At 43.4% G+C, this 121,122-nt stretch overlaps 7 protein-coding genes and 2 non-coding genes across 15 annotated transcripts; 4 read left to right on the top strand and 5 right to left on the bottom strand.

Annotated features, from left to right (window-relative positions):
- The first annotated feature begins 8,009 nt into the window (after window positions 1–8,009).
- Window positions 8,010–49,891, top strand: gatad2b (GATA zinc finger domain containing 2B). 2 transcript variants are annotated; one of them, XM_084918683.1, is made up of 11 exons: window positions 8,010–8,165; window positions 33,891–34,268; window positions 35,304–35,433; window positions 36,529–36,660; window positions 37,573–37,701; window positions 38,620–38,790; window positions 38,944–39,295; window positions 39,915–40,117; window positions 40,745–40,849; window positions 40,972–41,182; window positions 41,961–49,891. In XM_084918683.1, the coding sequence occupies exons 2-11, from the start codon at window positions 33,892–33,894 to the stop codon at window positions 42,095–42,097; spliced, it is 1,947 nt and encodes a 648-aa protein (XP_084774809.1). In that variant the 5' UTR covers window positions 8,010–8,165; window position 33,891; the 3' UTR covers window positions 42,098–49,891. The 2 variants fall into 2 exon arrangements, with proteins under 2 accessions (XP_084774809.1, XP_084774808.1); XM_084918682.1 differs by having other exon boundaries at window positions 8,014–8,165; window positions 33,891–34,271.
- Window positions 49,892–58,055: 8,164 nt separating this feature from the next.
- On the bottom strand, window positions 58,056–60,867 carry txnipa (thioredoxin interacting protein a). The gene is made up of 6 exons (XM_084919889.1): window positions 60,443–60,867; window positions 60,214–60,289; window positions 59,963–60,110; window positions 59,512–59,871; window positions 59,130–59,432; window positions 58,056–59,042 (listed from the first exon to the last, which is right to left on the bottom strand). The coding sequence occupies exons 1-6, from the start codon at window positions 60,696–60,698 to the stop codon at window positions 58,995–58,997; spliced, it is 1,191 nt and encodes a 396-aa protein (XP_084776015.1). The 5' UTR covers window positions 60,699–60,867; the 3' UTR covers window positions 58,056–58,994.
- Window positions 60,868–64,352: 3,485 nt separating this feature from the next.
- LOC146362390 (small nucleolar RNA SNORA18) lies at window positions 64,353–64,483 on the bottom strand. The gene has a single exon (XR_014799361.1). It is a non-coding gene; the product is annotated as a small nucleolar RNA SNORA18 (small nucleolar RNA).
- Window positions 64,484–65,056: 573 nt separating this feature from the next.
- Window positions 65,057–65,194, bottom strand: LOC146362389 (small nucleolar RNA SNORA8). Its single transcript, XR_014799362.1, has one exon. It is a non-coding gene; the product is annotated as a small nucleolar RNA SNORA8 (small nucleolar RNA).
- An 8,564-nt stretch (window positions 65,195–73,758) lies between these two features.
- On the bottom strand, window positions 73,759–79,741 carry chtopa (chromatin target of PRMT1a). The gene is made up of 6 exons (XM_084919891.1): window positions 79,629–79,741; window positions 79,031–79,120; window positions 77,836–77,986; window positions 75,597–75,771; window positions 75,063–75,206; window positions 73,759–74,425 (listed from the first exon to the last, which is right to left on the bottom strand). The coding sequence occupies exons 2-6, from the start codon at window positions 79,093–79,095 to the stop codon at window positions 74,235–74,237; spliced, it is 726 nt and encodes a 241-aa protein (XP_084776017.1). The 5' UTR covers window positions 79,096–79,120; window positions 79,629–79,741; the 3' UTR covers window positions 73,759–74,234.
- Window positions 79,742–79,863: 122 nt separating this feature from the next.
- Window positions 79,864–81,848, top strand: snapin (SNAP associated protein). The gene is made up of 4 exons (XM_084919892.1): window positions 79,864–80,081; window positions 80,214–80,260; window positions 80,333–80,451; window positions 81,447–81,848. Exons 1-4 carry the CDS (start codon window positions 79,864–79,866, stop codon window positions 81,552–81,554), a joined length of 492 nt encoding a protein of 163 aa, XP_084776018.1. The 3' UTR covers window positions 81,555–81,848.
- Window positions 81,849–81,972: 124 nt separating this feature from the next.
- On the top strand, window positions 81,973–104,910 carry smad10a (SMAD family member 10a). Of its 6 annotated transcripts, none has more exons than XM_084919885.1 (13): window positions 81,973–84,448; window positions 90,796–90,871; window positions 90,985–91,228; window positions 95,251–95,425; window positions 95,572–95,595; window positions 96,864–97,049; window positions 97,251–97,502; window positions 98,070–98,171; window positions 98,714–98,767; window positions 99,511–99,694; window positions 101,276–101,444; window positions 101,849–102,002; window positions 102,210–104,910. In XM_084919885.1, the coding sequence occupies exons 1-13, from the start codon at window positions 84,442–84,444 to the stop codon at window positions 102,419–102,421; spliced, it is 1,839 nt and encodes a 612-aa protein (XP_084776011.1). In that variant the 5' UTR covers window positions 81,973–84,441; the 3' UTR covers window positions 102,422–104,910. The 6 variants fall into 6 exon arrangements, with proteins under 6 accessions (XP_084776011.1, XP_084776014.1, XP_084776012.1 ...); XM_084919888.1 differs by having other exon boundaries at window positions 84,347–84,437; XM_084919886.1 differs by lacking the exon at window positions 81,973–84,448 and adding an exon at window positions 84,490–85,071.
- A 4,479-nt stretch (window positions 104,911–109,389) lies between these two features.
- On the top strand, window positions 109,390–112,732 carry pex11b (peroxisomal biogenesis factor 11 beta). The gene is made up of 4 exons (XM_084919521.1): window positions 109,390–109,661; window positions 109,953–110,065; window positions 110,146–110,347; window positions 111,769–112,732. The coding sequence occupies exons 1-4, from the start codon at window positions 109,606–109,608 to the stop codon at window positions 112,160–112,162; spliced, it is 765 nt and encodes a 254-aa protein (XP_084775647.1). The 5' UTR covers window positions 109,390–109,605; the 3' UTR covers window positions 112,163–112,732.
- A 1,421-nt stretch (window positions 112,733–114,153) lies between these two features.
- ilf2 (interleukin enhancer binding factor 2) lies at window positions 114,154–120,758 on the bottom strand. The gene is made up of 15 exons (XM_084919520.1): window positions 120,624–120,758; window positions 120,106–120,165; window positions 119,736–119,778; window positions 119,491–119,595; window positions 119,323–119,400; window positions 118,960–119,062; window positions 118,187–118,252; window positions 117,813–117,929; window positions 117,609–117,687; window positions 117,426–117,513; window positions 117,237–117,298; window positions 117,044–117,158; window positions 116,782–116,872; window positions 114,487–114,645; window positions 114,154–114,337 (listed from the first exon to the last, which is right to left on the bottom strand). Exons 1-14 carry the CDS (start codon window positions 120,626–120,628, stop codon window positions 114,494–114,496), a joined length of 1,164 nt encoding a protein of 387 aa, XP_084775646.1. The 5' UTR covers window positions 120,629–120,758; the 3' UTR covers window positions 114,154–114,337; window positions 114,487–114,493.
- Window positions 120,759–121,122: the final 364 nt, after the last annotated feature.

Genomic DNA, 121,122 nt, shown 5'->3' with positions numbered 1-121,122 from the left:
GTTGCCTAACAGAGAGTCGACCAGCGAGGCTCGGGGACCATGACAGTTGCCCCCTTTTTGGCCGACCCTGTTGTCTACCGGCCTTCTGGCCTTGTGACAGAACGACCAGGCCAAAATCAATCTGGACCCAGCAGAACCAGTCTGTATAGCAATTTTCATATATGATGCTGTAATTGGTGAGCATGAGGAGGTGCTGAAATTTTAGATAAACAATGTCAATCAGCCTGTGACGAACAGTAAGAAATTCTCTCAGCAGTCCCACTCAGACACCACCAGTTATAGTACAAATCTCTGTTGCTGTGCACAGGCAGCCACCCACCCTGGATTATTAAAGTTAAGGCAGGGAGTTCACTGTTGATTTTCGCAAGGTAGCCACCGAGTCTGGCTGGCTGGATAACACCTTATAGGGAGTTTTTTCTTCAAGCACCAAATGACCAAATGAAGAACCACTTAGCGTCATGTGATTAACCCAAGTCATGTTAAGGTTTAGTTTTCCTTTCCCATCGCCTGAGAGAGAAGAACTATAAATCCCATCAGTCACCTTCTTCGCTATTTTCACTTTGATTCTTCCCTCTTCATTTGCAATATCAGAATATCTTTATTCTCATTGTAACAAGGACAACGAAGTTAAGTGCAGTTCCTGTGGTGTCAAGAGAGAAAGTTTAAATATAATTACAAAAGAATAAAATAAAAAAGAAGTAGAACACAGTCATTCAGTATAATAAATAAAACCTTATTGCACATAAAACACTATTGCGCAGGATGCCATCCATTGCACTGTACCTGTCAGGTTGAATTGGAGGTGATTACGTGTAATTCAATGCCCTAAAAGCTCCGGGGTAGAAACTGATATTCAGTCTATTTGTCTTTGTTCTGATGCAGGTGGAACAGATGATGAGCAGAGTGTGAGGAGCCTTTTATGATGTTTCCTGCTTTCCTGAGACAGTGAGACTAAGCAGTTCGTCCAGAGGACAACAGAGGCAGAAGCACAGGATGCTCTCAATAGAACATCGATAGAAGGACACCAGCAGCTTTTGTTATTTTTCCTGAGGACTCTCAGGAAATAAAGTTTCTGCCAAGCCTTCTTTGGTCATGTCCACACTAATTTATGTTTTTGTGTATGTATTTGTTTTTGGTCAAGGAAAACTGAGCTTTTTGAAAATGTTCTTCAAAGTGGATACATTTGTTGCACTGTGGATCGCGAAAATGGAGGCTTTCAAAAACGATGGCGCGTTTTAGTCATATGATGCAGTCATGACGGCACTGTACAGCAGTTGCTTTGTTTTTCCCCATTTTTCACAGCTCTATTAAAGATTAATATCAGTTTGTACATGCTCCACAAAGCTTTTCTTCAGAGAAGACGAATGTTAATTTCGGCGTATTTGTTTTGGTCTCCCAGTCTATATTTTCACTCACCTTTGCAACTTTGTACTCTTGTGTTTCTCACAGCAACAACTCCACCTCATAGTCAGTCCATTTGAAAAACTCTGTGCTTTTCCTCAACATTTTGCCGCAACGTTTCAAAGAGCCGGAAAGTAAATAAATGGCAGACTGAAATGTCACAGGTCAAATTGTTATACGTTTCACGCATGCACAGTACAGGAATGTAAGCGTTTTCAGTCGTTTCAGTGAACAACTCTTCAGAAATCATTGAAAACAATAGTATGGACGCGGTGCATTTTTAGATGAAAACGCCTTTTTCAAATTTATCCGGATTAATGTAGACGTAGCCTTTCCCAGCTCCGCTGTGTTCACACTCCAGCGGGGTTCGAGGAGCCGCACCAGCCATCTTCTGTTCCTGCTGGAGGGTCCGAGGGCCCTGTCCAGCAGTGTCTCTGCTGGAGGGTCCGGAGAGCAGCTAGACCCATCTTTGGTCTCCGCAGGAGGTCCCGAGGGGCCACTTCAGCCGTCTGTCTCCGCTGGAGGATCTGGGGAGCCGCTCCAGCCATCTTCTGTCTCCGCTGGAGATCCTGAGGGGTCGCCTCAGCCATCTGTCCCCGCTGGAGGGTCCAAGGACAGGCTCCAGCCATCTGTCCCCACTGGAGGGTCCAAGGACAGGCTCCAGCCATCTGTCCCCGCTGGAGGATCTGGGGAGCCGCTCCAGCCATCTTCTGTCTCCGCTGGAGATCCTGAGGGGTCGCCTCAGCCATCTGTCCCCGCTGGAGGGTCCAAGGACAGGCTCCAGCCATCTGTCTCTATTGAAGGCTCCAAGGAGCCCGCCCAGCCATCAGTTCCACAATCACAACCACAACCTTCTTCAACCACCGCAGTGCCATCTGGTCCTGCAGGCCAGTCTTCGGCTGAGCTGCCCATGAGTCTCCCATCCATGTTCAGTTCAGCCTGCACGTAAACGTACAGCTCCACCCCAGGCCACACTGGTGTGGACCAGGCCACACTGGTCCACACTTTCCAGGCCATCGGCTGGGCACCTTAGCTGTCATGGGCGCCTTCAGAACTGTCTTGCCACCGCTGCTTTCCATGCGGTCAGCCTCCGAATCTGCCTCGCTCTGCTCTGTGACGGTTTGTCCCCTGAGTTCCAGTGTTTACTACTCTGGTTTGGACCACTTCATGAGCTCCAGTGCTCCTGGTGGACTTTTCTTTTTGTTCTGGACTAAGTCCATCCGTCCTGGCCCCCCACTTTACTCCACTTTACTCAGCCCAGCAACTATTTTTCTGGTCCCCCAAGGCCAACGCTGCCTTTGCTAATCTCAGGGAACTGTTCGTGTCGGTGGACAGATTTGACTCTGGGATTGAGGCAGTACTGTCTCTAGTCCACAAGGTAAACTGTAGCCATGCATCTTTTGCTCCCATTGGCTAACCCCTGCTGAGTGAAATAACAATGTCCAGAACCGCAAGCTGCTTGGGAGGAGTGGTGGTACTGGTTCGAGGAGGCCTCACAACACGTTGTCATAAACACTTAACATATCTCAGAACTGCAATACTCAATACCTGCCAAGCTTGCTGGTCCTTGTCTTTTGGTTGTTTCAGTTTCACCATTTCCTATTGTCCAGGCTTCAAGAATGTCAAGCCAGAAGCCCTCTCTTGCCAATTCTCTGCTAACAACGATCCATTGGAGCCTGAGAACATCCTTTTCTCCAAATTCACAGTGGGGTCCCCAACAAAGGAGTCCATTTAGCGAGCCCTACATGATGAGCCTGACCCTGGTACCAGCCCCTCAACTGGAACTATGTTGCAACTGCAACCTGCTCCAAAGTCATTCACTGGGCTCACTCAGCCAGGTTCAAATATCACCCTGGGGTGAGTAGGACCACCATGTTCCTCTACTGCTGTTTCTGATGGGGGTCAGTAGAAATGGATGTGAGACTATGTGGCAGCAAGTTCAATCTGTGTCCAGAATAAAAGTAACCCAGAGTGCCCATCTGGTCTGCTACAAACCTTGTCAACACTACATAGACTATGCTCACATATATCCCCAGACTTTGGTTGTTTTGCTGTTGGTAATGGGTAACATTCTTTCTGTAGTTGACAGGTTTTCCAAGTCCACTCACTTTATTCCCCTAGAGAAATTGTCCAATGCCGTGGAGAACGCTAAACTCTTAATCAATCATGTTTTCAAGCTGCCATTGCTACAGAAAGAGTGTCTGATTGGAGTCCCCAATTCATCTCTCAAGTATGGAAAACTTTCTGCACAGCACTTAGAGCCAAAGCATGTCTCAGCTCAAATTTTCATTCACAAACCAATGGTCAAACAGAAAGGCTAGTGTGTATACAGCAACCGTGTGCGGAAGAAGAGTGTCAATAAAGTATGCTGAGAAGCATTCCACTGTGGACCGTTCTGCTGTGGATCTATTACAATCACGAACTGGAGATGGCTCTCCGCTGTGTCACCTCCCAGAACCCATCTTCCTGGTCTACACAGCTCTCCTGGATCAAACGCACACAAAACTCTCTCACCTTCTCCGCTACACTCTTGTCTTCCTTTGAGGCATCTATAGGGTACCTGCCTTCACGCTTCCCATCAAGACTAACCTCACCGTGCCCTCCTACTCCCAACCGCCCGCCTGGCTCATCAACCTATGCATCTACCCTGCCCTTCTACATTGTTTCTTCTGGTGCATTGTTGAAGTGATACATTGTATGTGGCAAGGAAAAGCAGCAGTCCACTGGTTTTATCATGTTGCTGTTTGTAAAGTGAAATAAGGGGCATGTTGTCATGGTCCTGGGTGTTTCCCAGTGTTTTCTGTTTAAGTTCAGCTCATGCTCCTGTGTTGCCACTAGCTCTATCCTTCGGTGTTTCTCAAGACCTGGCTGCTTTAAAGACAGTAACTCTCTCCAAGGATCTACTTCGCCTGAGTCACCGCCGCTGCCTTCCACCCGGCCGGTCTCCAGATTTACTTCGCCTGTGTTGCCGCCACTGCCTTCGGTGTGGTCGGCCCCCTGAACTGTTTTCCCCTTGGCTCCTGTGCTACCGACCTCCCGAACTGCAGAACCGTATGGACTTCTTTGCTGTCAGCCCCCAGGCCGACCCCCTGAACTGTGTTTGGACTGTATTTGTGAGCTCCAGTGTTTTCTGTGGACTTTGATTTTGCTTTTGTTTTCTGTGGACTTGTTCCTCCATGCTGTTCTCCCTGCTGGTCATTTTCCATGTTACCTCCGCTTTTCCTTCCCCTCAGTGCCTGCGTTTTGGGTCCTTATTAAACTCCACACGGCTTGCCCCGCTGGCTGTGACACATGTGCCTCTCCTTGTAAATACAGAGTCATCCACCCCACATCATCAGCTCTCCATCAAAAGTGCCTTGAAGACTGTACAATTTGTACCACCAAAGGTTCCTGCAGATTTTAAAGATGCAGTGTTTGGCCAATTCGAAAAGAAATTCACATTGAAAACCAACAGATTCCTTCTGTTTCATGTGAACAGTTGCATTATTATACTGAAGAAATTTGACACTTGTAAAGATGGGAAAAAAAATCCTAACATGATATCAAGTATAATACATTACCTCAAGATCTCAGGCCTCTGGTAGAGAACCTGAGCTTGAAGGATACAATACCTATCCATCTATCTATCCATCTCTGTGTGTGAATCAGAAAAACAATACATTATTAATCTTGAAAGGAAATTATGTGGTTACAGTGAACAGTAACAGACTGAACTCAATTAAATAATATAGTATATTACAAAGCTACAAAATATAAGCAATAGCTCTAATATATGCAAATAACTCAATTATAAATATTCAGAATATTACAGAGATTAAATATATATGATTCAAATTTTACTGTAAACTGTAAAAACTTAAAACTTTGTTATTTGTTATTTTCACTATACCGGATGGACAAAAGAGTGTAACTGTTGCTTTCACACATGATTTTAAAAAAGAAGAATTATCCAATTCATGCAAATAATGCAATCTTATAATAAATCCACAAACAGATTGGAAAATTATGACCAGTGCATTCATTTAATATCAAAACCCTTCTATTGCCATCATTGATCATAAAAAAATTATCTGGGTTACCTCTTATGCAAATTCTAATTTAATCAGAAGCATTAATTATTGTAGTGCTACCCACTACACTAATGTGGTTAATGTGGGTAGCACATTAATTAGTGGAAAGTCCACAAAGTCCAGCAAAGGTCACTTAGTCAGTTCTAGCTGGAGATACACATCACCTTTGGGGTTATGTCTGGAAGGGCATTGGAATAAAACTGCCAATCAAACATGCAGAGTTACCTGCTGTGGTGACAAGAGTGCAGCCAAAAGTAGCTACAGGCTAAACTACACCAAAGTCACTGATTCATGTCTTCTGTCTTTTCTGCTTTTGCTGAATCACAACACTGTCAAAAGTCAAAGAAGTAAAACCTTTATTTTGAAAGCAACATTACAAAGGTGATTGATATAGCAAGAGAAGGAATGCACTATAGATGAACAGTTAATGTCAAAAACAATTGTGCCATTCCAAGTAATAGTTTAAAAAAAGTAGCTAAGATTAAAGGCAACACTGAAACAACCCGCCTTACTGCACTGACAGCATTGTTAGTTATTCTGATCTGGGTAGTTTGCAGGTCAGACCAACGCTCCAGTGCCATTCCATTGGGAAAAGCAAGGAAATTAAAACTACCAAAGTAAAGTGATCACTCTCCTTTCACCTCAGACAACACTGTCAAAAAGCTTCTGGCCTGTCAGTCAACATGTGCATCAATCCTTTACATTACTGCCATCTTGTGGCCACAGTCAGATATTGTTGCTGAAAGCTGCACTTCTTTTAATCTCATAGAGAGCTGCAGCTCTCTGCGTTTTGAGGACATGTCCGTCTCTTGTTTGGCTGGAGGTGGGCAACCTGAGATGCCTACTGCTTTCTTCTGGTGATCTGTGAAGGGGCTTTGCGTATAAACTAGCCTTTGACAATAAACTGATGAGAGAGTAGTGGGAGGCAACTCTTTTTATTAATTTAGCAATGAAAGCTGCAACCATGACGGGAGTGGACGGCAGCTCTGACGTCTAATAAAACAGACAGGCTCAGCAGCCCTTTCACATTAGTAATTAATACTAGTATTAGTATTAGTTTCATGTGGGTTGAGATGTGTTTTATTCCTTATTGTGTGCATATTATATGCAAGGAATAGTTTTCAACTAATAATAAATCATTTGTGTTAATACAGTAGTCCGAAAATACTTAACTATAGTTGTAATACTTTTTCACGACCTGCATGGACCCTGACAATGTGTTCCTCGAGCCGCTCCTAGTTATTACTGAGTAAATGGGTGCGTTGTCCTACTTGAGGAAGGTTGTATGGAAGAGGATTAGGGCCACAGGTAAAAAAGTGGGCAGGTCGTTTTTTTCTTCTTTTCCAGAATCTGAGAAAAAAGTCAGATTTTTTTCTCAAAATTCTGACTTTTTCATCAGAATTATTTTCTCTCAGAATTCTGAGATTAAAGTCAGAATTCTGACTTTTGCCCACTTTTTTTTCTTTCGGTGGCCCTAATCCTCTTCTGTAAGGTTGCCATGTAGGATTACAACAGTGTTTAGTTGAGTGTTCATGTTAAGGCGATATCTACATGATGCTGAGACCTGAAGGTTTCCCAGGAAAAATGAGGAATGAGATTATCAGTGTTTTTCACTTTAACTGTTTAATGTTGTGGCTGATGTGTGTATTTTACCGTTGTAGGTAGTTATGCACAAATGTACTGTACATGAAGATGTGACCAAAGTTATTTCCACTCAAAAAATGACATTTTTAAGCCATTGATATTGACAAAATCATCCAGTAAAGGATCGTAAAATGATTTTCCTGATCTTGTCAGTGTCACACTGACAAGATCAGGAAAATCATTTTACCATCCAGCACTAGCCTATGTCACATAGGCTAGTGCTGGATGCTTCAGAATTTTCAGAATATAGGTATGTGTAAAGTGCTTTGAGTAGTTGATAATACTAGATAAGTGCTATACAAAATCATTTTATTTAGCATGTATATTATTCCATGTTCTGCAAGTCCTAAAGGCATGCGGGCAGCGTCCCCTGACCAGCCTACCACTATAAACCTGCTACTACTGCCTACAAAGACCCGCTCTGCAGCGCAGTAGTTGGGATAGAAGTAATGACGTTTCCTATCATTGAACCATCCAATGCTGTCCGAGCTACATTTGTCCTCCCTTGGGTCTTTGTCATGCATGTAAGGACAGAATACCCGTTAGGAAACGGGTGTAACAAGAAGTCGCTAAAATTCTCCTCCGAAAATGTAGCTGTTGTTTTTGGTCGTTCAGACGTCGTTGGGTAAAAATAATTTGGAGCACCATAAATGATCCGGTTTAGTTCAGTGAATACAACCAAACACTGTTTTTTTCGTCTCGTTTGAGGTAACATGGCTCTCCATATAGACACAGACAACAACACTACTACCATCCAATCAAGTCGCACTCTGTCTCCGCCGCGGAAATAAACGACCAATCAGCTGTCTGTCTGGGTCTTCTGTGGAATCGAACAGCCATTCATTGCGCTGTCTGGACTTCACGGAGAGAGCGTCTGACCAATTAGCTGGCTGTCTGGATGCACCGAAAGGGTGAGTGTCTATCGAGGCCCAATCAGCTTCTCAGTGCTGCCTGCCGGTGCCGGGGACTGGTGGTGAGGGGCTGCTGCAACGCGTCAGGACCGGACCGTGAACCCGGAGACGCTACACACTGAGGCGAAAGGAGATACAGGTGAGTCCGAGGATGTGTACGGGGCCTGGTTCTGGTCAGGGATGTTTTGAAACGGCAACTGTGGATTTGACGTCGCAGCCGGACGGTTATTGTGTCGTTTTCCTGTTAGCGGATACGCTGATACGCTGTCAGACAATGGAGCGCCTTTGCTTCGCTATTTATTGATGCATGCTGACATGTTGGCGACCAGCAATGCCGCCTGCAACTGTTACTTTACATTTAAAGGCCTCTAGTCGCAACACAAACACTATGGATCTTTTTTTTTTTTATCGTGTGTGGCTTTTTTGTTTTGATAAGCGCCGAGCTGCTAACGGACGTGTTGTAATTACATTCTGATGGAAACGTTGGTCGGAGTGCCTCCAATCCGTTTCATTGTTTCATCCAGAGTCTCTAGGGGTTAACTCAGACTCGATAAAGAAACACGGTCTTTCAGGTACTAGTAAAAGCTTCTTGAGAGAACAGTGGAATGAGACGAGGTCGTGAGACGGTTTTATTGAAGCAAGGCTATATAAAGTGGCGGATTAAAAGGCGCTAGGAGGAGGCCGGGGGTGCTGATGGCTCTCAGCAATTAGGAAGAAAAATTCGAAATGCATCAGCCATTTACGTAGAGACTCAACTGACTCCATATGCACCTAAATGGCTGCCTGGCGCCTGTCAGCATAACCAACATTTTACTGTAAGGGCAAGGCTTTACTCGGGCCAGACGGTTGATTGTTTCCTGATCGGCGGATTAACGGAGGTGGATGTCGAGATGACGTTAGACACCAAACTGGAATCAATATTTAATGTGTGCTGCTATTATTCTTTGGTGCACACAAGCTCATTTCAGACAAATTGGTGCCTCTTCAGCCTCTCTGCTGCTGCTGCTGCTGCTTGCTCGGGATTTCAGGCAGTCACATGCTGATATTTACATTGACTTCTTTCAGTTGCGTTACATACAGTACAGTTATCTTTGAGGTGAAATGGAGACGGATATCTGTGCCTTCCTCTCCTATAAGAGGTTTGTCAACAGGAGCTAGCCATTTTAACTTCCATCTTCATACAGCATCGACTGTACAACTCAGATCTTTGCCACAGGAAAACTGGGAATAAAAGGTCTACTGCAGGAGCTCTCATTGTTTTGTCACTTTTCTCTTCTTTATGACAAATTTGTGACAGTGTGGCATTAAAGCAACGCTCGAGCCTTTGAATTTTAGGGTAAACGTTTCCAGACCTAAAACATTCAGCCTTCGACACACTTGGTGATTGTGGGGTTGTATGAATGAAAGGTCCCTGCTGTTGAGTAGTAGTGTAATCTCAGCTGTGGAGTTTTTTACTCGTCCTTTTTCTTGAATCTCCTGGCAGCCATAGCAGCATACACATCCTCGCTGCCACACTGAAAGCTTTTTACATTTTTGTAGTAGTGTACCGCCTTGATTTTTAGAAAGGTGTGACAGTGTGGAAAAAGTAAACAAAAGCATTGTGATGGTTTGTAAGTAATGTATTGTCTCAACTAAAATGGAACGAAGAAAGCATTTGAAATGTCGAAACTAAGAAATGTTGCACATTTTAAATTTGATGCCAACCTTGCAGTGAAAGTCGAGGACGGTGGTTTAAAAAATAGTAGATGGAAAAGTGAGTGGTGCTTAAAAAAACTTGGTTATTGTGTTCATTTGAAACTGGTCAGTAATGGTTAGTTATAAAGTGAGCATTTATCCAGCCTATAAAGGATTCTATATGAGACAGAAATAATTCAATTTCCATTTCATACCTCTTTAAGAAGTTATGATCAAAAAAAAACCTGAGGTAATCCAATAAGATAGACTTGTTTTTTCAGGTAAGTAACTATTTTACAAATACCATCAGCGTTGGAGTCAGAATGCTGCGCTGAAGACCAGCAGGTTTAAAGCTCCTTTGTTTCAGCTGAAAAGAAGGAAACACGAGCTCTGTAAGAATACATTAACATTGCTTAAATAACAGTTTGTCCAGACACTTAACAATACTTTGGTGCTGATGAGTCTGGAAGTGGTACTAGTTTAATAAAAGGCTGTGGTACATGTCTCAGTAACAGTCTGTAGAGAGACATGGCTGTTCAGAATAATATCCTGACTTTGGAAGGTTTTGTGTATTAGATATGTTTCTGAACTTTCATATACATGCGGTTTTCCATGCTTCCCAGTGGCGTCTGTGGTGTGATGAGGTTAATAAACCTTATTAATTGAAGCAGTGATAGAATTTTTTGATCTGTTCTTGAAAACCTAGGACTGTAATATTAAAGAATGTCCAAGTATATTCTTGGAAATTTCTTATTATGATCTGTGACCAGGGGTGGAAATTAGCACCCGCCACTGGCCAAATGTGGGTAAGTTTATGAAGTCGTGGTAAATTTGAACAATGCAGAAGCCACCGTGGCGGATTTAAGTTTGAACAGAAAAAACTACGTTTAATTTGCAGTCCTGACCTGTCGTGGGCGGCAATGCGGATGTGTTGCTGCTAGTCTGCTCTAAATGCCGTTATGCGATCCGAGCAGGTACTAAAATGTGTCGTCGACAGATTGGCTGGGCAGTAGCGTCACTTGACGAGTCACGAGCACGTCTTGTTCACGAAAGTTAAAACTGCCATCTTTGAAACCAGGCAATGAGGGAAATGGCTCCAAACAAACAACGCTGTGGTTCACAAGTCTGATGAAAAGCCACAGACGGAGCAGCAGGTGTATCGTCGCCTCGACGTCGCGGGATGCTCAAACACATTGCAATGGTGACAACCACGCAGGTTTGGTAGTACTGGTTTACAATGGAACACCAGTCGATCCGAGTCTTGGTGATCCGTGGCGAGTCGATCCGAGGAGGTACTAATGGAAAAGGGGCTTTTGAAAGAGGAGGGAAAATTCGAGCAGTTTAGCAATGTGGTGTTACATTTGTGGAGCTAAGCAGGTGGCAGAAACAAAAACACTCCTCGAGGTGTTACGATGGGACATTAAACGGCAGTTTTTTAACGAAAAATGGAAAAGAAGTGACAACGGTGAGTTACGCGACTGGCTCATTTTTGATGAGAGCAGCCAGTCAATGTTTTGTTCCAGCTGTCGGCAGCACACGCCTTCCAGCAGCAAGACTGATAGCTTTGTTGTTAGCACAAAATACTCGGAATTAGAGGCCATCAGGGACCTCGGATTGTCTAAAGGCCATAAGGAGGTGAAATGCATCATTCAAATGTTACACACAAAAAAGAAAAATAATGGCTGGTGAAAAGTTTGAGTGGCCGATACAAAAAGTGGAGAAAATTTTTAATTTCCACCCGTCTGTGACAACAGTCTGATATTTAAAATATTTTTTTTCCATATTTTTCCATCTCTCTCTAATCAATTATGGATGTTGTATAAACAATCTCCCCGGAGGAGGAAAACACCTGTTCCCACACAGAAAGGTTTTACTTTTTTATGGCTTGACTATGCACACGGCTGTCCATATAGTCAGTATACTCGATAGATGTGGAATATGCTCATGTGTTCTTCAGAGGGAATGGCTGATGGGAGGGAATCAGTCAGGCTCAAACTTAAAAACAAGAAGGTTTCCAAAGAACTGTTGCAGTGGTGGCCCTCTGTGCAGTCTGGGAATCCCTATGCTCCCACACTAATCTATCATTGACACGCCCATAGAGAAAGACCTGCTCGCAGATCTGTGCCTCCAGCTCATCTGCAGCGACTGCCCCGGGCTACACTGCAAAAAGTGAGAGCGGGATGTGACCAGATGAAACAAAACCTGAGCGGTTGTAAAGACACATTGGGAACGTATGGCTGTGCACAAGGAAGACAACAGCATAAACTTTTGGTTCGGTGATGTTTTTCATTCGTCATGTACATCACTGTACAAAGTTTGTGGATGCAGTCACTTGGGAATCTGTCATCGTATGATTTTTAATTTGATACGAGATGTGCGTCTACTAGAAATTTCAGATGAGTTTCAGTGTCACAAGTCAAGTGTTCTGAAAATCTTGTGAATCTTGTGTGTGACTCTTATGAAGGAAATCACATTGGATTTTCAAAGTCAGACCAAAGCGCATGTACTAAAAATCTTAGATCAATGGTCACAATCAAGCTTAGAGGTCAAGTTTTCTAAAAATCCTTTTTTTAAAAAACAAAAACATGGCAACATAAGATTTAAAAAAAAAAAAAAAAAAAAAAAAAAAATCATACCATACGTTACACTATTAAAAATCTCAGACAAGTTTGAATCCCGATGACTTTGTCGTCAAGGTCAGAGGTCAATTTTCTGAAAATCACCTGGGATTTTCAGATTTATGCTATAGGTGCATCTACTTGGTGCCAGAGGGGTACTTGTATATAACCAAGCATGAAAGGTGCAACCATTTCTACTGTGTATGTCAGCATGGAAGAAACCAGCACTACCTCGGGTATCGTGTGTTTTAGGGCTGCAGCTATCGGTTATTCTAACAATCGAGTATTCTGTTGAATATTCCACTGATTAATCGAGTAATTTTAATTAAATTAAAGATAAAAAAATTCAAAGGAAAAATCAAATAAATAAAGCTATATATGTGATCTAAACTAAGGCATAAAAAAGTATCTTTGCTTTGTCTTCTTGGAGGCTTTCTGATGTTAATGGGGATAAAAAGAGTTTTATTTCCTGAGGTAGATTCGGTGTGTTTCATGTTTGGTTGGTTAATGCTTAACCCTAAACCAAGACATGATGGTGGAGATGGTAATTAATATTAATAATAATGTTAATATGAGTGATGGAAGAGATCCCTCGTCCTGCAGGCATTGTGTACTGTAGCGTGGTCCTGTTGAAAATCCCAGTCGTTACCAGTGAGTCATGGGCCTTCAGTCATGAGGGATGCTCTCTGCAACATCTGGACGCCCCTGAACCTCAGCCGTCCCACCTCAGCAGCGATGGCGTGCTGCTTATGCAGTTCAACAACCCGACCACATTCAAAAAGGAAAGTTTGTTTGCTTTTGCCATCAGAACGTCATGACAGTGTGACTACCTGACAGAAAATGAGAATGAATCCACATTTTTGCACAGATTTGGCCTTTCAAAGGCATGTGCTCCTAATGTTTAGATCAGCTGTAAGATAAGATAACTCTTTATTGTCATTGCACAGTCATACCTAGTACAATAATACAGCAACATTGGAAACTGTCCCGCATCAGCACTATGTACAACACAGCAGCTCAACTTAATAAAGAAATAAAAATAAATAACTGAAACATCCTGTTTCAGTTTAAGTGCTGTCAGCCTTGAGCTGTCATTTAAACATCGTATCAGGCTCAGTTTAAAACAACCTCTGGATGCTTGCTGCAGATGTTTTGTTGTGTAAAGCAAACGGTGGTGGACGAGCACCTACACAGTTTGTTGGTCAGGTGGTTTGATGAAGGACTCCCACTAGCCTTTTCCTGGCTCCATGTTCAACTAGGACAGCATCGTATTCGCTTTGTTATCATAGTTTATGTTTTAAAATGCGGGCGGCGTAGGCTTAACTTTGTCAGACTCTTTATTCACATGCTGCTCCTAAATACGTTTCTATTCCAGGTCTGTTTTTAGTTATAAATGCAGGTGAAGCACTCGCGTGACAACCGTGCGCCACAGAGCCGTGGATTAAAAGAAATGTCGAAGCAAAGAGTTTGTGTCGAGGATTTTTTATAATCAGATTACTCGATGAATCCGCCTTATTATGTTTTCAGTGTAATACATGGTGCGAAGTGCTGCACCTTTAAGCAATATTTAAAACTCGATTTGATTAACAAGGATAATAACTAACAGTCTTATAACTCTTAAAATACGTATAAAATTATAATATGCATTAAGAATTTGTCCATTTTCTCTATAGTCACAAAAACAGACGTACCAGGGTGGACAGAGGAGCAATAGGACAGGATGTACCACGGCTGAAAGCTCGCCCCACCCTGTAAATATATGAAACCCATCAGGATGCAGATTTAACATTATTTCACGGCTACACCCGTATTAACTTTTGGGTTTTGTGCCAACAGCGAACTTTTAAATAAAATAGACATTTTTATGAGAAGTTAACGTTTTCCTGGTTTCACATTGGTTTTTACCATTTCACTGATTTAATTTAACGTATCCTTTTTTTACTTAATAAAAGTCTTATGTCAACTTCAATTTCTGTACAAAGTGCTTGCTCATTTTAATAAAGTCAACAGCTTGAGAACTCTTGGTATATAAAGCATACCATGATTTTCTTTTTTAAATAAAACCATGGCAGTTTATTCTATTTCAAAATAATATCATTTAAATGTGATTTTTTTTAAAAAGCTTTTCTTTGCCACCTTTGTCATGGAAAGAGTCCCTGCATGGCATTTTTGGGACAAGTGTCCACAAAACCCTGACAGTAACAGGGATGATGTTTTCTCAGCCATTTCTACTCATGTGAAGCACAACCGGCTGACACATGCAGACGACAAAAATCATTTTTAGTATTTTATCAACCATATGATCAAGATTAAATATAAATAAAGAAACGTAGCAGTGTGTGATATTTACTGAACCTGGTCGATGATTTCACTCCAGAAAAAGTATAACTTACTGTAATTTATGTGACTAGAGGAGAAGTGAGAGGACTTGTTCAGATAGATTTCCTAAACAGTGCTGGGGGACGGGCAATCTGGGAACACAACTTATGTAAAAATGTAAATGTTTAAAAAAAGCTGTAGCACAGCGTTTCTTGGTCGCTGCAAATTTCTTTATTCACCACCAAATTTGCACTTTCCAATGATTTGCACTATGTTGTCCAGTCAGCTCGAGCTCACTGCTACACCTTCACAGCTGGCAGCACTAGACTCCTGCTACACACACCTTGATCCCAGCGTGCTACTGTGTGAAATCAGAGAGACATAATTATATGTTTGCTGGCATATGTGCCAGCCAGTTTCCCCTGGCACTGCCATTGAACACACCACCCCGTTCCCTGTAATTGAGCCATAAACCACAAACCACACCCTGCGACCACATACCTCCATTCTGTGGCCTAGCCTACTCCTCCCCCCATGAACAAGGCAGGAAATTGGCCAAAGCCGTCTGCACCCCTGGCCTACAGATTCTTGTATTTAAATGGTTTTAAGGAGCGATACCAGTGATTGATCCAGGCATGGCCTCTTTTTTGTGATGGAAAGTAGGAAAGGATGAGCAGTCTGGTCGCACACTTTGATAGCTTTTGTCTCGAGTAACCCACTGGTGGGGTCGGCCCCCTTTACCTGCAGGGACAAAACAGGCCTCATGCTTGAGGCATCAGTCTGCAGAACAAAAACAGTTCGGAGTGTGAAGCAGGGGTTCCCCACAGAGAGCCTTTTCAGTCAGACACTGCGAACACAGCTCTGAGCTAGTAAACCTGAGCTAGTAACCAACCACATGTAAAAGCCAGCTTACCTTTGGTTTGGTCTTGGAATGGTCTTAGTACTCTAGATACTGATAACGAGATGGCAGATACCTCCCTCCGTCCAAACACCCACTTCTCCGTGTTGGCCACGAGCTCTGCCGCCATCAGAGATTTCAGCCAGATGTCAGTGCAAATGCTGAAATCATGTAAAGGCATTGGAAAGTGATGGAGCTCTGAACAAGCTGACAGGAAGGGTGACGAATTGGTAAAACCATACAGAGTGGAGAGCACCATCTTTTCCTTCTGGAGACAACCAGACTACCGGCAGATTCCCTTAAGTCCAGTGAAAAAGTGAGCTTTCAATGTGAGCAGCCAGTTACCTCTGAACCATTTGCCTTTTGTGTTCAGGTAACCTACAGAGCCGTGAACGCACCATCAGACATGGGCGAGTTTCAAAGTGGTGCAGTGTAAGTGTGGTGGGACTGGGCGGAGGGGAACACATCCTCAAAGTGATTTTGGAATGCAGCAAAATCAGACTTCTGGGCTTGTGTCAGATGGTTATCACAGTAGAGTGAGGTGGCAATGAATTTGGGATTTCTAGCCATAGCTAATGTCTTCTTCACCCTTCTCCCCAGAGAAATGGATTCTGCCTCTCTCTGTGCTTTCAGCAGGCTGAGGTGGTGTATCTGTGTGGCTCCACCCCTGATCATTTTATAATCAGCATAGCTTACTCAGTAGCCCTCGCCACTTGGTGAGTAACTTTGAGCTGGATGAGTAACATTAGTGCTTTCTCTCTGTGTGTCTAGCACCTTATGGTCGTGGGCCTGTTCATCCCAGTCTGAGGTCCAGAGTGCTTTGAAGCAGGTTATCATCAAGGATGTCTCTACATTGCTGCATTCGTCTTTCTTTCAACTCTGAAATATCCCTGCAGCAGGATGCTGCCACAACCATGCTTCGCTGTAGGGATGGTACTGGCCAGGAGCCTGGTTTCAGCGCTACATTCAGACCAAAGAGTTAAACCTTTGTTTTAGCCGACTAGACAGTTTTGTTTCTCATGGTCTGAGAGCCTTTTAGGTGCCTTTTGGCAAACTCCCGGCAGGTGTTTTACTGAGGAGTAGCTTCCGTCTGGCCTCTCTACCACACAGGCCTGATTGGTGAAGTGGTGCAGAAATGGTTGTCTTTCCTCTACAGAGCAATGCTGGAGCTCTGTCAGAGTGAACCTTGGGTTCTCGGTCACCTTCCTAATGCCGCCGTATTTGTTGTGCTTTGGTTGGTTGTGCACATCTTAAGTTTTAAAACCAGGTGCGTTGTCCCGCGGCCGCCACAGCTAGGTTGAGGACACAAATGTATGATTGTGTTGGTTTTTACCACCATTTTGATGATATTCTAGTGCAGGCGATCAGAGATATACAGACACATGAAAACTTGAGACAAAAACCACTCAGCCAAGTCTTTGCTTCCAGTTTTGAGTTGTCTTTCTGTATCAGCGTGTATGCGGCTTTATTGTCCTTCAGGAGAATAATGTGATGATATGGTGGCGGCTATGGGACCTTACATAAACAGGTATGTGTGTGCCTTTCCAAATCATGTCCAATCAACTGAATCTGTCACAGGATGACTTCAATCAAGTTGTTGAAACATGTGACAGAAAGTCAGTAGGATGCACCTGTACTTCAATTTTGAGTGTCATGGCAAAGCCGTATGTTATATTTTAGTTTATTATTTTGTAATAAATTAGCGAAGATTTCAAGCAAACTCCTTTTCACTATTTTCACTTTGCCACTGTGAGGCATTGTGTGTAGAATTTAAAGTGAAAAATGAATTTGATCCATTTTGGAATAAGGCTGTAGCATGACAAGTGGAACAAGTGTCCTGCTGTTAGGACGCACTGTACTTTGAAGCAGTGTAGTACATTTATTTTAGCCTGTGCAACAGAAAGATATGAGTCCAACTAGATGAGCGATTAACTGGTTTGGTGAAATTAACTGTTTGAGGCATAAAGAATCGTATATTCAGAGGAGAGTGAAGCAAATTGAAGAGAATTCTAAAGATGCTTGAAATCTATTGTGAAATCGACAATTTCACTACTATTAGAATATACTCTCATGAAAAATCTGAATTTTTCAAAATATAATTATGGGAAAGTGAAGGTTACTACAAAATGCCAAATCATTCTAGAAATCTTTCTAATTATAAAATATTGATTCCTCCTGTTTCACTTATTTATGTTCTGGAATCGATTGTCATATTAAAATATTAGTAATTTCTGTAGGTTATCATTAACAAGAACACTGTGTTACTGGGAGCGTGTAAATGATTGGTAGGATCTACTTGTTCTTCCGCCTGTCACAGTGATATGTGAAATGCGGCTGCAGAAATGCATCGCGGCTCGTGTCCTCGCTCGTTTTGTTGACAATAGCGGCTGATCATAGACGGAGCCAGGACGCGGTTTGCGATGCATGTGGCAAGAACACAAACCTTGTCAAACACAAACAATATGATGATGATGAGGAGAGGAACAGTTGCTGCTACAGCGACACAGAGTCCTTTGGTGCTGCAGGCACTGTCCAGGAACTGAGAGAAGATGTGGAGCTGTTTGCGAGGTGTAGCACTGCTGCTGAATTTCGGAAAGCGACTCATGGCTAGGTTTACATTTTTGTGTCAATGTTTAAACAACTGGAATTCCCTGCATGCTTAAAACTGCGGAATCCCATTTGTTCAAATTTACGTTAATAAAACGTGTTACAATAAATAGCTGTATGAGTTTAACTTGGAGTAATATGTGTGTCACACCAGTTCAGTTGGTAAGGCTGTTGAGTAGATCAGTTAAAGTGGATTATTTGAATGATTAGGCTTTAATGATGCAGCGTCCTTGCAGTACACTGTGTAATATCTACGCATACATCACGAAGCTCGTTGAGAGAAGGCCAAGGTTTCACTGTCAGCAAAGCAAAGGGAGGCTGTTTTGAAGAAACAAAAATATCAAACATGTTTTGAGTTTTTCACACAATTTTTTGTTTACCACATAACTCCGTATGTGTTCGTTCATAGATCTGATGCCTTTAGTGAAAATGTACGATGTAAATAGTCATGGGAATAAAGAAAAATGAGAAGATGGGTCCAAACTTTTACCGGGTAGTGTACGCTGCTTTAGATTTTCCAAGCGCATTAACTTTTTATACAAAGTATCAGATCAATATCGTCAATAGTAGCCTGAAGTTTTCTTTGTATCAGGTCGCACATCAATACTTTGTAACAACTTTAATTAGAACCTGTTACAAGATGTCTTTTTTTTTTTTTTATATGTAGGAAGTTTTTTACAAAAAAAAGTGAGTTGGTGCAGATCGCAGGGTTGCGCGTGTCAATGCGTTAACGAGCTAACCGTGCTAACATGTTGACGCCGGGCAGCCCCGCGCACGGGGCGATCTGCGGTAACTCGCTAAGATTGGCTGAGATTTGCCACGTTAATGCAGTTATGGCGTTAACGTCATTTTAACGAGATTAACGCCGACAGCACAATTTATTTATTTTTATTATTTGTCATTTATCTTATTTCATGGAAAATAAAGGAACATACCGAACAGTGGATAATGGGATACAAGTGCAGATGTGAGTTGGTGTTTCTGTGCGACATAATGAAATCCCAAAAAGTTGATTCTGTTCATCTGGACGCGGCGTTTTCAGAGAAATGTTTCGTCATCATCCAAGTGACTTCTTCAGAAACTTAGATTGTGATGCTTTATTAATACTTACCATAGCACGTAGTACAGAAGCCTCTTCTTTTGCCTTCTATATAACATTTGTTTTGTGGATAAAATAGAAAAATATTTTATAGGAAATATCGAAATTATCGAAATATAAAAATTTGAGAAAATGAAAATTCTGTCAAAGTAAAGCACGAGGTTACTAGGGCAGATTCAAATGAATGAAGTTTGAACTTTGGCCAAAAAACTATTTTTGTGTGTGTTTTAGGAGCAGTCGTGTTTCCAAATAATTAATTTGGAAATTATTTTGCAGAGTTTAGCTAACCTGCACAGTAGGGCTGCTCAGTTAATCGAATTTTAATCTCGATTACGATCTGGGCTTTCAACGATCATTAAAAATGACTGAGCCGATTATTAGCCCCTCCCTCGTGCTTTACTCTCGCGCTGCTCCGTGTGGCAAATCGAGCGCACCTCTCTGCATTTCGAACACGTGTCACAACAATTAAGAGCAGCGGTCTCCAACCTTTTTTGCGCCACGGACCGGTTTATGCCCGACAATATTTTCACGGACCGGCCTTTAAGGTGTCGCCGATAAATACAACAAAATAAAACTAGTACCGGTACCGAAAAAAAGAAAATTTATTCATAACACACGTGAAAAGACCCAGGAAAACCGAGTAAACGATAAAAACCCTGAAAACCATACATTTCACACCGGAGCCTCAACTCTCGCAGCCCGGTACCAAACGACTCACGGACCGTTACCGGTCCGAGGCCCGGGGGTTGGGGACCGCTGATTAAGAGGACCCGAGGGAAGCTCGGAAAGCTAAGCAGAAGTTATTTGGAGAGGAGAGCGACTGCTGTTGGTTGAAAAGAGAGGTAAAAAAACTTCAGTGGTGTGGAAACATTATGGGTTGGTGGAGTCAGACGTGGATCAAGTAGACACAGTGTGTAAACTTTGCTACGGTGTCGTAGCTGCACCACAGAGCAACACTGCAAAGTTCACTAAACACAGATGTTTACATTTTTCATTTATTTTTTATATTGCAAACATTTGCACTGTTATCAGTATTTGCACTATTTTATATTATTTTTTGACAATCTTTAAAGCCGTTATTCAACACATTGTTATTGTTAAATAAATATCGTCAAATAATCGAGATCTCAATTTCAGTGAAAATAATCGTGATGATCATTTTTGCCATAATCGAGCAGCCCTACTGCACAGTCCTATGGGGTGGTTAGAGTACTAGGTTTTCAAACCTGATGTCTGATACCTGATATGCTTACGAAAATGCTCAAAACTTTCAGTAGCATGGGATGCAAAAAAACCCCAGTACATAAGAATCTCTTAGGTGGTGCCAAAAAACGACGACACACTGTTAGGTTGTCTGAGGTGGGCTGTCTTGTTGATGAGGTACAGTTGCTTAAATACGGTTTCTGTCTAGTTGCAAGTGAACCTTTTGCAGCCTCATTGTAGGACTTTTTAAAAGAGTTTAAAGTTTTCAGAGCGTGTGCAGAGCCATCTTGTGCGAGTGCAGACATCACCAGGTTGGTTGGCTGGCTGCTACTAATAGACTTAACTTACTAACATCCATCAGCATGTCCGCAGGGCAACAAACCCTCTGTGTTACGCTCTCCTTCACTTTCATTTGGACTTTGCTTTTCCTCACTTTTAGTATGAACTAATCCACTCAGTGAGATAATTTGGGTAAACATAAAAATTTCCACAGCAGCTGCAAACAGAATTTCTAAACCAAAATAAGGTGATAAGGTTACCTGCTATCTCTTGATATCTCTTACTCAGAGACTCCTGTTGTTTTTGTTGGTCCTAGGCGCACACTTCCTCTGCCGAAATAGTTTGATGAAAGTGCTCAACATGATTCGAAGGTAGATTATTCTAAACTCAGATACTGAATGCCACAAATTCATTTTTCAGCATTAAACGGGGCAGACGTGTCTGTGTGCCAGTGCAGCCATGGACCTGATGTTCCCGTAACCGTTGTTGGCTTTATACACTTTTTCAGCAAAGCCTGATTTTTCTAGTCAAGCTGTCTTGTAATTTATTTAGTATTCTGTGATAATTACCCAGGCGTCTTGGAGGACATCCCAAAGCTCTCCTTTGGAAGTTTGCTCTTTTGTTCCTCCTAGCTGCCTTTTGAAGGTCACTCCATGACTGATAGGGAGACAATGTAACACTATGTCTTCTTTTACTGCATGACGGCCTCCACTGATTTTTACAAATGGCTTTAGACGCCTTTTCTGTTGACCTCTTCTGTAATATTTGAACCAAAAATTAAAAATGTGGATTTGTCGCTTTATAAAACCTGCTACCACTGATTTCTGGCCGAGTTTCTGTGTAATCTGGCGTACCTCTGTCCTATTTGCTTTGCTTAAGAATGACTTCTTGAAAGCCACCCTTCACTGAAATGAAACTATTTTGGATTAAGTTTGGTGAACAGATGGATAAACTGAAGGGTCAGATACGTGTCTTGGGTCCTGTGTCAAGTCTTTTCTTCCCTGTTTCTTGAGGACACGACTTTCAGATACTGTTCATCTGTAGATAGGCCTGCCACTTCTTCTGACCTCCATGGCAGATGGCCGCCCCTCCCTGGAGGTTCTGCTGGAGGTTTCTTTCTGTTTAGAGGGAGTTTTTCCTTCCCGCTGTCACCAAAGTGCTTGCTAATAGTGGGTCACTGAAATTATCCACTAATATGACATGTTATTTTATGCCTCTTAAAATTCCGCTGTCTTTGGGTTGGCTCAAATGTTTTGCCAGGCACCATATATACTGTATTGCCAAAAGTATTCACTCATCTACCTTCACATGCACATCAACTTGAGTGACGTCCTATTCTTAATCCATAGGGTCTGATATTGTGTCGGCCCACCCTTTGCAGCTATAACAGCTTCGACTCTTCTGTGAAAGTTTTCCACGAGGTTTAGGAGTGTGCTAGTCATTCTTCCAGAACTGAGGTCAAACGGTGATGTTGGATTAGAAGGCCTGCTCTAATTCATCCCCAAGCTGTGCTGTTGGGTTGAGGTCAGGTCATTGTGCAAAAAAAGTTCTTCCACACCAGACTTGCTCATCATGTCTTTATGGACCTTGCTTTGTACACTGGTGCACAGCCATGCTGGAACAGGAAGCGGCCATCCCTAAACTGTTCGCACAAAGTTGGTTGCATAAAATTGTCCAAACATTAAGAGTTTCTTTAAGTGGCGCTAAGGGGAGCAAAACTCCTGAAAAACAACCCCACAACATGATCCCTACTCCAGCAAACTTTACACCTGGCTCAATGGAGGCAGACGAGTACCGTCCTCCTGACAACCACCAGAACCAGAGTCCAGTGCTGGCGTGCTTTACACCACTGCATCTGATTTTTATGGGTGAGGTGAATACTCTCAGCAATATAGTGCACATAGTTAAAGTCCATGACTTCATGTATATATGCTGACAATGAGCAGATTTTGAGCAAACAGGAATTTTCATCTTTCTTTTTCTTTGTGAAAACAACTAAAGGCAACTATAGGCTGATAAGATATCGGTACATTTGAGATGCAGAAACCTTTTAGAGAGGAAAGCAGTGAAAGCATGCAGATTGCATCATGGAAAGCAAGACTGCAGTAATTGCAATTCAAAAATCCTTGTTGCATTAAAATGTTTTTCAGCGTGTCAAACATAAGTTTCCTGGGCTGAGAAGTAATTTCATATAACATCTTTATTTGTGACGTGGATGAATCTGAAAACGTTGACATCAGTGGTTACTAACTGTCACGCTTACAGTCTTCTTGGATATAATCAGTCTTCAGAATTAAAGATGCACCAAATACATTTTTTTAAGTCTGACCTGCTGATTCTGATTCTAGTGTTTCTACTGAGACTATAATGGAAATCTGTAGATGTGCAGAAAGTTTCTAAAGCGTATGAGTTTGGAGATGTGCACGCACATGTTGCTGGTGGTGCTTTTCATTTAAATCTGGAATGATACATCTGCTGCAGATGTAATCAGTCACCAGCATCTAGCAATGGTTATGTCTGAAGCGCACAAGTGTTACATGAAAGTGAAATGTGTGGAGGTTAGCATGTTGTGCAGATCTGCTGACTGTTCAGTGTGGGTGCGTTTGTGTTGATGCTCTGCTGGCTGCCACATTCAGCCTCATTTCAAGATGTCTGTACTTTGACTAAACGTCTCCTGTTCCTACAGTTTTCTTTCTGTTTCTTTGTTTTTTGTCCTCTGTTGGCTTGTGGAAGAGTGTATGCCCCACCCTTTGGTCTAAAGCAGTCAGTCTTTTCTTATCAAAGGGCCTCTCAAAGAGGAGCTTTTCTTCATTCAGCTCTCAAAATGCAGTGGCTGCCCTAACACTCCAACAACGCCCACACCCACCCGCCTGCTCCTCCTGCTCGCCTCCCACCGCGTTGTTTTTATTTTTCTTTTTGGATGCACGCTCGCGTGTCATTCTGTCTGTAAATACAATAAGTCAAAAACTTGTGATTGAATTCAGATAAAACGTCGTATGGGTGCAGAGCGGGTCATGGTAACCATCCAAGAGCATTTGCTATATCGAGGTCATCGAGGTCTTCAAAGCCAACGTAAAGAGTTATTGGTTGAAATGTACAAAAAGACGTATATTTAGGAACTCTGATCCTTACAAGTGTGGTGTGTACTATCAACATACAGAGTACCTGATAAAGGTTTTAAATACGCTATATTTAACTACCTTCGCTGTCAGTAGATTAAGGTCAAAGGGATAATGTTATGTAGAGCTATTTAAAACTGTGTTTGTTTGTTTGTTGTTAAATTGCCATTACTTGTCCTGACAACACATCAGTCTATACAGAATAGCATGTAGGGATTTTAAATAACAAGTTCGCACTTCTGACCTCTCCTCCAAGGTCAAATAAGGTCAAACTTTCAGAAAAATGTTTTTATCTTTAAAACTATGATTAAAATTAGACTGCCTTTGTTTGTTTTGGCAACATTTAAGAAATAATAATGGTTAAAGGGGGATTCAAATAATTGTCTGGATCCAAATATCATGTCACCTTTGGCCTCTGAGCTCACTATTACATATATATAATCATCATATCTGTCTTTCTTTGACTGCAAAGTTTGTGATATCCCATGCAAGATGGCGGCACGTAGGCAGCCAGCAGCCAGGAGCTCACGGTTTCACAGAGCATGTTTCTGTGTGAATGATTGAGGGTAAACTTAGCTAAACTTTAGTGTCTCCGTGTGATTAGACTGGTGCATGAACGGTAGGATCACACTCACACACTGGAAGCACTGACTGTGCTGTGCAGAGAGCTCACAGTAGTGATCATCGCTGCAGTGTGCGTACCACCTGATGCTAATGTTAGCTTGGCGTTCTCCCAGCTGTGCACCGTAATAAACAAACCGTGCAGGTCTGTCCTGAGGGAATTTGTATTGTCGCTGGGGACGTCATCCAGGCTGGTGTTAAGTCTGTACAGGAGTATATGTTGCCTCATCAGCGGAGGAGACGAGACTGTACAGCAAGGAGGTTAAAAAACTGGCAGCATGGTGGTGTGAACACAACCTGAACACAAGTCCAACAAAGACATCCTTAGGAAGAAACTGTTGGTGGCTTTTTACCACAGCACCATCGAGGGTGTCCTCACCTACTGCATCATGGCTTGGTGGCAGACGGGAAAATGCTGCAGATCATCGGCTGTGCCCGACCATCTCTGAAGGACTTGACTAGCAAACAGTGTCTCAGAAAACTGCTGCCCACTTGTCTCACCTTGGACAGCACCTGTTCAGCCTCATGCCCCCTGACAGGAAGTACAGGTGTTTAATAAGTAGGACAGCCAGGCAGAGAAATGGCTGACTGCTAAGCCCAGTGAATCGACCTACTGAGCTTCACTCACCCCCCCACCTGCAGTCACAGCGCTGCCAACTGTAATGTTACATGATGGTACAGAACACTAGAATAACATGGTACAATGTTCAGCATGACTCACACTCTGTGGCTGCTGCTACCTACCAACAAGTGCATTATCCTTTTTAGTAGAGCGGTGTTTTTCGTCTATTTATACTTTTCTATTAGCTATTTTTGTTGTATTTGCTCATTTTTCTGTGAAATGAATCACGAGTGAACACATGTAAGGATGAATGTACAGCTGGTCTGCTCACTGTACGAGGCCCAAGTACAGCGACATCTAAGCTGATCTTTGTTTTTAAGATCAAGTTGTTCATGTCCAGGTATTTGCAGAACAGCACTTATTATCCAGATCTGCTCCTTGCTGTTCACAGACAAAATGCAAAGCTGCTCCCTTAAAAGTAAAAACGGCCCAGAGAGAGAACTTTGGTCACTGGGTTGTTTGTTGTTTTGGGTTTTTTGCCACCTTGCTGTGATATCGTTGCCACTAACTGCTACATAATAAAAGATCATTTTGAACCCTGAGCTAACAGCCCAGCTCTCACTGACTCACTGTGGTCGAAGTCATTTCTCTTTCAGAGATTTTGACTTTTCAAAATAAATTTGGATTAATGGGCCTTTTTTTTAGATGCTAGTGTGTAAAATTGTATGTATATTTTCAAAAAGCACAGATAATGAGGGGTATTGTGTTGTAGGCTACTTCCATTGTAAACATGAATCATGAGGGTTAAGTACACAGTGAAGTCGAGCTGATGCCATCAAATATGGTGCTGTCTCACTGAGCTGTGTGCTCATGTGCTCAGAGGTCTAGACTGCTGAGTTTACTAAGTCAGAACTAGCAAGTAATTACAGACTCGGCCTCAGAGGTTAGCGATACATGAACCCATCAAAGGATGACAGAAACAGTGCAGTAATGACATGCTTTTAAAGATGTATTAAATCAATTATTTCAGTTTTAATTCATTAATGGCACATTAGTTAAAGTAAAAATCAATATAATCCAATATAAAAATGAGAAAAAGTACACAATAGCACAGCAGAGTGGATGACAACATTTGGGTTAGCAAGACAGCAACCCTCTGGATATTAAATCTGGTATAATTAATCTTTAATAATATGTTTGTCTGTCATTTTAAATATTTTCACAATATGTTTAGAATATGATATCTAACAAATTTGTTATTAAATTCAGTGTTGCTCTGGTAAATCTCCCAGTACATGGATCTTCCTTCATAGGGTTCTATAATATTGATTGTGCGGCTGGGATGATGTGTTGACATGATAAATGGACTTGTATGTAGTGGTCACTCTGTTCACAATACCACCAACAAACTGCTGTAACTAGGGCTGTTTGATATAACGATATAAGAACGTCTGTTGTTTCATATTACGCTATCGTTTGTTTCATGGTGTCGCAAAATAAACAGTTTACGGCTGTTTTTCATGGTTCTGATGGTCACTGTAGCAGCTATATTCATTTCTTAAAGTTCTCTCTCTTATATTTAAAATAACCACACTACGGACGGACAAGGGCCTGTTTTTACGAGTTGATGTTAGTAACAACGACGGTAAACCCAGCGTGTGGCTCCGCCGTCTGCTTGTTTGTTTTCCACATAAACCTTTCACAATAAAGCTGAAGATCCTGTTGAAATTTTTCAAAATAAGCTAAAATGATGACAAACAGAAGGACCAGTCCAAACAAATCGAGGACCTTGTTCCTAAACGCGGTTTGGTTATGAAAAGTCTGACACGGACCAGATAAAACTGTACTATGCAAATTATGGTGCAAACCCGTCCCCACCTCAGACTCAAACACAACAAACCTCTACAACCACCGACGCAAGAATCACGCCAAAGAGTGTGAAGAGAGTTTACGGATGAGAAGAAAAGAAGAGCCGCCAGGTGCTCCAAATACACCTTAGACTCAAACGTTAGAACAGGCTTTTCCCCGCAGCACGCCGTCTAATACATACTCACAAAGAAAATGGCGGCCATTACAACTCCTATCTAAAACACTCTCCATAACACTCGCCTCCAGGTACACAACACCCAGCTGAAAACACTTCATACAAGTCGAGCTGCCCGAGATTCACAGAATTTACAGAAAAGTAACATTTTTGTGATTGTATATGGTTGTCGGGACGATAAATGTCTTATATCAGGATATGAGATTTTGGTCATATCACACAGCCCCAGCTTTAACGTTTCATTATAGAGTGAAATGAAATGGGAACAAATTCTGTTTTTGTGACAGGCTGTGAGTAACATGGTGTCTGAGGATGTCATTTAAGACGGAATCTTTGCAAAGTTTCTCCCTGAATGATTCATAGGTTAGTGTTCAGTGGTTGGACAAACAAAACATTTCTCCGAAAACTGGTGAAAAAGCACCGGGGGTGTACGGGGGCACAGTAGATGCTTAGCGATGAAACAGGGGAATCCACCTGTAAGCTGTATCTTGTGGAGGAGATGGTGTTTGAGTCAAGTGCCACAAGCTGAAGTCTGCCCTGTCCCCTCTGTCAGGTTTGTCCGGAGCTGGCAGAGGGTTTGTCCTCAAGTGACATGATATTCTGTGCTCAGAGAGCGTATGAGTGGTGCTACATGCTCTAAGAACCTTTTTTACATGTAGCCTCATGGACAGTGTTAAATCTGTTAAGGTTTTTTGTACAGGGCTCCATGGTCTAAATGTCCTATTTAACCTCCTAGGACCTGGGTCCACATATGTGGACATCACATTTTGGGTTATTCAGACCAAAATACTAAATTTTGCTCTACAAGGGCCTGATATCCACTTACGAGGACATTATGCTGCCACTGTTCTATCGAACATCCTCATATGTGGCTCTCAGAAACAAAAAGAAATCTGGTAATTCTTTCTTTTACATTCATTGGGTCCCAATATGCACAAATATGAAAGAGAAAAGAAAAATGAATGAAGGGTTCGGGTCTTAGGACCTTTTATTTCAGTTATGAAAGGATCACTGCAGGTAATTACTGATTTAATTACAGTGTAGTCATTTACTGTTTTGTGAGTAACGTGTATATTTGTGCAAATAACACACAAAAAGGTCATAGATGCAGTTGTAATTTTTGAACGTGTGTTCCTGTTAGCAAAATGTATGAAATGTATTACCTATATTTAAGATGCTTTAACTTGTAAGTATTTGACATTTCATACTTGTTGACGTGATCGGGGAGTGGGCAGGATCTGCAGGTGATCTTGTGTTGGTACCTGGTTACTGGATGAGTGATTGCAGTAGTTTGACTTTCCCTGTACGGCGTCACGCGCTGGTATCAGATGGATCCTCAGTACTCATTCATTCTGCTCTGCTCTTTGTTTCCTACTGCACACTCCCCCCTGCTTAGTGTCTTGGTCGCTGTTGCCGCCGCCCCCCCCCCCCCCCCAAAAAAAAAAAGAAACACCCCCGTAATACCACCCGCACACAAACAGAACATGGGGGTTGGGGTTTGCATGTTGTTGCATACCCCCACCCCTCAGGCAACAGCAGAACAGGAATTGATTAGTGGTATGTCTTAAAAATAGATGACTGGTTGTCATAGCAACCCCCACAATGAGCTGTTGTCTCATTTAATAAAGAGCAGTCTGTGCATAAGGTGCGTGAGTCGCCTTATGTGCTGTGCATCCACAGACAGCAGGTGAAGGTGTGTGTGATTGTTGTTGTATTTTACTTGTGATCGATTATTCAGGAACAAAGCATCAGCATTCTCCTCGCAAGTCCTGTTGAGTCTGAATCTTTATCCCACAACCATCAAGTCCTTAGCTGCTCCCCACTACCAATTGCAACTCTGTTGCTATGGGCGGTGTTCTGATCGGCCTCATTAGTATCAAAAACTAGCCACATGCAAATTTTGGTCATATTCCCAGCAACCCTGTCATCAGCATCTTCTACAGCCAACCAGCCACTGTGTGTGCGTGTGCGTGTGCGTGTGTGTGTGTGTGTGTGTGTGTGTGTGTGTGTGTGTGTGTGTGTGTGTGTGTGCATTGCTGCTTTAGTGTGTCTGCTGGACCAATGAGCTAGGCTCCTTCCTCCTGAAATCACAAGGAAGGTTTTATTGTTTTCTGCACATCTCTGTCTTTTCTAGCACACGAGCTAAAGAAGCCAGATGGTAGCTGACTCTGGTACTTTCCTGAAGGATGGTTGATATGATTAGCAACAAGGCGTTTCCACCATACAGCAGGAATGACGTTACTGTGGATAGGACACAAGCCACTCGGGACATTTTGTTTTATTAAGGTCCAACAACATCAGTGGAAGAGAGGTGCTTGTGCTCCAGGTAGTTAGCATTGTCATGTTGTCAGTCAGCGTTCTATTTATGCACCAGTTTGTCAATGAGACGCAGTGACAAGAAGGAATAATATCTCACTTTTTAATGTTTTAGGAGAGAAACTTTAACAAGTTTTAATATTCTTGACTTTTGCTCAGTGTGTTTTGTCAAAATTGTCCTTATTCTGGTTGAGAATGATTAAGCTAAGCTCCTGTGGGACCAAAAACAAACAGACCAACTGGTGATGGCTAACCAAGCTGACAGACTAGTGGTGGGAAAGTATAGGAAGAAGGCTGCAGTGATACCAAGCTGTGTTTGCTATACCAAGTTACAGCACCACGAGGGAGGAACACGAGAAGCTAAGAGAGGAGATGGGTGTTGCCTTCACCTTCGATGCTTCTCTATGTGCCACCTGCGCTAGTCCAACCGTGACAGTTTATTTGCTGCTTAATATTACATGGTCAGCTATTAGTGCTATGATAACAACATGGAGGCAATTGGAAACAATTCAGCCACAAAGTAGCAGACTGTGAAATCACACGTAGTCACAGTAGTCAAGGTTATTGATAGTCTTGTCTTTTAGTCAATAGGTGGAGCTGTAACCAGTCTGGGTTTCATTGTGTGCGTTTGGATGGCAGCTGTCTGAAACACCTGTTTATTCTTCTGCTGATTTGTTGATAAAATGCATGAATAACAAACGAGCAGCAGAATATCGTGAGGGGAGTGGTTCCACTTTTTCTGCAGCTGAATTCAGTGCATATATCATCCCATCTGAGAAACAGATCAGAATAACAAAGGTCAAAATAAGAACAGGATGGTAGCTCCATCGTTAGCATTGAGTAACAGAAAGTGGAATAAGCCATAGCAGCAGAAGCACAATACACACAGCCAAAGTACATCATCACAAATGTTTACCTGACTTGTAAAGTCCAGAAAACTGGAGAAGTCCGAGTACATTCTGTGATTTTGTTGTACTAACATTATCATGTTTGTGTCATCAGCACATGTGCTGTGCATACTTAATGGTGTCCTATAAGCTTCAGTGTCTGCAGATATGCTGTGGTCCGCTTGGCTCTAAGCAGCATAGATTTTGGGAGTGCGAGGCTCCGAGCAGACGTTTACATGCCTGAGAGTGACCACGTGAACCTGCCTGCAGACGGCATAAACTGCAGTGCACCTACTACGTATGAATACAGGCAGACTTTAACAGGCATGGCTGCTCGTCTGCAGCCAAATCAGAGGTTGGATTTGGACTTGGGGTGCTAACAGTTTAGTATAACAACTTCCATATTTACAGTTGGATGAAAAGTACAAAATGGGCAAAAAACAAATCAAATCAGTAAGTGAAGCAGATTGGATGTCGGGCCTGACGTATCAGACTCGCATCCACCGCCGAGTAAAACCATCAGTTTGAACATTAAACCCTTTCCCACAGAAAAAGGACAGAGTGGACAAAAGACAGGAGGCGGTCAGGCAAATGGATTTTCACGATGAACATCAAGCAGCAGATTCAACTGTGCACTCGCTTTATTACGATTACACCCAGTTTGGCAAACACTGTTAATCTGGTGCCACATCGACAGGACAAGACATCAAGGTTACCTCTGCCATGGATTTCCAACAGCACCGTCAGTGAGAGGAAGACTACGGATTTAATTGTGAGGAGAATGTTTTAGTAGCACCCTTCTGATTGACAGCTCTTTGAATAAACGTGTGTGTGTGTGTTTTGGGGGATGGGAGGTGGAATTACAAGTTGGCGTTATTTCAGGAGAGAGCTGCTGTCTCTGCCTCTTTTCTAGCCCTGTACACACACACACACACACACACACAGCAATAAAGAAAAACCCTCTCTGTGTCTCGGTGCTGCTACTCCGTTCCTGTCCCTCCAGCCCCAGAAACACTCACGTGCACACACACTGTTGGCTGGTATAACGTGAACAAATGAAGCACTCGGCTTTGGCGGCATCGAAGGGGCCCCTGAAATTAAGCTTGTTTATTTTTGCAGTGAAAGAGGAGGGAGGAAAAGATGAGCGTTTGAGGAGTTGGGGGAGGGTAGAGGAGAAGGGAGGAGTGTTTCTTTGTGGTACTGTACTGCTGGAGTAGGAGGGAGGATTACAAAACTCTGCCCTCTATCGGAATGCTGAGCTGCATGTGTTGTCTGTGTGGACGCCTGGAAGCATTCCTTGGAGCGCCACAGTTTTTCAGTGTGACAGATGTTTAATGTTTTATCCTGCTGGGGGTTTAGGAGAGGTGTGATTGTAGGGCTGAGTCTGTGTTTCTCATCTGTTCTTTTCTTCTCCATTATCGGCCTGGCAGTATGTTGGAAGGGTGTGGTGGATGAAAAGCGAAGGGGGAAAGTGTGCGTTTGTTTATTTATTTCTTTATCTGGGGGGCACTGCTGACTGTAACAGTCATTATATTATGTAAAGCCTGGCAGCAGCGACAGTAACCAGGGGGAGGGGAAGTCTAAGTGAGAGAGTGTTGGGTGCCAGTTACTGACGTGCAGAGCAAGGCAAACTGTGATTGGCTTCTCAGCGCAGATCTCTGGCTCATTAAACGTGGTGAGGTGGCTGGATCGGCGGAGGGGTTACACGAGCCGCTCGTGTTTGCACTCCCAGCAAATGGAGGCGACGACTCCACCGCTGCGTCACAAATTAATTAGAGGAAGAAGTGGCAGGGAGAGCCATACTGTGGGACCATTAAGACTCCTCCCTGTGCTAAAGAGGCAGCTGTAGATGTGAGGTTAATAACTGACACGAGTGGAGGACAGGATGAACAGATTAGAGCGGTGAAAAGGGGCACGCCAGAGTGACGCCAGCAGGTAGAATCTACCAATAGGAAGTGACAAAGTGAGGAATAAAATGTGTTTGTCAAGCAGTGCTCAAGAGTGTGTGTGTGCGTGTGTGTGTGTGCACGTGTGTGTGTGTGCACGTGTGTGTGTGTGCACGTGTGTGTGTGCGCGCGTGTGTGTGTGTGTGCACGTGTGTGTGTGTGCACATGTGTGTGTGCGTGCGTGTGTGTGGTAATCGGAGCAGTAACCTCCAGACTGGGCGAATGGCATCCAGGGGAGCAAAGGTCAGCTCCCAGGCCCAGAGCTGGAAGGATTGTAGTTTTCATTCGTTTTGTATTCATGTAGACCAGATGACTCACGACTTCATACATGAGACTTGCTCCAGAGTTCTCCACCACACTGGACGTTGTACACCCACTGGCTGCTGGGGAAAATGTGTATTTCCTTACTGGTTGGCAGTGGTTCTTGGAGGTTGCTGGTTTTCACTTGGAGTCTAAGATCTCCGTCTGATTTTCTACGTACGTTTCTCTACAGTCACTATAGAGCTACTGTAAAAAGTGCAGCACAAACCAGACACGGAGACCGATCACCTTCAAAGTCAAAGTCGTGCCTCAGCGCTGTCTGGCCTCCACTTTCCTTTGCCGACATGCAGAAGTCATTCATGCTGTACAAAAGGCCAGCCAGTTCGCAGAACTCACGAACGGAGACACATCTGCTGAGTAAGATATCAGCATACTGCTGCCGTTTAGCCAGTGAGCGGTGAGGCAACCCATTCTCTTCACCAATCAGAAGATACAATTCTACCTCATCATTACGCACACGTCGACGCAGAGAGTTCGGTCGGAGCTGCAGGTGGGAAGAGTCAGCAGAGTTTTCCTCACCGTGTGGATTTTCGTTCCTTCTAATGCTGTTAGCGGTGTGCGTCCATGAGACTGTAACTTTCTGTGTTTTATCTTGTTTGTTCTTTGCTGCGGCCATTATCCTCCCTTGTTTAAAATCCTTGGCGCACACTTTGTTTACAGAATGTTACTGCCGTTTACTGCGAAGCAGCCTCTGCCGTGCGGTCATTAAGGGACATGCTTTAAACTATTTTATAGTAACCCAGAGGAGACGATCAATGAAATATATTGTGTTTAATCCGACTCGTCCATCTGAATGAGTTGGCTGTCAGGTTCGCCCCCTGCTCTTCCTCATTACACACTGTTTTGTGTGTTTTGTCATGCTATGATCTGGTGGGGTTGTATCTTTGTTGCTCTTTGCTTTTTCTTATCGATTGATTTATTAATTTCTTTATTTTTTCCAGTCTACACAAAAATAGTATTCATCATCGAGCGCCATGCAAAGCTGTGTTCTCTGTATTTACATCTGCATTACATTATCTGGATTAGGAAAAGTGTAGAAATATACAAATGTAATCATGTTAATACCAGATTAAAAACAGATTCGAGCTCGGATCCCTGGGATAACTTGGAGTTGTTCTACGTGGTTTCAGAGGAACGTGGGATTAACTTTGCTGACAAAGGGAAGAGAGAACATCTGGAATAAGGGTTGGGAAGGATTGGAGGTTCCAGAGTCGTTCAGCTATTGCACCCAATGTGGTGGATAACTGTACTCGTGCTTTAAGTTACATAGAGGAGTGTGTTTGTTATCTGACCTGAACCTATTTGGGTTTAAGGTGGCTCTGCTAACCTGTCTGACCTCTCTTGTTTTTAGGATGGAGCAGATGTCTGAGGAGGCGCTGAGGCTGAACCTACTTAAGCGAGGCCTTGAGTCAACCAGTGAGCGAGAAGAGGCGTTGGCCAAGCGCCTCAAAATGGAAGGTCACGAGGCCATGGAGCGCCTGAAGATGCTGGCACTTCTTAAACGCAAGGACTTAGCTGACCTAGCAGCCCTAGATGTTGCAGGGAGCTTGGGAGATGGAAAAGGCCCTGGAGCCAGCAGCCTCCATCATCAGAGCCTAATGGGTGCTGCTTATGAGGAGAAGCTAAATGGGAGTCTGAGGCTGGGAAGCCACAGTAGCCCCGTTGGACCAAGTAAGAATGGAAAGGAAAACATCCTGGATGAGCCAGTCGACATGAGCGCTGGGAGGAGGTGGTGAGAATAAACATTTTAAACAGAAGGATTCTGTGTAAAGAGCAGGAATGTGCTTTATAGCATGTTCGTTTACCTGAATCCAGGCATCGTTAATTTGATTATTTGAAGGAAAATACCAGTTCCCCTTAGCAGCTAGTTTTACTCTGCAAAAGTAGCTAGTGGGTGAAACCTTGGCTGTCAATGAAAATCTTCACTTTTGTCCTCGTTGGCACATTTTTGGCCACCAAACTGCAAGAACTGTCCACGGCACACTGTCTGTGTGGCTTTTACATGACTACAGAGGGACCAACTTATTCCACAGGTTCAGTAAGAAATCTGTGGAATAGTCCACATTTGGTGCCAGCTCGCCCCTACAGAGCGGGGCTTATATGTACATTGTGTGCAAGGTGATAGCAAAGGTTTAAACCACACGAAAAGTAACGAAAACTCTCAAGGGCCCAAATTACTAAACGGCACAAAGTAACACAGGTGTACCAAAGGTGTGGTTAGTTCTATGGGTGTTTTACAGTAATGAAAAATGCACATGCAGCAGGGGCAGCTGTAAAAATCAGTCAGTGCTTCAGTAAATCGGCCCTCAAACTGTGGGGCTGGTGAAATATATAACATGGAACAATGACAGAAGGGCACCACTAGCCTACATGTAGTCTAGTGTTGCTATACAGTATATTCAGTCTTCTTCGATAAATGAAATGTGTGACAATGGTGAGAATGTAATGTACATTACTGTTTCTGTCCCCCAAACCTTTGTGTCTGGAGCTGGTGAAAGATTTGCTTTTAAGTTTAAGAATCAGCACATGGACGTTAGAAATGGGGCCCAGTTTCTTTGTTATTCTGCTTTTAACCAACGAGCATGACTAAAGATTCACAACCTGTAAACTGACTTCCATTGAACCTACCGGGAAAACCAGCAGAACAGATGTCAAGCGACCCCACGCAGTTTAGTAAAGCTGTCAGATCCTGTGATGATAAAGTACGACTTTAAATGCTGCAGAAACTGACTGCACTTTGTGTTTGATCTTTTTTTCTTACTAGCGATGCTGATCATGACAGACGAACTCCGTCACCGGATGTCATCATCCTGTCAGACAACGAGGCTTCCAGTCCCAGAACGACACCTCGGCCCGAGGAGCGTGTGCACAAGGCTAACCTGGACATGTTCAAGGTAAAAGCCATTCACAGCACTCCTGCAAAGGGTGAAGCAATAGACTGAATGTGCTGTACAAGCCCTTTAACGCTGGTGCATAAATCAAGTGTAGAGGTCGGTCGCTCAGATATTTCAGGATGCTACACTTAATGAGACCTGGCTTCACACCCTAAAAACCCTGCAGCTAGCTTAAGTCCTGCGGTCGGGGCGAGCGATGGTAGCAAAGCCACTGTTAGCTGTTAGCTTTTCTTTTTCACAGGAGCTATTAACACTGTTGTGTTTTTGTTTTCTTACTCCTGCACAGTTGGTGTGGAGCACCAATCATTTGTACGTGTACAATGACAATAAAAGGCAATTCTGTTCTCTTAAGGAGGGGACTTGTGTGGGAGTAGAGCTTGGGTAGCTTCTCTGTACGGTGTTGTCACAAGGTTTTCAAGAAAGGAACAGTGGAGGAGTTGTGACCTTTTGAGTCACAGCACTTTCCAAAAGACATCTACTGTAATGAAATGAGTCTAATTTCATCCTGTATGTCAGAAGATCCAGAGTGTGATCAAAGTGGTGGATGGACTGTAATGTTTCCAGAGTCTGATTATAGATGCAAAGCAGAGGACGTCATTGTCAGCAGCTGTTTTAGCCGAGCAGAGTAATCAGGGAGAAGCTCTGAGTAAACGCAGGTGGACAATAAACAACAACAAACTTAAGTAATAGTCAGTGTCACATGTGTGAAACCTGCATGTTTCCACAGGCTGTCATGGAAACATGAATACAGATGTGTCTAAATACCAGTAATGACATTACTACAGATGCATGAAGTCAGCAAAACTCCTGTGAATGAATTGGTCAAAATCACTTTTTCTTGACGTAAACAGGTTTTAAATTGCTGCTTTTGACTTTGCACAAAAGAATATTTCAGCCAAACGTGTCCTGTTTACTTTCTGCAGTCACATCCTGTGTCGATGCAGAAACATGACGCGCTGTTCAAACTGCAGCTTCTGTGTAGGTTTAGTCTGGTTTATACAGACTGGCTGTTGAGTTCAACGAGCTCAAAGTTGCCTCTGGTCTTATGTCCGGATATAGTGTGCCTTTCTAATTTTGTGTGCTCGTTTGTACCAGGGGAAAACAGGAGAGGAGAGGCAGCAGATGATCAAAGCTCTAAGAGAAGAGCTTCGTCTGGAGGAGGCTCGTCTCGTGCTGCTGAAGAAGCTCAGGCAGAGTCAAATGCAGAAGGAGAATGTGGTCCAGAAGGTCAGTGCTGCTGATGCCACACATTCTCACAGTCAAGGCCACTGTTGGAGCTCTGCAGCTCTTTGCATCTGTCCGTGGTGCCTTCGCCGTGGTTATGTGGGTTCAGTTCAAGTCACTTTTATTTGGTGCCAAATCAGTGTTTCCTCAAGGAGGCTTCAGTGTCTTATTTAATCACAGCAGCAGTTTGTCATGTTAATATTTCAATAATTTAACTAGACAAATATATTGCATAGACTGATCCTAACATAATAATAATAATAGTCTAATAGTTTATATCTGGAGAACATGACCTATATAGACAATGGATAGTGCAGGATATTGGGAATCAGTATTGAAACATGTATGTACCCCTTAGCTGCAGACGGTACTGTAATAATGTTCTAAATCAGGGTCCCAAAACCGTGGCTCGGGGGCCACTCGCAGCCCCCCGCTTGCTGCCCCGTATATGGACCTGTAGAAATAAAATGCAGTTTGACTGTTGAAGTGACAATTTTGTTTGTTGTTGAGTGAAATGTTAAAATAAGTTCTTCAAATGATTGAATATGAAGGCGACATGAGCAGAGACACAAACGTGACGGGGTGTGTTAGTTCACTGACAGACTCACAAACTAATGTGCACACTTATGGCTGCACCTTTGTTAAATACGAACAAAAATACGAAAAAAAAGATTTGTCTTGTTACACAAAATTAGAATTTTTTTTAAACAAAACTACATTTTAGGAGAGATTTGTGGGTGTTTTCTTGTTTGTTTGTTTTTGTTTGCCCTCGCATGAGACAACAGTGCCAGCAGTGTCTCATTTAGTTTGAGAGCCCTGCTCTAAATCATATGCAGTAAACATTTACATATAAAGAAAGCACCAGAAAATCAATCTGAGATGTTCCAGTCCTGGTTTATCGTTGCTCTCTTGCAGGTCCCAGTGGTCCAGAATGCTGCGTCATCTGTGCAGCCTCCTCCCATCCACAGCTCTCCTGTCCTGGGGAAGCTACCTGTGAGGCCAGGTCTACACAACCCTGAGCCCCAGAACCTCCGCACTGCACAGGTGTGTGTGTGTGTGTGTGTGTGTGTGTGTGTGTGTGTGTGTGTGTGTGTGTGTGTGTGTGAGGCGAAGGGTACATTTTCATTAGAGATCACACCAGTGAAGTTCCTGTTTTACAGGAACTGTATGATTGTCGGGGTTCTGTAGTGTTGTCTCGACCTTGCACCTTAAACCAGCCGTGCTGACTTTAAATGACGTCTTTGACTCACAAAGAAAGAAAAAGAACTACAGAAGTCACTCAGTGTAACCAACAGCAAAGCTGCATCAGTGTCTATGATGTAAACGAACCTTAGACGTTTTGGCTGTAAGAGAGGGTCATGTGACCATGTAGGACAGTAATGGAATCTGAAATGTCTCCTTTTTATCTGTAGTCACATTTTAAACTTACAGAGACGGCTCTGCACGCTGAACTCCCACCTTTTGTTCATGTCTTTAGCAAAATGTCAGTTTTCTTTGAGACTGAATCCACGTCTCTGCTGTGGGACAGCGTGGATATGCTATCAGTTTCTTTCAGCCTTATAGTGACTCCAGGTTAGCCTATCTGATTTACTGAGATGATTCATCGCCTTGTTGGTGGTTGCACCACTCACTGTAGAGGAATGTTCTTACCAAGTACGGTCTTGTTTTCATCTTTTAGCCAATGATACGTAGCAGTTTTTAAAAACTGTGCAAGCTTTCAGTTTTGAGACTCAAAAGGGAAAAAAACGAAATCTTCTGGATTTTTAGCTCCAGATAAAATTTTGAGCTACGGTGGATAAAAAAGCACTTAAACATAGAAGAACGTGCTTGTGTGAATGAGCCATGGTGTATATTTTCCATTTACAGTAAACCAGGTGAGCAAGTGTCATTTGCAGATATCAGGGATTTTCTCTGATCTCTGCTGAACAATGAAACCCTTTGTTGCCCTTCTCCTTTCTGCAGGGTCACACAGTCATCCGGTCAGCGGCTAATGCAAACTTGCCCCCCATATTGATGTCTCAGCGAGTGATAGCACCCAACCCTGCCCAGCTGCAGGGCCAGAGGGTCGCGTCCAAACCTGGGATGTCTCGTTCCAGTTCCAACAGCATGGCTAATGCTGTCAGCTACCAGCAGGTATAGAGTCAAAGCAACCTGGGGTAAAGCATTCTTTTGAGAAAGGTGTGAACTTGTATGGTGAATGGTAGGACTGCCTAGAGAGAGATCACTGATCAAATCCTTTACATATGTGGCTTTTCTCAGTAATAGAGGATGTATATCTCTCTGCAGGCCAGTCAGGTGGCAGCTTCCCAGCGCTCAGGCTCCAGTGCCATGTACATGAACCTGGCCCACATGCAAGCAGCAGCAGCTGGGGCCGGCGGTCTGGGCGGAGCTTCGGCCGTCAGCCCGTCCACCATGTCTGGTTCAGCCAGCGGAGCGGTGAGCTCCATGGCAGACCAGGCGAGCAGTCAGGCAGCAGCCAAGCTGGCCCTAAGGAAGCAGCTGGAGAAAACCTTATTGGAGATCCCTCCACCCAAACCCCCGGCCCCTCTCCTGCACTTCCTGCCCTCTGCTGCCAACAGTGAGTTCATCTACATGGTGGGCCTCGAGGAGGTGGTGCAGAGTGTGCTCGACAGTCAGGGTAAGTAAATACCTGATATTGGGGGAGGAAACATCTACAGCAAATCTTTGATTTATACCTAACCCGTCAAATTGAACTGATAGACAAACCATGAATACGGTATATTTAAATAAATAAGTAAGCGTTCGTGTGTTTGCACCCAACTCCTTTGGTTGTGTGAGCGTGACCCAGAGACCATTTTGATAATAATTATAAAAATTTGCCAAGACTTTGTTGCTGACTAAATCTCCCCAGCAGGTGGTGCTATTGTTTCTTCTGTCCATAGTTTGTGCATCGCAATAACCAATCAAGGCTTAGCAGAGCCAGAAGCAGGAAGTACTTCTCGTATGTGCGGTCAAGGTTGAGAAATCATTGTCCCTGAATCCAGCTCCATCCTTGTAGCGCTGCCTTTTTACTCTGTCAGCCTTTAAAGGTCTGAATACAGGAGGCTCCACCTGGCACCTGTCTGCTCAGCTGTGCTTGAATCACTAAGAGCAGAACAAAGCGCCTTCAGTTTGTTTCAGGAGTGTTGTGATGACTTTAAGGTTTAAATGGATTGTCCATAAATTCTGGGTGTGCGTCTGCTGGAGCACCGCCTGTCGCTGTAGCTCTGTCGTTGTTAACTGAGTCCTGTCTGTAGGTAAACTCAGAGGGACGCTGGCCCGTCTGGAGCCTTTCTTCTGCGCCCAGTGCAGAACTGACTTCACCCCCCACTGGAAGCAGGAGAAGAGTGGGAGAATCCTCTGCGAGCAGTGCATGACATCCAATCAGAAAAAGGCTTTGAAGGCAGAGCATACCAACAGGCTGAAGAATGCCTTTGTGAAGGCCTTACAACAGGAGCAGGTTAGCAGCTTATGTACCTGCATCATGCTGGCTGATTCTTACTCTCACTTAAGTTTGTTTATGTCACGAGATTGTGTGGCTATCACAATTTTACTGTCTAGCCGCACAAAGTGTTGTCGTCTGGTGTTGGTAGCAAAGTGATAAATAAATAATTGGCACATTTTAGTGTCATCTAAAATGTGCCAATAGGGACACAGTTGGGACTGCGTTTCATGTTTTTAAACATCCGAGTCACTAATGAGCACGTTGTTGCTCTGACTCAGCAGAGCCTCGTCTGGGTTCACCCTAAAAAGCTGGTGTCAGCTAGCTAGGTTAACCCAGGGTTTTCACTGCATGGTCACATCACAGGGATGGCATTGGCAGCATCTGGATAAATAAGTCTGCTGTGAGCAGAGCAGCTGATTTTAAAAAGGAAGTTAAAAGTGCTCCAGAGCTTTTCAGTACTGAAAACCCTGAATTAGTGCTGAAGTTACCCAGATAAGATGTAATCCTGCTTTGCAGTCTCTTTGTTACCACACCTAACCTCCCAAACATAGCTGGAGTATTTGATAGTGATTTTGGAGTCGTTGAATGTAAGTACATGGTGGCAGCAATGCACAAGATTCCTGAATGTGGTTCTCTTGTTAGGAGATTGAACAGAGGCTGCAGCAGCAGGCTGCTCTCTCTCCCAGCTCAGTCCCTACCAACGCCTCCAAGTCTGACACCATGATCCGACATCATGCCCTCCGCCAGGTATGTTCCAGCAGAGAGTCCACTATTAACTTGGAAGGAATAAGGAGATGTATGGTGCTCGTGTGTATGTGTTCCAAACCAAATGTGCTTCAAGCAATAACTAGCAAATCTCTGGTTCTTAGGCTCCCCAGCCTCAGGCCTCCCTGCAGCAAGGGCTGTCGAACTCGGCACGAGGGGTCCTGTCCAACTTTGCCCAGGCCTCCCAGCTCTCTGTGGCCAGCAGCCTCATGGGCATGACCAGTGCCAAGCATTGTGGCGGCAGCGGAGGCAGCAGCAACAGCAGCAGTAACAGACTGCAGCATGACAACCGTCGGCAGATCTACAACATCCCAGGTACCTACACCTTTCCCCTTTCTGCTTGATGTGTGTGTGTGTGTGTGTTTGTTTCCTGCCGTGCATCTTAGTCAACATCAGCCATTCGTAGGTTTATTAGCTCCACCCAGGACGTTGTGTTTTGTCTTTCTGTCTGTAAACACGACAGCTCAGAAACTGTGGAATGAATTCTGATAAAACTTTGCAGGGGTGTAGAGCGAAGGCGACAACCAGCCATTCAAATCAGCATCCACCAAGGTCGTAACATTAGCTTAAGCAGAGACGTGGCTATCAGCAAGTCAGAAGGTCAGGAGGAGTTACACTGTGGATTTATAGAAAGCATATGATTGGGTGTTGGGGGGTGGAGGGGTGGGGTCGACTGATACTGCACGAAGACAGAGGAGTATGTGAGGGTGGTGCAGAATATGTGACAGTTGGATTATATAAGCCTGGGAACAACTCTGAGTGCAGTCTTGTTTACATGGATGTGAATGAGAGTGAGGCAGGTGTGACGGTAAATATGCCAGAGAAGGTTATCTGGGGTCAGTCATTCAAACAAACGAGAGAAGAAGGTGAGGATGCAGATGTTTCGCTGTGTCCACCTCTGTATCGAGTTAGTTTTATTGCTGTTTCTTTACTTTTAAAAAATTCTAGTAAACGTATAAAATAAGAAAAGAAATTTCGGACCGTCAGGCTAGTTCATGTCAATAGCAACAAAACAAAAGGTCACTTACAAATGTTTGAGCCTTAAACTCTACAGAGTGCATCTTCTCTGAATGTTGTCCTTCTGCTTCCACAGGGTTAAACATTGCCTATCTGAACCCAGCGGCTGTCGGAGCCCATAAGAGCTCCAGCTTAGCAGACCGGCAGAGAGAGTACCTGTTGGACATGATCCCGCCTCGATCCATATCGCAGTCGATCACTGGACAGAAATGAGCCCTGTCCAGCTCTTGCCCCTTGAAGCCACCTTCATCTTCATACCTAAACCATACCGAAGCACTCCTAAATCAGTCGATACCCTCTCCTCTTCACCTCTCATCGCATGCAGTGCCTGTCCATGTGCCTACCTTAAACTGACCCATAAAAACCCCACCAAGTTGGACAAGGACTCTAAACTACCAGTGCATTTGACATGCTCTTAATATAGTAAAATCCTTCTTCTTCAGTCTATTTAAGAATTATAATTCCCCTTATTATAACTGGTGGTAGCATTATTATTCCTACAACTACCATATTTGCTTCTGTTACTATTACTCATTATGCTTTTTCCTTTTGATCGTTTGTTTTTCTGCTGTTTATCTTTGGCTCTGGGTAGTGACGGCCTGTCGTTGGCGGTTTCTTTAGGCCAAGGTCATATAGGATTTTTTTTTCTTTATAATTTGTCCTAAAGCTTAGCTGCGATTGTTGCTAGTAACAGAAGATCAAGATGATGCGTTCTGGTTGCTATGCAACTTACAAGCTTTGTAAAATAGTCTCGACTTGGATGAAACAGTGGAAAATCCCGATGGGTACAAAAACAGACAGTTTGAGGCTCTGCATGCTCTTGAAAAGAGGATGAAGAACCCATTTTAAAAATGGAAAAGCTGGAGGGAGGAAGGAGGGAGCAGCAGAGCACCCACACCTGTACAATCTCCCTAAAAGGGCCTGCTTCACAGTGACACACAGCCAAAATTCTGATATGCTAAAGTTAAGTTTCAGGACAGCGCCGGAGATTCTGCCACCAACAGAGTTAATGAACTGGAAGCGAGCGACAGACGAAAGCAAAAGAAAATCCTATGTGATCAGTGTTCGGATAATCTTTCCTTTGCTTCCACCGTCGTTCACCAAAAGCTTCTTATCAGGTTCTTCATTTCAGATTGAGACAGTAACACACTTTTTTATGCTGGATGATACTTAAGTTGTACTAATCACGATGGACAGTCACAGCAGTTTACCATCTGCCTCTTCAGGAGACCAGCAGTCAGTCGAAGCTCCAGCGAGAAGGAAGCTGACAGGCCGAGTGTGTCGCCTGTGTACCTGCCAAGTATTCGGGCTGCTGACGCTCTTCATTCAGACAGAAACCTGTTGGTCCCATCCCATTTCACTATTTGCCAGTGACCTACTAAACCACCTCACCCATACCCCCCACCCCAAACCTTCGGCTGTTCAGTATGCACAGACTGAACCCTTTTACCCCGCTGTTCCTCGTGGCATCGCGTGTTCTTTGAGAGAGCGAAAAGACCTCAAAGCTAAAGGTGGAAGCATATTTTGTGCGTCCAAACCACAGACTCTGTAACTACAAATCTGGGTTCTTCTTCTTTTTATATTTTGGTTTTTAGATTATTTTCTAAATGTTGTGCAACACCCATTCCCAAATCCTAACTACTATTCCCATCCCTACCTCATCCCTTTTTGTTTGTTTGTTTAAACTTTATGCGGCGTCTCCTAATAAAATGGTTGCGTACCTGAGAGGTACAGCTGCCGGAGACGATAATAATCAACATAAAACAGAAACTATTAAAATGTCTGTATGGATTATGTATAGATACCTAGCTTCAGAGAAAAAGGACGTGGACTTTATCTTTTAAGGAGAGGCATGGCTCAATCATCGTGTGTCTGCTCTGCACACACGTTTCCTCACTCCAGAGGAGCACTGTGCATATTTCAAATTAGATGTTTGTGTATGGAGAAGAGTTAAGAGTGGCTGCGGTCTGGATGCTGGCTGACGCCTAACCAGAGTCCGGTGAGATGCTCCGATTTCGCCGAGGTGTGTTTTGTGTTTCTCGTTTTGTTTTATTTACAGGCTCATGTTCATAATCCCCAAAAGATGTTTACATGCTTTTAATGTTCAAAAACACTTTATGATCCTGCACTTCTACAAATGCTCCGTTTGAGTTTCTGTCGCTTTAAAGCCCTCCTTCCAAAATTCCAACTCCACTCTTATTGGTCAGCTGTGATGACAAAAGCAAGGCAAAGTTGGTGACATAGCTAAACACTTTGTGGGCTTCTTAACAAAGCCCTTACCTGAAGCCACGACAGGATGACTACATGTTGCTTCTATCCCTGAGGGTGCTCACTGAAATCACAGCAGAGCTAACGTTGGTCTTGATGGCGTTATTTGTCACTACTTGTTCTGTTGTTGACAACATGAACAGGAGGAAGTCGATGAAAACAGGTTTGTTTGGAACGTCTCTTTGTTGAAATAGCTCAGTTAGCATGTTAGCATGACCCAGTGCTAAATGGACTGGTAGCGCTTTTCTGCTCTGAGCGCTCAAAGCGCTTTACACAACTCGTTGATTCACCCAATCACACAAGCGCTGTCTGACTAACATTCACACACATTCACACTCCGATGGACGCATCGGAGAGCAACCTGGGGTTAGCATCTTGCCCAAGGATACTTGGCATGCAGACTGGAGCAGACTAGGATCAAACCACCAACCTTCCGATTAGTAGGTGACCTGCTCTGCTGCTGGTGTGTCACCTCCAGTCATGCTCCAGTTGTTACTCCTTTGAAACATGCACAAAGGAGTTATCGAACACACTGAATAAAGTTTGGAGAAAAGCTGAAAGAGACACTCAACTTGTTGATAAATGACTAAATGCTCATTTACTCTCTGCAAATGTTGGACCTCAGTCCCAGCTTTCATTTCACTGGTGCCCAGTTTGTACATGTATCTAGAAGATGGAGTTACTCCACTCATATTCTGACACATAACCCTTACAGAGCCCAGTGTCAGGCCTGCACCCCGCTCTCACTCATGTGACAGATCACTGCAGCAAGTGTGCCGTTGGTAATGGACCGGTTCTTACGCAGCCCTTTGCTACTGTACCTGAGCACTCTGTGCGCTTTATACAACGTAACCTCATCCACCCAAACACGTTTTCTCTTTTTGCTCAAATGTTTTCTATCTAACATTCGTACTGTGATGGATGCATCGGGCACAACTCGGGCTCAGTGTCCTGCCCCAGGATGTTTGACCTGAGCAGCCAGGGATTGAACCACCGACTCTCTGGTTAGTAGTTGACCTCCTGCTCGACCTCCCGAGCTACAGCTGCCCCTTTATTTGTGTTTGTGTAAAATTATCTATTGTTGTTGTTCTTTGGCCGCACATCAGTTACAGAGTTCTTATTGCAAACTAAATTCCATCTCAGTCCCAGGATCGGTAATGTTTACCATTGGTTCAAGTGACAGCACTCGTCGTTCAGATGGAGAACTGCATGTTACACACACGATGGTGAAAATAGTGAGAAGAACCAATGTTATTAAGAACAGACTCTTCGCCTGTTCCAGGCGCCACCTCAAACACTACAGCCCATCTTCGCTGTGCTCTGGATAAGAAATGGTGAAAGTTGGTGACATAACTGTCACTGGGCTTTTACATAAGCAGCTCTCAACGCTGCAGCAGAGTGATGTGCAGTTTCCAAAGTGTCAGGAAATGTTATTCTTCCAACACAGTTGTGGAGTTGAGACAGGTTGAAAACTGCGGTGCTGTCAAATGAACAGAACTAGGCATCTGATGGTGTTAATCCACTTTTATCTATTTATCATGTAAGTGTGTGTTTTCACAAACCATTTCAAGTATTTTCATGATGACGTCGATGGTTTTGCTCAGGACAAAACCTCTAAACCTGCCCAAACCCCAATCTGTCTTACACAGGTTGGACAGTTAGTTTGAGACCGTCTAACGACAGCTGTCATAACCAGCAGTGTTAGATTATGGTTGGACACCTACAGACAGCAGGCAGAAAGCTCGTTTTCCCATAAACGTAACTTTTTCTTCTTCTTTCTTTTTTGCTTATCTTACCTTAGTGGACCATCACAGTGGATTTAAAATCAAGGTGTTATTGAAATGCAGACTTTGTTTTAATTCAAAGGGTTTAAACAAAAATATTGCATCACCTGTTGAATCTTTTTTACATCTTTCAGAGGCTCAAAAGTATTTGGACAGACTGCTGTAATTTTAAATGTACGGATTATTTTTAATACTTCACTGAAATCCTGTGCTGTCAAAGACTGCCTGAAGTCTCGAACCCACGGACATCACCAAATGTTTCCTCCATCATGATACTCTGCCAGGCCTTTGTTCCATTTACTCCTTCAGCTGCTTTTGGTGTGTGTTTGCCTTCAGATTTGCCTCAATACTCTGTTGGGTTGGGATCAATGTCCCATTTCTTTGTCTCAGAAAAACTCTAGGGTTGCTCATGCAGTATGTTTGGGACATTGTCCATGTGCACTGAGGTGTCATCCCGTCAGTTTTGGAGCATTTGGCTAAATCTGAGCAGAGAGATCCTGTACACTGCAGAATTCATCCTGATGCTTCTGTCACGTCACCAATAAGTTCAGTTTTCAGGCACACATACGTATGCCACAACACTGCCTCCACCAGCTCTTTTAGATATTCTTTGTAAATATCTCATCTGTCCTGGTTGATGGAGCGTAACCACCTTCATGCTGAGAGTTCCCATGATCAGCTCAGTACAAGTTCAACATTCACCATTAATTCCACATCTGTTTTCTCCTTTGTCAGGGAATAATGAGGGAGTCTGACCACGAATCTGCTTGTCTGTCAGTTGTCCAGTTACTTTTGACCCTTGAAGAATCAGTCAGTCAACAGTCAATGCAACACTTCTGTCAATTAAATCAGAAAGTCTGGTTTTGTCACATCTTGGTTTGGTTTAAAGTCCACTGTCGTCGTGTGAAAGGCATAAATTTCATGGTCCAAAAACCTCTGGAAATAACTGTATGATGGTGGTGTTGAAGGTTTGGGAGGGAACATGAGCAATCTTCATAACTGTAATGACGTTGTGCAGACAGCAGGTTATATGACAAACACATCATTCAGACTGCAGTCGAACCCTCTCATAATCAAAGCAAGAAGAACGTGTTCAGGTCAAGTCTTTGGTGTTGTTGGTGACAACACTCGGGTATTTCAAGCAGTGTTCAGTTAATGTGCAGTATTACTCACAGCACACTGTCCCTCCTTAAAGGAGTCTGACGCATGCAGATTACTGATGATGATCTGCGACAGCATCCCGGCAGATTCAGATTATTGATAGAGACCTTGGACTAACGTGTAGTGAAACATGGCTGACCTGTTGCAAAGGACTCCGCGTGACCTGACACGACCTCTGGCCGCCATGTTGGATTTCTTCAGCTCTCGGGTACCAGCTGATGTTTCTCACAGAAACGTTTACCTCGGTTTGTGTACGGTGTTTGAATGGAGTAGTAGTTTCTCTGATCCTTTGGTTTATGACTGAGCAGCTGCATAACTACACTCAGTTCATTGAAAAGTGTTTGTTTGCTAATGCACATGAACCGCTCCTTTTTAAAAATGATTCACATATTGCAACTTGACATTGGCATTTAGCTTAAAGCACTGCTGTGTTCAGTAAAAGGCACATGTGAATGTACGAGCAAGAGAAGTGATGGTAGCAGTTAAGACCAAAAATACAGTTTTAAGAAAATGGATAAAAGAGCTTCTCTCTAAAGTACTTCAGCACTTCATCAGCTAATCTGTGCAAGTCGGTCACAGTAGTCTTCTCCTGTTTAATGAGCCCACCAGCCAAGAAAATCACCTGTAAGCTGCACGCGGGACAATTTTTGGTCCATAAAGAGAGCAGCACCAAATCATGACAGAGGAGTGTTCAAACCATGTCATGTATGTTGAACACAGTGGGAAGCAAAACTATCCAAAAACACGAGTTTTGCATCTGAAAGCACTTTGAATGGTCAGACTACAGTAGAGAAGGCAACACTGTCCTGAGCTTCTTCACAGCTCAGGACATTGTTGTAGTTCACATGATGACCCATGGAAAAGTCAGTGTTTCCTCTTATGCCATATTCCCAGTTTTAGAGCTTTTAGTTTCCCCCTCTCCCTAAGTCAGCTGTTTTCTCACATGTGCATCTTATAGCCTACTAACAATCAAAATGTGTTATATTGTTATTGACACGGGGATAGAAGTTTCAGTGTTCAAATCCACAGATTGTGGCTGATACTCTCGTAAGTTTCTCAAATTTGCTTAAATATGAAGGTGGGTGCTGTAACAGTCTAAGGCCTGTCGCCCTGCAGTGAACCCGCTGACTCATAAAGGCTGTACGATACAGTAATGTCAACTTTTATTAGTGTTACTGAACGAATCCTAAGCAAGTATCGGTACTGAGTCGACTGATGAAGCTCCGTGTGAATCCATCTGTGGTTCAAAGCTCAGCTCCAATAAGCCCTGCATCGTCTACACGCGTATAGTGTTTGTGCGTTTTTTTTTGTTTGTTTGTTTTGTTTTGTTTGTTTGTTTTGTTGTGCGTTCTGGTTGTGTCCAAGTAATCCAGACCTGCCTGTCACTACTACAGAATGATCCAGTGACAAACAGTCCACAGAGAGCGATCCAAGATCCCTGCTGTGAGCTGGCACTATGTGTATAAAGACTGAGCTGAATGGGAGACAACATTTGAAATTGGATGTAGCGAAACGATACCTGAAATCTATTTTTGCTCCAACTCCTGGTCCGATCCGCTTTAGCTGCAAAGCTAAAGTTTAAATGACAAAATAAGCTCCCGTCTCTCTTTTTGCAGATGCATTTATACATCTTTGTATTTGAACTTTGTTCTTTTCAACATCACTTTTTAGATTTTGAAGTCATTCTTTATTCTAAGGATTTGTTTGTTTTCTTTCTGTCGCAGTTAAAAAAAATATTGACTATGAAATAAATGACACAATATTTGCTAGGTTTTAAGTAATAATGACTTATTGTACATATGCATTTTTTCCTCCGTTACTGAAAAAAGAAATTAAATGGTTGTACATTGTGTAGAAAAGCAAACAAAAAGCCATGAATATTGTGAAGCTTGTCATTTCGTTTTGTGATCACTGTGTATTATTGTGTAACAAATGTGCAAAATGTTTGGGATTCTTTTTCTTTCGCCCGTTCTGCTTCTTGAAGCAGCCTTGCTGGTTGCATTTGCTGTTATTTTGAACTAGTTAGCGTTTGCAGGAAAGTGCTCACTGGTTCAGATCAGAATGGTCTGAAACTCCCGTCTGAATACTTTGATGCATTAAACTTTAGATACCTTCAAACTACTTGTTGATGGAAACACTCTGATTGGTCGGACTCGGTGGGCCTAGCCCTCACTGTCAGAACGCCGTCACGTTGGCGAAACCACCTCTCGTAATTACGTTTCTGTGTTTTGATGGAAACGATTACTGCTCACCGGTTTGTTACACGCAGGCAGACAGCGGATCGATACGAACCACTAAGACGCAGATTCTTACAACTGTTGAAACTTTTTGTTTGTTTAGCTTTTTCGTAAAGAAGCGCTCGCCCTGAATCAGTGACCACTTTTTCTGCCGACACCAGCATACAACACGTATGATACTGTACTGTTTGGCTTTATCTTCTATTAATTGTTGTTGCTAATGCAGGGAATGATTTAACTGCAAAATCATTGTTTCTTTTTGCATAGTGTTGACAATTTTAAATATCTGGGAAGTAGGAACGAATGATAAAACGGACCAGAGACTAATCAGACTAATTTTTGTTTTACTTGCATCAATCCTGACCTTTTGCACATACTTGATATTTAACGGTCTTCAAAAAAAACGTCAAGAAAATAATGCTGTTTGAATACTGCCAGTTGATTGACAATTATGCATTGATTGAAAAAAAAAAATAAGCTAATTTTGGAGGAAATAACTTTGTAATATTTATCTCTTGCAAGCTATGTTTAATAAAGGTTGAAACAATTTGCTTCAACGTGTCAACGTCATTCAGCTTTCTTCTTCTTCTTCTTCTTCTTCTTCTTCTTCTTCTTCTTCAGCGACGACGCTCTGGGCAGCGTTTTCAGCCGATCTGTCTCTCGGGACTCTTTGTGGACACGCCCCTGTTAAAACGATGACAGTGGAGCGGTTTAATGTGATCTGTACATGCGTTAATTAGACTTTGATATATGCTTGCTGAGAAATTTCTGGTAAGCTTTTTCAGGCAGACACCTGAAGCGTTGGGGTCAAGAGTAACTTGTATCTGTAAAGTCACCATGGTCGAGGGTGTTTTTGCCTTTTTTGATGAACCTTTTGGATTTGTGTCAAAAACGTTCAACCCTGGTCTCATCAGAGCGCACCGTTTTGGTTTTTTAGCTGGACTTGGACAAAAGGTTTCTGTCTTCCAACCCGACCTCGTCGTCCAGTGTGAGCGACTGCTGCACGTGTAGTGCACAGCCAGTACTGACCAGAACCTGCAGCTCCTTCATTGTTACTGTAGGTCTCTTGGCAGCATCCCCGACCACTTTTCCTCTGGTCTTTTCATTAATTTTGGGGGGCGGGGCATCAAGTTATCATTATCCCCTCAAAAACAGTCTCCATCTACCCCAACAACATACCCTGGATCACCAAGGAGCTCAAGGAAATCCTTAATTTAAAAAAAAAAGAGGATTTTCTTTTCCGGCTCTGCTCTGGATAAAAAGGAGGTCAACAGGGAGGTCAAGAGGCCCTTAAAAACTGCTAAACTGGAGTATAAAAACACTGTTGGAAAAAAATTCACCACAGGGGACCTCCACTCAGCCTGGCAGGGCCTCAAAACCATGGCCTCTGTGAATACTGCGGTCCCCACCTCCAGAACCATCCAGGTTCTCATTCTTGGCCTGTTTATGCCATGCCCTTATCTTTAACGTCTGCTCCGTTGTACCTTAATTGGCCCTTGGGGATAAATAAATAAATAAAGTCTCTCTGATTCTGATTCTTTAGCCATTTAAATCAGCTGTGTTGGATCAAGCACACCGGCCCTCGAGGCCTGGAGATCCCCACCCCTGGATTAGGGGGTTAAACCAGCTTAAACCAGCGTTTATATCATGTACACAACGCAGTACTCTCCACTAGGTGGCAGCCTGGAGCAACAATCCATTTCCCGGGTCAGCTGAAATGTGACCTGTGTCGAAACAGTTTCCATCTGGAGTTTTTGAAACAGACTCCAGGAAAAGTAGAATGAAGCAGACTGGTCAGGATTCAATCTGAACCCAGCTCTCTTCATTTCAGCACAGACGAATGTGTTTTTACTGTAACGTGTTTCATGACGTCATTTCTTGATTTTTCAGTGTTGACTAAACAGTCATCCTCTGTGAGCTGCTTTGAATGAACCGGTACATGCAGGGATCAGGGCTGGTGGACACACACACACACACACACACATTATTTGGAGCAGCTGTTACAGTATTGTTTCTGTGCTGTGTCATAACGTGACATGTTGACTGACTGCCATACTGCATTTGAGATACCATCTACTGGAACATGCAAAGTTACAAAGCAGAATAGAATAGAAATGTTTTTTGCCTGAATATTAAATATTATTGTAGCATTGATCCTAAAAAGCGCTCTGTGGGTTTTATGGCTCTTTAAGTCATAAGACCACTGATAACAGAATCAGCTCCCAGCCCAGAGCAGTATTTACTGAGCGCTCGCTAACAGTCTTATCTGACTCCTGCTCCTGCCTCCTTTGAGCGTATCAGAAGGTTCCTTTAACGGCGATGCATAGTTTGAATAGACTTTTCTAAAAATAAGGCTATCAGACATGTATTCACTTAAGGATATTTGCAGAAATGCCCGTGCTTACACAGAACCGTTGGACGGCTGGTAATAAACAAGTGTCACATATCTGTTTCTGCCATCATACTGAACTCGCACTGTTACCAGTTAAACGAGCTGATGAAGTCTTTCAGGCTTTGTGCACATGCAGGAAAACAACGAGCTGCATCTCACTCCTTTTGTCTAGAGCGCGAACAGTGATTCCACAACACAACCACAATCATGTGACCTGTAAAAAAGCATGCAGGAGAACAGCTGCATTAATAGAGTACATGATGTGACGGTGGGTGGGACCGGCTCTGTGTGGAACGTGTGGAACATGACGTTCTCTGAGTGTTTACATATAGATCTGCCTGAAGGACGGGAACACGGTAGGTGGACGACCTCGAGTGTGTAACTATAGTGCAGTGTGACCTTCCAAAGTGCTTCAAACCACACAGCCTCCCTTAAGTGAAACTGTAACATCGCTCATCTACATTTGCTCTAATGTGTTTGTCTGTTATCGTCTATGTGCTGAATGGACTGAACTCTAACTGCTGTCACACTTTAACAACCTTCAAAGGTCAGAAAATCTCCCAGCGAGTCATTTCCTTATTGTCAGCCTCGTTGAGCCTGAGTGGCACATACACCTGAACGTTGATTTAAAGTCTGCATGTGCACGACTGGAGTCGATACGCAGTTAGGCCTTCCTCCATCACTGTAATATACTTAAGCCACATCTATCGTATGCAGCTGCTCACTACAATAATTCATTAGGATTCATGAATTAATCCTAATATTTGCCTCACTAATTTTAACGTAAACTGTCATGGACTCCTCACAAGGCAAACACATCTCCATGTAAGATACAGAGTGGACGAGACTGAACAAGCAGCAGGGCTGATAATAAACCACAGAGACCGTAGACAAACATTAACATTGATAATAACTCCAGGGGCATCCATCTGTTGCTGTCTGCTTCTCCTGTTCCAGCCAATGAAAGGGCTTACCTGCTCTACACCTGTGTGCACGCTCTCAGTCACTCTGGAGCGAAACACATTCACCTTACTTTGGTCACTGCTAACGTCCTCTCTCCCGCCCTTCAGTAAATCTTTTCAAACTGCTCACAGTTGTTTGAATGTGCTTGAAGTCCAAACAAAGGTTCCCAGACCAAAGTCTGTTTATTCTGGAAAACATTGCTCAGCACAGAAATGATCAAATCTGTTCTTGCACACATAAAACGTGCTGATCGGTGCTGGTAAAGAGCGGAGCGTCTGCCTGGAACACAAACCGGGAAGGTTAAGATCCTGCGGTCGGTTTGTTTCCACCGGCCTCAGAGTTTATATCTTCCTCACTCTCCCCAAAAACACAAGCGTTCACGTCTGTGCGGTTTTATCTGTATTTTCAAAACATCTGCCGATTCATGTTCCGTCCTGCTTGTTGTTTTTCAGTGCGAGCATGCACGCAGGTGGCAGACGGCTGATTAAGGTGGATGTCAAGGTGAAGAGTCTGTCTGTGCACATTTCTGTTCCCCACACAGTGAGTGAAATGCTGCAAACGCTATAACTACTGATCAAAACGCTCAACGAGGAAAACTGTCATTGGTTCAGCTTCCAGGCTTTTATTCTTTCTCACTGTTTCTTTAGAATTTGCATAAATAAAGTAACTGTTGTAATGGCGATGACCTTGTTCACTGTTATCACTGCTGACTTTGTTTTCTGAGTATCTCCTCCCAGGACAGACAGTGGGTGGGCCCTCTGTGCTGTCTTCCTTTGGGGACCCTGACTTCCTCCCACCACCCAAAAGCATGAATGCCAGTTTAACTGGTGACTCTAAACTGGTCGCAGATATGAAGCAGAATACAGTAATGTAGGAATACATGGTTAACCATGTGACTTACAGTTACATACCTGTGCTTGCACCATATTAAAGACTCCGCTGACTAAACCCATGTGACTTTTTGACAGTCAGAGTTCCCTGAAAGGGAACAAACTGTAACATTTTCAACATTTATTCACTTCCATTTAAAAGTACGTTTGGCAAAAACCCACTAAAATACCAAAACTGAAAGCAGATCAAGCAGCAGTAAGCAGAAAGTCCCCCCGTCCCACCCAGGAGCCATGAGAAAAACAAAATTCCTCCCGAAGACGCCCACATGCCCTGTGTGCATGCCCCACGCATGAACAAGGACTCCAACCAATCACAGAACACTTAGCAACAGGCTTCAGCCAATCAGTCCTCAAGTTTTGGGGGAAACAGAGAGGACTTTTTTTCTCGTGTGGTTGACACTGTGAAAAGAAAGAATGAAGGAAACTCGTCCAGTTCCTGAGAAGCAACTTTTGTGTCAGTTCAGTTGTATTTGCACAGCAGCAAAGCACAACCACGGTCGCCTCCAGGCGTCTTTATATTGGAAGGTAGACGCTGCAATAATTGTTATGTGAAGAAATGTCTTTCAGCCACGTTTCTCCTTTAATGGTCAGTTCTCTCTTTGTTTCTCTGCCTTTGCACAAGCACATTTCCCTTTCCTGAAACAGACTTCACAAAGGCCGAGTTCTGTTCAGTTAAGAGCTTCTTCTTGCTACTTCTGTTGTCACACTTCCATATCGAAAACTGGAAAAAGATGAAGCTGCTTGAACATCATTCCTGTCTAAAACAATAAGAAGGCCTAATGACTTGTCCTGTTAACCTTTGTACTGTCGCCATCGTGCACCTGGTCACATTTTGAGAAATAATGTTTTTATGCCCCCTTAACTGGATTGAAGGCATCATAAATGGAGGCTTTAAAGAGGCAGGTTTTACAGTTAAATGCTTTTTTGGAAGAGCCTCAGCAATCAGTGTTTATTTGAGGCAACTGTATCGTGACGTCCCACTCATGACTAGACTCGCTCAGTAAGCAAACTGAACTTCCTGTGGTGAATCACCGTCTCCGCTGAGAGAACAAATGGGCGGATGAGGAAACAGACAGCGATCTGGTGAAAATCGGCGGGTGCGTCTGTGTACTTGTACTACTGGTATTTTGTGAGTGTCTTGGTGGGTGGGTGTGAACACGCAGCTCGTGAATGCTAGCCTTTATTCAGTCAGACAGGGGGCAAGTGCTCTGGCCTCTCAGCCAATCACAGCTGGTGTCTGGGGATGGATCGAGGCGTGCGCCGAGTTATGACATGATGGTGTAGCTGCCCGCAAACACACATGCCTGGAACATGAGAACATTTCTCATCAGCCTTACTTCATCTCTCAGAGTGAAACCCAAGAATGAGCCACAATGCAAATGTCTGGAGATTTATCATCATTAGTTTTATTTATTTTTATGATTATGAAGGATCTCCTGAAGGGTTCGGCACTGCCAGCCCGAATCTTTATTGTTGTTATTAAGTTGTTGCAAAGTCTCCGTCTGTGTCTCTCTGAGCTTCTGCACTGGAACGACAATGGAGGTCGAACAGGCCTGCAGGGTCGGCGTCTTCCTCTTCTTGCCTCAAAGACAAATGCTAGCCTCAGTGAGACGAGATGGGAGGAGCCTGTTTTTGAAGAAGTCATTAGAAACCAGGTCAGGCAGACCTTAATAGGAGGGAGTGAAGTCCCGATGATTTTCCTGCTGTCCTCACCGTCTCTGCGTCTGAGGCACTGCAGGCTCCAGTTTGTTCAGATGAAATTTGTTTTTTAGCTGAACTGTTTAATCTGAATCTAACTGCAGGAGCGAATTCCTGTAGGCCTGGTCAGGGGTCAATAAATCAACTTCTTCCAATCTGCCACACCCGGCCTTTCTCACTGTTGACTCATTTGAAATAATCTGTAACACTGAGACGTTTATCCTACTAAACAAACATCCAGTTAAAAACTCATCCAGGGACGAGTCCGGAATAAAGAGGTCAAATCTTTATATGATTTTATTATTAAGAGTTTGCAAAACAAGGTGTTATTAGAGTAAAAGGCCTTATCTGCACAACACCAAAGACCCACACGGTACTTTTAATGGCACAGCCTGCCAGCAATGTAGCAATCACCTGATAACACCTCAGTGTCCCCAGCAGGAAACCTCCAACTCCAAATAAGTGTGATTCAGAGCTCATATCTCAGAACCAAGCTTAAAATAGTGCCTTCATCTAAAACCAACCAGGAGAGAAGAAAGCACCTGCTGCCCTCACTTTGGTCCCCTGGGTCCTAAAACCTTTCAGGGTTTCCCAAACTGCAGAATCAAAAGAGTACCAACTATGAAAAATCAGTCGGCCTGAGATGTACAGGGTGACTGATACTCATGGGAAATCCAGTTAGTTTCCTGTGTTCATGGCCTTGATAAGTGGGGCCTTTTTTTTACCAACATAATGTCTGCCTTTAAAGACTGACCCACAGCCTGGACCCAGATAATTAGTCATTTTCAGGGATTTAAAGGTGTCCCGTGTGGAAGCACTTAAGCATAGAAAAAAACAAGTGCTCGTACGAATGAATGTGAATGTTGAGGCATGTTGTATGTTCGACTTCTCTGGGAAAGTAGAAAGGTGCTGTATAAGAATCAGCCCATTTACCAGACTTTAGCCCCAGTGAGGTCACCTGAGGCAGGGGTGGAGATCTGAAGACTGCACTGTAGGCGACTAAACGCTGGTGGTGTAAGTCCCAACCAGCTGGCAGCTATATGAGGCGAGTCACCTACATTTGTGCTCGGGCTGCCCAATTAACTAATTAAAATAAAACATATTATATGTATATTTTGCTTAAAGGTAACAAATTGACAAAATAAAATGCATTTAAAAATTGGACTAAATTTCATTATAATTCTTTTTCAGTCTAAACCATATGAAGTTAAATATATCGTGTGTTTCTTTAATAAAACATATCTATTAACACCTGAATTAAAATACATTGGCAAAGACAGACTTAGAAAATATACATATGAACGAGAATGTAACAGGAAGCATGTGTGGCTGGTGTAACGTGGAAACGTTGGAAAAAATTGTTGTAGCATAATAACTTTTTTTTTTAAACTCTTCTTACTACGGTTAGATGAAACGGGATAGTGGGAATGAGCCACCTGGTTGTGGAGACACGGATCACTGGTTATACTGTATGTTTGGATTCGATGTTCCAAAACAGTCCTTTGTTTCGTGAAACTGGCTTGTGTTTTGAGAAAAGGTGGAAAGTTTCAGCAAAGGTTCCAAAAGCTGGATACACGTCTAGTCCGAAAAAGGTTTTCCAATTTAAAAGAAAAAGAAATGTGCGTTTGATACGAGTTTCAGTGAAAAGTGTTTCCTGATGGGGTTCTTTCTGTTTTATTGTTTTTAATAATGATATTAAAATATTAATAAAGTCGTTCTTCTTGCAGCCTAAAAGCATTTTGCCGATCACCCTTATACACGAGGCTGGTTTGTACTTTCCCTGTTATGAACTTTATATCCATAGTTTCATATTTCTAATATCAAACTGTGTTTATTAGTGTTTGCCAAATGTGGGAAGGTCACTTGGCTGAAAGTCAAGCTGTGAACTTTTAATAACAATTGTACTCCAGTAGTCATTTCCCGGGGAGAGGAAAAGAGCAGAGGAAATTTCACTGCCCCCGAGAAGCTTAAACATGACTTTTCGTCGTTTGCCATTGGTTGGCTGTGAAGTAGCAGATGAGCTGAGCCTGTCAGAGGCACTCTTAGATAAACAAACTTTGCTTATCTGTTGCTCGCAATAGCTACTGACGCACGTAGTATAGAGTCAGAACATCATTTAAAAGTGTAAGAAAAATATTTTCAATGCAATTCAGTTTTATTTATACAGCACCAAATCACAGCAACCGTCACCCCAGACGCTTTATATTGTAACGTAGACCCTACAATAATACATACAGAGAAAACCCAACAATCATATGACCCCCTATGAGCAAGCACTTTGGTGACAGTGGGAAGGAAAAACTCCCTTTTAACAGGAAGAAACCTCCAACCAGGCTCAGGGAGGGGCGGGGCCATCTGCTGTGAGAGAAGGAAGACAGGATAAAGACATGCTGTGGAAGAGAGAAACCAAATAGATTCAGCCACACTGCTACAAGTCACATAAACAACCACTGACTAATTTCACCTGTCAGATTCCACAGTGTGTGGAATCTATTCCAGCATTTCTATGACAAAGGTCCATATTACATTTTAATCCAAAGAAATATAAATTACTACCATTCTTTGACCTAAACGCCTTTATTGTATTAATCTTTGTTTCTGTTGTCATCTACTCAGGGAAAACGCCCCGACCTCACAGAAACAGGCAGATATAACTGCACACGTGATTAAAGACCTCTCCATCGGCTCCCTGCGCAAAGAGTTTGTGCAAGCGGAACAAAAACCTGCAGCGATTAAAAATTTCTAGCTGACAACCAGAAAAAAAAGGAGGTAGACAAGTGAGTGGATAGTTTTTAATAAAAAAAAAGAACCCATAGGGTTTCATACAAAAACATCTGCACGTATCAAGAGCGTATTACAAACATATTTTCTCACAAATCAGTCATTAACAGTGATTTCCCTGCGCCCTGAAAGAACAGAAGTTGTGAATTCACAGAAGTGGAACTCTTAAATGAAATGTTGTCTGGGACAACTGCAGATCAGATACAAGGATCCACCTCAGATAAAGTGCGTTCCATCGAGAGCGTGTGGTATGGACGGCACTCGCAGTAATTAGCACCAGTCACCAAGCTGTGATTTGGAAGTTGCATATCTCCACATCAAAAACATTGTTCAACTGAACAGAGTCTTCTAGGCAGTAGGAGAGTCAAAAGCGATCAAAAAGTGCAACAATATAGGAATAAAGGCCTTTTTTCAAACACTGGTAATACTACTGACATTTAAGGAAGAAATGTACATGCTGTAATTCTGAAAAGCAACAGTGTTCCCAACAATTTCGTAACAGCGATGCAAACTGAGTGGACTGGTAAAAGGATGTTTCCTTTTGAGTAGTCCTGTAAAAATACAGGCTTGGAGTGCAATGAGAAAAAGCCACGGTGCCACAGCAGGCCAGTGCTTGGCCCAGTAACAAAGTCATAGTGGCTGGAAATGGAGAGACTCTGGCAGTCTCTGGAAAGGGCAGCTTATTCAGAAATGCAGCATATCACTGTGCCATCAGGCCTCAACATCTCTGGTCTGAAGAGCACGAGCAGGAAGACTCATAAGCGATGAAGCAGGTTGAAGGCAGCTGACGTAACAAACGACCAACATTTCTGTCCACCTGCACACTCGTGCCTTTACTTCTCCATCCAACCTCCTCTGGAGTTTAGACCTTCTGCCTGTTTTCAAGTTTGGTCCTTAACAGGTGGACCACAGTTCCACGGTTCCCACTGGTAGACTTCAGCAGACCGGCAGCATGCGAGCATTGCCGTTGAACTCCTCCTCCGCCTGAAAAAACACAAAATTCCTTTTAGTTATCTCAAGGAACGCAACTTCTTACTAACAGGACACTTTTAAGTTACCAGAGATGCTTACCTCACTGTATGCTGGCGGCGCTGGGTACTGGAAGGGTGGTGCGTTCATAAAGATGGGACTGTCATCGCCGTCGAAGTCATCAAGGAGAGGTGTGAGAGGCTGGTCTAGGCGGCAGTCCCGGGTCACGTCGCAGTAGCTCGGAGGTTCAGAAGGCATCCTGAGAGACACCCAGCTCTGGGAGGCAATGCTGGCTGAACTGTCCTGGCTGCTCACACTGCTGCTGCGGCTGCCCAGACCGGCAGTCCCAATGACCAAAGGCAACTCCAGGATCAGCTTGTCACTACCAGGAATGTGTACGTAAATCTATGATGTAGAAAAACACAGTTATTAACACCAATGTTTACGAGATAAACACCAAAACTTTCAGAAACTGAAGGCTCACCATCAGAGCGTACTCCACGCGGATGATGTTGCAGCCCAGCATGGATGGTTTGATCTTTGGTACCCTGATAGTTTTTCCCTGCCAGGCGTCGCACATCCCAGAGATGATGTGGTTACCACGCACCGAGGACAGCTTCTGGCGTAGGATCTTGGTGCGGCCGTTTGCCTGGTAGGTGTGTTTGGCTATGATGGCAGCCTTGGGCACAACAATGCGGGAGCAGGTGTTCTCAAACTTCGCATTGATGCAGATCTCTTCGCCTTCACAGAATCCACGCCGGTCAATTTTTGCATTCAGTGACACCTGACCGTCAGGGATGAACATGCAGGTGACTTTCTTCTCCTTCATGCCACCTGCTGGAGACTGAAGAGCAGCAGAAAGACAGTGTTCGGTTATGCAGTCCCAAGCTTCAATGACAAAAACACTGACTATGTTCTGGCATTAGTGAACTCACCAGCAGGTCTGGGGTGTTGACATCCAGTGGCTCCTCCACCTCGAAACATTTCTTGCACTCTAGCACGGGCTGCTGCGGCCTCTCCATCAGGGCTTTGACACAGTACTGGACGTAGCCGAACTTCCCCTTGTATGACGACACCAGTTGCCTGTAAGAACCGTTATTGCTCCATCACTTGTAAGTCAGTGGAGAGGTGCACACTGCATCTCTTTAGATAATGGAAAATCATGCGTCACATAGCGCATCCTCACCCTTGCTGAGGGAGCTCGAATCCAAACGTGTACTCGTACTTGTTGCCAGGTCTCAACACCACGGAGCCGTCAGAGTCTGGAAAAGAAAGTAAACCGTTTACTGCATTATTCATGCACAGCAGGTTTCACGGCTGCCCTAACAAATGTTACAACACCCACAAACATGTTTTAAGCCAGTAAATGTCGAACACACATTCCAGGATATGCAGCATAAAGGTCATTCCCGTACCTGTGGGCTGGTCTTGCAGCCGCAGGACCGCTTCATGTCTGAGGTACTCGGCCTCCTGTCGGCACCGCTGCTTGCCTTTAGCGTACTCCACCTTGGCGCAGCCCAGACCCAGAAGCTTCAGCGCGGACACCCGCATCATTTCGCTGACTTCCACTTCGACGCGGCCGGACACCGTGTCTCCGCCGCAGTAAAAAGTCTTACTGGGATCGGAAAAGATTATCTGAAAGATTTTAACTTTCTTCGTCATCGCCACCATGATTGACAACCTCGAAAATGGAGAAAAAGAGCTGAAACGTGAAACTTCACAAATAAATCCCTTGGAAACTATCGATAATCCAAACACGTCGAGCGACCACTTCACTTTGCTGTAAACAAAGGGAGGAGGCTGTTTTTATGAGCTGGGCACGAGGAGGCAGAATGAACAGCATGGCTCAGTGCGTGCACACTGCTCTGATTGGTGGAGAAAACTTTGTTTGTGTCAGCCCTGCCCAATCAGCGCAACGAAACAACGCGTGGACACCGCGTGGCTGGGAGAATGTACAGCGTGCTTAGCAGATGCGCGCACAGGAAACTGGAAGTACACAGAGAGAACATTGCATTTATAGTAAACACGTTAAAACGTGTGAAATCTTGGCCTGACAATGAGTCAATTCAGTATCACATGTAGGGGAAACTTGAAAGCTCACAGTATCACAAACGACACCCTTTTAGCTCCTACCTCAAAGCACACTGTGCGCTGTGGATCTTACGTGCTGTTTAATATTTAGTATTTACTGTTACATTCCCATAGATCATCGTGATGTTGTTTATTATGTTGCTCTTTTTTTCTTTCTTCCGCTTGTTTTCTCTTTTTCCTTTCTCAACAGGTGATCCAGGTGACTGATAGATGTATTTTTGTCTGCTTATTGGGTTTTTTTTGGGTTTTTTTGCCCTTTATCTCCGTCCCTCTTCCCCGCTGTTTTCTTTCCCTCTTTCTTTCTCCCCTTTCCTTTCCTCAGTCTGTCCCGCATTTAACAAGTAAAAATAAAATAAACAAAAGGTGAATCAAATAGACCATTAGGGCAAGGCTGGGATGGTCCATTTGGTAAAGTAAATCCGTTGGGCATCTTTCTTCGCCTTTAGACAAGAATTCTGATGGAAAGAGCGCCAAACGGGACAGGCAAAAAAAAGAAAAAGAAATGAAAGCTCACAGTATCACCAAATACTTTGCTAAAGTAGAATAAACAAAACATGTATTTTTGTTTTTGCGAGTGATTATAATCTATAAGGCACATGAAATTATAAATATTATATTGAAATATTTAATTCGTGAACATTTTCAGTTTCACTATAGCCTTTTTTGTCCAGTAGCTGTTTTAAAGAATGAATCAAATGCTCAAGGTTTCGAGGTCAACACTAAACAGAGGGCTAAAACTGGATGGATATCCTTTATATGAGCTTCAGGGAAATAAGGGAGTGTTTTGTACAATATAAGCATTTAAAAAGGGAAGTATAATACTGAGTCTTGGTCTAAAACAGGGATGTCAAGCTCATTTTATACTCTTACCTTACATGGATGAGTCAAACTAATTTCAGTCAGTGCCAAGAGTGCAACTACACGTGTAATCAATAAGATGTTTTAACATAAGACAAAGAGCAGCAGGTTCAACATTTCTCAGTTTTTCTACATAGTAAAGAATTCCTGCTGTAGCAAAAGAAAGAAAGCGGTCAGCATGACTGAGCTGAACCTGTAATGAAAATGTAGTTACCTTGGTGTACTGTCAGTGGACACGTGGGAGGTTTTCATGAGAAAGAACGAACAACTAAAACCTGTGAAGATAAGTGTAGACTAAAGAAAATTTATGGCCTCAGGAAAACCCCAACCTAGCTAAGCAGGCCTCGTGTTTGACAGCACTAGTCTAGAAGATGTTAAAATAGCCTGTCCCAACAGCTTCATGAGAGCCCATGGAGAAAGCTAGCCATTTCTAGGTTAAACCTAGTATTGGAGAACTCCCAGCAGCTTTCTTAGGAACGTCGACATGGTGTCCGGTTCCTGCACGAAGCCATTCTGAGCTCTGTGAACTTCAACCTACTTTTTGTAGGTTGTACTTTTGTTAGGTTCAAGCTAATGGAGTACTGCTGCCTCCCAGTGGAGAAAGTAAGCTACTACAGTATACCAGCGCCCTCTGCCTCAAGATCAAACACCCAGTATCAGTGACTGCTAGTCTCAAGTTTAATAGGACAGTGCAGGAATTAAATCTATGACAAAGCAAGATTTTAAAAACAAAACAAAACCTTGATCCTTTTCTTTAAAAACAGTCAGTGATAAAATAATAAAAAATCCCCACGTCCCTCAGTAGGTTCTGGAACCGCCAGACCTGAACACGTGTAAACATCAACCCTCAGACATCCATGTCCCAAAACCATCATGAAGTACGGAGCTTTAAAAAGTATTACCACTAAGTATTCATTGATCTTGTTTCGGCAAGCCAAAGACTTAAACAAATACGGTCCAAACACAAGTGCCAAGTCAAGGTTTGCTTTAACACGACATCCTTTATTAAATCTCTCATTTGCAAGAGTTCTAACACATTTCCTCCAAAGCCGGCGTCAGCCTGGAGAACCGTCTCCTCTCAGGGATCACTGATCCGCTCCTGAAAGGAAAAGAACAGATGTCAGATACAGAATGGCTGTAGCACCGTCACCAAGTGAAGTCAGTGACGCGCATCAATTGTGTTGAATATGTCAGCTTCTCTTCCACTAGCACCTGCTTAGCTCGACTCTACAGTTTGTCATTTTTCACTACACTCAACTACTGCCCCGATGGGCTAGGCGTCGTTATAGCAACGACGTCATGATCGTTTACTCTCACCCCAAACCAGTCACAGGAGATGACTGCCACCCCCCCTCAGCCTGGTTCTGCTGGAGCTTATTTCTTTACAATAAAAGCACCTTTACTGTGAACTGGCCTTATAGAAATACATTTTTATTGAATTAAAGTGATTGAGAGACACCTTCCTGAAAGTGAAGCCTCAACATATCACTAATCCTGGAATTTTGCTTTTTCATATACCCCTCAGGAAATGTTCCCAACAGGTTCTTCCAAGCTGGTTGCTTGAGAAGCCCACTGGGATGCTTGTTTTTTGGTCATGTCCACAGCTAAACAGGAACACAGAATCCTGACAGCCTTGGTTCATGACCACTTTGACACAGAGACAGACACACAACTTACAGCGATCAGCTGCAGTCCTTTCCATGCAGGCAGGACAGCCTTCAGATTCTGAAACACATGGGTTTATTAAATTATTGGACCGTGTCCTGTCATGTGGACATTTACATGCTCCAATGAAGACCGTCTTTAGACCCAGGCCTGCTTGCTGCAGGCTTCAGTTAACTGTCAAGTCTAAAGTTAATGGTTCACCTGCACATTTCATTTTCACTGCTGTCACTTTGCATGCGAGCAGCTATTAAGCTGGCTTTTCCTCATACTGGAGCTTGTTGAACAGGAAGTTGTAATGTTGATTACAGCAACAAGTGCTGCAGTTTTGGATGCTCTGAAAGAATTCCTTCATACCACCTGAGCTCATCGTCGCGGTAACTGCTCTGCCTCTTTGCTCCAGATCTCTCCCTCTTTCTTTTTTTAAATTTACAAATGTTGCTGAAAACCTCATATTGTGAGTTTTATAGAGTTCAGGGATTTTCAGAGATCATTCGTTTAAAAAAAAAAAAATTAAAGTTAAAAAAAGAAGCACTGTTAAAGCAGGCTCGTGATATGCACATAACCTCACGGTACTCACACTATACCGATTACTCCTATCCATGTTTATCTGTGGTCCACCCTAACCAGTGATATGAAAACAGTCCACTGATAAGACTTGTAAACAATGACAGAATAGAAAATCTATGGAGTAGTTGGTAATATTTGACAGACACTTGTTCTGCATCAGTATCTCACAACGTTCATGGCAGTGAACATGTGGGTAAAGCGAAACAGATTTACTTTGTGAGGCATTTCCAACGACACGGCCCTACAGAGAAAGGTCTGTCGGGATAGACCTCAGCATACTACTGAGCATAAATGATATGCATGACTACATCAAGCATCAGTGAATTTCTTACTTGAACTTGATTTATTTCAGCGTCTTCAGTTGGACAGTCTGCTGCTTCCTCCTAACAATAGAGGGTTTGTCACTTGCACCTCGTGGGAAACATGTTGACCCTTACAGGGGAATGAGGCGTGGCAGCAACATTTTGGCACAACCTGCTGATACAAAATTATTTTAATTACACAAGATGAACAGTGTTAGAAACAAGACAATTTGCATATGCACTTGTTCTTACTCTGTGCAAAAACACATTTCCACAGACATTAGTAAGGAAGGACCAATGCTCCAGCCCCTTTTGTCCTTTGGGCCAATCCTCACCTTTATTACTGAAGTTGAAACCTTGGATCAGGACATGATCATTTGTGGCAGCAGAAACCTGGAAAAAGGTTAACAGTGAGCTCAGTAGTTGATGCAGGGTTACTGGGACAAACACGCTGGCTGATTACAAAAGAAATTCATTTTCAGATCAGCAACAAAAATTAAGTTGCAGGAAAAAACACAAAAACAGCTTTATTTGACGAGTAATGCAGTGTGTATCAACATGTTTACCAGGACTCCAAACACAAGCAGTCAGGAGACCAACGATGCCATTTGTTGAGTTCATCTTGCACTGACTTTTGAACAAACCAGCTAATGAAGCAGCTGGCTGCAGATACCACACAGTGCTGCCATTGTGGCTCCAATTCACTTCTCCTTGAGATTAACATTCATTCTAATGGATCTTGTTTTTCCTTTTGCACATCTTGATTCACTGATTGCAATCATGTGTCAGTCTGGTTTTCACTGTGGTGGACATTTACATCGTGGGAGTGATATGGATGCAGAAACTCGACATACCGTTTACTGCTGCCTCAGTGCAGAAAGTCAGGTCAAGAGGAAAACCTGCCAGAAGGAGGTAGGATGGAGGTCAGCGGGACTTCAACAACACTCAGTTTGTGGTTACAGTGCAGCAGGTGTTCAGAGAGGCAGCTGTCACTCACACTTCAGAGCAGTTGAACATATTAAGCCAATCATCATTACTTGGTCTACAGCACATTAGTCCTCAAGCACGACTTACCGAGTTGGACTGAAGAATCGTCTGTGACACCTGCAGGGAAACGGTAAAGTTTCTCGTTTTAACAAGTTTTCAAACTGAAATTTCAGATCAGTTTACAGAACACGCGAGGTCACCAACAGATGTTAGTCCTCATTAGTAACACTGCTGCGGAAAGTCTGCAGCAGTGGGTTGCAAGAGAATATATTGCTCTTTGCACTGCATAAGCTTTATGGCCCACTTGACAGAACCAGAGCTCATACTGTGCTAATCAACAGTCATGCGTGAAAGTAGTGTGTGCCATATTCATTTTGGTGCTTCACCACTGCTAAAGCAGGTTTTTGTTTTGTTTTTAAAAACACAGGAAGAAATGGATATTTAGCTGAGGCACCACAGCCAAGCAGATTATGGTTGGACTCTAAAGCCCATTTCTGTTGTTACAGTGAAAACATCCACTGTTTGTCTTCTGCTTTGTTGCTTGGATTAACAAATCTTTAATAGTGCTTTAGCTGAGGCTGACAGGCAAGTTGACCCATGAGCGTCGCAACCAGACAAAAATCAGCCATTACAGTACAGTTTTGTAGAAACAAACATTAAAAAAAAAAATTAAATACAACTGACCACATGCACCATCGCAGCAGCAAGAACTGTAGAGCCACTGCTCCCCATCACATCCTGCAAAACGAGAAGTTTGTGTTAAATGGGAGGAGATGCAAACTTGTACGTCGAGTGTGTCAGGGCTCATTGTCACCACTAAGCAACCAATGATGCAGAGGTGAAAGCAAATCCTGATGTTCTATAGCCACTGTAGCCCAGGGATTAGTCCACAGTGCAGGAAAACCCCAGTGGGTGATTGCACTGTGGCATTGTGGGCAGATACCATATAAAAATATGCATATGATTCAGTTCATAACACCCAAGCGGCGTTCTTTCAAACGGCAAGAGGTGCACTGCTCTTAATGCTCTGGTTTCTTAATTAACAGCACCGTCTCCATGGTAATACAAGCTTAGATATATCAATAAGGCAGGTTAGGCTTGTTAACACTTGCTATGATAATAATGCATCAATCTACGATAGTTTTTGACTACAGATTACCAGAAACAGTCTTGTCTCTACATTTATACATTGCACTTCTGGAAACTTCTAAAGGACAGCTTTCACACTCATTTTACGTTGTGGGCCACATGCAGCCCACGTTGGTCTTCACAGGACTTTTAGAGGACTTAATACAGACATACAATTATTTCCAAGACCCTGACTGCGCGTCGTTGGAAGCGGATGACGTTTGAGCCTGCCGAATTTTGATTGGTTGACAAGTGAGCCGGTGTTGCGCCAAAGTAGGTATCCCCGACAGAATTTCTTTCCCCTGCGTCGGGAGCACACCGGAAGTACTGATGTTTTACTTTTGTGAAAAGTTAATTACTATCGTTACATTACCATTCAGTTTGAGGGTTACAACAGAGAACTATATATTTATTGTTCTCACGTGGTATCGGACGGGATTATTTTAACACAAGAACATTTTGCCTGATAATTGTTTTTATCCTCCTGTAACTTTACTGTATAAAGAGCTAAATCCTCCAAAGTTTAAATTCTGTCGGGGATATCTACTTTGGCACGACACCGGCACAGAGCAGGGAGCGATAGCAGAGCTCAGAGTACGAAAGAACCACGAAAAAACCCAGAGCGCAAAAGATGAAGCACGAAAAGCACAGACAGTGGCTGCAGCGACGCTTTTCATCATTTTTAACTCTTTGTTTCACCTCAGCTTTTCTATTACAGCTTCGCTCTGTCGCGGCTGGCTCACAGACACGTTGTAACACACCCGGCACACTGCCTCCCTCCGACAACAGCGCGCACTGCAGGCTGACGGACAGGCCTCGGAGTGGAGCGGGCAGCAGACGTGCCCTCTCTCGACCAGATATTCCTCGGACACCCCACACTAACATGCACGCCGGCCACGGCGCCTTCCACGTGCGTAGGACGGGTCGTACACCCAATACTCCCCGCAGAAAGCTAACCAGGCCCTCCGGGAGTCCCGAAGTTAACACCCTGTGTTAACACCAGGTTCGAGCAAATCACAGAGTAAGGAATGACCTGACTTTGTGATTCTGTGCGGTGAAACTCGATTCTAACCAGAGGAAAACCAGTCGACGGTTTATTTTTTGTCGTTTTTTTGGCGCATTTTTGGAAGCTTGTATACTAAAAAACGCGTACCGTTTTAGCGCAAAGCTAGATGTTAGCTATGTTCACAGAGGTTTAAGAGCATCGCATTTAAGTTTTAAATAATAAAACGTATGCAACCACATATCTATATACACACAGAGGACATAACTAACCAACCCGCTCAGTTCGGCTTACCTCTCGTCCTCTCATGACGGACCGCAGTGAAAGGAGCTCGAAACCCGGCGCAAAGCCCTTTATAGGAAGTGTTACGTCACTTGAAACCGCTTTTCGACACCTACTCATGCGACGCTGCAGATCTGATACTAAGCAAATACAGTTCCAGCGTCGCTGATAGCAAGAGCCCATACTATTAATGTATAAAGCAGCTGTGTTTAACGTGATTGTTCTTGTTTGTATAAATTGGTGTCACAATAGCAAATAGTTTTGTGTTTTCATGAGCTAATAATCAGCTCTCTTTTTATTTCTCATCTTTGTTCTAAGCAGGCCTGCAACAGTGGATAACAGCGCTGATAAATTCTCGGGAAGAGCAAATATAAGGTGGGCTTTCCAGATTACAACTGGCCAAGGGGAAAGCTACCTGTGGGGATCCGATCAGGTCGTAAGTCCCTGTCGAAAAGGATTGTAGCGATTCAATCCAGTCCAAAACATAAGGAATTATTTTCCTATCGAAAATAAAAAATGAATGAGCTCATTTTGCTGAGGGTGGAGAATCTGACGCGGGAGGCTCCACTATTAGCAAAATATGGTGTGACTACAGGTCAGTGAATGTGTGTCAAAATAAAGGGGGAATTTAGGGTTTAATAATTTAATTGTTAAATAATTTAGGATCATTTTATGACTTTTGGGTTTTTTGGTCATTTGGATATGGTAAACAGAAACTGTTATTTTTATGTTAAGGTTAAAGGATTAAAGTGAACTGAATCCTGTTTAGAAGATACAATGCCAGTGTTTTAAAGCTGTGTACAAATTTTAGAGGGAAATTGTGGGACACGTTGACAAAAGATATGCTTTGGGGAAAATTAGTGAGGGTTGTAGGAGTAGAACAGGTTTGATTTCTTTTTTGATTTCTAGGAAGTAGTGGTTATAATGTAGGCTTACACATACAGATATTACATAGATTTATTTTTAGGATAAAGGGGAGAGCTTATAAGTAGAAATGATTTTTTATACATATTGCATTCTGTGCCTTTAAAGGAGTTGTGGCTCAATTCGTCTCTTGAGGGTCACGAGCTTTTGGCTAGCGCTATGATTGGCCAATCTACTGTGAGGAGGATATGAGTTATTGAGGGATTGCACACGCTTACAGACACAGAGTCCAGAAACACACATGAGAGTATTGATTCCAGGCAAAAGGCCTGAAATTCGTTTAGCTTTTAACTGAACTTAAAGACGGACCAAAGAGGAAGGAAAGCATATATTTTGGTTACGTCTGATAAACTAGAATTAGAAGGTATTTTTACATTAAAAGGAGCAAAATGAAATAAAAAGAGTTATATCAAAACAGGTTATAACATAGGAAATGTGAGGTTAAAGGGAAGTTAGTGTCAACACACAGGAGTTGTGTCTAGCCAGCATTTAGCTCTGATCAAAGTTATGCAGGAGTAATTGCTTATATGCTTAAACTCAATTGATTAGAGGGGAAATGGGGTTTTGTTTCCTTTGCAGAAGATCTCTGGACCACGAGAGAGGGTCAGAGCGAGGACACAATGTATTGCGACCTCTGGTGTTCCAGAGGGCGAGAGAGGGAGTGTGGAGCAGGGAAATTATTTTACTGCTATTGCTAAATAATAATCATCATCACCATTGCATTAATAATATAATTTACAGCACAGATATTGCATTCGGAGATTTATACAGTGTGTGTCTTTCAGAAAGACTAAGTTGCATTCTTTTACTAAGCTCTTAGTAGGGGTTCTTTTAAAGTTTTACTGTTGATTTTTGATTTATATTTTGAACAGTGCACTGATTTTTGTTTGAGAGTCTTTTCTTTAAGCAGATCTGCACATCGGAAATTACAAGCATTACACGTCGGCGAGAAAATTGTTGCAAGTGAGTTTCTCCACATTAAAATGGGCTCTGGAGAAAGCCACTTATTGGGACAATTAGAAAATAAGGGTCCCTGCCCAAAAAGGATTCAGCGAGGTAATCCGATCTAAAGTTCTTCTTTTTCTTTTTGAAATGACGTCATTTTGCTGAGGGCGGAAATCTAAATGCGGCGATGGTTTCCACTATCAGCAATGAATGAATGAATGAATGACTGGAAATAAAACAAACTGACTGACTGGTAAAAGCTGACAGGACTTGACCACGACTCAAGGTTAACCTCCACCTAGATAGGAAAAAAGGGTGGATGAATTTAGGTGTGTTTCTTTTTACAGGAGCAGATAGATGACAGCGACATCTGAGGTTGCATGACGATTTAACTGTTAAATACTACTTTCGGTGTTCGTGAACCTACCAGGGTGGTTGTTCAGGGGTTTGTGTTGTGTTGCTCACAGAGATAACTGTGAGAGAGTGTGTACACACCTGCGCAGCGTTAACATTTGCATTTTCTTCTTTTGAAAGAGGGTGATTCTTTTTACAGGAAATGTTTTACAGGACCTCTGGAATGTGGATGGCTGACGCCTAACCTGAGATGGTCAAATGTGGTTTGCTAACGTTTGTTTTGGCATGTGGAGGATTCAGTAGAAAACAGACAAGTGACATGAGAAAACAAATAAGGGATGCAGTTTCTATGGAACAGTTTAATATGGGGTTCGTAGGGATAAAGCAAGTGGAGCGACATTGCTTAAGGGAAGTCACTGATTAAATTGGGGATAAAATAAATTGCGGCAATAATAGTGATGTAATGATTTGGGAAATCCTGAACGTGATACTTGCCTGTTGTGCTGAATACTTTATCACTTTCGTGATCTATAGTTGGTTATAAATAAGATGTTTGATTTAGCAGATTTGTTTTCCAGGATACAGGTTCCAGGTGGAGCTGGGAGTTAAATGAGCTTAACCTGTAACTGCTGACTGATGTTTTTACACAAGCTTACAGGTTGGCAGGAGATTGTTTTAGAGAAAATGTGTAACGTTCGTGTACAGGCCTCAGTAGGGAGTCAACATGTGGGAGGAGGCCAGGAAGGCCCAAGAGGAGGTGGCCCCGGAAGAGAGCTTATTCGAGATAAGCTCCACCCCAAGTAACACGGGGGGGAACATAGAGGCAGAATAATCCTCTCCCCCTGTGCCGCGGTTCTCCCCAGCAGTCTACCTGGGGAGACGAAGAAAGAAGAGGAGCGTGACATGCCAAGCATTAATTCATTCCAGGCTCCTAACAGGCTAGGGCTCTAGTCTAAAGTATTTGATAGTTTAAAGGAATCGTAATAGTTTTGTACGTTTTTTACTTTTATACTCATAACGTTATACTCTTATCATGAAGTGAAAGTAAAAGAGCCTGGGAACAGTGATCATGAAATTGTGGGAAAATTGGAAAATAACGGGGATGTTGGGGTTAATAAGTGTTATAATGTGTTTGTTTGTTTATTGGCAGACAGGTGAATTGCCCAGACGCAGAGGTCTATCCGCTCCAGAGTCCAAACCGATCGAGTCGTCGAGGAAATTCAAGCGCGAGGTTGGCTCAGGTGGGAACAATTAGGTCCGACGTCTTTAATGGGAGTCCAAAATCGAATGGCTCTGGACATGTTGTTGGCTGAGAGAGGTGGAGTATGTGCAGTGTTTGGTGACATGTGCTGCACCTTTATTCCCAACAATACTGCTCCGGACGGAACGGTCACTCGGGCGCTGGAGAATCTGAAAACGTTATTTAGAACCATGCATGAGCAATCAGGCGTGAACACGGGGCTGGGAGACTGGATCACGTCTGTTTTTGGGCAATGGAAGGGTGTGTTTATGTCTGCCATGTTTTCTCTTATAGTTTTTCTAGGTATATTGATGATCGGGTGTTGTCTCATTCCTCTGGTAAGGCGAGTGTTGGTAAAACTGGTAAGCAGGGCCCTACGCTCTGGTTCAGCTGCGAGAAGCCGCCTGGACGGAGGAGTGAAACAAATTCTGGTAAAGGTTGGCCGATGGCCAAAGAGGAGGAGTGTGGACAAGAGATATTTTATTTTGTATTCTTATGGTGACGATTTATAATCAGAACTATCATTGATCAATCATTCATCATTGTCGAACCAGTTGACAGAATAATCTCTGAATTATATCTATGGTAATCTGAGCAAAATATTAATGTATGTATATTATCATCACTTTAATTAGTCTATTGTTGTTCTCTATCATTCTTTCTATCTGCTTAAGCTGTTGCAAATGGTATCCATATCATTGTATTCACCCCTCTCGAAGCTGTGGGTCCAGTAGGGCCTTCTACATTCACTTACACACATATTCAGGCCCACACCAACATGCACATAGAGAGTCATGGAAAGTACGCACGTTCACTCCCGCACGTACTAAGAACAGGGAGGTCGTCTCAGGACAATCTCTCGGTTGGACACACAGTCTCACAAAATTGCACAACATATCACAAACTTGTTTGTCTCGAAAGTAGTATCGGATGTCTATATAAGGAGAACTTTGGAACTGTTATCATTTCCAGTAAGATCTAGCTGTGATGTCATCAGGGTAATATAAGGATGGGGAGCGGTCTGCTCGAGGAAGATTGTAAGGTTGCTGTTGCAAGTTTCTTCCCACACTGTACTGTGTGTTTTAATTAAATAATTTGTGTTGACCCACTATGGACTTCCAGTCGTATGTCTCTTCCTCAAAAATTCGAACCACGACACCTTCCTGCAAAGTTTCTAGTGTTTATGTCTCCACAGGATGCTCCTTTGTGTCTGCCATCACTCACTGCGTTCTACGTGTGTCTGCTCAGTCTCATTCATTTGAGGGCTTGGCAACAAAATATAGACGGACATGCAAGACACGTGACAAGTGCTTTTAGCACAGAGTAGTCCACTTCCGGATGAAACAGCAACAGTACTAAATGCAAATTTAAATACTGATCCCATTATGCTAGCAACCATCTGATACCAATGTGGTATCAACATTATCAATCTTTGGATTGATCCGGTGTTCTGGTAATCCATCCTACCCGTTGTTTCTGCGCATGCGCACAACACGAAATTCAGTGGCAAATTGTCCTACCTTTGTGAATATTAGCTAGAAAAATACTCTGACCGGTAAAATTAACTGCCAAACCATCCTACCTTTGTGAATGTCACCTACAAGCATACTTAAACTGCTAAAATTTTGTGGCAAATCGTCCTACTTTTGTTAATCTGAGCTAGAAGCATACTTTAATAGCTACATTTCAGTGGCGAACCATCCTACCTTTGTTAATAACAGCTACACACTTACTCTGACGGGTAAAACTAAGTGCCAAACCATGCTACCTTTGTGAATGTTACCTACAAGCATACTTTAACGGGTAAAATGACCATCTCTGTTTAACATTTTGTGTTGACACACGAACGATTTCTAAACAAAACAGGAACTACATTAAAATTCATCGCAGAAAATTAACCAAACACAGCTGAACAATGAAGAAATAAGATTCTAAAATCCAATCAAGTCACAACAAACTATTCACATCAAAGACTGCACCCAAGTACAAGCTGAGAGAAATGCTGAGCCTCCTCCAAACTCCAGAAACTCACTGTAGTTTTCTTTTTACAAAAAAAAACACTCAAAGAGGGCAAAGTGAAAGACTTGGGAATAATTCAGTTTCATTAAAAAACAAAACAAAAAAAAACAAGGTTTTTCCAAAAGTTGTTTATTTTTTTGTGGCACTAAGTCCTCTGACTTCATTAGATACCCCACAGACTCATGAGAACTATATTCTGTTGGTGCAACAAAGCCATCTTCGGCCCAAAATGAACATGGCATCCTCAAAGTTACTTTGTGAAAACAGCAGAAGTGAAAGCATCACCCCCCCCCCCTACAAAGACAGCCAGCTCTTGGATGGAGGCTGGATGTGAATGCATATTTAAAACTCAGACATTTGACACAATTAAGGAAATAGTTTCCACTTTAATTCAAATTTCACCTAAAACATTTCACTGTAAGCAAATGGCAAACAAAGTGATGCTTAAAACTTCTGAATTCCCACGATTCGAGCAGGCAAATGTTTTAAAGAAAAGCACATTTAAAAACTGCTTTCAACAAATGTAAAATTTTGACAGTTTGTCCCTTTGGAGAAAAAAAAATAAATAAAAAAATGACAACGGAAAAAACCCGTCTTGGACACAGAAGTCTAGAAACAGCAGGGTTTGTTAATGCATAAGAAGTCCCTCCAGGATTAAAAGGGCTCTGAACGAGCGGGTCGATGCACAACCGAGCAGTGACCCACACAATATTGTTTAGACCGCTACTGGGTGCCACCTAAAGTGTCATCACTTTCAGCTAAATTAACAATCATTTCTCAGCACATCAACACTACACTGTTCGTCCAACTTCAGCGCCTCTGTGTGCTCAGTCCACAGTCCTTTACTCCATAGAGTCTGGGTCTGCCTGGGCCATGTAGGCATCCAGTTCTGCGTCCAAATGTCCCTTAGTCTTTGACATGTAGGCATCCAGCTGGTTGTCCAGCTGCTCGCGGGTAACAGCCGGTCTACCGACACCTCGGCCACGTCCACGTCGCCCAGCAAAACCGCCACGTCCACGCAGCCCCCCGCGACCTGTCAAGCAACACAGAGCAGAAATCTTCAGGAGTTTGTTAAACTGAAGAGCAAATGTTTTGTTGGCTCTGAATTTAAAATCCCCCTCACAAACAAAGTCTTCAATAATCTTATCTCAGAGCCCTCAAAGAACCGCATCACCCCAACAGAGCACCTCGCTCCCAATCTGCTGCTTCACTTGTAGCTCATCGGATAATTGAAGTTTAAATGGGAGGCAGAGCCTTCAGCTTCTGTGGAAGAGCTCCCAGTTTGGATCCAGGAGACCCTCTGTTCGTTTTAAGATTAGGCTCAAACTTTTCCTTTTTAATAAAGCATTTAGTTAAGGCTGGATCAGGTGACCCTGAATCCTTCCTTAGTTACTCTACAATAGGCCTAGGCTGCCAGGAGCTTCCCATGATGCACTTTATGCACCTTTATCCACCTACAGCATTTATACCCCACTCTACATTTAGTCATTAGTTATCAGTTTTTGTTGTCCTGTGTCAGCGTAGAGTCTCTACCGTAACATGAAGCACTTTGAGGCGAGCGCTGTTGTAACCTGCACTGTATGAATAAAACAGTTTTGAATAGATATTAAAAATGACAGTTCACTGGTGCTACACAAATAAGCTGAATTAAATAACAATAAGCCCCTGACCTCTGGGCACTCCTCGAGCTGCTCCTCGGGACAGGGCTCCTCCTCTTCCAACACCTGCACCACGTTGGCGGCCTCCTCTACGCATTGCCATACGACCGGCAGAACCACGGCCTCGCATGGGCCCACCTGTAGAAACTCGCTTCCCTGTGTAATGCAAAGCCAACACTCAGTAGGAGCACGAAGCAAGACTTAAAAAACGAAGCGACAGTCAAACCAAAGTTTCTGAAAGCATTTCACTAGTCGCACATGGCATTAACGTTGGCGGCCCGTCTCCTGCAGACATCCCAGGTACCAGTTGCCTAGGTAATTCTCCAATGCATTCAATACTAGGCTACATGTCAATCAATGGCACCCTGCGCACTCATTGGTAGTCGCTTGCATGGAAGTTGAGATGAGATGAGAGATAAGATCCTGGGTTCCGCCTGCCAAATGTGTTTCACCATCTACAATCTCCTGCAAATCACTTCCAGTATGTACACAGCTTAAAGGATGCCATTAGAATCCAGGCAGACACCGAAGTTTGTTGATACATACCTCTCAGAGACAGAGCTCCCCTCATTACGCCTCCTCTGCCTCGTCCCCGAAGACCTCCTCTGTTCATCCCGCGCATTCCTCCTCTGCCTCCAGGAGGTCCTCCACGCATCAGAGCCCCAACAGGCCGACCCAGCCGGGCTTGGATGTTGCTCTTCCCCAGTCGCTGCTTTAGGCTCTGACACATGTTAATTACAAATGCTACATTACAAAAGCAATTACGACAAAATTAAAATCAGTAAGCTGAATCCTCAGGAAATGTCATCTTGCACACGGCAGTAACAGGAGCCTCGTAATGACCTGCGGCTCAGACTCACAGCAACGCTGCAGTAAAGTCTTTACTGAACGAGGCCAGCGTGACCTACAGGTGCTGGGCAGGCTGGATTTCACGTGCTGCCACAGAGCTGCGATGAGGGCTGCAATCATGCTGCTCTGTGTGCATTCACACGTTTCACCCAGGACTCTCACACTCTGCACAAACGCTGCAGTCGACTCCAATCACAAATGTCAACAAATAAGAAATCAAATCTAATCTAAAATGCTGTCGGTACCTTAGCTGGATTCTTCCTTTGATTTTAATTTTGAAAGAGCCAGGAACTTGTTATTATAGACTACATCATTTTAAAAGGTCTTATACTTGTACAGGAGTTGTTCCAAAATCAAAGGGCTTTGAACATTTCTGTCAAAAAGGACATTTTAACTTGGATTCTGCAGTCAGTTTAAGGTTGCCATGAAAACTGAAACAAGCCCAGGGAATGATCATCTTCCGACCCATTCTTCAATCCCCGTTATTTGGAAAGAACATTTAGAAATTAGAGCAGCGTGTGGAGAATTAAGTCACCCGAAACTCAAAAGAAATGCCTAATTGTCAAACACTGTGATCAGAGCTGTGAGCAGCAGAAGCTTTTCACATTTCAAACTGGGCTGTGGCAGGCCAAGGTTTGGGGAATGGCTGGAATAATAAATCGTTTTGGCACGATCGCTTTTACGTCATTGTTAATATTAAAAATCCAGGTGTTTTCCTATAAAACCTGATACCATCCCTCAGCATCACTGTTCAGCAAAGCCCCGCCTGTATCAGCCTGTTGACACTGTGGTTTGATGTCTGCAGGCTCCAGGTAATCTTTTTTTTAAAATTTCACATTACACTTTGTCCACAGACTGACCAGGTCAGAGACCAGCTGGAGGACTGGATGGATCCAAAATATGATTTCCTTCTCTACTCACACACTCAGGCCACGTCCACATGGACACAGGTGTTTTTGTAAACTGAGAATTTCCGTTTTCATTTAAAAAATAAAAAAATCCCGTCCACATTTATATGCAAAAAACTAATTGAATAGTTTTCAAGAACGACCCAAAGCAACAGGTGGCGATATAACCAGGGCTGCACATAAGTGGTCCGCAGGTGTGCATGCGCTGTCAAAATAAAAGACGCGCACCAGATAAGAAGTTGCAACCTGCGTTTGCGTCCATATAAAAGGCAGTGTTTTTGTCCACTAGAGTGGGATTTTCACGGCACATTCTGCACCACATCTCTGTGCGTTCATCATTCGTTTGAAACCAGCTCACCTCCTGCAACCACTTTTCCGAGAATACGCGCTTCTTCGGACTCCTCCTGACATTTCTTTGGAGGTGGAGGAACACCAAAGTAATTGCTTAAAGGAGCTTCTTCGACATCTTTAAGAGTTCTAAACAAATGTCTGTCCTCCTCCAGAAAATCTTATGTACGCAAACACGCGTTGCAACTTCTTATCTGGTGCGCGTCTTATTTTGACAGCGCATGCGCGCCTGCAGACCACTTATGTGCAGCCCTGGATATAACCCTAACCGTGTAGAAATGTTAGCCAATCAGAAGTCGAGCAGCCTGCGAGGGAAAGCGTAAACAAAGATGTCTTTCTAAACTGTATTTGTATATGAAAGCATGTAAAAGCTGCAGATTAACAGCAACAATATTTTGTCAATATCACTGTAGAAATTCATCGCATGGAAACAATAACGTGTTATGCAAAAAAAAGGTGCACTCCCTTGGCGTTGAGTCCACACATAAACAGTTTTTAAAAATCTGTTTTCAGTGATGCAAAACGCCGTGCACGTGTGGATGAAAGGCCCAACGCACAGAAGAAGCTGCGTTCTCAAAAACACTCGTGTACGTGTGGACGTAGCCTTAATTCGGGTTAAACATATTCAGATGGAACCAACAGTGCCACGGACACCAATTTCACCTGAGCGTCGCGCTCACCTGCTTGTGATTCAGAGCGGCTTGCACCGAAGGCCGGTTCTCCATCTGCTGGGCCAGCCGACGATTGCGGGCGCTAGCCAAATGCTGCTGTTGCATGGTGGCTCGAATGCTTACCGCAGTGGGTTGCTTGTTCTTCAGCATGTTAGTGAAGCTTTAGAGGTGGGAGGGAAAAAGAAGGAGGAAGTAAAAGAAGGGGACAGGGGATATACAGAGGAGGAGGAAGCAGGGTTCCACATCATGTCATTTCTCATATGGACGATCGTGGCAGCTCTTTAGTCATGTTAGACTTTGTTCCACTTGTTGGCACTTATTTTCTCTCTCAATCATATGATATTCCAGAGTTACTTACACTTGACTTTAGCCTGTGTTGTAAAATTAACACAAGGAGAAAAAACAGTTGAAAGCAGACTTCAGGACAGAAGGAGAGAGAAAGTTTCAGAAGAAGAGCCACAATTGCCACTTACAAGCCTCCAGCTGACACTGCGGGGATGTCATCATGTCGCAGCAGCAGAGGCCAGGGCATGAGGTGTGCTTTGGCACCCAGCCACTTACAGGATGGACCGTGACTTTATTTAAACCACCAAGTGGTCAGGAAGTAGGGAATTGGGGGGGAAGGGGTAGTCCCTTGTCACGTCCAAGCTAGGACTGAGTACTCTGAGCAGGGAAAGGAGAAAGAAGAAGAAGAAAGATGATAGAACATGAGGAGATAAAAAGCTTCACTTTTACTGGTCTGAGAGAGAAAAAGATGAGAGGCAGAAAAGACGAGATGCCCCATCTCACTGACTTAGCTTTAGCTCTCTGCTCTCCTGTCCCATTTAATGGTGTATACATGACGTATACAGTGCTGTTTAAACAGGGAGCCAGCGTGCCGAGGCATTTACAGGATGGTGGTCTGGTTCTGCGTATGCGTTACCAACCACGACCGCTACAGTCACCCCTCGTCTACATGTGCGTGCTGCTCACACAAAACATTTGGCCTGGGCAAGCCCCTCCTGCCCCACACTTCATTTACATGTAACACAAACAAGGACAGGGCCAACAGAGTTGAATGAGCAGCGCACACACGGGGAACAGCCAGAGCTGCATCCATATCAGGTTTGGTCCCAACAGTAGGTTCCGCAGAGAGTATCAGAACCTTCACAAGCCAAGGCTGGCAGCAGGTGACTAATTTCTGACAGGGTGCGTAGCCTCTCACCGCTCATTTAGGGACACTTTGGTGGTGCTTTTCAGGACAACTTTTTGGGAGGCAGCCGCACTCATTTTGAAAGACTTTGATTGTAGAGTCCTGGAAACAGAAAAGACAGAATGTGTTTCACCTCCCTCTCTTTTACACATAATGTACGCACTACTACTAGAAGTTAAATTACCACTTTTAAGTCACTGTTGCAAGGAATTTGCTGTAATTAACATCAGCTGTTACACATGTGTTTAACAGAGAAAGATTATTTTGAGGACTACACACAGTGTCACACAAATCCTCCCGGTAGGAGTAACACACGACCCCCTCCCACCCAAGCTAAACTTCAGACCACCGCCAGTTTGGTTGACTTAGCAAAGTTTTCAACTTCTTTAAACTCTTTTCTGTGTCACCAGCAACAAAAAGGATCGATTCTTTAAGAGAACGTTTTCATTTGAACCCAATTGTCGATCACGTCCAGTGGAAAAATTAAATGTTTAGCGAGCGTCCATCCGGTTATAACAAACTGCAGAGACAAGAACACGGAGTAACGATTCCGCCTCGTCTTCGCTAACATGTCGTTTATCGACGAATAACAACTTAATCTCATACTTACAGCGGATTCTGCGTTGGTAGAGAAATGCCTCAAAGCTAGCTAAGGTTAGCTTTAGCAGCACGGCGGCTTCGTATAGGCGTCCTTGTATCCTGTTTAAATACAACTGACCATATACTAGCTCCCCACGCACGCGCGGTTTGAAACAGCGCTTAGGTAAGCGACCCTATATCAAACTCTCCCAGGAATATTGTAATAACGCGGAAATCGAGACTCCTTCGCGATCCGAAAGCCTAAAATGGTGCTCCTGGCTACACTGATGGGAAGAAAATGGAGAGGTTCTTGTGACGCTGACGTCACGAGGGCACGACTTCCTGTCCGCTCGCGCTGGTTCAGTAAAATGGCAGCTACAGCTTTAGTCGAAGGTTCTTCTGGTAACGATGCTGTTGCCGAGGGTTTGCTCGACCTCCTGAGACCAGCGATACAGCAGCTCGACCTGCATGTAAACTCGGTCAGGTAACTCGCGTCCTCGTTAGATTAGACCGCAAACCGCGCCAGCTTATTGACAGTCAGCTGACTTTCCCCGTCAGACTGATTGTTTTGTTGTTCAGTTTTCTCTGGACTCACGTGACTCACGTTTCTTTACAGAAAAAGCCAAGTGGAATTAAGAGAACATATAGACGGTCTGGCCACAGGTAAGGTCCTGCTTCAAATATAGCATCAGCTATAAAAGATTCATAAATAACGTGCTGTGTGCGGTTTTTCAGAGTTATGCAGGATAAACGAACATCAGAAGGTGGCTCTGGACCTGGACCCATATGTAAAGAAGTTGCTGAATGCGAGGCGTAGAGTTGTGCTAGTAAACAACATCCTGCAGAACGCTCAGGTCAGTGACCAGTCTGTAGCTGATCTTCTTCTGTATCACGTTCTGCCCGTCAGCATGCCTACAATCAGAGGTACAGCCTTCGTCACATCAGACATTAGGCAGGAAATTAGTATAATGTAATATTGGGCCCCTGTAAGGGAGGTACAGTGAGTGGGCATCACGTGTGCGACCTGAGTGGAACGTGACGTAGAGTAACTATGGAAGTCTGAATTTGATTCTCCTAACACTGCTGGACTTCATCCACGCGTTCATGCACAGCTGTAACTGCAGGGTGTCTGCGTCATGTCATTTCCATCATCTTTGGGTGAATCCAGAGCTCCCAGTGAACGTCTGTGTGCCCTTCAGTTTGTTCTGAAATCATCATGTATCTATCAGGTTATCTTTGCAAAATATTACATTTGTTTGATACTATGAAACATTCAAGTGTGACAAATATGCAACAAATAATTTTTTTACTCCATTATAATTGTCTGGGCAGACTCTGCAGTGCACACACGCTCAAGGCAGATTAGTTTGACTTTTAAGAAAAATGAGTATAGTAAGAACGAGTTACCTGGTTTACTGGTGTACACATCTGCAAACGAGTCTCAGCCTTATAAAGTAGCAAGTGAACACAGTGGAGCGTTTAGCAGCTCTAGACTCAGATATTTATCTTTAGCAGATTCGAGCTGAGTTAAAAGTAAGTTGAATGTTGGGTTTATAGCTGGACACACAACTCCACATAGAGTTAAAGCTGCTTTAAAACTTTTGCACAGCAAGAAATTAAGAAGTTCTTCACTCTGTTTTTTGTGATTTGGCACAAACTTCCACTATAGTAAATAATAATTACTGCTATTAATAATATTGCTACGATCACCAACACTACAAATACTGTATGAAGAGACTTGTAATTCCGATTTCCATGGCGACCACAGATATACTAACTATTCAAGTTACCTGAAAATGGTGTGAAAACGATATAGAAACATTACACAACCTGAGCTTTCTTTGTCCAGGAACGTCTGAGGCGGCTCAACCACAACGTGGCCAAAGAGACGGCGCGGAGGAAGACAATACTGGAGACATCGGGCGTCTTCGCTTCCCGCTCACCTAGTAAACCATGAACCTCACCTTGAACCTCCTTCTGCTCCACACAGTAAATGCTGTGAGCTATTTTGATCAGCAGGAAAGGATGATTGTGATTATAGGAAGCTAAAAAACCAGGAGGGGCCGGTCTTCCTTTGACATTTGCTTGTCTTTTTTGTTTAATACTTGCTGATGTTCTGCTTTTGTCAAAGTGAAAAAGCTGCTGTCTGCTTACCATTTGGCAACTTCAGAGTACGGGCTTGCACAGTGGAGATATTTATGTAATAATTCTAATGCACTCAATAAATAGATACACTATGTGGACAAAACTATAGGAGCCACAGCTCTTAATCTTTTGATGTTTTTATTGCCACAGGTGTGTGAAATCAATCACTGGCTTTGCAACCTGCCCTCACAAACATTTGTGAAAGAATGGGTCATTCACTGTATGGCAGTGTGGAAGTGTACAAGATGCCACTGTCGGTGAATCTTTACTCCACGATAATACACAATCAACTGGAAGTGGTATTCACTGGTGTGAAAAGTGGAAGTGTTGGAAACCCCAGTAACTCAGCAGCCCAGTGGCAGACCACAGAGTTAGGGCCTTATATATTTGGACACTGACACAAGTTGCTGTTGTTTTCTGTCTTTTTTTCTTTTACCTGTTTACTGAAACATATTCCAATTATAGTCATGTAATGGACACTGACATAATGTGTAGACCCGCAGCTTTCATTTGAGACGATCTTCATCCAAATTGGATGAAGGGTTTAGGAGTTTCAGCTCCTTAACATGTGCAACCTGCTTTTTAAACGAACCAAAAGTAATTGGACAAATGTGGGTGATTCCTTCGTTATGTCATTATCAATTAAGCAGATAAAAGGCCTGGAGTTGATTTGAGGTGTGGTGTTTGCATTTGGAAGACAACATGTGGTCAAAGGAGCTCTCCATGCAGGTGAAACAGGCCGTACTTAAACTGTGGAAACAGAAAAACTCATCTGAGAAATTGCTACAATATTAGGAGTGGCAAAATCTACAGTTTGTACATCCTGAGAAGGAAAGAAAACACTGGTGAACTCAGCAACACAAAAAGACCTGGACGTCCACAGAAGACAACAGTGGTGGATGATCACAGAATCATTTCCATGGTGAAGAGAAACCCCATCACAACCAGGTGAACAACACTCTCCAGGAGAGGTAGCTGTATCGATGTCCAAGTCTAAATACAGAGGGTTCACTGCAAGGTGCAGGCCGACCACAAGCCTCAAGAATAGAAAGGCTAGACTGGACTTTGATTAAACAAAAAGAACTGAAAAAGCCAGCACAGTTGTGGAAAAACATCCTTTGGACAGATGAAACCAAGCTCAACCAGAACGATGGCAAGAAAACAGTATGACGAAGGTGTGGAACAGCTCGTGATCAAAAACATACCACATCATCTGTAAAACACTGTGTGAGGGCTCGGGTGTGCATGGCTGCCAGTGGCACTGGGACACTGGTGTCTATTAACGATGTGACACAGAGAGACAGCCTGTCTGCTCACATCCAGCTAAATGCAGTCAAACTGAATGTTCCATAGTTCAGATGGACAATGACCCAAAACAGCCCAGGAGTTTATTAAAGCAAAACAGTGGGATATTCTTAAATGGCCAAGTCAGTCACCTGATCCTAACCCAGCTGAGCATTTCACTTACTGAAGACTGAACCTGAGACAGAAAGGCCCACAAACAAACAGCAACTGAAAGCTGCTGCAGTGACGGCCTGGCAGAGCATTAAACAGGAGGAAACCATCATCTGGTGATGTCCATGAGTCCCAGACTTCAGGCTGTCAGTGTCAGCAAAGAGCTTTCAACCAAGTATTACAAGTGAACATTTTACTTTCAGTTATTTAATTTGTCCATTTGAGCCCCTGAAATGAAGGGATTGTGTTTTAAAAAAAGATCCAGGTCGTTTCATTTTTCTGCAATCATTTTGTTCAACCCACTGAATTACAGCTGAAAGTCTGCACTTCAGCTGCATCCAAGTTAATTAAAATGCATTGTGGTGAATTACAGAACCAAAATCAGAAAAAGTTGTTACAGCTCCCTCTAAGTGTAATATGTAGGTGGCTCAGAACGTTTCTCCATATAATGTACAGTAAATACTTCTATCCATGACGGCAATGTTAGAAATGTTGCTCCTGTAACAACATGCAAGACAGAAGAAGACACTTTACCTGTGATGTTATGGACAGTTTCTTGGGTTGCTGCTGGAGGCACATGGAGGTCATTTGCTTCAGGACCTTCTCCTATGCAACATGACTAATGTCCTTTAAAGGCTGTATTTTAATCCAAACATTTTCCTAAAATAAACCTGAACATAATGTAAATTATTATAAGACTTTGTATGAGAAAAGCCCCAAATGTAAACTACTGGGTCTCTGTGCTGATGTGATCTGAGTAGTTTGTTTCGCTGCCTCTTATTTGTCCTGCAGTTAAAAAGCACAGTGCTTGTTCCCTTAATGTTGTGGCTGTTTGACCTGGAGTAGTTTCAAAGCAGATGCGTATTGTTAAGTACTTAGAGGGACTGTTTTGTTTAAACCAGAGTAGAAACTTTCTTACTTGTGGAAGGTAAATTCTCTGTACACGTTGAATTGTATGTTCAGCTATAGACACATTAAATACTTAAAGACACTTAAATGCAAATGTACCTGTAGAGCGTAGTGTCTTTAGTTGTCTGTATTTTTACAGCACCTCTGGCTTGTTATTGGGAGACAGTATCTAAAATTAATTTTCATTACAAGGGTCACATCTGATTTAAAACGATCATAGCATAGCCCCCCTCCCCCCACGGACGTTACCGCAGTCTTCGTGTAAGGATTCTCCGAGTGCCATTTTTCCCTGTTTTTGCTGCTAGAAGGCGAAAGTTGTGCTGTTGCACATGTAAATGACGTGTAAGTGAACTAACATGCGTTGTTGATGTATTCAGTGATTCAGTGTGAGCTGGAGTCGTGCTCGAATACCGAGCCGTGCCGTTCCAGTTGGTGGTGGTGACTCGGGGCTAATCCTCAGCGGCGCCACTTTAGAAAAACAGTCTCGCGGGCCAATCTAGGCGAACCAGACAGTTCGTGGCTAGCGGTCCTGCTGTGAGAACCACAGCGCGATTGGCCGAGAGGTGCGTGCCCTGTGACACCTGACCGCCGATTGGCTGCGGCGTGTCGAGACACTGACGCGCACGTCGTCTCCCAGCTATTGTTATTGTGGCGTGCACGAGAGGAAGGGGCAAGATGCACGAGGAGACAGTGGGTCTGATAAAGGGATGAAACAACTGAGAAACATCAAGCTAGCGCAGTAGAGCCACTGAGAAACGTTGGCTTTCTCCACTACAGGAATTCACAGAGAAATCCCCCCGTGAACACAGCGAGACACTCAGATCTAACAAAAATCGCTATAAACACAAACGGCAGCTCTGGGCAGCAGACACAACACGCAGAGCTGTCGGAGTGCAACACTTGAGGCAATTGTCGAATAGCTTAGCGATCGTTCTGTCCAAGTTCTTCTCTACTTTGGCTGATGTGTAAGTAGAAATAGTTTCTCTATCTTTTATTCTATTTTTCATCATTGCTGTTACGAAAACGTGAGGAAGAGTCAAGTTAGCTTGCTAAATTGTTGCTTTTAATCTGCAACAACTGCTCTTTCTACTGTCCCGTTTGGTACATACTGACCTGTGTTGTATCGTCCGTTTTCCGGTTCCAGTGTTCAAATATGTCCAATCTTATTGGTAAAGTTTAAGTGGAAAATGTAAATAACCTTCATATTTATATCTGTATTATATCAGCTGGGCATGTCGAGACAGCAGGTTTCGGGATGTGCGGAATGTCACTGACTGGAATGAATGGCCTGGAAACTGTTCAGGTTTTGTTAAGCACATAGGACACGGTCAGTTTGGCGTGGCCGTGTCCATTCAACTGTGATTTTGCATTGCGAGTATTAGATTGGTGCTCCTGTTTCATGAACAGCGTGTTTAGGGAAGTGTGTGCGGTTAGGAAAGTATAGCAGTCACTAAAAGCAGCGGCTGCCTGTATTCTTTCCATGAGTTAGGCTATAGTAAAAGGCCGTATTACATTACAATATCCTACCTTCTCCACGCGCTTAGAAACTGTGCGCAGAACACACTGTGCATTTCATTTTAAAGCAATTAGCAGATATTTCAAAGTTCGCATATGTGTTTGCAAAAAAGGTGCAAAGAAACATTCACAAAACTGTGCTGTACAGTTTTAAAGTATGAACCTTGAGGTAATTCTATATGACTATATTTTGCTTTGTTACAAAATGCTGCATAACATTTACTTTCCTATGTTGTTGCACTTCAGTCTGTAAAGTTGTAGTTCTTTTTTACCTTTGGTATCTTGCTTGGTATCTCACTGTGGGAAGCGCCCTCTGGTGTGACCAGTCACAGTCTACCACGGCGGGCTAAGACAAACCAGGCACTTCAAGGACAGGGGGTCCCCAACCCCCTGTATTAGTGCCCACACCAGGCATTCCTTCTTCCCCATGAAGATCACTAGACCTCCTCAGTGGTCCCCGACCAAGTTTATCCAGTGCTTGTTGATGCAGGTAGTCCATGAATGTGGGTTTTTCCGCTTTCACAAATGTTACTACACTGGAATTATATTTTTTCGTCACAGTATATTGTTTTTAGTAAGCGGTTTTAAAGCTAGCACCTCAAGTGAGCTTGTGACTGTGTAGCTATTGTTAGCTGTCAAAGCTGAGCATTAGTGGGTATGGCTCACATTGGATCCTCTCAGGGGAACGCTGGTGGTGGGAAGGTTAAGGATGTCGCATCCTGCCCTTACCCAGCTGTTGTAGGTTGACTGTCTTGGGGAAACTACCCATCCCCTCTGCATCTGTATCGTGTCAGGCACACACTGGCGTCACTCCCAGAATCCTGGTCCCGGAGGCTGAATTTCCTCCTCTCTTCAACCGGCTTCTTGACTGCAAAGAGGGATGTGGAGAAGACAAGGGGGATGATGTTGACATGCATATCCTTGGAGACAAAAATGATGCCCAGGTGTCTGTACGAAAGGAAAACATTGGCAGCACATTAGACAACCACCGATGGAAGTTTTGGTGCATCCCACCCTCCACAGGGACTTAGGAACTGTGGTGCTGCGGCTCAGTGGGCAGCACCACAGAGATCCAGGCCCTGAGCACTCTGGGGCCACGTTCACTGTTCCCTCCTCCCCCCAAGAAGCAGAGGAAGATGTTTTGCTGAAGTCCACTCTAATCTTCAACAGAGCATTAGGGGCAGATCCCCCCCCAAAAAAATCAAGATTAAACTCGAAATAGTATTTTGGAAAAAAGTGACATTACAATTGATCCATTGATTCATCAATAAATCGAGTCGAGCCAAGTAGGCACTAGTGGAAAAGAGGCAAAGGAGTGCTGTCCTCTTTCCCCATGCCTGATTCACAATCACAATGCACGCAGAGCCATGGTAAGTTTGTTCAGAGCTTTCTTTTAGTACATTAGCACTCTGATTAATGAGGACATCAGTGCAAACATCACAATTCCTTCACTTCTAATTAGGTGCAGCAGCAAAAAAAGCATGAATGAAGAAACAATGTTAGCTAGCTAGCTATATAGCATAAATGCACTGATCAGTATGCTGCTGTGACAGCTTGGATATGCCTCAGTTTGACCCAGCTTGGCAGTAAAAGAGGACCGTTACTTCACCTCTGAAACCAGAGTCTCCCTCAGTACCTGATTGGCCCATGTTTATTATGCTAAAAGGCGACTGTGCCAAGTTGGTGTCATGCAGCAGATTGATTTGATTTCTAATGAAATTTCATGCAGATGAAATCCATGAATCACATCAGGGAACTTTGCAATTATTTAAGTAAATGAATGTTGTTAAACGGCTTGTTAAAACTTTGTTATTGTTGTTTAAAAGGAAAAAAGGATGCATGCCAAACCACATAAACATGAACAATCACATATGGTTTTGCATATTTCTGAGGTTCTATTGTAGTAATGATCACATACTTGATCATCATCTGTAGTAGATGATGATGAGGAAGCTGGGTGACACACAACAGACCCGTGGTTAGTACAGTAAAGATCAGACAGAACCAGTCAGACCACAAAGTTGGTTTCAAAATGTCTGTGGCTGTCATCGTGCTTTTTAACACAAAGTGTCTAAAATGATGTAAATATATGAATTAATAATTACTTGTTAATCACCTGAGGAGGTCCAATGATGGTGGAAGATGGTTTGCCTCCCAGTGCTGTCAGTGGGAGGCAAACCATCCTCCACCATCACAGAATCCTAAAAGAACGGAGACAGGAGCGTGGACACGTCTGTGCCTCCACCGTCTCTGCTGTTCTCTGTCTGTTCTCCCTGATCACGGATTTCTGATGTCGGTGGATTTACTCGGTGCTAATGTGCCAACGTTTATTAAGATGAATAAAATTTGAATTATTCAATTAAAGCCTCTGGCTTTGTGAAGATATCAGTCTGCACATTTGTGAATATTTTTCTGCAACTGCAAATTAAAAACACGCGTGTGAACAATGTCAGAATACAGTCCTCACATTTTATTTGACAAATGTTCACATTTTGCATCATATGTACCTTCATGTGCCTTCACAGCTAGCTTTGCCTTTAGAGTGTGTTAACTTAAAGGTACTTGCAGTTTGTATTGCAGTGTTGGCATCAGAGACAAAGCTCAGTGAGTTGCGTGCATTATCTATCCACACTTCCTGTCTGCTCCCTAACCCTGCCTTCCTGCCATAGGTTAGTCTACCTATAGCTGCCCCACACTGGAGCTATCAGCATTTCACTCTTTTCCATTTGCTAATGAGGCCAAAGGCAGCTTAATTCACTTTGTCCTGTCAAAGCGTTATGCTTGTATCCAGACAGGAATAAAGGATTTAGGAAGAGTAACCAGCTCTTTGTGGCCCGGCTGCCTCATGGAGCCTTTTCAACCCTCGGGCAGAAAAAGCTGATGGGGTGTTATCGTCAGTCAAGTCTGTGACTCAAGAATGAGGTGACATAGGATTTCAACATTTCTACCATAGTTGCGTCCACTGAAAATCTCAGATGAGTTTGAATTTCAGTGACCTCGACCTCAAGATCAAGGTCAGAGGTCAAGTTTTCTGAAAATCTTGTGAATGGGATAATTTGAGGACGAGGCGGAGTAGCGGTGGCTCAGTGCTGTAGTGGTTAACAGTTCTTATTCACATTCATATTTGTAAACAATCCCTAGTTCAGGACTGGGAGGAGACAAAAACCCAGCCTGAGAAACACCTTCTTCATCTTTAGTGACTATAGACCCTGTGCACGAGAAAATGCTAACTTCCTGGTTTGAGACCGGATGTGGGGTTGTACATTTCCGGTAGCTTTACTTTGCGGTCAATCGCTGCTGCGAAGATATCCTCCAAAATCATGTCCAAAAACGGAAAGATGGCGTTAAGTTACAAAGAGCAGAAGGTGGGAACACTCACCACTGTTGTGTCATAAAAAAATCTAATGATCAATTTTGACGTTTAAAGAGTTTAGATCGATCAGTTGTTTACTTCACTGCAGCAGAAGACACATCGTCCACATTCAGAAGCACATCTCTGTATAGTGACTGGTCTTATGATTTAAACAGGCAAATGTTCAGCATTCAAACTACAGGTGAAGAATAGTCAAACCAGATGTTTCCCCGTTATGTCGAGATCAGCTAGTCAAGTACACACCTACACAGCATGTTAACAAACCGTGAAAAAAGCCACACAAAAAATGAATGATTGCTGGTAACGGTTTCTATACATTAGTATGTACGAAGGGTATGTTGTGACTTACCTTAAAAATTACAGCGGTCCCTCGCTATAACGCGGTTCACCTTTCACCTCGCTGTTTCACAGATTTTTTAGTGCAAGTTTGCATGCTTATTTTTACGTCACATTGTGTCCTGATCGCTGCAGACGATCTCCTCCGTGACGTCTCTCCTGTACAGTACCGAATCGCTGCATCGATTGCTAGCAGTGTGACTCTGAAGTAGGGCTGCCACAAACGATTATTTTGATAGTCGACTAGTCACCGATTATTTTTGCGATTAGTCGACTAATCAGATCATCATCCATTGGACGTAAAACGTACAGCTTATTGCACCAGCAGCATCTGCTCTTATATAACTATCATTAGCTTACAGCTTTAAGTGTTTCAGGTGCTAACTAAAAATAAAGACAAGATGATAGTTTATTAAATTTTAATGAAATTTGCAGATTGTTTCGGTGAAGTTTAATAAACTCCTTGCTATCTAAAATATAACAGGACACCGGAGTATATTCTCGAGCATCTCACACTTCTGATAATCAGCTGTCTGCTTGATGTTTATTCAGCTGTGTAAAAACTATAACTTTAATCTCAGCCAAACCGATTTACTCAGGAACAAATAAAATACTAAAAAAAAAGCCAAACAATAACATTTGTAAGTTATCTAAGTGACTCATATATCATGTTTAACCTGAGTAGCGAAAGACGGCGGTGGGTTTGAAAACGATTTGCCGGGAGTCCGGTGTTCTCACCGGGTCTAGTTAGCCTTGCCCCCGGCTAGCTATCGAGCTAGTGGGTAACAGACGTCTCCGAAAACGTCGGAGCGCTTTTGAAAATATGTGGTGTCTTGATAAACTGAGCAGATATTTGAGATTTATACAGTTACATTCGCGCCTAAAAATATGTTAAACGTTTATTTTGTGACCTAGAAAGAATAATAAGAGTAATATTAAAACTAACTAGCTGCTGCCATTGTTGGAAACTGAGCTGGGCTGCGCTATGAATTCTGGGACAGCTTCTTCTTCTTCGGGGTTTAACGGCAGCTGGCATCCTTGTACATGCAGTGCTGCCATCTTCTGTTTCAGTCCGTTATTACACTCTTAAATCCTACTACTTATTCCTGCGTCTTTTGTGATCTTACAAAGCTTCAAACGACGCGTCGACTATTAAATCAGTCGTCGATGATTTTGATAGTTGACGTAATCGTGACTAGTCGACTAATCGTGGCAGCCCTACTCTGAAGTGCAGTGCTGTATGTCCACGATGTCCACGAAACGTTTTGCACCGTCAAAAAATAAAATTGGCTCCTTGATTTCACCTATCGCTGGTTATTTTTAGAACATAACACCTGCGATAAACGAGGGACAGCTGAGAAATATAACAGTATATGAAGTAGCATATGCTAACGTGCACATAGTCTATTGGGTACGTGACCTCACTAGGATCCACTAAGTGTTGGTGTTCTTGCTCCACTAACAGGGAACGATTCAGAGCTGGGCCATCATGATGCCAGTGAACTTTCTGGTCACTCATTGGTGGACCAACTTAACACCAGGTAAGCAACACAGGAATGACGCCATGTTTTAGCTGCCATCAACTTTAGAGGTCTCTGCTTTTTGTCACATGCCTAGTAAGTAGAACAAATGTCCATTTTTGGCCCTGTGACAGCACCATCATGTCAGTAAACCCACCAAGCAGCAACGATGCCTGCCTCAGCATCGTCCACAGCCTCATGTGCCACCGGCAGGGCGGGGAGAACGAGGGCTTTGCTAAGCGCGCCATCGAGAGTCTGGTGAAGAAGCTAAAGGAGAAGAAGGACGAGCTGGACTCTCTCATCACTGCCGTCACCACCAATGGTGTTCATCCCAGCAAGTGTGTCACCATCCAGAGGACTCTAGATGGACGGCTGCAGGTCAGTCCACCTGCAACATGAAGGGCGTCACTTTGATCACTGCTTTGATCTTTCTGTGCATGATTCATATGTTTATCAATGATTTCACTTTTTTCATTTCATGTTTATAAATTTCCTCGGCGGGTTAGAGTTGCTGTGGTCAGTATTCAACTGAAGTGTGATTCTATACACAATTATTAGTGCTTTGAGGTTTATTTGTGCAGCAGTCGTTTTGTTTAGGATGTAGGTCTGACAGTGCGATTCAGATTCACTGTCTGTTTATCACATACAGCATGTAGGCATAAAAAATGACAAAATGTTAGTGTTACAACGACACAAACTTTCTGCCAAAATCCTGATGTCTTTGTGCAACAACACTCTTTGTATCCTATTGGCTTTGTCTCGCTCTGCTTTGAGGAATCGTCCCACATTCACATTTCCTGCTTGGTTTGGTTTGTTTTGACCTTGAAAGTTGTCAGTCTCTGGTTTGAATGAAGCATCTAGAGCAGGAGTCTCCAACTCAGAGGAGCCGGGGGCCGCTGCTGGCACCGTCGTCTCGTTGGACACTAAAGTGTTCAATTAGAACAAGAAAACAGCCACAATTATTTCCAAAAACAGTGTTTTTCTTTATTTTAACCTCCTAGGACCTGGGTCCACATATGTGGACATCACATTTTGGGTTATTTAGACCAAAATACTCAATTTTGCTCTACAAGGGCCTGATGTGCACTTACGAGGACATTATACTGCCACTGTTCTACTGAAATTTTAAACGAATCCTCATATGTGGCTCTCATTCTTCTTAGAAACAAAAATCTGGTAATTCTTTGTTTTTACATTCATCGGGTCCCAGTCAGCCCAAATAGAGAGAAATTAAAATGCTGCTGTGGTAGAGCTCAGGTCTTAGGAGGTTAAATATTGTATAATAAGACAAAACTGCAAAAGTAAGCACATTTTCCCCTCACTCTTATCTAACCGAAGCCTTTCGTTGAACTACCAAATAAACAAATTGCTCCTCTCTTTCTGGACAGACACGTGGCAGCACCTCTGCTATAACTTTGTTCGTATTTAACAAAGTGAAAATGCAGACATAGACCATCTTTGTTTTCTTTATGAATAACTCTCACTAACCTAACACAGTTTGTACTCTCTTGTTAGCTCAGCCTGGTCTGAACCGTAGTAAAGGGACCTCCGGCTAATACGTCGAGTTAGGGGGTCTCTTGACTAGCTTTACTGTCTGGGTCAACTTTGCTAGCGAGAGACAGAGAGAGGCGTTGAAAGGCTGCTGCAACAGAACTTATTGTTTCTGAGGAAAACACGAACACAGCGTACAGTCGAGCCTTAACAGCTTACTTACAGCTGGGCTCGTCAGGCTCTCTGTTTGGCTGCAGTGGTTTTATTATATTTACATGCTTCCATCTTTCTCGTCGGTAGCACTTCGTACTTTTTGATTCTGCTTTTCCTCCCTTCCTCGCGCTCACACACACAATGGGAGAGGCGGTCCCACACGTTGTCCCTGCAGCACAGACTACACTGTGAATGAGGCTACCTAACACTGCCTGTAACACTCTGCCTTCATATTAAATCCCGTATTAAATTGCGGGCCGCAAGTAGGGGTGACGTGGGCTGCAAATGGCCCGCGGGCCGCGAGTTTGTCTCCGTCTACATGACTAATTACCTACTGATCTTTGCTACAATTTAAAAGCTGACCTTTATGTGAAAACCTGAACTGTCAGAAAATTCTGTAGGTTTTTTCATACAGTGTCATCAGCCACTTTATTAGGTACACCTATTCAGCTGTAAATCTACAGCGGGATGCAAACGTTTGGGCAGCGTTGTTAATAGTCATTATTTTCCTGTATAAATCGCTGGTTGTTACAATAAAAAATGTCAGTTAAATATATCATATAGGAGACACACACAGTGATATTTGAGACGTGAAATGAAGTTTATTGGATTCACAGAAAGTGTGCAAGGATTGTTTAATTTTCCCTGGAGAGCAGCAACACGGGGTCTCAAAACAACTCTCACATGACCTGAAGACAAAGATTGTTCACCATCATGGTTTAGGGGAAGGACACAGAAAGCTGTCTCAGGGATTTAAGCCGTCTGTTTCCACAGTTAGGAACATATTGAGACAATGGAAGACCACAGGCTCAGTTCAAGTTAAGGCTCGAAGTGGCAGACCAAGAAAAATCTCAGATAGACAGAAGCGACGGTGAGAAGAGTCAGAGTCGACCCACAGACCAGCACCAAAGACCTGCAACATCATCTTGCAGCAGATGGAGTCGCCGTGCATCGTTCAACCATTCGGCGCTCTTTACACGAGGAGATGCTGTATGTGAGAGTGATGCAGAGGAAGCCTTTGCTCCGCCCACAGCACAAACAGAGCCGCTTGAGGTTTGCTGAAGCACATTTGGACAAACCAGCTTCATTCTGGAATAAGGTGCTGTGGACTGATGAAACTAACATTGAGTTATTTGGCATAACAAGGGGCGTTATGCATGGAGGAAACAGAACACAGCAGTCCAAGAAAAACACCTGCTGCCTACAGTAAAATATGGTGGTGGTTCCATCATGCTGTGGGGCTGTGTGGCCAGTGCAGGGACTGGGAATCCTGTCAAAGTTGAGGGACACATGGATTCCACTCAGTATCAGCAGATTCTGGAGACCGATGTCCAGGAATCAGAGACAAAGCTGAAGCTGCGCCGGGGCTGGATCTTTCAACAAGACAACGACCCAACGACCTGCTCAAAATCCACTAAGGCTTTCATGCAGAGGAACAAGTACAACGTCCTGGAACGTTCATCTCAGCCCAGACCTGAATATTATTGAACATCTGTGGTGTGAGTTAAAGAGAGCTGTTGATGCTCGGAAGCCATCAAACCTGAATGAACGAGAGATGTTTTGTAAAGAGGAATGGTCCAAAATACCTTCAACCACAATCCAGACTCTCATCGGGACCTACAGGAAGCGTTTAGAGGCTGCAGACGGCGGATCTACTAAATATTGATTTCATTTCTTTTTTTGTGGAGCCCAAATTTATGCACCTGCTTGATTTTGGTTAAACAGTTATTGCACACTTTCTGTGAATCCAATAAACTTCATTTCACTTCTCAAATATCACTGTGTGTGTCTCCTATATGATATATTTAACTGACATTTTTTTATTGTAACAACCAACGATTTAAACAGGCAAATAATGACTATTAACAAGGCTGCCCAAACTTTTGCATCCCACCGTATAATCAGCCAATGACATGACAGCAACTGCATTTAGGTTTGTGGCTAAGATGACCTGCAAGTTCAAACCAAGCATCAGAATGAGGCTGAGCGGTGATTAAAGGGACGTAACGTAACATGGCTGATGGTGTCCGATAGTTTTACTATTTTAAAAACTTCCGAGCTTCTGGAATTTTCCTGCACAAACATCTCTAAGGATTTGGCAGAAACAACATGAAAGCACAGGTCCATCCTACCTTACATCAGTGGTGTAGGCTGGTGGTGGTGCAGGTGTGGTCTTGTGGGGATATCTTACCCCTTAGTAACAATTGAGCCTTGTGTAAACTTTTGAACAAGCATTTTTGCCGACCATGTCCGGCCCTCCACAACCACAGTGTACACATATCAATGCGAAGTGGCGGATGAGTGCGTATGCAGCACTGGCTTCCCATCATGGCAACCAAGGCAAGCAGGGCTTGTGTGGTGAAATCTAACTTCACCTTGAAGTCTGGTGGCCATTGTCGGTGTAGTTTTATTTTGGGTGGTGTAGTGCTGAGGCCAAAATCTGAGACAATAGGACTAAGATGCGTGTTGAAGCTGCGCTCTGCTCTGCTAATCTGTAGTGTTGTTGAAACGGTCCTGGGTAAACGCTGTCACTCAGACAGCAGTATACAGATCCACAAACAATTCTCTGCTGTACGCAGGAAGTCAACAAAGGTTTTCCTGTTACGCTTCACAGCTTCCCTGTAGTAGCTCTAAAACAGGCTTCCTGGTTTAGACTGTACTGGAACTGCTGTAATGTTGCTTTGCTGTCTCTTCAGGTGGCAGGCAGGAAAGGCTTCCCTCATGTGATTTACGCACGGCTGTGGCGCTGGCCTGACCTCCACAAGAATGAACTAAAGCATGTCAAATTCTGCCAGTATGCTTTTGACCTCAAGTATGACAGCGTGTGTGTCAACCCCTACCATTATGAGAGGGTGGTGTCACCAGGCATCGGTAGGTCAACGCTTTACCTCAGCAGCTCTTACGTGGACTCCACGGTCTCCTTAACTGCAATGACATTATGACATCATGAATGACAGATATTGTTGTGATGTCTTCAGTCAAAATGTTTCTCTTATTCTGTCCCTGTTCTCTAAAAGTTGGTCTCAGCCTTCAAAATACAGGTGAGTTCTGTTTCACAGAAACACAGCATGAACATTTCCAACCCACATGTAGTTGTGACAAAATACATTTAGTAAATGTTTATGTTGTAAGTGGGGACCTCGAGAGTTGTTTGTATTCATGTGCAATGAGCAGTCTATTAGAAGTCTCTGCATTCCTCAGACGTGTGGTTGACACCACCTAACTAATGATATTGACAGATAGCTGCATGCGTGTTCTCATCATCCGTGTCACTCTGTGCTGTGCAGCCAACCAAACACTTCGAGCTCTCAAACATCTCTTTGTAACTGAGACAGAGAAGTCAAAAAACATTTACACAACGACGACCGAAGCTCCCGAGAGGCTGGACTAAAATGACCCCGGGATCTGTGGGAAAGTCACACGTAGGGATGGAATCAGTAAGAATGTAGCAATTCAAATTCCACTCGATGATTCGATTCCTTATCGATTCTGATTGGCTCCCTCTGCCATCACTGCTTAATTCCTCCCAGGAGACAGTAATTTGAGTAATTTGAGTAATTTGATCCACCAGTCGTTACGTTACTTTGTTGTTTCTCTGTAAAATGACCCGAACGGTGTCGCGAGCATTAGTGGAACAGATATGCAGCCAATCGGACGAACAAGTCCAAGGAAATGAACTGCTGGGAGCTGCTTCTCCATTCCCGTCATTTATGTTTTTACTTTACAGTTTATGGTCGATTCTCATGACAGTGATCAGAAGCGTTACACATGAATGTTAAATCATGAATGTGGACGTTCTCTCTCAATCAATTCTTATTACTAAACAAACATGTTTCATGACAAAAATGCAAGTGTTAGTAAATGAAAGCAAAAAACAGCGTTAAAGATTTGTTCGTGCATTTGTCCCACATGAGCAGCGTTTCTGATAATTATGTCCCTTTGTGAAAAAAGAGCCTGGCAACACTCGACAGCATTGTTGTTTCTCTCATTTTATTCCTAATATCACAACTTTATTTTTAAATAATGGGGAAACAAGCAGAGGAATATATGTGTGTGATTTACACGAACACTCGGCCTAAACAGCTAAATGAAAACACCAGTGGTCGGCTGTAGTGAACAGGCCCACGTCACACTGTGACTTCTGTCAGAATATTAATTGCATTCACATCATTGAAGGCTTTTGGTGGGTGACACCTTACATGGTGTAGTTTGATATGAACTCTCCTTCGCACTCATACATCCATCAGCATTAGATACAAATCCGTGCTGTGACTCTTTGTGTGACCTCACCTCCTCCTGCCTCTCACAGCTGCATCGAGCGGACTAATCAAAGAAGAATACATCCCTGATTGTATACAGATGGACCTTCCGCCTGGTATGCCTCTGTCCGACCACCAAGCAGCTCCAGACCACTATAGTCCCCTTCTGCCCCCTTCTGAACCCCATGGCCCCCCACCTGTTACCAGATACTCTAACCTGGCTGTGTCACCCAAAGGTCAGCATATCATTATTCAGCGCAGTTTGATGAACCTGTCAATGTTCATATCTTGTCATGTGTACTTTTTTTTTACACTGGGACTGCTCAAACTTTATATTAAGGGACGACAAAGCTTCTTTCTATCTTTCCTCCGCAGATAGTTGATAACAGTCACAGCATGTAAACCAGGTCCGATGTGCTCCTCTGTTTGTCTTCCAGTGCCTGCCTCTGGCTCCATGCTGCCACTGCAGGGCAGTCATGGTGATGGCTGTCTCCAAACTCCATCTCCACAGGCTCAAGTCATTCAACAACGACCTCAAAGCCCACCCCAGGTTTCCTCTCAGCAGCAGGCTGCCCAGCATCCCTCGCAGCACACCCACTCACAGCAGCCCCCTCTACCTCCCTCTCATTTGAATAGACAGAATGGATACAGCAGCAATACGCAGTCTCAGACTCAGCCTTCATTCCACAGTGAGCTCACGTACTTGTACTAACACACTTCTTACAAACCAAAGCCTCTTAGTCCTGTTGCCAGTTCACCCAGTAATAAAAGAATCAAAAGCACTTGTTATCATTCATATTTGTTTCCGTGGGTTAGCGATGGACACGTTAGCTGGTTTGATTCATTCATTAACACCAATCTTTTCATGCATGTGCTCCTGAGCTCGACACTAAACAGTGTAAACATGATGCTGCTTAGTCTGAAGTTTACAGCAACTACAGACTGGAGGATTGTTTAGTTTCAAACATGCACTTAAACAGTAAATGTTGGATAAATATGTGAGTTCTAATCATTTTTAATTGGAAATAATAATTGTTTTATTTACAAATGAATTCGTAGTGCTGATTATATGCAGGTTATAAATAAATATGCAGTGCAAAGAACAAATAAAGGTGCTTCTGATTTCTTCTGCACATTTAGCTAACGGATGTTTAGTAACTTATTCACTGGTTAATTTGACTTTTGCATACATTCATTTCAGATTTGAGCGCATTATTTCAAAAACACTAATCAGATTTTTCTTTCCTGTGACGCAGCTGTTTGGACAGGCAGTAGCACGGCCTCCTACACTCCCATTGGACCCCAGCAGGAAGGGCGCGGTCACCAACAGCCGCCTCTGCATCTTCCAAACCATCACTGTAAGAAATGCTTCACAATGTGTCCCTGTTCTGATCACTGATACTCTGATATTTGAATGCACTGCTGCAGAACTTCCTCCCTTATGAAGCCTCACACAGAGCGTGTGCACCGCTGTGATACCTGACACTGTGTGTGCACAGTCACATGCACAGGTCAAAAACTCACATTTCAATGTGCTGTGCTTGAATGTTTGGGGAGGGGGAGGGGTTTGCTCACAATCAATAACTTACTTCACGTTACATCACATTATTTTTTGATTTAACTATTTTCTGCATGACTTTTTACTCTGTCCTGATATGTAAAATATTCAAATTGCAAGAAGGTGTCCTTCTTTTTACCATGATTGTATGTTCAGTTCACGTTCAGCACTTCTGTCATCATGTTTTTGTATATTTGTGTGTTTATTGTCATGCACACACCCCGGACAGCCACACGTCTCAGCGTAAGGTCGAGTGTGGAAACGTCACAGACTGCCACAGCCTTACAAATGTTCTACTTTTTTCCCACTCCAGACTAATGTACTCATCTTTTTGCTTTTTAGGGTCTCAGCATCACAGCTCAACCTCTTTCCCTCCTTCAGGGTCCGGTCATTCAGGTTAGACACCATTTGTCTATATGAACACTGCTGTTCACTAATAATAGTACCAGCGGTTACATACGGAGACTTTTTTGGTGCTTGTCTTTTGTCAGTTTGACATCTTAGTTGTTGTTTTTTGTCCACTGCAGTTTTTCAGTTTCTGTGGTTGTAATGGTCACTGTAAGATGGACCCACACACACACACACACACACACACACACACACACACACACACAGACACACACACACACACATGCACAGCTCCACAGTCTCTGCTCAGAGCTGGTCTCTCCACTGTGATTAGTCCAAATGCACGGCCTGTGCCCTCCCCTGCCTCACTGAGCCACCCCTCCCCTGCAGCTGAGCCAGGGACCACACCACCACAGTCACTTACTTTGTCCAAATGAAATTTTAACACAAAAATAAGGCTTTTTCCTAATTACTGAACTACATGGACGTCATAGAAATTCTAGATTCTGATCCTGTGGACCAGTCCGCTCTACCTCATATTGTCACAATATAATTTCAGAGCTCTCAGGGCTGTGGGGTTGTACGTTGAATATCTGTCTTTAGATTTTCTCACAGAGTAACAGAAGCTGATGATGTGTTTTACTTACATATGGCTGATTTTCACGCATATTAAATGTCTATTAACACATCTCCACTTCTTATTTGTCCAAATCATTTTTGAGTCGTGCACTTCACAAACAGATCATCTGTTTTCTTGACTTTGTTATAAACACGTTTCGCTCGTATTGCAGGACCAGAGTTTTGGTGCTCTGTCTCCTACTTTGAAATGGATGTTCAGGTGGGGGAGATGTTCAAGGTGCCTTCCAGCTGCCCGGTAGTGACTGTGGATGGTTATGTTGACCCGTCAGGAGGTGATCGCTTCTGCCTCGGCCAGCTGAGTAATGTCCATCGCACAGATGCAAGCGAGAGAGCCAGGTGTGTTGACGCAGACACACAAACTGTGGAATGACTTTTCGAATATTTAGCAAAGAACACCCTTCAGTTTTATTTATACAAATCACAGCAACAGTCGCCTCAAGGCGCTTTGTATTGTAAGGTCGGCCCTACAATAATTCCTCTCCCAAAGTGAGACTGTACGATGCAGCACTGATTAGTGAGGCTTTATGATAGCTCGTAAACATCACAGGTGAACTTTACATTCAATATCCACAATTAATCAGGATATGGATAATTGTTGGATATTTGGGACAGATACATTAAAAATGTCTGTATATTAAAATTCAAGCAGCCCCACATTTGAGTACACATTAAAAAAGAAGTTCAAATTCCAAAAGACAATTAGTGACAATTTCTGGATTACATGTGGTTGGATTTCACTGCAAAATAAAACCATTTATCCTCTTCCGCTTACCCGTGTCAGGGTCGGGGGTGGGGGGGCTGGAGCCTATCCCAGCTATCATAGGGCGAGAGGCAGGTTGCATCCTGGACAGGTCGCCCGTGTGTCACAGGGCTTACACAGAGAGACAGACAACCATTTACACCCACCGGCAGTTTGGAATTAGCAGTTAAGCTAACCCAGCTAACTGCATGTCTTTGGACGGTGGGAGGAAGCCGGAGTACCTGGAGAGAACCCACGCAAACACAGGGAGAAGATGCAAACTCCACACAGAAGGACCCCGGCCTGATGCTGGAATTGAACTCAGGACCTTGTTGCTGTGAGGCGACAGTGCTAACCGCTGTGCACAATTTTAAAAATGTGAAATATTTTTTTAACATGAAATTATTTATCACAGAAATGAAGAAAATCACAACATCAGTTGCCTCGTGGCACTTTCTATTGTAAGACCTTACAGTAATACAGAAAAACCAGAGAAAACACCAACAATCGCATGACCCTACATGAACACGTGCTTTAGCAACAGCGGGAAGGAAAAACTCCAGAACCAGGCGCGGGGAGGGGCGGGGCCATCTGCTGCGACCACATGATGGGAGAACGACAGGTAGATTAGAAAAGTGCTATAAGAACCAGTCCATTTACCAGTCCTTGGGACTGAGTTTTCCAGACTACTAAATTTAACCCAGTTTGTTACCAAGTGCACCGATTTAGAGGGAAGCTACAGGGATGTCTGTAAGATGCCGGGTTTTCTTAAATGAGGGAAGCAGAGGGATGTAGGAGGGGGCGAGTCCCCTCGGCCATCGGCTCCACCTGAACTCTGCACAGTACCCGTAGGATCAGAGATTCGGACTTTTAAACAGAAGCTGACCCTGACTTCCTGTTTTGGGGTGCTGCTTCCACAGATCCACACTTTTGAAAATTGGCCTCTGATGGGTAGTTAACCGCCCGTAGTGATCTGGCGTCGGCTTCAGCCAACACTAGTTGAATAAGCAGATAAAAATGTTTTCTCATGGAAGTATTTGGTGATAACAATGACACTAAGACATTTTTCAAAATAAACACAAAAGGTTTTGACTTGATTTTCATTGCATTATTTCCCTGCACACCGTCCCAAAGCAGAGGTACATGCTGGCTTCCTGACCTGTTTCCCTGTGTTCCAGGCTACACATAGGCAAAGGTGTGCAGCTGGAGTGTCGTGGTGAGGGGGATGTGTGGATGCGCTGTATGAGCGACCATGCTGTGTTTGTACAGAGCTACTACCTCGATCGGGAAGCGGGCCGGGCACCAGGTGATGCTGTGCACAAGATCTACCCTGGAGCCTACATCAAGGTATAAATCCAGCTCACTCGCATCATTCAGCACTGGGTTTATAGGTGACACTGGGCACAAGAACACTGTACCAAACACTTAAACTGCTCAGTAATAAACTGCAAACAATGTCTGAACTGTTCAGTTCCATTTTATTATTACGTATATTTATTACCAACGGTTGCCTCAAGGCGCTTTTTTAAGACCCTACAATAAAACAAGGAAAATGCCAACAATCAATGACACCCACTGAGCATGCACTTGGTGACAGTGGGAAAGAAAAACTCCCTTTTCACAGGAAGTAACCAGCCAGACTCAGGGAGGGGCGGGCATCTGCTGTGACTGTTTGGGGGCAATGGGAGGAAAGTAAAGCAGTATTCATGAGTTTCATGCCTCAGATGGTTTGCTGTTACAGTGTACACCAGTTGTGTCTCGGTCAGGTATTCGACCTACGGCAGTGCCACAGACAGATGCAGCAGCAAGCAGCCACGGCTCAAGCTGCAGCTGCTGCACAGGCAGCCGCTGTCTCAGGAAACATTCCTGGTCCAGGCAGCGTCGGAGGGATTGCACCTGCAGTTAGTAAGTGCTGAGACACGCGCAACACTCACAGTGGAGTTAAAGGTAGAAACTCTCATGATGGGAAAAAACAACAACTTTTAAATACACTAAGAATCTACTAATTCCATTCACAGTGACTGAGTACAGCCAAACACCGACCAACAGCAGGTGGAAAAGTCCTAATATGGTCTCTGATATTAACCCCTCCCCCTCCCTGTTCACTGGCAGGTCTCTCTGCAGCAGCAGGCATTGGCGTCGATGACCTGAGGCGACTCTGTATCTTGCGGCTCAGCTTCGTGAAAGGCTGGGGGCCGGACTACCCCCGTCAGAGCATCAAACACACTCCCTGCTGGGTGGAGGTCCACCTGCACCGTGCCCTGCAGCTTCTGGATGAGGTGTTGCACACTATGCCACTGACTGACCCGGGGCCTGCCAATTGAGAACCCTCAGCAGTCTGGATTCTTTGAATGTGCACACACCAGACACACATGGTTGCTTCTTTGTTTCTTCTTCAAAAGGATTTCTCCAGCAAGTCAGTCAGAAACCATCAACAACCAATCATGCTTGTAGCAATCACTCATGCTTTTTGAAACGCACATACACACTGTAACCAAAAGGTCTGTCCAGACACATATATGCTGATGTCTTTGGGATTTTCCTAATGCTTTAGTCCTAAGAATCTAAAGTCAAGGCAGGCGACATTTGAACCCACCAGTAGAGAAATCCAGGGATTTGTTTCAGATATTCAATTCTCCGATATGCAAGTTGGATTTCTTCTTGTAGGAGTGTTCTGCACATTCACTCATGGAATATAAACAGATGTTTAAAAATCCAGTCTGGAGTCAAAAGCACGTCAGACAGGAAACGGCATACCTCTGGAAAATGCTGTCAGTGAATCTACACTGAACACATTACACTTCTCTTTATGTCTCATTGACGTCAGAGCTGATGTAGAAGTATGGATTAAGGAGACTGGTGTTATTCCATCTGCGTACTTGTACTCTGCTCTTCACTCTACGTTGGTTTATATTATTACTATATTATTTTTGTACCAAAAGACAAAAAAGCCCAAAACATTTAGCTTTAACGCCGTGTTGTTGTACTTTGTAATGAAACAGTGCTACTCTGTATGTAACCAAATGGTTGATATAACTCATGAAAGCCAGATTACCTCATAAGTACAGTGCAGAGTCACAGCGTCAGGCTGAGGTCAGTCTGTGACTCGGTACCAAAACTAACAGGTCGGCCGATCAGATCCTGACGGCAACATTTAGCTTCACAGCAGAGTGAACTCATAAGACAGCAACTAACTTCTCACACGCAGAGACAGAAACCCAGACAGTGTTTGTATGGTCAGACCCAGCATCTAGCACCAGTCTGTACATTTGACACCAGTGCCTTTCTGTCCTCTGCGTGACCGCAGCAGTTTACTTGAACTCTGACTGGTTGTGTGCACGAGTTCTGGTTGGGAAGCTGATTGAAATCATTCTGCCCAGTCTGGGTCGTAGTCGAAGCCATGACTACAGGCTGCGTTCGCCCATTTACACATATATTATTATAGCACTTTATCACACCAGTGGATCCGTCGGAGCAGTTTGGGGTTAAATGTCTCGCCGAGGACACTTTGGCACGTAGATCAACCTGAAGCACTGACCCGACCAGTAGACAATCTGCTCGACCTCCTGAGCCATAAAGTGTAAAGATCTCATCAATCAGAAGATTGAATATTTAAATGAAATAATTGAACTCAGTGCTTGTAGTTAACTATCAAAGAAATATAATAATAATAATAATATAACACATCTGGACATTGGCTGTCTCGTGTAAAACCCTGATGCATTATCATTTCTCTTGTAATCTTCAACATGAGTGCATTTCATGCAGGTGTGATGGATTTTTCCCTGGTTTCCCTTAAATATATGGAAAACGTCACCTCGGTGAGAGGAGTGTCTGACTCTCACATCAACATGACTCGAGCACCCAAACAGTACAGCACACACCCAAATACACCCTGTGCCTTTGTTTTCTGTCCTCCAAAACACGTGTTACATAAAGAGTCTTGAAACCACACAGATGTGTCGTTTAAAGGCAAAGTCAGCTCCCCACTTGTACTGTCTGTACGAGTGTAGCTGGATCTACCACAGAGTTCAAATACACTGCACACAACACAGCCTCACATACAAAGGCGCGTTTGTACCATGTAGAGATAAATCTGCTTTCTTGTGACTTGACAAAAATAATTCTGGAGAAAACTGAACTATATTATACGGGAATGTTGTGTGTTGATCTAAATGTGAATACATGTACCAACCAGTCTGTGTAGAGATGCTTGGACACTGTGGAATCTGCCTGGTTCAGCTGCTTTACAGTGATCAGCCATTAACATATGAATATTTGTGATGTGTGCCTTTTGTTGTAACAGTAGATGCACCGACACTGGATATAAGAAAACACTATAAAGATCGATGTTGCACATTGTGAGTTGGTTTTTCAGCTGTTCGAATCCTTCTGCGATATTCTGTGGCTCCCTCAGGTTTCAGCGATGTGAAGACGGTGTCCGAGAGAACAGAGGTCCTACTGACAGATTACTCTTTGTACCTGAGTAGTGTTATTTATTGCCTTAGTCTTTGGTGAGTAAAATATTTCAGAGTATGCTTAGCACTACTTCATTTTAGCAAGAACGATGTAAGCATGTGATACACGTTGGTTTTCCTCTGTTCACACAGGGTTGTGCAAACCATCGCATTTTTATCATGTTATCCAGATCTTTCTACAACCAGTCAGTCACTTTCATGATGTGTCTACCAAAGCACCTGTAGATTGCTATTGTCTCTTTATTCATCACTATTAAACATGTGCTTGTACTTTTCCATGTGAGCTGCAGGATTTACAGTTGGTATCGATTAAAAATAAAAAGATATTTCTAGGCTTTCTGGACTTTATTTCACCCATGGCGACCAGTCATCATTGTGGTTTATTAGAAACATGACTTTGCTCACATGTAGACAAAAGTCACTTAATGAACCAGCTCAGTGTTGCGTCCGTTTGCACACTGAGTGCTGAACTACACAGTTCTTTGCAGGAAACAATAATTAGTAGGAAACTGCAAACGTATGCGTTGCCCCTCAAATAATCCACGATGTTTTCTTCCAAAGTTCTAAAGCTTTGACGAACCTTGTGTTAAAGAAGGCCCGTCGTGGAGTATAACTTACCTACCACCATCTAGTGGTGATAGGTATTGGGATAGGGTTACGCGATGGGTAAAATATACAGGGACGGGTGTCTGAGAACTTCCTTTCTGTCCGTGTGTTTGTAGAGTAACCGTAGCCGAGCAAGGCCTGTTGCACGATCGTGGCTCAAGAGTTGGGAGTTCGCCTTGTAATCGGAAGGTTGCCGGTTTGAGCCCCGGCTCGGACAGTCTCGGTCGTTGTGTCCTTGGGCGAGACACTTCACCCGTTGCCTACTGGTGGTGGTCAGAGGGCCCGGTGGCGCCAGTGTCCGGCAGCCTCGCCTCTGTCAGTGCGCCCCAGGGTGGCTGTGGCTACAATGTAGCTGCCATCACCAGTGTGTGAATGTGTTGAGGTGGTGTAAAGTGCTTTGGGCTTCCTTAGGGACTAGTAAAGCGCTATACAAATACAGGCCATTTACCATCAACTGTAAACTGGATTCAATATGTAATGTTATTTGAGCTATTTTGGGGGGGTTGGATACTATATCTCTGATAGTTCTGATTTCGTGACCACGTATATTTGTTAGTTCTTGGCAGGAAACGTACTTGGAGGGTACAGTTCTTAAGCTAACTGTATAACTGAAAATGTGTCCTTTTAGTGAGGACGAGGCCACTTTCTGTGGGATTGTAAGAAGGATTTAAGGAGGACAAACTAGAGCTGTTGACTAAGCGAGAGTACATGTTGCAAGACAACGATCCTGCAGTCACTGAAGACCTGCCACTCCCTTAAGAAGAAGCCACAATGAGGACTGACTGCTTGTGCTTGTGCTGCATATTTCACTTTATTTACACGATGACCCAAATCCACACGCTGTCTTTCAGACTTCCTAGTCCAGCCAGCTGCGATGTCATCTCTCCAACGCCACTCTTCTTCCAGATCCCTGCGTGCTACTCAAATAAGGGAGGCATGATAAGACAACGAGCACCAGCCCTCTGAATCCACTGCCCCACCCTTACCCTGTAGCCAAGCCTCAAACCACACACACCCCCAGAAATCTAACCAGGGAGCCATCCAGCCTAGCTTACCCCTCCCATCTGTGCTCCCGGCTTATGGACCAGTTTAGTGTTAAAAGGCTGGAGAGCCGGATACCACCAGGTAATCTGGGTCCTGGCATCTTCCATACAACGGAGCCACTGCAGTAGGGCGTGACCTGAGCAGAGGGTGAATGGACATCCCAGAAGGTAATAGTGAAGGGAGTCGACCGCCCACTGGATTGTCCAGCATAGCAGCTAATTCCTAACCCTTAACAACTTATCTTTTATGTTTACGCAATCTTTAGGTCACTTTTTGGCGGTCCTGAGGAGAGGTGCTGAGATGGAGCCTGCAACAGCAGCTGAGTGTAGCAGGCTAATTATTCTAAACTACTGACCTGGTGTTCTAGTCACTCACCCCACTGCCCCCTGACTTCCTGCATTTCTTGGTGGTGTTGGTTTTGATCCCAACGAATATCCCCAATTTGGTTTTGTCAGATTCAAATGCCACAATGTACAAAATGTTAATGACTGCAAATATGTGCATAGATAGAATCTGGTTCCCTTACTCCTAAAGAAGAGCAATTCATGTTACTGGACAGTGCAACGACAACTGCTCATGCAGTGGCGTGACTTTGTGTGGGCACAGGAAGACTACCTTGTGCAAAGAACAAACACTGATACAGATGTGCAATCAGCACGATCAGAGGAAAAGTGTCTCAGATGCTTGGCTACATTCAGATAATCTGATTAAAAGATTTGTTTCTATAGTTCATCTATAACGTTAAGATATTTCTTAAATACCAAAGCATGAACATGAAAAATACACTGGGTACATATTTATCAGAAGCTATATAATTGAACTGATGTGGACAGAGGTCGGAGCCAGATAACATAATCCCTGTTTATGCTTCCTTAAATCCTCGACCTCTTTGGACAGGTCTTCTGGAGATGATGCACACATGTCCAGTTCAGGGGGTGAGCAGTAGTTATGATCATTTATGGGACTCTGCTCTTCTTGCTCTGGTTCAGTGAGTCGCTTCATTCTCTCCAAAACACGATGATGAGTCTTTTTGGCCCGGAACACAAACTTGTTTAACCAGGAAATGAACACAACATGAGGATTAACAAAGGGTTTGTGGGTCTGCTACAAAAAATATCTGTTACAGATACAGACTTTAATGAGCTGCAAGTAATAAAAGTGTATTTTTGTAAAAATGTTTCATTTGAGAAAAAACCCCAAACTATTTTATCTCTTTGTCTTTTTCTGGGTGTTGTTTGTTCAGGAAACTCGATTTGGAAATGTTGGTCAAAGTTGCTGATGATTGTTGGTTAGTTCACCTGTAAAGTCATTCTTGTTGTTCTGTGCAGCATTTTTGGGCCTCTGTTTGCCTCAGGTTGTGTCTCAGGTTCTTCCTCCAGTTGTTGTAGAGGAACCACAGCTATAAAAATGTACTATATAAATATTTGGTAAAGGAAAAAACTCAGTCTTTAATATATTAATAATTATTAAAAATAAAAACAATAAATCATTAATTAATTAAAATGTGTTCTTCTTACAAAGTAATCCTTTCTTTCTTTAAGCTAATCTAAATTTAAGAGCACATTAAACTTTGGTGGACTTTATTTATTGTAATCTGTTTTTTTTAATGAGATTAACTAGTTTAGATTTATCTAATAATAATGTATAACACATTTATGTTTTTTCACATATAAACACATTTGTTCTATGTAAGCTTTGTCTTTTATCTATTGCATATATGTAGCAATACAGTACAATAGTCTTTAAATTGTGCTACATTTGTATAGTATATCCTTCGTTGTTATTTTATCTACACAAATAATAACCCACTGCTCCGCCACTGTTGGAAGCCCCTAAGATAAGCACAGATAAGAACATGTAAAAAAAAAAAAAAAAAGATATTAATAATAATAATAAAATCAGCACGTGTTTCTGGAAAGTGGGAAACATCCATGAAGATAAAACAAATGAAGTTTAACCAAAAGGTCACTTATTTTTCGAAGAAAACAGGCTCGTATGTATTTGTTTACGGAGTCTACAGCGCCGGTTTCAAACTCCGGTCCACAGGGGGCGCCAGCGGGTCAGCTGCTTTGCCGAGCAGCAGCTCAATCGAAGAAGAAGTAGTGATGGGTTTTCCGGCCCTTTTTAAAGAATCGGCTCTTTCGGCTCGACTCACTAAAAAAGAGCCGGCTCTTTCGGCTCCGAACCGGCTCTTCAGGTTGTTTTGTTGCTTTAATTAATTTATTATTAACAATAATATAAAATTATGCACAAAAGGAATTACTATTTTTTTTTTAAAAAAAAGTTGTTTTATTTATATATGTTTATATATAAATATATGCGGTGGCCCCTTGAGACAAAGCACTCCAAAAAGCATGTACAAACTCCAAAGCACGTACAAACTTCATAACACATTTCTAGCATTAAGTGAACTTCCAAAACAGAGCTACCTAGATCACACCAAATCCGGTCGTTGATACTTGCTGGCTTGTGTAGCCACTAGGTAACAAAAGCTCAACACTGCGCCTAGCATCCTGGAACACTTCTGTTGTGTTTTGTACATGTTTTGGAGTTTTTAGTGTTTTGGAGTTTGTACGTGCTTCGGGATTTGTATGTGCTTCGGAGTTTGTACGTGCTTCGGGATTTGTACGTGCTTCGGAGTTTGTACGTGCTTTGTCTCTAGGGTACCGTAAATATACTTTTATTTATTCACTCCACATAAAATGTAATAAATAAATCATATAATACAAAAACCAACTATTCACATTTCAACTTTTAAATATTTAAATTTTCAGCTTTTTCCTTTTAAACAAATTTAAAGTGAAACAACACAAAACACTGCAAACCACAACACAATTAAATATAAATTGAAATATGAAAACAAAAAGAAGATGCATATTCTCTGTCATATGGGCCTGCATGAATAAACTTTCTGAATCCTTTATCATCTGCAACTGAAAATAGTTGTGGATGATTACTATACCTTTCTAATGTGACGTTGTTGTCCCTGGCTCTCTTTCTCTCTCTCTTCCTCCCGCTCTGTTCCTGTGCTACTGTGAGAGTAACTACCGCCCCTCCCCCCTCTGCTCAGAGCAAAGCAGAAAAAAGGGCGAGAGAAAGAAAAAAAAACACGGCTTGTGATAAGGAGTCGGCTCGCGTCGTTCACGTCAAAGAACCGGCTCTAAGAGCCGTTTCGTTCGCGACCGACACATCACTAAGAAGAAGAATTAGAAGCGCTGGATTGACCCTCTTGTTTTCTACTCGGACAGTTAAGCGTAGAAAGCAGAGCTAAAAACGGAGGAGCTCTTCTGGCATTAAAACAAACAACCGCACTAAAGCATTTAAAGCTAAGTTAGCAGTTTGACAGCGAGCCGAGCAGCGGATACGAGCCGCGAGCCAACATGGACTCTTGGGTTCGCTTTAATGCCCAGAGCCAAGCCAAGGAGAGAGTTTTCAGGTGACGTTACTGACGTTTGGCACGTTGCTGGTTGAGACGCGGGGTTCGTCGAGCTTGTTCATTAATGCTAATGTGATAAAACCGTCGGCTGGATGTTGCAGACTGAGTTCCGTGTTTGAAGCGGAACTTTTATCTGCTCAGTAGGAGCAGCTCTCCCTGCGCTGGTTTCAAATCAAGCGGCCTTATGATGCCAGCTGCAGCTGCACAGAGTAGTTGAGTCTGTTAAGCGCACTGCTTTCCGTCCTGGTGACGTGTGTCTGTTGATAATGACTGTACGTTGTGCGTTCACAGGGCTGCACAGTATGCTTGCGCGCTGCTCGGATCCACTCTGCAAAATGACGAAGCAACTGAGATCCGCAGAACTGTCAGTCAGCTGGAGGCACACATGAGTCTGACAAGAAAGTGTGAGTAAAACAGCCAGAGCGAGTCTGAGTCGTTTCCACGTACCAAAGCTTAAGTGGGACTGGTGTTGGTTCTTCCACAGTGCTACGCCTGGGCAACTCCGTGGAGGCCCTGGAGGCCGCCAAAAGGGCCATACACCTTTCTGACAGCGTGCTGCGGCTGTGCCTGACCATCAGTCACCTTAACAGAGCCATGTACTTTGCCTGCGACAATGTGCTGTGGGCGGGAAAAACCGGTCTCATCTCCAAACTCGACCAGCACAAGTGGAGTCAGAGATCTTTCAGGTGTGTGAGGAATACATAAGTAAGATGTCTGTGAAGGTTCTCAGTCATCCAGGTCATCGTAGTCAAAGGAGCTTGCAAAGAAAAGCGTCTGGACTTCTTTAAGTTTACTTGAAGACGTTTCACCTCTCATCCGAGAAGCTTCTTCAGTTCTAAGGTCAAATGGTGGAGAGTCCCAGATATAAACCTAGTGGGAGTATCCCCCCACAGAGGGACAAAAGGACCCCCTGATGATCTTCTAATCGCCTGAGCCAAGGTGTGAAACTGGGTGTGGGTCCCAATCAGCCAGAGTTTCGGGTGTGTTAACACACCCGAAACTCTGGCTGAAGAACTGAAGAAGCTTCTCGGATGAGAGGTGAAACGTCTTCAAGTAAACTTAAAGAAGTCCAGACGCTTTTCTTTGCAAGCTCCTTTGAATACATAAGTAAGAAAAACATGCAGGACTGCTTGTTTAAACAGTGTCATGTTGCTCCACAGATCAAACTATATGTACATCTACTGAATTCTAACTGATCGCATTGAGGGCCTAAAAATCCTCCATGTCGTTCATGATCAACATTATGTTGTATTATTATAGGGTCTTTACACTATAAAGCACATTGGGGCAACTGTTGTTGTGATTTGGCGCTGTATTAATACAGCTGCACTGAGCTGCCTCCCCAGTGAGTCATGGTCCCTTACAGCTGTCGCCTGTTCAGCTTTCTGGAAAACCTTTTTCAGAACTAATCAGAACTGTGTGGTGAAGTGTGCAGTTATGGCAGCCTCACCAAGGTTACAGAGTAAGTCAAGCCATTGGACAGAGCGACTGCACAACCCTACAGCCGCAACATAGTGACCTGACAACCTGTCATGTAAGCAGACAACAGATACAAAGTAACGCAGGATGAACCTGTTAATGAGAAGCAGTGGGCTTAATCCAGTTAATCGAGTGCTTCCAATTATGAAGGCTAAGTAACTTGTTGTTAGACTCAGGTTTTGATTTGCAGCTCTTTCAGTCCACGTGTCTAACATGGCACTCGAGTGTGTAAGAATACACCAGACATTCCTTTGTGAAAGTGTCACTGAGGCTTTTAATTTGAAAGTACTTTAAGCGCTCATAATAAAAAGGTTCTGTAGAAATGTCAAGTCTGTTTACTGCTAGTGAACCTGTTTCAGAGGACATGCAGAGCTTTAAACCAGAGCTGGTGTGATGCCTTTGTGTGGGAAATTAATTCATGGTATTTAACTCATCTGTGTCCACTCCCAGCAGTTACCCACAGTGGTTTGAGTTTGTATGACATGCACTCAAAGCCTGATTTGAAGTGAGTGGTTGCAGTCATCTTCATATCAGGGTCACAAAGGAATCACATTTATCTTCTAGTGATTGATTTCAGGTAACTGAAATTTAAAATTGAGTTAAACAAACTGTGTGGTTAAACCTGCAGGTACTACCTCTTTGCTTTGATCCTGAACCTGACCCGAGATGCCTACGAGCTCCATCTCCTCATGGAGCGCGAAGCACGTTCCAGAACCAGCAAACAGCCATCCTCCCCCAGCATTCTTCTGCCACCTGACCACCTTCCCTCTTCCTCCTCACCTGCTACACAAGCCATGGATTTTGGCTGGCTCTACAGACAGCTTCATCTGGTGGGGACTGTGCTGTACAGCAACCCGCCACTGCTGTTGGACCTGGTGAAGAACAGTTGTGATATCTTCATCCCACTGGACCGGTTGGGGATTTACCCTACAGGTCCAGGCTTTGTCGGGGCTTGTGGCCTGGCCTCGTCCGTCTTGTCCATCCTCACCATGGTTCACCCCTGGCTCAAGCTCAAACCATAAATTGTAAGACTTGGAGGAGATATTCATTTGAGGACTAGTAAGGATTGAGAAAAATCTAATGGGGTTAACAAAATTTCTTTTCCCCGATTCTACACAAAGCAGTCCTGACTGCAGGAGCCGTAGTACTGCCACCATGCTGTGTGATCGAGTTCCTTCAAATCTCTTGCTACAGAAAAGCTGAGGAGTTTCTAAAATGCTAAACCAGTTTCACATATTTCAGACCTGCATGAACACGGTTGTTTGGCCTTAGATCACATTGCTGCTTTAAAACCCTCGCTTCCCTCATGTGAAGCTAAACCATGTTAGTTGCTGCCATTCTGCACATAACCATCACATCTGCAGCTGTCTATGACCGTGTCCGTAACAGAGTGTAATCAAGGCAGTATTGTCTGTTGATATCACTCCAGAACGTGTGATTTCTGCCCTCTGTGTTTAAAGTTTTTAAAAGAAACCATTTTTCAACATCATGTGATTTTACCGCCTGCTCCCAGCAAGTTTGTATTTTAGATATTCTTTTTTTGAACTACTAAGTGACTTAACTACTGGAGAAATAAATCCAAAGGAATTTGATTTGTCTGAATCACTACAGTAAAATGTAACAACTGGATCTATTGCATCTGCAACCAGGGTTAAGATTCCACATGAACTATTAACAGTGTTTGTGCAAAGTCAGACCAACATCAAGAATTAGTCTTCTCATGCTGATGAAAGTTGTGTGTTGAACAGATGAGTTTTATAAGTAAATATATTTATAGGTGCTGTTGACACAACGTCACCAGTAACAACACATCCAATCCACACATGCAAAGAAATTAACTACAGATGTCCAGAAATGAAACGGGGTAAAAAGTATTGAACATGAAGAAAGGGAGGTGCAAAAAGGCAGGACAGTCATGACACCAGCAGCAATGAGAAAGTAAGGCTGGTTCAGTCCCAACTGATGGTCTATAAAAAGGTGTTTCATTACCAACACGTCACACAAGAAACATCTGATGGGTGAAACGACTGAGCTCGCAACGACCGTCGCAACCTTATTGTTGTAAAACATTTCGAGGGCATTGGTTACAGAAGAATTTCAAAACTACTGAAAGTTCTTGTGAGCACTGTTGGGCCATAATCTGGAAGAGGAAATTCCACAATAAAGTGTGCCGCAAGCTTTCAGAAGAGTGAGATGAATTATCAGAAAGGTAGTCGAGGAGCTGAGGAGACCCTGAGGAGAGCTACAGGAAGACCTGGAATCAGCAGAAAAAAATTGTTTTAAAGAAAACAAATAATGTTCACTGTTTAAAGTTTGCTGAACAACATTTAGACACACCTGTGAAATACTGGGAGAATATAGTCTGATTAAATGAGACCAAAACTGAACTCTTTGGATGTCGTAATGCACACATGTTTGAAAGGCGCTGCAAATCACCCCAAAAACACTGAACCAGCAGTGAAGCCTGGAGGTGGGAGCATCAGGATGTGGGGCTGTTCAGCTCCCTGCACTGAAATGCCTGATAGAACTGAAGGATGAATGGAAAAATTTACAGAGACAAAATAAAAATTGCTGCCGTCTATCAGGATGATGAAGATGAAACTGACGTCTCAAACCGCTCAGCTGGTTTCACAGAAAATAAAGTATGGCCCAGCCAATCAGCTGACCCGAAAGAACCAACAGTCATCACCAACAAAGGCTTTCGTATAATGTATTAAATACATTTCAGTGACCATGTTCAATGTGTTTTTCCTGTTTCTCATTATTACACATAATTTATGGACGTCTATGGTTTGATTGGATGGGTTGTTCCTGACATCTGGTGTCAATTTTATGTCATAGCACCTTTAGAAACATTGGTGATGTGTTCAGTACTTATTTTACCCAGAGTGTGAGTGAGTGTGTGTACACACACGTTTTGCATAGATTTCACTTCCTACAAGTTTAACTGTAATGAGTGAGACGTGTGACCAGACCTGCGTGTTAATTCTTTGCAAAGGACACAAGACTCGGCAAAACTAGAAATAAGTTTATGTCAACTGTTACAAAAAGGAAGTACAAACAAAACCAACATTTCCATTTATAAAAAAAAAAGAAATCAGGGACACACGAGAGGACCAGCGACTGTCGTACGAACTCCTCTGCTGCTGGTCTTTCAGAGCGGTCAGGCTGAAGGGACGATAAATTACCCACGCTCACTGTGGAAGAAAACAGCGAGGTCGTGTTTGTCAGAACGAACACAGCGATGAACATTTTAGCCATATGATGAGGAAGACTCAGCTATTTAAGATAAATGCAACTGAGCATTCATCCTTTGCAATGCAGTGGATGTTGGTGATGCTCGAACCTCTTCGTTACTCCTGTGTCTCCATGCTCTCATCCTCTCCGTCCCCTCCTTCCTCCAAAGCTTCATCTTCCTCCTCCTTCCTCTCCGGAGGTTTCTCGTAGGCTTTCTCTGAGGGAGTCACGATCACGCCGTCCCATGTCGACATCTCTGTTGCTAGGTCTGCAGAAACACAATATTATTTTGTTATTTTACAGTAGGGCTGTTCGATATAACCATATATATCGGATGACGATATAAAAACGTCGTTTCATTTTACGCTATCGTTTGTTTTGTGGTGTAAAATAAACTGTTTACAGCAATATTTTTTCATCGTTTTGATGGTCGCTGTAGTTATTATTAATTTCTTAAAGTTCTCTCTTTCTCTTATATTTAATATAACCACACTACGGACGGACAAGCGCCTGTTTTTATGCGTTGTCGTTAGCAACAGCGACGGTAAAACCATCGCGTGTCCGCTTGTTTGTGTTCCACATAAACCTTTCACAATAAAGCTCAAGATCCTGTTGAGACTTTTCAAAATAAACTGAATCACGTGAAAGAGCAGATTTACGGATGAGAAGCAAAAAAAGAGTCGTCAGGTGCTAAAAAATGAACCTTAGACTCAAACGTTAGAACAGGCTTTTCCCCGCAGCACGCCGTGTAATAAATACTCACAAAGAAAACGGCGGCCGTTACAACTTACGTCTAAAAATGTATCGTTTCATGCATCGGTTAAAACACTCGACTCCAGCTACATGACGCGCAGCTGGAAACACTTCACGCAAGTCGAGCTGCCCGAGAGTCACAGAATTTACAGAAAATGTTACATTGTTGTGATTTATATCGTTCGTTATATCGATGATAGAATTCTTATATCGGGATATGAGATTTTGGTCATATCGCACAGCCCTATTTTACAGCAGGTACAATTGATCAATCACAGCTCAGCCTGAGATGCTGCTGTTCAGTCCGAGTAGATCCTGAGTGATTTTCTGAAAACTTGACCTCTGACCCTGACCTTACGGTTGAGGTCACTGAAATTCAAACATACCAAGAGTTTTAGTGGCTGTTCCTACGGTGGAAATTTTAAAGTCCTAGACTGCCTTGTCCTCGAGTCATCACATTGTTGTCCACAGCGCCCAGTCTTCCCAATACCTGATCGGCCTTTCACAGTGTAGATGTGTAAGAAAAACAAACTTTACACTCTTTCAGTCTCGTGTCAGTGTGTGTCCACAGTCACGAGGGTAAAAATGCTCATTCTAAACTGGGATTGTCCCAGAAGACTTCTCTTTGCCTTCACCTTTCATGCTGAAATTCACACTTATTAAAATAAACCTGCGCTCGTTTTAAATTAGATTCAATTAACTACATATCTGGGCTGGTCTGTGTTACATTCTGTCAGGCTCTGTAGCAAACACGTGTTTCATCGCAGGACCTGCAAAGCTCAACAGTGGCTTTGTAGGAAAGATGCACAGTTATGGTTAGATTACATACATTTATCATGGACGTGGAGATTGTTGTTCTTCTTCCAGACAAGAGCCATTTATGAGCAACTGCAAAGTCCAAGATCAATTCAAACAATTGTATATAAGATGAGCTTATTCAGCCTCAGTGTCACCGCTTTGTCAAACTGTACCTGACAGGAAATAATCCAGAAACCACCGAGGCTCAGATTTTGAGAACATTACAGTTTAGCATCTGTTTCAACTTAAAAATAATTGGCTTAAAGTTCAACTTGGTGGGGTTAGGGTTAGGCAGCTTGGTGACAGCTACCATGTTGCAGCTTGCTGAGGGACGTTTCACCAAATATTAGTGGAGGCATGTGTACATCTGTGAGCCTGTGTGTATAATTCTGACCCTTTATGGGCTTTCCAAAATAATCCAAACGGAAAATCCCAAATCAATTGTGTAACTAAAGATGGATGCTGTGCAGCACCAGTCCAGCCTAGAAAAAGGGTTAGGGTCTTTAAAAGCCCAAAATTACAGTGACGTTCATTATGAGTACATTTCTGTCCATAACTGAATATTACATAAACATGCAGTTATAAATATGGACACTGACAAACGTTATCTAGAATGTTTATCAAATATGAATACGCTCCATTTACACAGGTGTTCACAGATGTTAGATGAAGGTGTTTTTAGTGGACAGGTGACTCCGTCATGTCCTGACACACGATGTGTGCATTTGCAGTGTCCTAGAGACAGCTCAGCTGTAACGTGTGCAATTCAAACTGAGAAATCAGGTGTTTGTTCATTTAGCCCATAAACTATAGACTACATGTGAAGGTACAGAGAATAATGATGTTATCTTACAGCTGGCATCTCCCTCCAGACCGAGGATCTTCCTGTAGCCTCCGTGAGACAGCACCCTCACCAGAGTCTGAGCGGTGAAACACACCATGTCCTGCACAAACACACCTGCAGTTACTCACATCCTCGCTCAGAGCTTCAGTGCTGAATATTCTGTATTGTGTTAAGTGCGACATAAACATGTTTCCAGTTCCACAGACAGGATTAATCTTGGCACAAATAAGAAACGTGACCTGCAGGAATAAAAAGCACTGAGCAGATCTACCTGCTGTTCTAGAGTCATGACTGTGTGCACTCTGAAGTTTCCACTTTCACAGGGGTCAGTGATGCCCACAGAGCCAGGCAGAAAGAGACCAGCAGCCAGCATCTGCAGGCAGCGCCTTCAAGAACAACAACAGAAACATTTCTTCCACAGCAACTACAAAACAGAGTGCAATCTGAGCAGAGTGACGACTGACCTGTAGGCCACGTTCAGAGACAGAGGCTGCCTGGAGGGGTTGTTCATCACTGCAGAGTGGCCCTAGAGAGGGAATACACTCACTGCTTTATGAAACAAACCAACGTTTAATGTCCTTCCAATAAATAAGGACGTCAGCGTTGTGGACGTGGATTATTTATTCACTGAGGACATCATTTATGGAACTTACCAGCAGATCGAGGATCCAGGGCGTCAGGGGTTCGAATCCAGGGAAACGCAGCCTCAAGTCTTTCAGCAGGCGGATCAATACTTTGACTCTAAAGATTAGACATGTGAAACAAACCAAGCTCCAGTGAGCTTATTTGTATTATTACTGTGAAAGCAGACCAGGTAAAATAGGACTTTTCCTCACGTTGACTGAGAGGCGTTCTCCTCAAACCAGCGAGCGTGACGGATGGCAGCGAGGGCACTCTGCAGCACCTTGATGTCCACTGAGGAGACAAGAAACAAAAGACATTCATTTTTTTAAACAACCACAGCGCTACACGTGCTGCATTTGTACCAAGACTGGCCAACTGTGCACATTTGTGTCTCCAGACCAGGTAAAAAGTCTCACAGTGCAGCTCGGGGTCCAGTTTGCGCAGGTTAGGAGGGACAGTGGTGATGAGGATCTTCACTGTAGCATCAGCTGAACTGATCTCGAAGCCAGTCTCATTGGTCAACATGGACAGCACTGAGAGGAGGAGTCAAACACTGTGTCAGGCACGTTTTACAGCTGCGAGGCTGATAAGCACTTGGTTATAAGCTTTGGTCAGTGTCACAGCCAACAAGTCAAATGACTGTAAACCAAATGTTTTTATCCTAAAAAAAGAAACAACATTTACTAAATCAATCAAATTTGAATGAAAACTCTGAATATTTAGGACATGAACCGGTCAGAGTAGGACTCGCCCACAAACGCAGCTATTCAAACACCACACGTCTGTTTACCTTCAGTAGGATCTTGTGTGCGAAGGGTCTCCACTACTTTGTTACCGAGGGCAGCCACAGCCTCCACTGTAAAGAACAATGACCCTCAGAGCGCGACACAAAGGGGGCAAGAACAACCCACACAACAGCAAACAGTGCCAACAGGGTTTTATATGAAATAGCGATCGATACGAAGGACAAAGGTTTTAGAAGCCCCTCCTTTCAGGTTGTCTCTATAAGCAGCATCACACTGATGGATGGCTCAGAAAGTAACACCTGCTCAAACTGAGGACGGTCACATACATCTGGTTACAGCCCAAACTACACGTGGCTCCAAAACCAAGATTGAAACCTGATGCATTTGTTTTTATGGATTTAAAATAAACAGATGAGACTTTATCACCGTAGATTCTTTAATAACTGCAAACAAGTTGCCAAATTATCCAAGTGACAAGAAGCAGCACAACGTACAGACTCAAAAAGGCTTAGACGTGATGTCTGTGAAGGTTCTCAGTCATCCAGCTCGTCGTAGTTTAAGGAGCTTGGAAAGAAAAGCGTCTGGACTTCTTCAGGTTCTCAAGCTTCTTCAGTTCTAAGAGAAATTGGTGGAGAGTCCCAGATTTGAAACCCTACTGGGGGATCTGGGACTTTCCACCAATTTCTCTTAGAACTGAAGATGCTTCAAAGATGAAACGTCTTCAAGAAGCCTAATGAAGTCCAGATGCTTTTCTTTCCGAGCTCCCAGGCTGATGTGTGCCTGAGCAGCAACTTCTCTTTGGACATAAATTACTCACATGTAGGGAGAATCTTGAGGATTACAACCAGGTCAGCAACATTATGTCCGGTCGTCATGGTGCCCTTCTTGTAGGAACCCACCTGACGCACCTCTTCAATTTGCTGCAAGTCGACACGTACAAGATTACTGACACGAAAGCCATTATTATTAATTAGCTTATAATATAAATATGAAATCTGTCCAATGAAAATGAAGCTGTATAGTGCACAGAGCACTGTTACTGCATTCAAGTGATTCAGTGTTGTTTCCAAACATCTTGATGTTTCAGCTCTGAGAGAACAGCTGACACACACACCAGCGACACAAGCAGCGCGTGGACTTCACCGAAGCATTACGACTCATTCGCTCATGTTCGACTCACCACTTCAAAGTTGCCAGGTGCAACAATCAGGTTGTCGATCACATTGTTGATCTTTGTGACCAGGGACAGGATGGAAGACTGACGGACAACGAACAAGGTTTGTGTAAGTGAACTTAAACAGCAGGTCAGTTGCACAGCTACTGGGTGAGTGCAGGCTCACGGACTGACCTGCTCTGCAGGGGTGGGGCTCAGGTCCTGGTTCCTTTTCAGCAGACACTCACTGAAGGCCGTCTCATCAGGTGCAGGCTTCACTCTGGGGAAGGCCATCTCGCACTTGTGACAAACAACAGTCTGCTTGAGTACTTGCCTTTAGAACCACTCTATACTATTAGTATACACTGACTGCTGGCTGACGTCTTGCTGCTTTGTAATTTGCTGACAAGTGTCTAATTCCCACCACCACACATACTTACCACATAAAAGTCGAATGGAATGTGTGGGACAAATGGCCGGTACCTAAAGAAAAATAACGTTTAGTTAACGTTTGGTTCAACAGCATTGCAGCTCCAGGGTCTGTATCTCAGTGGCTACACAGCAGTGTTAGCGGTTTTCATTCCAGTTACCGGGGTTGGCAGTTAAAGCACAACATTCAAGATTTCATAGTTGTTCTGTTGTCTGAGAACAGGAACAGAAAAATGAAGCGTAGTGATTTCAGCATTTACATTCTGACACATTGGTCTGTTTCTGTGTAGTGCAATAAGCAGAGGGACAGGAGCACCGTACAGCGTGTGTGTGTTGATGGTGCTGTTGGAGCAGCAGTATGCGGGACTACAGAGAACTCACCCCTGGACCAGTCCCCCGCGGGCCCCGAAGCGGCCGCCTCGGCCTCTGCCGCGGTCTCCTCTGGACACAAACACAACACAGCTGACATTAGCGCGTGCACGAGCCACGTTTGGCGACTGAGCCAACATGTAACGATGTTGTGATGTAAAGACTTAATGTAGAGAAACTAATGCACCACATCAGCGCTGCTTCACTGAGCCAAAGCACATTTGTTTCATTGAGCGTCCCAGCAGGGTAGCTATTAGCCAACGCGATGGATGCTAACATATGTGCACTACTGCAGCCTTCCCTACACCGAGAGCTCCTGCTACACACTCAGACTTTTGAATTCATTGAAAGAAAAAAAGGAAAGCAGCGAGCTTTCAGACAATACACGCCACTGGCTTTAAATGACGAAGGCACTAACTGGCTCTATCAGGCACTCAGAGCTAGCTTGTAGCACAGGTACGAGGTAAGAACTCAAAGACTTGATAGTTCTCGACTTAAAACACATTGGCCAACGAGCTACACTCGGATACCTCATTGCGTACGACGTTTTGATTATTGTACGTGGAAAATCTCAGAGAATTGTTGAACGTCCCTCTGTGGACCGGCTCCTCGGTGATGCCTGTTAGTCGTCGGCTTCTTCTGTTAAATGGGCGGCACACTAAGCTCAATACTGCCCTCCACAGGACAGTTTCAGAATCACACTGCGGCTGGGGTTCTAACAATGTAGACCACAGGTGTCGAACTCCAGGCCGCGAGGGCCGGTGTCCTGCAGGTTTTAGATGTGTTCTTGATCCAACACAGCTGATTTAAATGTCTAAATTACCTCCTCAACATGTCCTGAAGTTCTCCAGAGGCCTGGTAATGAACTAATCATTTGATTCAGGTGTTTTGACCCAGGGTGAGATCTAAAACCTGCAGGACACCGGCCCTCAAGGCCTGGAGTTCGACACCCCTGAGTAGACCTAATATTATGTAAATCCAAGCATAACTGCCAAATTAAGTTTAAACTTCATGACCTCACTTTGGCCC

This window comes from Perissodus microlepis, chromosome 22 (genome assembly GCF_051167445.1).
Source record: "Perissodus microlepis isolate ML-2025 ecotype Zambia chromosome 22, ASM5116744v1, whole genome shotgun sequence".
NCBI lineage: Eukaryota > Metazoa > Chordata > Actinopteri > Cichliformes > Cichlidae > Perissodus > Perissodus microlepis.
Note: the sequence above shows the minus strand (reverse complement) of the source record. Positions and strands in the feature narration are given on the sequence as shown.

Coding starts and splice junctions, on each gene's coding strand:
- ilf2 (XM_084919520.1), bottom strand. Junction 119,063..119,322: donor CACCTGGCAACTTTGAAGTG/GTGAGTCGAACA, acceptor GTCGACTTGCAG/CAAATTGAAGAGGTGCGTCA. Junction 114,646..116,781: donor TCTGGAGGGAGATGCCAGCT/GTAAGATAACAT, acceptor GTGTTTCTGCAG/ACCTAGCAACAGAGATGTCG.
- snapin (XM_084919892.1), top strand. CDS start 79,864: ATGGTGCTCCTGGCTACACTGATGGGAAGAAAATGGAGAGGTTCTTGT. Junction 80,082..80,213: donor CTGCATGTAAACTCGGTCAG/GTAACTCGCGTC, acceptor GTTTCTTTACAG/AAAAAGCCAAGTGGAATTAA. Junction 80,261..80,332: donor TATAGACGGTCTGGCCACAG/GTAAGGTCCTGC, acceptor GCGGTTTTTCAG/AGTTATGCAGGATAAACGAA.
- smad10a (XM_084919883.1), top strand. CDS start 86,955: ATGCCTGATTCACAATCACAATGCACGCAGAGCCATG. Junction 97,050..97,250: donor CCTGGCTGTGTCACCCAAAG/GTCAGCATATCA, acceptor TTTGTCTTCCAG/TGCCTGCCTCTGGCTCCATG. Junction 99,695..101,275: donor GATGCAAGCGAGAGAGCCAG/GTGTGTTGACGC, acceptor CCTGTGTTCCAG/GCTACACATAGGCAAAGGTG.
- txnipa (XM_084919889.1), bottom strand. CDS start 60,698: ATGGTGGCGATGACGAAGAAAGTTAAAATCTTTCAGATAATCTTTTCC. Junction 60,111..60,213: donor TTCGAGCTCCCTCAGCAAGG/GTGAGGATGCGC, acceptor CGGTTCTTACAG/GCAACTGGTGTCGTCATACA. Junction 59,872..59,962: donor TCAACACCCCAGACCTGCTG/GTGAGTTCACTA, acceptor GCTGCTCTTCAG/TCTCCAGCAGGTGGCATGAA.
- pex11b (XM_084919521.1), top strand. CDS start 109,606: ATGGACTCTTGGGTTCGCTTTAATGCCCAGAGCCAAGCCAAGGAGAGA. Junction 110,066..110,145: donor CATGAGTCTGACAAGAAAGT/GTGAGTAAAACA, acceptor GTTCTTCCACAG/TGCTACGCCTGGGCAACTCC. Junction 110,348..111,768: donor TGGAGTCAGAGATCTTTCAG/GTGTGTGAGGAA, acceptor TTAAACCTGCAG/GTACTACCTCTTTGCTTTGA.
- chtopa (XM_084919891.1), bottom strand. CDS start 79,095: ATGAGTGCGGCTGCCTCCCAAAAAGTTGTCCTGAAAAGCACCACCAAA. Junction 75,207..75,596: donor GGGAGCTCTGTCTCTGAGAG/GTATGTATCAAC, acceptor TGCATTACACAG/GGAAGCGAGTTTCTACAGGT. Junction 74,426..75,062: donor AGCTCGAGGAGTGCCCAGAG/GTCAGGGGCTTA, acceptor GTTGCTTGACAG/GTCGCGGGGGGCTGCGTGGA.
- gatad2b (XM_084918682.1), top strand. CDS start 33,892: ATGGAGCAGATGTCTGAGGAGGCGCTGAGGCTGAACCTACTTAAGCGA. Junction 36,661..37,572: donor AGGAGAATGTGGTCCAGAAG/GTCAGTGCTGCT, acceptor GCTCTCTTGCAG/GTCCCAGTGGTCCAGAATGC. Junction 40,118..40,744: donor AGGCCTTACAACAGGAGCAG/GTTAGCAGCTTA, acceptor TTCTCTTGTTAG/GAGATTGAACAGAGGCTGCA.